The sequence below is a fragment of the Magnolia sinica genome, chromosome 3 (assembly GCF_029962835.1).
Source record: "Magnolia sinica isolate HGM2019 chromosome 3, MsV1, whole genome shotgun sequence".
Classification (NCBI taxonomy): domain Eukaryota; kingdom Viridiplantae; phylum Streptophyta; class Magnoliopsida; order Magnoliales; family Magnoliaceae; genus Magnolia; species Magnolia sinica.
The window spans coordinates 23029316-23173494 of NC_080575.1; the positions used below are offsets into that span (position 1 = coordinate 23029316).

Genomic DNA, 144179 nt, shown 5'->3' on the forward strand with positions numbered 1-144179 from the left:
AAACCGTCCAATCACTTGGAAAATATTTTAATGCCATGTGATAAGGCCCATCTTGGTATGTTTGTGGGCCGTCCGTTAAGGCCCACCTGGATTTGTATAAGGCCCATACTATGAGGCCCATTGTGATGTATGTAAAGCCTATGTGACTAGGCCCATGTAGATGCATTTGTGGCCGTCATTGAGGCCCACCTTGATATGTATGTACGAGACCCATGTATGAGGCTCATTTGATGTACTGGAGGCCCATGGATCAAGGCCCAATAGGACGTACATAAGGCCCAATGTAGTGTAATTCCACCATGGTATATGTGTTGATTTTGTAATGGGCTACGCCTTGGGAGCAATGATGGTTTGACGTCCACATTGAATGGATAATGTTGGTTAAATGTCCGCATTATAACTCTCCTTAAGGCCCATTAATAGGCCCATACTTGTAGTAAGTAGGCCGTCTAGGCCTATTTCCGTTATACACAGAGCTCATCTCCTTATACATGTTTAGTATAGATCAATGATTCATGATCATACGCATCATATGTATGCCTGATATGAGGAGTGACCGATCATAGCATATGCCTTCAGGCAGACTGTTTATGGGCTCCCTGATAGATGGAGTTGCCCCATATAAGTGCATGGTACATGCAGGACTGTTGCATGACTGATAGTGTGACTCATGCACTTGCATTTGTGTGATTGTAGTTACTGTATGCCCCAGCGACATTAGGGCCATAGCCTCCACAGACACATCGTGGATGACAGGATTGGATACCGAAAATATTTGGTTCTAGCATACAGGCGCCATAGATGTCCCTGGGTGAAAATTCCTAAACCCGATGGTACCAGAGGATGACTCCAACGTCGAGACCGAGTGGATACACGAGAGCGCGAGGGCCGTATACCAGTAGGCCGCGTCTCCCACTGTGTCGTGGTCGATTGGAAAGGGGTGTGACCTTACCCGCCTGAGTGAGGGGGCAATTTCTAGGTTGAGTTTGACCAGCTTGAGGAATCGGTTCGCTATCGACGAGCCGGGCCCAATATTGGCAAGCGAATAGTGAGGTCTCTTCCACCCTCCCAGTTGTGCATCCGGATAGGGGCGGCAAGCTGGCGTAGAGTGTACTTGACCCCGGTGATTATCCATATTGAGAACCATACTGATTTGATGCTCTAGTGAGGAGCTGTATTGGTATGTGGATGAGGATTGACATGCTTGACTTGCATTCTGCATCGCATGGCCTTGATGTGGTCGATCGCATTCATGTTTTGCACTGCATGGCCTTGGTACGGCTGATTGCATTCATGTACTCATCACCATAATTTCGCATTACTCTGACCCTGCATCTTGAGCACGCTCATATTGCGTACACACTTACACCACCCTCTAAGCTTTCTATAAGCTTATGCACGATTGATGCGTGCAGGTGATGCCAGGACGCAGTCACAGCCATAGTCTCACCGTATTTGGAGCGTGCAGCCGAGCTTCTGGAGTTTTGTTACTTTCATTACATTGTATTTTCCCTTTCAGACGCATTGTACTTAAAGTTTTTTATCATAGTGAATTTTGTGATGGTGTTCTTGTGATTATTGTTCGTGGGTTATACTTTTGGTTATGCTCATTACAATTGAACTGATGATTTGAAATCCTCCTTGTAGCATCCCAGGATCGGAACCTGGTAAATGGGTACCGGGAACCGAGAATGGGGTTCTACGGAGGCTGTCGGCGCCGGATTCGGCGATCGGGAATTTTGTGAGCCCGGTTTCTGAGTTTGGGGCGTGACAAAGTTAGTTAGTAACAGATCAAGCCCTCATCATAATCTGGACCCTATTTTGACCGTTGCAACTCGATTTCAAATCAATCCAACCTTAGGGTCAAGGTGTGTTGACCAAACCGAGGAGTAAATATACAATATGACCCACCTGGGCCTCGATCTCACCCCAAATTGGACAGGAACCCCTAGGCAAGGGTCCTCAGAGGGATGGATGGATTAAATCGGTCACAAACATTGTGGTGGACCCCACATGGAGTGCATGTGCACCACATGCAATCGTGTACGATGTGCACTGGGACAATAGGCTCGGTCAAATGAGCTTTGATCGAGCTCCTTACATAAAAGAGGAAAATGGTGAATTTCTCCCGCCAACAGACATTCAAATCTAGGAGATTTCATCGCCAAAGTCACCCACCCTGGGCACTTTCTGAAAGATCTGAACTGTTTATTAAGCCCGTGGGGTCCGTCTGACCAAAACGGTATAGGCTTTTAAACCCACGTAAAGGGACGAAGGAGATAGGTTGCAACTGTCCATTGGGTTGCACGTGGCGGATATTTGCTAGATGGGACCCATCTGGGACCGCATGGGTGGCCCTTGATCATCCTGATCAGGCCATCCCATCCGTTCATCGCCAGGGAGAGCCACGCTCTCTCTTTTTTGAAAATGGCCAGGCAAGGCCTGTAGGTGGAAAAGCAAAGGAAGAGACTTTCCTCTATAGGAAAGTTGGTGCAGGCACGATCTCAGCCATCCCCTAGCCACTTGGAGGAACCTCGACCGTCCTCTGTAAAGCCAAGAGAGATTTTGGGGAGAAATACTCCATCTCACGAGGAGTGGTGAGAACTTAGAAATCTCATGAGATCTTTCCAAAATAACGTTTGGGGGTCCAAGAAGTGGACCCCACATTGATCAGAAACCCCATCTGGTCTGACCAAAGGTACCAGATCTCAAGAATACACTATATATGGGGAGTTGTCATTAAAGGCTCTCTCATCTCCTCCATTAAACCATCCAAACCCGACCACGAGATGGGCCCCACAAGATCAAAAAAGTTACTTTTCTGGTGAGCCTGGGTGTCAGCCACCCATCCTAGCGTGTGGATGGGACCCATGCAAGGCCACTTTTTTATCACCACCGTTGCAAGATAGGCCACTTCCAACCATTGGAGCTCTCTCCTCCATGGCTATAAAAAGGGTCCTGTAGACCTTGGGATTTGCACCAAAGAGAAAGGAAAGAGAGGGGGGAGAAGAAAGAGTGAGTGTGTGGCTGAGTGAGCAAGTCGGCTCAACCTAACCCGGTTGCTTGACTCGGTCAAGGGTCGAGTTGCGAGAGACCATCAGGTATGGGTCCCACGAGTTAATCAGCCCCTCCTCATCCCTTAGGCTTTCTCTTCTTTCAACTAAAAACATGCTGACCAGGGAGTTGAAGCCGACCTCCTTCAGACCATGAAGGCAGGCCGTGCCGAACTCCAAAGAACCAGTGAGCCCAGACCAAAACTAAGCCAAGCAATGGCTGTGTTTGGGCTGAAGTCTGGCCAAGATAGAAGCTCGGTATCTGGGCTCAGACAGGCCAAGAAATGGCCTTGTGTGGGACTGAGAAACCGGGACAGCCTATCTCATTTCCATTCCAAATAGCACCTAGCTGCTAGGGCCACATCCGGATGCAAGTCAGGGCCAGTTCTAGCCCTTAGATGGCTGCATTTCGGATTAATGAAGAGGCCAGGTGACAGGCCAATTCCAGACTGAGATCAGGCCAAGAAATGCCTGTGTTTTGGACCAGAATTATGGCAGAAACCTCACCTCTGGTGGGCCGTAGATGGGTCTCAAAGCAGGCCTTAGACTCAGTTAATGACAGGCCCTAAACGAGCATCCCATCCAAACCAAAGAATGCCTTTCGTTCTACCCTTAGTCATGCTCCGAACCAGGCTAGAAATTGGCCTCAGTAGAGCACTATTAGGGCAGTGAACGCAACTTGCAGTGGGCCTTCACCACTCCCTGAATGGTGTTGCAGGCGTCTTTTGTTTGGGCCCTGTAACGGGCTCGAATTTGCCTCTACTGAGGCTTTGAAAACCAGCAGAAATGGGCCGTTGAGAGGACCTGTTTCTAGGTCGCAGGCACTCTAACAGTGGGCTTTAAACCCAGATGGTGGGTCGCGCTTGAGAGGGCTCTCAGCGGGCTGCATTGCCGGGTGGGCCGCACCTCATTTGGGTCTCAAACGGGCCACATCTTCCCCCGAGAGTTTTCACGGTGGGCCACTCCCTGCACCAGGTAGGTGGGCCGTCCTCTGGGCATGGGGCGGGCCCAGGATCTGCTAGGCCATGGGTTCTGTGCCTAAGGTGGCCAGTCCAGCCAGCCCTTGGGTTGTACCTTCTTATAGGCTGCACTGTGCATTGCAGTGGGCCTCACTTAAGTTGCAATGGGCCTCACTTGAATTGCTGAGGGCCGCACTACAAGGTAGTGGGCCTTAATGGGCAGCAAGTTAGAGGCATCCAGGCTCAGTTCAGGCCTCATCCTCAGGGATGTTTAGGCGTACCCCAGGCCCGTTGATCAGGTCATGGTAGGTGGGCCTGGTCATCATGAATCAGGCCCATGTCCCCTTAATCATCGAGTCCTTACCAGTCCTATTCATTCTATAGATGGGAATGCCTTCTAACACCAGTTATTGTATTGGGAATGACTCCAGGAGGCTACTCTCGTGATATTGGGCAGCTAAGTACTCGTGATCACTTGGATCAAGGGGCACACTGCTATTTGTCTGGTGATGATTTTTTCCCCTTGGACTTTCTACTCCCAACTAGACTAGAATTAGTTGTTATAGTGATTTACTGGCTAGTTAGACTTATGATAAATTATATGGGAATAGACTGTGTTTAATTAATATGCTTATTTAGATTGATGGCTCCCATACTTTATACTTGCTTAGATCGCTTGAACATGTGTATTAGATTATCCAAATGATTAAATTAGTTACCCATTATATATGTCATGTGTTAGCTCATTTAGTATGTAATTGTAATATCAAGGAATACATGCATTGTTCTCTATTCCTTACTCATAATAAGGATCCATGCTGTTGTTATGACCCACACATTATTGAAACCTCTCCATGGGAAACTCTAACAAAGGAGAGTCCGTGCTTAGGGTGTAACTAGACTGGTTACAATACGAGTAGGCCCCTGACATGGAGGTTTTGGTTGTTGGCATTTGACTATGGGGTTTACCATCCATGTGTGATTTCGCCTAACTGACTTGGGGTGAATTTTGCAACCTTTTAAATATCGTTGCTTACTTGTCTTTGAACCATTTATGCCGTCATGTTTTAATCACCGTACTTAGTAATTTCGACATCTCATTCCCGGTCAGCATTGGTGGTGGCCCCTTCACATTGAATTGATTGACCAAGTGTTGGTGGATACTACACACACCTTAAGGCGGTAGCCTCATGGGTCAGGGATGGTGGTCATGGGACGCTATGCCCAAGCCGTCGGCCTATGCTGGGCCACAAGCTCCTTGTAGTGATCGTGAGCTTAATTAAATTGGTTGAGTATAATTGGACTAATAACGGATTAGCTAATCATTGAAAGTGCTATGTTGATAAATCCTAAGTATTGTTAAATTTTGGTGTGACAAACCAATTCAAGTTTATATCTTGATTTGTATCAAGCTTATGCATCTGTTCACATTGAATCTTCGACATTTATTTTGTTCGTGTTGAATCTATCTTGCCGATATCTATGACAAACTTACCGAGATCTTCAAACTAGAAGAAAGTGAAGACTTTCATATCTTGAGAGAAGATAGAGTTTTCAAGAATATTGCGGTTCAAGATCTGGAACCAGAAAAGTCCGAGAACTCAAGACCTAGTTGAATATTATGTTTGATATGTCAAGTTCAAGCTTTGATGATCGCAAGAATTAATACTACTGAAGTGATCAATAGATTAAGTGTTCATATGTTCTATCTCACAAGTAAGGTATGATTGACCTAGATTGACCTTATATCATGATTAGATCATTTCATACTTTCGGTCGGTTATTTTGGTCATTTTATAAGTGTAAAATTTTATTTTTTCGACTAGCCCTAACACTAGCTCGACCAATCCTAATATTTCCTCGACCAGTCTAGGATTTGTTATGAATTTTAAAATTTTTTCTATTAGTCTACGACCAGTCCTGGAAACTACTCGATCAATCGTGTGAATCGTGCTCGACCAGTCGTGTAGTGCTCGACTCATTTTCCAGCGAGTAATCTGGACTCACACAACCAGTCGAGCAAGCCACTCGAGCAGTTGTGGGACCCACAAGGCCAGTCGTGCAGCTGAAAAATCTTATCATGCCAGAATTTTTGAAAATCTGTTTGGATAAGGGCAGTTGTAGCTAACCAAAGGCCAGTCGTGCGAATCGATTTTTCACCTATAAATAGTGCTCAAATTTCAGAGTTTTTTATTCAATTCTTATCATTCTTAAGCAATCACTCTGAGATTATTTTGAGTAAATTCTAAGCTATTTTGCGTATATTTAAGATTCTTTAAAGTAGCTCTCATAATTTGATTTTTGATTCTCTATTTCATTCTCATTTTGAAAGGGATATTTGATTTACCCTTCCTTGAGATCAAAATCCATACAAAGCCCTTATTGATTTAATTAAAAATCATCTAAACTTAGAACCCTATACACTTGTGAGACTGAACGTTGAACATCTCGTCATCAAGTTGGTTCTACTGGGCTACTTCAGAATCGTCATACAGATAAGATTTTACTTTTTTTGTAATTCAATTTATTTCTGGTTTGTGAGATTGTTCCAGAAATTTTTTATTTTGATTTTGTCTGAGGTGATCCAGAAAATCTCAGAGTGAGGGGTTTTTGAATTATGTAAGCCCATTTAAAGACACAATTGTCAAGGTTTTAGGTGAACCTTGAAAAACCTATTTTGATTAGTGAACGCTAATATCCCGAGGGAGTGGATATTAGGAGTGGAGTAGTATGGCTGTTTATTAATAGTTGGTGTACACACAAGCGAACCAATATAATTCTCTGTGTTTGGTGGTTGTGTGATTTATTTCTTTATTTTTTATCGTTTAAGATTGTGGGATGTATTTGTGGATGTGAATGTTGTAATCTTTATATTTCAGTATTGTGTGCTAAATGTTGTAATAGATTAGTTTCTATTTCTTTCATATCCTCTTAAGTTTGAGTTTTTGATACTCACCCACGTTCTAGTAAGGTTGTCCTGCCATAACCCATTGGTTTTTGGTGTTAGGTTGTCCGTAGAACCAAGTTTGTATCAACCTCTCAATATTTGATTTTTGAGGTTGTTATTTCCTTTTGTTATTTACATTCTTTTTTGCTATCTATTGTTTATATTCTGCTTATCATTTTTTATTTGGTATAGTCCTATTCACCTCCCCCCCCCCTCTCTAGGACATATAGCTCGGCCTTTTCAAGCATACATGGCACAGACCAGCATCTATTGCTATCATACATTATGTATGTATTCTGTCTGACTAAATGAGTTTTCCCAAGTCGATGATTGCATGGGTGACGAGCCCACTGTCCACACGGATGAGCATTCCCAGGGCGATGATTGCATTTCATGCATCCATGCATATAATAAGACTATATCTGTCATGTTTTGATTTGGCTAGATGTTTTATGCCATTTCTTATCTATGGCAGTGGTGTGTATTCTCGAGGGGAGATCACACTGAGCTGGCCACTTATTCATCAATATTCAACAGTATAGAGGATATAGGGGCAGATGGACTCGCGACGAATCTAGAGGTGGCTGCAATCTAGGAGGAGCCTTACAATGAGGAGCCATATCAGGAGGTGGCTGTGTATTATGGCCTCAATCGGTAGATTGCATTTACGATAGTCTGTTTAAATTATTATATTTGAGGATTTTGTAATTGGCCCCCAGCTGAGTAGGCCAAGATATTATTCACATTTTGGATCAGATCTATGCTATATTTCATTCCCTCTATTTGCACTTTGATTTACTTATTAATTACCATTATTATTAGTTAACTCCTGAATTTTTAGAATGCGAGTCGTGTACTCGGGTTTTGAAAACTGGGGCGTTACAGGATCCAACTGCAAACTGCTTAGAGAGTAGACATGCCTAGGATTGGACAAACGGCCCACATTGACAACTCTGATCAGAGGTAGGCCCTATAAATAAGTGAGCAAATGGATAGGTGTCTAGGCATCTAGGTGTACACATATAGTAACGGCAAATGGAAAACATACTGTAGGGATGACGTTATTAAGAATGCTCAACAGGCAAAGTGGTTGGGCCTGGACACACCCATAACTCTAGGACCCTTTTTATCTGTCGATACTTGGACCCAGAAAGATTTGACCCTCAAATCGGTAGAAATCCGTAAGTGAACACTGCGAACATGACTTATGGGCCACCTGAGCGTTGGATCATTCTGATCATCAGCCCGATATCTCAGACGGGACTCCTTAGGAAAATGGACGATGTGGATTGCACGATTTCATCGTGATGGGGCCCACACTGGAGTGCACGTGCAGCACGGATGGCATGCACGCAGTGCATCGAATTGTTAAGACGGTTAAACAAGCGCTAACCCGACGGCTTCAAGAAAAAGGAGATTTCCTCCCGTTTTCCCGCCTGCAGCGAATTTGAACGAACGATGTCCGTTTTGGACGAGTCATGGCCCACTTCAAGCCACTGTCTGGGCGATCCAGACCATCCATCGGGTAAGGAGGCCCCGGACGACTAGGTCCACGATGACTGATCGGAACCATGCAAGCGTGCATGTGCTCAGGCAAGAGCCAAACAAGGGCATACATCGACATTCCTCCAAAGAGAGAGGGTTGGATGGCTGCCATGTTGGTGATCTGAGGTAACAACCCGTTTTCAATCCCAACCATTCATTGCGGACGCTTCTCAACGCTCCTTTCAGTGCAAAAAATGGGCAAGCACTCGACTGCGCAGCAGAAAGGAGTGGGAGACATTTCCACTTAGGGAAACTTGAGTTGGCGTGATCCGGACCTCCCACCAAGCTCTGTAGATCAATCTCAGTCGTTCCCTCTAGGGCAGCAACGACTCTATTGGAGAGAGTTTCTCGTCTCACAAGAAAACCATGAAGGCGAAAAATCTCGTGAGACATAGACAAACGGCGATGATTTGTGGGAAAAGTGGGCCATATGATGATTAATGGCGCCATCCGACACATTCAAACGGATCAGATCACGCTGATAGGCCGTAAACAAAAATCTACCATTTTCGGCCATGTCATCTTCTCGGTTAGATTCCCTGTTAGATCGAAATACCCATCAAGATGATGTGGGCCCCATGACAGATAGAAAGTTACTTTTTCGGTGGGCCATAGCAACAGAAACCCATCCCTAATGATGAATGGACCCCATGCATTCGAAAAATCAGAGAAGAACGCACGAGTCGGCCACCAATTCTTGATCGTTGGATGGGCCATTCGAGTGTGCTTCCAACTTATAAATATGGGTCGTTCATCTCGGGATTGCTACCCAAAAATCAAGAAAAAAGAGAGGGGAGTAGGAGAGAAAATAGGAGAGGAAGAGACTGTTTGAGCATAGTGAGCTCAGTGCCACACTGCACCAAGTCGACCAATCAGTTCGAACCAAGTTAGGTCAGTGTAGACCAGAGACATCACACCAAGGAAAGAGAGAAATAAAGGAAAGAGAAAGAGAGAGAATAGGAGAATATAGGGGAAGTGAGCATAGTATTTTAGCACAATCTTGCTTTCAGGGATTTTATCACATAGACCCCACATAGAGTTTACAATGTCATTCAATTTGGTATACAAGTCCATGAACATTTCATTTTCTTCCATACGTATTTCCTCAAATTTAGTTGTGAGGATTTGTATCTTAGATTTCTTGACAATTGAAGTACTCTCGTGTGTCATTTCCAATATATCCCAAGCTTATTTTGCAGAATCACAGGATATAATTCTTTTGAATTCATCCAGTGATAGTGCACAAGTAATTGCATTTAGTGCTTTAGCATTTGCACTACTCTCATTTTTCTGAAGTGTGGTTCAAGAGAAATATAGTATAACTTTCATAGATTTTAAACCATCAATCCCGGTTACTTCAGTGGTAGGGGGATCCATTCATTCACTGTGGATAGCCACACACTTTCATCCATGGATTTGAGGAAGATCCTCATCCTGACTTTCCAATAGGCATAATTGGTGCCATCGAAAGGTGGAGGCCTAATGACTAAAACGCTATCAAAATTTGACATCTTATATAAAGCTTAGATTGTTAGCTCAGGAATTAAATCCAAATAAAAAAGAGAGCTATTAGGCTTTGATACCACTTGAAATGGCCAAGCTATATGCCCTAGAGGGGGGGTGAATAGGACTATACCAAATTTAAAATAAATATAGTGGAAATAAAGAAAGAGAGATAGCCAAATAAATAAATTAATACAGAATGTTGAATGCAATCTCAAAATATTGATTGTTCTAAAGACAACCATGCACCATAAAAATGGCAGGGCAACCTTACTAGAACAAATAGAGAAACTGAAACTCAAACTAATAAAGAGATAACAAGAGATAAATTGCAGAAATATAAATCTAAACTATTACAACATTTCCCACTGAGCTTGAAATAAAATGATTACAACATTCACATCCACATATACATCTCACAAATGAATAATTAAAGATATGAAATATAAACCACACAACCACAAAACACAAGGGATTATAGTGGTTCGCCTGTGTGTACACCAACTGTTAATAAACAGCCACACAGCTACTCCACTCCCAATATCCTCACACAGGGGATATCAGCGTTCACTATCAAAGATAGGTTTTCCAGGTTCACCCAAAACCTTCACAATTGGTCTTTCTCTGTGGGCTTACAAAATTATAAAAACCCCTCTTCTGAGTTTTCTTGGCTCTCCTCAGATAACTAATACAATGAGATTTTTCTGGCAAATCCCAAAAGAAAACCAAATGAAAGTAAATTACATAAACATAAAATACCTGAATTTCTCTTTCGTTGTAGCAGCCCAGAAGAACCAAGTCGAAGTAGAGATTTGAATGTCAAAGTTCAATGTCCAATACTCACTTTATAATGGTTCTAGGTTCTAATAGATTTTAAATTAAACCAAATGAGGCTAGCTCTAATTGATTTTGATTCCAGAAAAGGAAAAATGAAACTTCCTCTTTTTCAGATCAGATTGGAATACAAGAAACAACATCAATTTTAAAAGCTAAAGAAAGAGAATATTAAACATGCACACTTAGCTTAAATAGAGCACAGACTTATCTCTCAGAAGGCCGAATTAAATTAGCTTGAATTTCATATTTTATTCTGAGATTCGTGCTCTATTTATAGGTGAGTAAATCACGTCTTCGACTAGTCTAAAGATCTCTACGACTGGTCGTAGAACCAACAGATATTTGAAAATTCAGGCACGATAAGAGTAGGTGGTTTACGACTGGTCATATGTCTCCTTCGACTGGTTGTAGGTTGCTCATGACTAGTCGAAGCTAGCCGAATTTCAACACTGTACTTTGAGTCATAGGACTACGACTGGTCGAAGAAATAGTCGACACTGTTCATACGACTAGTCGAATAGTCCCTAAGACTAGTCGAAGCCTAACAGAAAATTTCTAAATTTTACAACAAACTTATGACTAATTTAGGAAATTCTTAGACAGGTCGAAGCAGTGCTAGGTTTAGTCGAACAAAGTCTAAGACTAGTCTTAGAACAGACTAAACTCACTTATATAAAATATATGAATTATGTATCCAAAATGGCCTACTCTAAAGGTCAACCTAAGGTCAGTCATACCTCAATAGTGAAGTAAGGACATTAAAACTTAGAGACGAGTGACCTTTGAAAGTAATGAATCTTGAAGTCTTGATGTAGCTCAAACTTGAAGGCTTCTTGAGATCTTGAGGTTGAACTTGAAAGCTTCTTGAGATCTTACATTATCCTTGTCTTGAATTAAGTCGAACAATCTCACTTTCTCGAGTCTTGACTTGTGAACAGTGCTTGTCAATCAAAGCTGATCTTGAGTAGAGCTTTGTTCTTCACATATGCAAGCTTCATAACAGTGTCTTTGGCACCACAAATTTGACAACAAAAAGGGGCTATAAATTATAGCACTTACAAGGTGCACGTGCGTTTTGGATATTTGGGGATAGTGTGCTGCGTGGGATAGGGCTTTAATTTGAGGTTATTTATTTATTTATTTCAAATCAACGGCGGTGGCCCATTTTGTACACGGGTGGCCACATAAAAACGCCCCTCATTTCATCCACAATGGCGGTTTGTTGTGGCCGCATATGCTAAAAATGCCCCTAATATCTATATTTTTTGTAGTGACAAGAAAAAGATCGCCTTGCGTGAGGGAAAGAGAGAGAGGGAGGGAGAGAGGGGAATTGAGGTTGCAGTATGGCGGTTGGATTGTTGATCTAGGTCAGTGGTGGATTTCGGTGTGGCCCACAAGATCTTTTATTCTACCATCGATTGTCCGTTTGAACGGTTGAATTCTGATACACGTTGTCTCCTAAAATTTCGCACTTAGGCTTTGGTAAGAGGGCCTGTGAGATTCCAATAGACGGTCCATATCATCCATTTGGATGATGGGTGGGGTCCACTAGAGAAACCCAATCGGACGGGGACCGTCCCTGTCATGTTTTGAAAATTTTTTAAAGAAGCGATTTCTTGATTTTTGGGGCTCATCCAGTGCATGTGTGCTGTGCACACACACAATGTGAAGTGGGCCCCATCTTGATGTATATGAGACATCCGCTCCATCCATCTATATTGTCAGCTCATTTAATGAGATGAGACCAAAATTGAAGCATGTCTAGATATCAGGTGGGCCTCAATTTGATAATTCATGGGCTGATCTGTCTATTGGCCCACTTCCATATGGATCCAATGGCTAAAATTTGACGTGTACGGTTCATTTATGGTCTTCAGGCCATGTATGAAGTTTTGAGCCGAACAGATGGTCAAAACCCTGTGATCTTGCATTCTGGACAATTTCAAGGCCCATTTAAACATGTGTGGCCTGATTTTCTCGGATATCTGGTGTGTAATGTCTTCGATCTCAGTCCTTTAGGGTCCGTCCCTTGCCTTGGTGACTCATGAGCGTTAAATCTATGCTTTTAACATCCTATTTCAATCCAAGCTCGTAAATACACCCTGCATCACAAACACGATTAAATCGGGCCATTAAACAGTACCATGTTTGTAAATCCAAGCAATAAATGGGGTCTGATATGCAATATTTGACCCTCAACATAACCCCCAACCAGCATCTTGCTAGTCCTGAGCAAAGTATGCGAAAAATACGTTTGAGATTTATAGGATGATTTCTCTAAACTCGAGTGATTTATGAAAAACAATCCAGATCCTAAAATTATAAGATTGATGAATGTTAGGCATTACTATCTGTTGGACTCGAACGCATGGTAAATTCCATAGTCAAGTTCAAAGTATTAATCCATCAATTAGAAAAAATTCTAAACATTGAGTTCTATGGGTGTATAGTGTAGTCTTGACTTATCATCATTAAGATATTCAATGGTCAAGTTTCATGATAGCATTGATGATCAAAAGAACATTCAGGATAACCATAACGTAAACCAGAACTTGCCTTACAGTTCTTCTTTTCATTCTTCCAACTTTTGATTTTTCCATCGAGGGGGAGGGGAATCAAATTTGCACCTGTAGGGAGTAAACCTATGGTGAAGATCATACACCCAACCCTTTTCTAATGGCAACTATTTTTTTAGCTGGGTATTCTTTTTTTTTTCAAAAACTTCCTTTTCTTTTTCTATATTCTTCTTATTGAACATGATGGACAAATTCCCTAGGTTGGTTCCTTCCATGCTTAATGATCACCAAGTTACAATTCAACATCGAACTGAAACCTTAATGTGCAAGCGAGATGTGTCTTGTGAAATCATAACTCAATCAATGTTTAAAACTTCTAATCATGGTTAACAGTTCGAACTTAACTGTGAAATCTAACAAATAACTGAATCCAAGAGTCATAAATTACCAACATCACGTATCTTATAATTCTAAATCAAAGATGGCAGTCAAAATCACTTCGAACTTACAAGAAATTTCAGAAAAATTTAAAAATTTTCACAATTTTTGCTCAAGACCAAGAAAATACTGATTATGTAATCTAATCTCCCACCCCCAACCTAAAATCTACATTGTCCTTAATGTAAAAGATTTGAGCATGCAATGCACACGGGACAACAAAAGTAAATGAGAAATGATGGGAAGATAGTACCTAGATAACGAATCGAGAGAGACTTTTCCATAGAGATCTCAGTAGGAGAGCAAGGCAGCACGAGAGTGAAACACGAAAGTAAACTGTCTTAAAATAATATATAAAACAAACTAACCTAATGACATAAAACCGTTTATCATAGAACAACATAAAGCAAACTACCCTAGTCCTATGAAAGTAAGGAAAAATTACTCGATCATGCCGCAAGGTTCCTCTTCCGGCCAATATCTTGATAAGTTTCTCAGTAAGTTCCTCAACAGGATCATCCAAAAGCCCTTTTTGCAATAGGCTTAAACGCCCTGGAGCATGACTTTTCAAAGAAACTTATGTACCTCATAAGAAATTTTTCGTTGAATTGCTTGAGGTATCCAAAGTATATACGATTCACCTGTGACAGAAGAAGTTTCAACGTTAGTATTCTATGGTGAATCAGAGACTACAAGTAAATAAAGTTTAGAAAACTTCTCAAGAAGTGATGTAGTCTCAACATATTCCAAAGTTTCAGACTTCTGTTCCATTGTCAGCTCCTCCTCCTTTAATGGCAGACATTTAGGATCTAGGGAAGAAGAGGCTTCAGAATAAGGGTTCTCTCGATTAGTAACAACTACTGAGATATTCTCTTGCGAGGCATCCACTATTTCATTAATCATAGGATCGTTTGAATCTGAAAAATGTGCCAAGCAATCGTCCAAAGAGTTGAGTAATTCATCTGAGAATGGCTCATTTTTCGCATCAAAGTTTGTGATGATCTACCCAATGATTCCATTGTCTCTGAAAGTGGATGGACATATGCTCTCCTGTTCTTGCCCTGCACAGACAAATTGAAAATCAATAGGTAAGGCACTGATGTGAACACTTTGTTCATTAAAACTACTCAGTCGAGGCATTGAATTAGCAAACGTGTATAGCTCAGATGGTGGCCTCAACTGGGTGGTTTCAAATTCCAAAGTCATATCAAGTAAATTGTCCACCTCCCGAATCATATCATCATTCAATTCAGGGGAGTCATCCAAACATGTCTCACAAGAGATAGAAGGGTCGGTTGTAAGGAGCTTATCCACTTTTAAATCAGACATGTCACGTGAGTGGAGTAGCTCATTATGACTGCTCACTTCGTGTACTTCTTGATCATTGACCTGGACCAAACTTGAGATTAATTTCAGAAGAACTGGGGTTGCACATTCATGATTGTCATCCCAATACTCATCATTGTCTAGTTCAGTGCAGTGCACACTTGGGATGTGATCGCTTTCCTCATATTCTATTCCCAAATTGGGTTGAGGTTCACATAAACTAACTACTTCCTCATCATTGAAATCTTGTGTGTCATGTGAGTGAAGTGTATCACTATCATTATATTTGAAAGACACCCACATCTCTTGACCATTCCCTTGGACCGTCATCGAGATTGACTCATCGGAAAATTGAACCGTATGCTCATTGACGAAATCCAACTCCTCATTCCAAATTCAAGAGTTCTCCACAATCGCCTCACGTGAACTCAACTATTGAATATCTTTTATAAGTTCTTGCAGCCTTTAGAGTGTATTTTGTTGGTTGAGCTCTAGAGTTTGGAAGGAATTTTGAATTGAATTCTCTTGGATTGTTTCTGGTTGAATTTTAAAGGTAGGGTATCTAAGAGAATAATCATTATAACATATTGTTGGTTCATCTTTCCAATTTTGATGTTTCCACTAGTTATAGTCATACTGATCATATGTGGGAGAATATGATAGATGATAATAATCCTCATTCTCACAATTATGATCGCGTATGGACTTATTAACCGATAGAGCATAACGTTCTAGTCGGTTCTCGATGTCGGTTTGAGAAAAATCTTGAGATATAGGTTGTTTCCAGGCATAAGCATCTAACACTTTTTCACGGAACCTCTCGTTTTCTAGAAATAGATTATCATATTCACGTGCCCACTCTAGCCTCTCTTGTTCGTTCATGGTGAAACCTTAATTCTGAATCTAATCCTTAAAAAAAAAAAAAAGATCCTACAGTAGTATGGAAAGTAAGAGGAGGAGTTAGAAAGAAGTTACTAGATTAGAGATTCCTAAGTTAAAACCTGAAAAACAAAACAAAATAGATCAGTTTCTAAAAATAGAAAGTTTCTAAAGGAAGGTTTCAAACCTAGAATTAGAAAGTAAGTTAAATTCTAAAAATAAAAGAAATCCTAGAATTAGAAAATTTCTAAAAATAGAAAAACAGAAAAACTAGAAAGAGATTACCAATTTAGAAAGTCTATCTCAGAATCCTACAAAACAGGAAAGTTAGGTTAGTTTCTAAAAATTAGAAAAAAGAAAAACTTAATCCTAACCTAATATTAAACTAATCCCAAAACAAGTTAATCTCATAAAACGTAACCATCAATCCCCGGCAACGGCGCCAAAAGCTTGTTTACACCCAAACTATAGGGTTGTGATGTAGTAATAAACTCGGTGAGACCGAGGTCAAATTCCAATGGACTGGAACCTGTACGTAATCTGAAACTAAATAGAACTAGAACTAGACTAAGATGAAATCTAAATCGAATGAAATTGAGGGAATAATGGTGAAATATTATTCTAAAACTTAGAGAAATCAGAGGTAGAAAACTAGGGTGCCAAGGATCCACTTGTAACAATTGGGAAGTTACCTTGTATTGATTCAGGGACACAACTGGAATCAGAGTCCTATCTTATCCAGTTGGTAAGAAGAGATTTGTCAGATCTCTGAACTTCTCATGGATCTAATCATCAACAGATAAGATTGGTGAAGATTTGAAAGTTATTCTGTCACCAAACCATGCCCAGGAGACTATAGCAAACAACAACAATTTACCAATCTTACAGCCAATCATGAGAGAATTATGAAAATTAGGAAGGGTTCCATCATCCGACCATGCCCATGAGACGATGGTGAACAACAGGGTTCCCAAGTTCACAATCTCAATACAAGAAAAGAGAATATCTCAAGCTATCGCAAATCTATTGTAATTTGAGTCACAACAAACCATTAAAACTAAAAACATCCCTTATAATCAAACTAGAATTCATGAGAGTTCAATAAACATGAATTAAAACTAAGCAAACATCCCAATCACACTACAAGCTTCACCTCTTAGCCCTATCTAAGAGGTTTAGCCTTACATAGACATGATTAGGCTAACACTCAAAAGAAAAGAAAAGAAAACCGAAACCAATTCTTCCTTCTCTATCTCTCTCTCTTTCTTCCCACGCTCCACATCTAGCTGAGAGATCCCTTCTTTCTCTTCCTTCTCTTTCTTTTATAAGAGGGGCCTAGTGTGGAGCTTTCGCAGCTTCTTTTGCAGTCCGTGTGAAGAAAAAAAAACAAAAAAGCTTATACGTAATAAGAGCTTCCACAAAGCACCGCCTGTTGCAAGATCTGATCCGACCAAACTTCTTGGCATCGGTTGGACCCACCTTAAGAAGATTTTGAATGGCCAAGATCATTGGACCGATCCTGGCTATGAACGCAAAGCTGTATGGATCGTCCAAGTTTCTGAACTTGCATAAACAAAGGTACGTTTCTTGCGCTGGCTGCCGGTGGGGCCCATCTTCTATGACATTTGCAAAATCCACGCCGTCTATCATCTTCTCCTCAAAATTTCGACCGAGGATGGGAGGTTTTGGTCATCCGTTGATGTAGCCCACTGAGATAATCAGGCTGCAACGACGGGTAAATGGTCTTCTTGCGATCGCTGTAGCGATCATGTGCATGTGCATGGCCGCCAAAGATCAGCATGACTTTAATTGGTTTTGCTCCCTCTACTTGATGGACGGATCGGATCAAGCACGTGAGGCCTTGATGGTGGTCCACAAGTTCCGTCCGCAGGCTCTATTTGCGAAACAGAGCCTGCGCATTCGCGTTATGATGGTCGGTGGGTCCCAGATTGACAGTGATGGATAAATCCACGCCGTCCTTTAGATTCACGATGAAAAATCATCTGGGAATGGCAAGATTGGATTGATTTCAGTGTGACCCACAAGATCTTCTATTCTATCGTCGATCGTCCATTTGAACGGTTGAATTCTGATACACGTTGTCTCCTAAAATTCCATCACCTAAGCTTTGGTAAGAGGGCCTGTGAGATTCCAATAGACGGTCCATATCATCCATTTGGATGATGGGTAGGGTCCACTAGAGAAACCCAATCAGACGGGGACCGTCCCTGACATGTTTCAGAAATTTTTTAAAGAAGCATCGGTCAGCGCATGCTGAACAATTTCTTGATTTTTGGTGCTCGTCCAGTGCATGTGTACTGTGCACGCACACCATGTAAAGTGGGTCCCATCTTGATGTATATTGACATCCGCTCCATCCATCCATTTTCTCATCTCATTTAATGAGTTGAGACCAAAATTGAAGCATATCCAGATATCAGGTGGGCCCCAATTTGATAATTTATGGGCTGATCGGTTCGTTGGCCTACTTCTATAAGGATCTAATAGCTAAAATTTGACGTGTACTATGAGACCCGTATCCTAGCCCGTACCGTTCCGTAGGCTTCCGCAGTTCATTTATGGTCCTCAGGCCATGTATGAAGTCTCGAGCCGAACAGATGGTGAAAACCTTGTGATCTTGCATTCTAGACGATTTCAAGGCCCATTTAAACATGTGTGGCCTGATTTTCTCGGATATTTGGCGTGTAATGTCTTCGATCTCGGTCCTCTGGGGTCCATCCCTTGCCTTGGTGACTCATGAGCGTTAAATCCATGCTTTTAGCATCCTATTTCAATCCAAGCTCGTAAATACACCCTGCATCACAAACACGATTAAATCGGGCCATTAAACAGTACTATGTTCGTAAATCCAGGCAATAACTAGGGTCCGATATGCAATATTTGACCCTCAACAGCGGAGTAGCAATCTGGAAACCTAACATTCATAAATCGAGATCAGAAAGAATTTAAAAATCTTAGGAATGGGATCTCACCTTTCTTAACCGGCGATGACCCAATTCTAGGCTCCCATTTTTTGAGATTTGAGAGAAAAAGAGAGAGCTTCGGAAGAAATGAGAAGAAAAATGAAGAGGGGAGAGAGAGAGAGAGAGAGAGAGAGAGAGAGAGAGAGAGAGAGAGAGAAATATGAAGGTAACGTTTTCCTAAGTTTTAATTTGATGTTTCTCCACTTAGGAATGGTTTAAAACTGTTCACATTAGGAATGGCCTAAATCTGTTCTTAAACCAAAGACATGGTCGTTCCTAATCAATGATTGTGGTGTAGTTTCGAATAAGACTAATCGCCTATTCAGCTACTTACACAACGTTGCTTAAGATGATCAAGCAATTATCAAATGGTGGGGTTCGTCCTCTGAAAATGGGTTACACATTTATTTGCCTTTTGTACGGAAGAAATTTTTCAATACAGATAAATCAAAAGGGAAATTCTTACAGTCGGCCGAGGAGAACAATTGTAGAATGCTTCTTTAGATGGAGAACTTTGCTTAATACTCAAACAGAATCCAACATATAAGTGTGGACTCAAATTACAGATAAGGTTAACAACTACTTGATTATTGCTACGGATTACACTAAGGAATGTAAATTACATATAATGCTAATGTTAACAATTACTTAATTAATGCTACGAATTACTCTAAGGAATATAAACGACAGATACTGCTAAGGAGCGTAAAGTAATTGAAAGATAGGTTTGATTTGGTTTGGTTGGTATGAGACCCTCTTTTTTTTCATTCCTTTGCTATTTATAGCTCTACTGATCATCTAGATGCTTTCCACATTCTGACGGTTGCTATAACTGTTTCAGCATTACTTACCTCCTAGAGCCCTTCTTCTAAGCTTTTCATTTGTCATATAACTGCTCCAAATTCCCTTATCGACTCAACCACATTCTGCTCGACCGCCCTTGCTTTGTGGATGACGTGGAAACACTTGATAGACATTAGTTGTATTACCGCAAAATCTTCTTCGGATATCTTTACAAATCTTAAATACACCATGTAACCCTCGCAAAATTACACGTGTCCTTCTCTAATTGGCTCTTGTAGGAACGGACAGAAATAGGGTACAATAGAGGGTTGGTTGTACAACACGATTTTGAGTCATATTTCATCCACAATGTAGTTTGGATGGTGTATGTCACGCCCCGAACTCGGAAACCGGGCTCACAAAATTCTCGATCGCCGAATTCGGCGCCGACAGCCTCCGTAGAACCCCATTCTCGGATCCCGGCACCCATTCACCAGGTTCCGATCCTGTGATACTACAAGGAGAATTTATAATCATCAGTCCGATTCATAACGAGCAAAACCAAAAGCATAACCCACGAACAATAACCACAGGAACACCACAAAATCCACTATGATCAAAAACTTTTGAGTACAATGCGTCTGAAAGGGAAAATACAATGTAATAAAAGAAACAAAACTCCAGAAGCTCGGCTGCACGCTCCAACTACGGTGAGACTATGGCTGCGACTGCGTCCTGGCGTCACCTGCACGCATCAATCGTGTATAAGCTTATAGAAAGCTTAGAGGGTGGTGTAAGTATGTGCGCAATATAAGCGTGCTCAAAATGTAAGGTCAGAGTAATGTGGAATCATGGTGATGAGCACATGAATGCAATCAGCCGTACCAAGGCTATGCGGTGCAAGATATGAATGTTATTGGCCATAACACAGCCATGCGATGCGAGATGCAACTCAAGCATGCCAAACCTCATCATATATCAGTACAGTTCTCATTCTGGGTAATCATCGGGGTTCAATACACTCCAAATGACACTGTTGCTTTCCTAACCGCACAGCCCAAGTGAGCGTAAGAAACCTCACTATCCGCCTGGCCAATAGTCTGCCAATACCTATCCGGTACGTCGATAGCGGATCCATTCACGAGATGGTCAAACTCAGCCTAGTATTGCCCCCTACCCTCGGGCGAGTAAGGCCACACTCCTTTCTAACCGACCATGACACAATGGGAGACGCGACCTCCTGGTATTCGGCCCTCGTGCGCTCATATATCTACTTGGTCTCGACGTTGGAGTCATCCTCTGGTACCATCGGGTTTAGGGATTTTCACCCAGGGACGTCTATGGCGCCCGTATGCTAGAACCAAACATTTTCGGTATCCAACCCAGCCATCCACGATGTGTCTATGGAGGCTATGGCCCTGATGTCGCTAGGGCATACAGTAACTACAATCACACAAATGCAAGTGCATGAGTCACATTATCAGTCATGCAACAGTCCTGTATGTACCATGCACTTATATGGGGCAACTCCGCCTATCAGAGAGCCCATAAACAGTCTGCCCAAAGGCATATGCTATGATCGGTCACTCTTCACATCAGGCATACATATGATGCGAATGATCATGAATCATGGATCTATACTAAACATGTTATGTGGTAATAGGCTCTGATCAAAATGAAGATGGGCCTGGACGGCCTATATACTACAGGTATGGGCCTATTAATGGGCCTTAGGGAGAATCGTAATGCGGACATTTAACCAACATTATCCTCACAATGTGGACATCAAACCAACATTGCTCCCAAGGGATGGCCTTCCAAGCATCACACATTGCAATGGGCCTTTTGTACATCTTATTGGGCCTCGACCCATGGGCCTCTAATACATCAAATGGCCTCATACATGGATCTCACATATATCAAGGTGGGCTCTCAATGACGGGCCACAAATGCATCAACATGGGCTTAGTCACATAGGCTTGCATACATCACAATGGGCCTCATAATATGGGCTTTATACAAATCAAGGTGGGCCTCAACAAGGACCACCAATACATGAAGATGGGCCTCCACAATGGGCCTTAAATTATCTCCAAAATGGTTGGACAATCAAATGAAACACATGCATCCTGATGGAGCCCACACTAATGGAGGGTGTGGTTTACAATACTTACATAAGTGGGGCCCACCAAAATGCTTATTTTCCACCTAGCCTAGGGCCCAATATAATGTTTATTTTCCACCCAACTTAAGGCCCAACATAATGTTTATTTTCCAACCAACTGTTCATAAGGTCATGTGGACCAAAGAAGGGCCCACTGGACTGGGGCCCACTGCACTGTTTATATAACCCCAAACCGTTCATAAGGCCACTCAAACCTAGGGCCCGCTGTACTATTTATTTGACATCCAAACTATTCACAAGGTCACGTGGGCCTGGATAGTGCCCACTGCAATAGTTACTTGTCATCCAAATGGGCAGGACCCACGGTGATATATTATTATTATTTTTTAATTATTATTATTATTATTATAATCACGGGGACAGGGAGTCCACTGGAAGGTGGTCCCCAAATCCAGTCTACCCATTATGTGTGTCCCACTGGACTGATGGTTCAGACCAAGATTCAGCCGCATCCAAATTACAGGTAGGCCCCATAAGTAATTTCATATGTTTTTGGCATGTCTTCTCATGATTTTAGATGGTGTGGCCCACCTGAGTTCCGTATACGGCTGACTTTTGGAGTGAACGCCTGGTCCATGGGGACCCATCAAATGCACGGTGTTGATGGTCGAAACGCATCAAAGTGGGGCCCACAACTGGGGCCGTGACCCCAGCCCGTCTGTCCGTCAGCGGTCAGCGCAGCCGCAGGCGCTGCCTGCGTCTTCTGATAGCAACAGTGCTGCTGCTGTTGCTGCTTCTGTTTTTTTTAAACCGGGTTTTTCTGTGGTTTTTCACAGGTGGGGTCCACATCGGGGAAATCTGTCCCTCCCATTACATTCCCCCGCTCGATACAGTTAAACAGAGTCTAATATGTGGCCTGTTTCTGGCGAATAAAAAGATCCAGGTGGTTTTCAACGGTAAACACTACTGTTTCCTATGGTATGGCCCACCAAGAAAAGGGATCGATTTCATTTTTCGGCTCAATGCCTAAAATGATCTGGGGAACGAAATGGACGGCTTGGATTATGCATATACATCAAGGTGGGGCCTGCATGAAAGGCCCGCCACTTCATTCTCTCTTTTTTTTCCTTAAAGTACACACCCATGCCAGTATACCCATTCCATGAGGGGCTCACCCATCCAGCGTCTAGTGACGCTGGACGGTGTGGACAAACACATGCGTTGTGGTGGGTCCCACATGGACGTGGCCCACCAAATATATACATATAATATATATATTATATTATATATATAATACATATTATGTTATATATATTATATATGTATTATAAAATATAACATATATATATACAAAAAAAAATGCATTGGGCCCATCCAAATAGTGGATGGTGTGGATCATCACCTGTAATAGAGTGGGCCACACCGTCTGATTTAAATGGACGGGGTAGATGTAACACATATTGGTGGGATCCACACCATCACAACGAAAGAGAGAGAAATATATGGTAAGATAGAGAGGAGGGACCCCGCCACTATGGGCCCTCCATTAATACAATACATACATCAAAATGGGTCCCACAACAAGTGGGCCCTATGTAAGTGCTATAGTTTCTATCCCTGTGTGTTGTCAAATTTGTAGTGCCAAAATCACTATTATACTCTGTTATATATAACTTGCATAAGTGAAGCTCTCTCAAGGATCAACATACATAAACAAGCAAAGCTCTTAAGTACAAGACTCAAGATCTTGATTGAAAAAGCTGATCTCAAGACAAGACTCTTGAATGCAAGAACTGCTCACAAAACAAGACTCAAGCTGAAATCAAGACTCAAGCTGAAACTCAAGCTGATCTCAAGACTCAAGTTGAAAGTCAAGCTAAACTCAAGACTCAAGCTGAAACTCAAGCCACTTTCAAGATTGAGCTACTTCAAGGTTTAGTCTACATCAAGACTTCAAGGCTCATTCTTCATGGTCTCTTGTTTCAATGTCCATACTTCATGATTGAGGTTTGTTTGACCATAGGATGACCTTAGAAGTAGGTCATTTCGGATACATAAGTCGTATGTTTATTTTACATGTGATTGGTCTATTCTTCGACTAGTCCTAGGCCTTCTTCGACTAGTCCTAGACTTGCTTCGACCAGTCTAAGAAATTTCCTGGATCGATCGTAAGTTTGTTACAAATTCGGATAAAATCTGTTAGCCTTCGACTAGTCATGGACTGCTCGACTAGTCGTAGGAACAATGTTTCTGCATCTTCGACCAATCGTAGAATCTACGACTCGAAGTCCACAAGATATTCAGGACTACGACCTGGGCCGAAGGAAACCTACGACCGATCGTAGGAGAGCTATGACGATCGTAGAACGGTCCGAGCATATCCCGCCGGATTTTTCAAATATCATTAGAGCTTCAACTAGTCGTAGAGCACTCTAGACAGTCGAAGACAAGATCTTTTCACCTATAAATAGTGCACGAATCTCGAAGAAATCATCGATTTAATTAAAGTATTCAAGCCAATCTTCGTCGAACTTCTGAGAGATAATTTTGTGCTCCATCTAAGCTAAGTGTGCTTATTTAATATTCTCTTTCCTTAGCTTTATTTTAATTGATTTTGTTTCTTATATTCCAATCTGATTTGATAAGAGGAATTATTATTCCCTGTCTTTGGAATCAAAATCAATAAAGGCAAGCCCTATATGGTTTAATTTAAAAACTAATAGAAATAGAACCATTGTAATCAAGTCTGGACATTGAACTTGGACATTCAATCATCTACTTTGATTTGGTTCTACCGGGCTGCTACAACGAAGGAGATTTTCAGGTATTTTACATATTGTAAACTCCTTTCTATTATTTTGGTTTCTTTCAAGATTTGCCAGAAAAATCTTGTTATTTTGATTATCTGAGGAGAGCCAGGAAAACTCAGAAGTGGGGTTTTTTTAATTGTGTAAGCCCACATACAAAGACACAATTGTAAGGGTTTTGGGTGAACCTGGGAAAACCTATTTTTAGTGAACGCTAATATCCCCTGTGTGAGGATATTAGGAGTGGAGTAGCTTTTTGTGTGGCTGTTGTATAACAGTTGGTGAACACACAGGCGAACCACTATAATCCCTTGAGTTGTGGTTGATTGTTTTATTTTTCTAATTTTTATTCTTTTTGTGGGATGTATGTATGGTGGTGAATGTTGTAATTATTTCAAGCTTTGTGAGAATGTTGTAATAGCTTAGAATTTACTTTCTGCTATTCCTTTATAAGCTTGATTTTCAATTTCATTTGAAAGTTGTTCCAGCAAGGTTGCCCTGCCATTTTTATGGTGTATGGCTGTCCCTAGAACAATACATTTTTAATTACAAGTTATTTCAATTCAGTTCATATTTGTTTTTGTATTCCTCTTCGATTTGAGACTTGATACAAAGACCTTTCTAGAAATAAGGTTGTCCTACCATAAACTCTGTTTTTGGTGTAAGGTTGTCCTTAGAATAACGTTTGTATCAACCTCTCAAGATCTGAATTTGAGGTTGTTTTACTTTCCTGCATTGTTATTTAATTTAGCTATCATTTTCTTTATTATTCCGCTGTTATAAGTTTTTATTTGGCATTGTCCTATTCACCCCCCCTCTAGGACATATAGCTTGGCCTTTTCACCCTAAAGATCAAGATTTCAATGGTGGATCACCCACCTTTAAGCCTCCTCCTTGCTCCCTTGGCCTCAAATGCTCCTTGCCTTTGCCTTGGACGGTGGATGATGGGAGATTAATGGTGTGGATGAGAGATGAGAGGGTGGACCACACTTGGGAGGGAGAGGAAAGCTTGGACGTTTGAGGCTTTGAGTTGTTTAGGAGATTTTTGAGAAATGAGAGAGAGAGAGATGATAAAGATGGGTGAGGTGTGATGGGTGATGGGTCGGGTTGAAAAATTGTAAAAGGGGTTTGGTTGTTATTGAAAATGGGAAAAAGAGGAATAGTGAGGTGGAAAGAGGGTGGACTTTTGAAAAAGGAGGGAATGGGTTGTAGTACTTGAGGTATGGGATGCATTTATGATTGATTGATGGGACTAATTGTAGAGATTCCCTCGAAATTCGTAACGCGTGGTGTTTCTTCGGAATAAACGTAGATCGACATTTTCTTGCCTGGGTATCGGTTTGGTGCGTAAGTCACGGCGTTGGAACAGCGGCGACGACGCGGTCGCTATAATACAAGTTTCGGATTGAGCCGACGTCGATGTGCGGGACCTGGCTTAGGATCGCGCGTAAACATCGGATATGGTGCGAAGGTTGCCAAAATTTGACCGGAAGGATCGCAAAAGCTGATGGAACGGTACGGACTAGGATACGAGTCTTACAGTGTAGATTAAAGTACATACCTAGTTACCACATATATGGTGGATGCCTACATAAGTATAATCCACCGTGATTTGTCGAATATAGCTCTATAGGAAATAGGGTTGTTAATGGGCTAGGCTGGCCTGACGGCCTTCTGGGCCTAACTTGCTTCAGTCGGGCCTGGACTAGAGTATCGGACTCAAAGGTTGGGTTTAAGCTTAAAACTCTAGCCTTTTTAAAGTGGGTAAGGCTTGGATGCCATTTAGCAAACTAAAAAAATAATAAATATTACTTTATAAGTATTTAAAAAAAAAAAATCTTATAAAAATTTGTTTTAAATTATATTGATATTTGAAAATAAGCTTCTCTTTTTTTTTCATAAAAACTTATTTGGCAAGCATAGATTAAAAAAAAAATGTTTGAAATTAATAATTTTTCATATTTGCCCTATTATTTTGATTTCTATTTTTTGTATAGTATAAGATGGAAATTTTTATTGCCATGCCACCAAATTCAACATACCTATGCACCATATAATAAAATTTTAATAATTTTTCCATTAAGTAAAGCTAAGTGAATGAATGGTCTAGATCTTTTATATTTGCCACATGTAGTAGCAAGAATTAATTTGACAAAGTACATTATGGAACCTGCATCTAATGCGCTTAAAGGACTCTTGACACATCCTTTGACAAGTTATTCTCTATGTATAACTATTAGCTGCTCATCACAATGTGATAAATTCCACTGATCCTTTCTATATAATTTCAAATGGAGAGAAAATTAAGAAGATACCATTTTTATATAGTGGTAGAGAAATGATCTACATTTCCTTAGACTAGGGGCCGTTTGATAAAACTTGTTTTCAACACTTATTACTAAAATTTGATATTTGCAGTGATTTTCACTAATTCAGATTGTTCGGTAAATCCAACTTATTAAGTACTTAACTTTCATTGAAAATATGGGTGTTTTTGTCAACTCCTCTCCCTTCACTTAATACTAAAGGTTGGATGCGGGAAGTGGTAGTGCATTAAATTTTCTTTTTCACTTTTGATTAAAACAACCCTAATTGTTTTTTTTTTCAAAATTATAATTCGATCAATACTTTTAAGTTTTCAGCACTTAGATTAATTTACATGGTGCAAGAACCTTTTGTAGCATAAAATCTACATAGCTAGGTTTATTAATCTAAATCTACTCATCTCCTCAAGGTTTCTAATTCGTTCTATCCAATTGGAGCATTAGCCCTCTAGGTTTCCACTACTCACTAGGATTTGCCTACCAACACGACGAACATCTCAATATTATACTCTAGATGATTCACTTGGTCACTAAAGATTAGGGTAGAGTTTTTGTGGTTAGAATCTTCATAACATAATTCTAGCTAGCAATTCATACATGCAAAATCCATTTACATGGATCGGGTTTTGACACCTGTTTAAGATAGAAAGGTCTCAACTAAGTTCTAAAATTGTTATCAAACACACCGTTTGTCTTGAAAATGGAACGTTTAAGTGCAGGAATTGGTTATTGTTGTCTACTGATGGAGGGTTGGGTTTGAGCGTAGCATAGGAGGAGAGGAGTTCATGGAAGAATTGAGAGAGAGAGAGAGAGAGAGAGTCGTGGTATACTTAACAACCTACCAACATGTAACATGTATCAATATTTGGTATATACTGAAATTTAAGGCATATATATTTTGATTTTATGCTCATTTGCACATATTTAAGTTTTTACTATATATCACCAGAATTATGATCATGGCCGAGGTATTAGTCATCTAGAAATGTAGGATATGTAATAGACAACTTAATAAAGCTCTCGAATCATACAAATTTTGGGTGGAAGTGCTGATATTGAGCAAAAATAACTTGATGGGCATTAATAGTTTTTTATATAACTTTATAACAAATTATTAAATTGCATGTATAATGTGTCAATGAAAATCTATCGACAAGTTCTACATTTTGGTGAATTAACTAATGTATATTGGTCCTCAAACAGTTTCACAAAATCCAATCATTTAGGAGTCAAATTTGAATTTGAAGTCAAAGCTTAGTATGTTTCGTAAGTTATTTTTTTTATATTTTAGGGTTTTAAGAGTCTACTGATGGTCCAAAGTCTTCATTTGAGTTACCTTATAGGGTTTATGAGTTAGTTTAGGCATCTTTGCTATTGTGACTAAGTTTATTACTATGGAAAAGTTTTTTATTTTCTTTAGAATTGAATTACGATTCTTGGCTTAATTTTAAGCATATGTGCATTGTAAAAGACAATTTAAACTCTATTCCCAAAATATTATAGGTTTTAAAGATTTTCTACATTATAGATTAATGGAATATCTTGGAGAAAGAAGGTGACATTTTCCTCCTCCACTCATCCACTATGTTAAATACAATTAAACAAGAAAATGAATTTTTAAGAAATTGAAATTGAAATTGACAGGACATTTAGCTAATTTAAATGCTGCATACTTTGTTTACAACCACTTCTCCTCCACTCTTTCACACCGCTTGCAAACACCAGTTCCTCTCTGTAGTAGTTTTTACACCATTTTCAGTCAAAACCACTTAAGATTACCATCTTTAAACCCAAACTTTACGCTCTCTAGCTTTTTAAAATTTCCCTCTTATTTACCATGTCCCTTAAACGGCTGTTTGTTTTTCCAATTATAACTGTGAGGATAAATAGATAATAATGACTTTTGAGCCATGTTTGAATGAGAGGGAAACGCCATGTAATTTTGCCTTCGAAACTGCATAGAAATGCATGAAATCGCATAGGAATTGGTACCCATAAAATCTGTGGGTCCCACTGTGAGTATGTATGTGTGTGTGTGTGTTATGCATAGAGCGCGAGTCGAAAAATGAGGTTGATTTTAAGCCAAAGCTGACCACAAGAAACAAAGGGATGGTGACGTCCACCATTCAAACTTAAAACTTTCATAGGCCCACAGTGATGTATATCTGACATCCAACTTATTGGTAAGGTAATTTCATCCAAGAACTTCTGTAGCCTTAGGAAATTTTCATTATTAGGCTTTCAATTCCTACCATTTCCTGTGGTGTGGTCCACATGAGATTTGGATTTGCCTCATTTTTGGGGTGAAGCCCTAAAATGAGATGGTAGAATGGATGGAAAGTGTGGATGAGATATATACACATCATGGTGGCCCCACAATTTTGGATGGAAAGTGTGGATGAGATATATACACATCATGGTGGCCCCACAATTTTTACATGCTAAAATCGTAAAAACGTATTTTGGAGAGTTGGAGGCTTTGAAAATAAGCTCCCCAATGTTAACATTGGGATAGCTAACCTTATTAAGGGGTGAATAATTAATGATGACTTATTTATCATGAATTACCATAGTAAAAAAAAAAAAAAAACAGTCCCTTAAAATGACACTATTAAACATGAACATTTCCTGCTCATGTACCGTTATTTTGACCAAAACCCCTCAAATGTGAAATGATTAAACATGAACATTTTCCAAACTGTTTTTTCGCCGCCGGGCATTTTGGCTACTCAAGGAAGAAGGGCGCTGATTTAGCACAAAAGTCAAGGATGATGCTCTGGGCGGCGAAAGGTTATGCTTTTGCTTTCAATCCAAACTACCACAGTAGGATCTCTTGCTTTTCCATGTCTCCAATTCCCATTAAAGGTGGGCCCCATCATCGTGGGACATAATTCGACCAAGGTGGGCACTATCCCAAATTGTATGCCGTGATTTTCTGCCGTCGGCTCCTTTTGATGAGTGCCCCACTCATGTCATTGAAAGGAACCGCTGGATTCTCAACTCAAGGCTTTCCACAGTATACTCCATTTTACATTTGTAGCAAGAAAGGCCCATATTCAGTGTTCTGGACCATTGGTTTATTGGGCCATTCTTTGGGTGGACTATATATGGATGAAAAATACAGTAAAGCTTCATGCCCAACCAAAAAGAAAAGTGCTCAGATGGGTGGCTGAGATCTTCCAATCTGATAAGTTTTCTTTTGGGTATTGTTCATTGAATGTGGATATAAAACTTTCCACTTTCAGAACTAGAAACGTGTATATTGTTCCAAGCATGGTTGGAGAATCTTACAATTTCATGTGATTAATATATGTACATATATTTTAGTGAAATAAAAGTGTTAATATTCACCACTTTTGATGGCCCATTTATTAACTGCCAGAAATCATTGGAACCTTTGAATAGACGGTATAAGTGAGTTGAATAGTTGATGTGATGCACTCGATTCTTCTTTTAGAGATATTGTACCATCTTGGTCGCGAATGTGAACAAGTTTGATGTGATTTTGACTTTGTATAAGTTGGGTCCACGTTCAGGTGATCCAAACCGTTGTCATGATGATCTCATCATCAAAGCCTGTCACAACCAAAAAACAAAAAGAACGAAAAGAAAGCAAAAATTAAAAATAGAAAAACTCTCCCTTTTGTTGGCAGCCATGCTTTGTTTTCTTCATTGAACTGTTTAATTTTTTTTACTACAGATTGAAGGTTAAGATTTTCCCATATGAAAAACATACGGATGAGAGAAAAATATCTTTTCAATTATGCGCATAGCACTATCAGAATTAAAAGAAATCAGAAAAAATAAAAATAAAAATAAAAATACAAACCACAACACAGAAATTTACATAGTTCCCTTTTAGCAGCTCTACAAATTCAGACCAATCCATTATACTCTAAGGCAAAATCCAAAGATGTAGTTCTCTCTCTATTCTCTCTCATAATAGAATATATATTACTCCAAAGGTACTTAGATTTACATAGAACTCCAAGCGAAATTATCAAATTGGATTTACATAGAACTCCAAGCGAAATTATGAAATTGTTTTCTAGACAGGGGCATTACCCCCCTACAACCCCAACAAGCTCAACGCAGATCTCAACCCTTAAAAATGCTAGCTAGATGAATAATACACCTATGATGATCAGGCTCCATAGATCCTGACACAAAATTCAAGTGAATCATATGTAGAAACTAAAAATATGAGCAAGCTGGTAGAGAGAATATTTTGGGTAGTTCCATCAAATGTCTTAAGCTTCACTCATGCTCATTGATAAAGGTGATCATTGATTTAGACATTTCATTATAATGGCCACATTTGAATACGCTACTGCCTGGAACACCTACCATCCACACTATCCATTATCAAACAGGACAATCAATATAAATTTAGTAATAACACAATTTTTTTTACTATTTAGTTGGTCAAAACTACATCTGTGGATAAAATGAATGATCTTTTCACCCGCTTCATCACGTCAAGGAATGTAATAAAATAAAAATGGCATAGGGACTAGATTATCTTCATACACAGTCTTCCATTCAACTAATGTTTCTGATGTAGAGCGGGTCGCGGACAGTTTCATGGCCAAGATGGATCAGAAAAGGCCCGGTCGACGACAGAAGTGATCCGGACCATCGGACCTTAGATCGGGCGTATCTCGCAACCCGGAATGAGTTAGCTGACGTAAAATATATGATTTTGGGGTAGAACGAGCTACTTTAGCCAACCAACCCAGCTATGCCGGACTGCGCAGCCCGGAATTGCGAAAAACCCCTTGATTGACGGTCGTTTCCCTGTTTTAATTTCGTTTTTACTATAAATAGTAAGTTTTAGTTTAATTATAACTCTTCATCCGTTGGGCTTTAGGAGTTTCGCCCAACGTGAAAAGAGCTTAGAATAATTAGGGGAACGGTTTGGTGAAGCCAAATAGGACACTTACTATTTTTGGCCGAAAACCTTGCGCACTAGTAGACATCACGACCGTCTATAAATAGTAAGTTTACTATTTATAGTAAGTCGCGGATTCTAGGAGTTTGAGTTGTAGTTTGATTATGATTTCTTTCTCATTGCTTGATACCCTTATTTAAAGGGTTGTAAACTCGTTTTTAATGATTCATCAATCAATTTCAAATTTATTAGAATTTATTTCTATTTTCTGCTTTCTTTCCTCGTGGATTCGAGAAGTCTCTGTGAGGAGTTCAGAGAAGTTCCGTGGATTCGGAATAGTTATCCTCTTGAGGAAGACGGTGCTCGACCTCACGTCCTCCCCTGCGTCAGTTTCTTACCAAGCCCCATATAAGATAGGGTCTAGAACATGATATGTTTAGATCATCAACTGAGGTTTAATAACAAGGTGGACATCCTCACCGTATGGTAGCTGCGATGCCGGGTCAATGTCCCCTATCAAAGCTTCCTGGCCGTAACACCCCTAGCAGTTGGGGTTCTTGTACTCATAATTGAACCCTACATGTCTAGAAGAAAGAATGCAAAAAATCTAGAGAAGACATCATCAAACGTGAATATAAGGAAGACCTGAGTTATGAAAAGAGAGCCGGTTTGGCTGGAAGGTGCTCTCCCACCATCTTAGCATATGGGCCTCACTTGATGGTGATAGTGCTAGACCCTTAGTCACAACTGGAGTAAGATGAATTCAATTTTGAGATAGAGACCATCCATGACGAGGCCGAATTGGTTCTGTATCCCCAATAAGCATGATGCAAATCTTGCAAACATGCACATGGTTTGCCTTAAGGAATATTGAGAGAAAATCTTTTGAGTCGAAAGGTCGGGCACTGAGCCATTTTCACCATTTTCTTAGCAGTTTGGCCAAAAAAACAACCTGGATAGGCAGGTGTTTGCATGTTCCAGTTAAATTTTGAGGCGACATTTGCAAAATGCAATTCTACTAGTCATTTTAAGCAAAATCATCAAATTATGGGGGAAATGTACAATTTTTCCCTTGCATGGTGGCAACTGCAAAACATGCGCACCCTTTTCAGTGTTATTACATATTTTTCATTTTCTTAAAGAGGTTTGCTAGAATATATACATTATGATGTATTACAATAAAATACATTGGAACTTTAGCCTTTGAATCTTCGATTGGGAACTGGATGCTTACTCAACTTTTTAAAAATAAGTAATTCCCAGTAAATAATATCACATATTTATTTATTGTGAATCAACTTACACTTCTTAAAATCAACATAAAACCCTTAGTAAGAGCACCAAAGTGAATATAGGTTACAACTAGGGTTGTCAGTGGGCTGGGCCTAGTGGGTCAGGCTTGGGCTTGGCCTGGCTTGGATTTTGAATTACTCTGGGCAAGGCCATTGGGCCGCCCTATTCAAAATTTTTATTTTCGCAATCTCAAGCCTAGCTCTATCAAGGTGTTCTCATCCTGCTTTAAAGCCAGACTAATCTCTGCATATGCATGTAATCATTCACAAAAATGGGTAATTAGTTCTATATCCTATATGATTATGCTGCAAATTAAGCAAGCATGTGAATGCTAGCCTTGAGAAATGAGAGAAAATCTTTGGAGTCAAAATCTAAGGCCGTGGGTCACCCATGCTGCGATGTATACTTTCCCCTTAAATGGTAGCAAAACATGTGCCCCGTTTCTAATATTGTTACATATTTCCCTTATATATAATGGTAGAGAATGCATGTGATACTCGTGCAAGGACTATTTGGTTGGAGGTAAATGATGGTAATTTGTGTAAAAGCATAATGATGATTGATTTTGACATTGGAAGAGAGAGAATTCCATTTGTAAACCGTGTAACTTTCAACTTATATTCGAAGCAAAATTATATGGACCCACCATAATGTAAGTGTTATATGCACACCATTCATTAATTTATTTATTTTATAAATCATTTCAGGGCATGGACCCAAAGATCAATTGGACCACATCATAGAAAACAGTGGGTTCAATGGTGGTTGTCATTATTCTCATTTTGGACCACTTGAGCTTTGGATATGGTTCATTGGTTCATTTTTTAGCTCATGCCCAAAAATGATCTGGCAAAATGAATGGACAGTAGGGATGAAACATATAAATCATAAATCATAGTGTGGCCCACAAAGTTTTGCTACCTAAGTGTAGCACACAACCCAAGAATGTCAATCGAGTCTAAAGACTCAGTCTAGTCTAAGGGCCACAGCTTACGACTCTTGTCAACCTCTGGCCTGGTTCTCAAACTTAATTCATCAAATGAGAGTTTGTGGCCATCGTTTTACAGAGGCCCAGCCTCAGTAACCAACGAAGCCCATTTATGGCTAATATTGCTTTGGCACGGTGCATGACATAGATCACTGTCGACAGTCTATTGGCTTCTGGGCCGAGTCTCTTATGGGCTAGGATTCCTCATGGACGTTGATTGCATGGCTTGCTGATAGGCCAAGCCTAGGGCGGGTTCTTACTCTTGCTCCGGTGGTAGACTCTCAGGAGTTTCAACACCCGGTCAAGGGTTCGAGTACCCATAGGTGGTGAAATTCCACTAGTGTGAGTATGTGGGGTGTGTGTGCGTGCAAAAAAAAAAAGAAGAAAAAAGCCAAGCCTAGGGCTTTCAATGGACTGGGCAGAATCAAAATTTTGAATTGGGCTAGCCCATTAAGCCATGCAGACTGAAGCCAACCCCAGGCCCAGCTGGTTGACAGCCCTAGCTAGTCCCCAGTCACGATCTGGCCCGTGCAGCATTCAGGCCCATTGACAACTTAGATGTCTGTCCAGGGACCCAATTTGGACTTAGTGGGCCTACCAATTACCTTGAGGCCCTTAATAAAGGACGCGGTTTGCCCCAGTGACGCCGCCACTAGCCAGGTGGCTAGTCGTCAGTGTCATGTGGGCCCCACCATGATCTATGTGTTTTATCCACACATAGATCATCCATTTTACACATCATTTTAATAAATTATCCCATAACTGAGGCATATCAAAATCTCAGGTGAACCACACCATGGGAAACCACTAGGGGTTGAACGTCTACCATTAAAAACCTCCTAGGGCCCACTGTAAATTTTATTTGACATCCAGCCTGTAGATTAGTTCATAAAGACCTGGATGAAGGCAAAAAACAAATATAAGCTTGATCCAAAACTTTTGTCGCCCTAAGAATTTTTGAATGGTAAGAGTTCAATCAACACTGTGTAGTCCACTTGAGATTTTGATCTACTTCAGTTCCATAAAATTATCTTGAAAAATGGAAGAAAAATTATCTAGAAAAATGGATGAGCAGCATGGATGAAACACATACATCATGTTCGGGTCCAAGCACCCACCACAAGCTATTGGCTAGTGGTAGGGGGGAGTAGGACTGTAGGAGTAGCCAATCTGTTTCCCTTATTAAATGGACCCTCGTAGCCCGCTCCAAAAATCGCGTGGGTCATCTCATAAAAAGGCCACACTTTTGTGAGAAAAATGGGTAGAAAAGAAATAACTGATAGTCCGGGCCATGGCATGATGAAGATTGGCCCACCTAATGGAAGGTCTAGGCCTTGCACGTGGGATGTCCGGGTCGTTCAAGAATCCACCATACTTGTGGCATACACATCAATCCCGAGCGTCCAAATCGTTGCTTCAATCTCACTCATTGGATCAATTCAGTATCCAATTGATGGCCATCAATTGGACGGCTATTGTTAGCAGTCTTCACTCCGCAAAAACAGAAGGTTGGATCTCTGGATAATTGCAGTTTTGGAAGTAGGTTCATTACGATTTGCAGTCCTGGACGGTCTAGATTGATGCAAGTTGCATGAACACACACCACTCTAGCACAGAGAACAAAAGACACAGTTAGGATTCATTCAGGCCTCTCGCTACTGACGGCATACTTTGCGAGATCAGGACCAGTCATTAGGTAGGACCGAACGTGCCCTATCTTTTAAACTAGGCTGATGTACCAGATAGTGGGCCAGTATCATACAAGAAAAATGGATGGTCTGAAAGAAATATCCAATGGTTTATATTCAAAGTGCACGTGTGTCTCATCTTCTAATTGGACCACCGCTGATTTACGGACAGGGTATGTTCACCTTGATCTCCATCTTATACATGTCCCGGATCTCTCACACGCGTGCCACATTGGTTCATACCCGGCGATTCACCTCTTCAATCTCTTCTCTTCATGCGCCTTAGAGCATTTATCAAACTACAAATGTCAGATACAGCGGCTGTATCAAAGTTTTGATACATCTAATTTCTTTTCCCCAACAACACGTCATATCTGTAGGATATCCAATCCATGAAAAAGGTTTTCTACATAATTATTTTCACGGTATATCGAAAATAAGCAGATCCATTCATTGAATGGGACACGACATCAAAATCAATGCGAAATCGATGGTTTGAGTACTGCATTGGTGTGGTCCACCCATGAAGTGGATTATCCTTATTATCATTTTTTGACCCACATTTTTCACCAATTAGATATTCTAGAAATGTAACATGTGGGCAGTAAAATATGGATGTGTCAGAACTTCTGGTACAGCTTCTGTATCTGAATATTTCTCTTCTCAAAGCTCCAATTTATTAAACTTACCGATCTGTGCGAAGATACATGGATAAGGTGATTCGCAGTAAAATTTCTAACCTGGCATCTTACCACGGAATCTAGTCCATTCATCGGATGTTAAGAATCTTACAGTAATAGTGGGTAGATGTGGGCCCATGTGATTTTGTGAACTGCCTCCCACCGGTCTAATAGATGTGCCACCTAAGTAAAGGAACAATCCAAAACTAAGCTTCATTGGCTCATATTTAGTTGTACATGTGTGCATCCTGTCGTGCATATCATAGCCCTATGGCTGGTGGTCGGTGCTCTGTGGGCCCCACCATGATGTATGTGTTTCATCTATTCTGTTCATCCATTTTTACAGATAATTTTAGGCTTGATCCACAATAGAGAAGGATATATATCTCATGTGGACCACACCACAGGAAAACAATAGTGATTAGATATCCACCTTTAAAATCCTCCTAAGGCCCACTCTACTGTTTATTTGACATCCAATCTGTTGATTAGGTCATACGGACCTAGATTAAGGGAAAAAACAAATATCAACTTGATCCAAAACTTTTATGGCCCCCAAAAAGTTTTTAATGGTCTATGTTCATTAAACACTGTTTCCTGTAATGTGGTCCGATTAAGATTGGGATATACCTCAGTTTTGGTCTCATGCCATAAAATAATCTATAACAGTAGATGGACGGCATGGATTAAACACATACTTTATGATGGGGCCTACGGATCACCGACAATCAGGCTTTGGCTGATGGCAGGGGGTGTAGCCAATCCGTTTTCCAGCAGGAAATCCGCGTCCGTTCGAAACGGGAGCGGATTGCCTGTGACCTCGGAACAGATATCTATCTATTCCTGTGCTCGAGGCTGTGTGGGGTCCAAAGAGTTGTCCATGACAAATCCACTCTGTCCATCTGTTTTAAAAAGACTACAATAGAACAGAATTCTAAAAATCAGAATATTCAGGAATTATGTGGGCCACACCAAACGAAACAGTGGGAAAGGAAACATACACCGTTGAAACCTTCCTGGAGCTGAGCATATTGTTGATATCACATCCAAACCGTTCATACGGTTATTACCACCAAGATAAACAGTAGGCATAAATGTTATCCTGATATAAACATTTTTCCACTGCCAGGCGTTCAATCCACACTGTTTCATGTAGTACTGCCCACATGCGTTTTGGATCTGCTCTATTTGCATATTAATGACCTTTTGTGTTCTTGAAAAACAGATGGACGGAGTGGATTTGTCACGGACATCTCTTTGGGCCCCACACAGCCCCGGGTACAGGATTATCCCTGTGCCCGGGGTCACAACTCACAAGCAATCGGCTTCCGTTCAAAACCCGAACCTCTGTTCGAAACCAGAGAGCTCCCAGACGAGCCAAACACGCCCAAATCCCATTTTCTCACAGACGGCTCTCTCCTGCAATTCCAACAGAGACCCTTCTGGTAAGCATTTCATTTCCATTTCATTTCATGGCTTTTGGAGGTCTGAAAACAGCCCACCTCTCTTCACCCAAACACTTCAACCCTTCCCATCTCTTCCAATTTCTTCTTCTCCCAACCATTCCTTCCCATCAAACACTCCTTCCCCCACCTATCCAATTCCACTCAAACTCTAATTATTCTCCAAACACTCGCTCTGTTGCCGCCCAAGAACTCTCCGCCGTCTTTTCCAAACACCACCCATCGCTTCCGGACAATACCCACTTGCAAAATCTTGCTGAGAAGCTAACTCCTGAAACCGTCGAGACCGTCCTAAAAGATTTGAAGGGATGGCGAACTGCACACCAATTCTTCTCCTGGGCTGCGCAACAAGATGGGTTCGTGCACAATCGTTACACTTACAACACCATGGCCTCGATCCTCTCCCGGGCCCGCCAGGAATCCCTATTGAAAATCCTAGCCAAGGATGTAGTGAATCACTCATGCCCTATGAGTCCCGGTGCGTTGGGGTTTCTTTTCAGGTGCTTGGGTAGTCAAGGATTGATCGACGAAGCCCAGTATCTCTTCGACAATGCAAAGCGGCTGAATTGTGTTCCGAACACCTACACTTACAACTGTTTGTTGGAAGCTCTTGCAAAATCTGGTCGGGTTGAATTGGTTGAGACGAGGTTTAAGGAAATGGTGGGTTCAGGGCGGGAGCCCAATAAGTTCACTCTCATGCCTGTCTTGCAGGCTTACTGCAATGCTGGGAAATTCGAACAAGCGTTGGCTGTTTTTGATCGGATTTATAACAGTGGGTGGGCTGACGAGCATGTGTTCACAGTGCTCGTGGTCTCTTTTAGCAAGTGGGGTGAGGTTGATAAGGCATTCAAACTGATTGAGAGAATGGAACGTCTTGGGATGAGATTGAATGAGAAGACACTTTGTGTTTTGATTCACGGTTTCACAGAGGAAAGGAGAGTGGACAAGGCACTCGTGCTTTTTGATAGGATTAAGGAGTTTGGTTTTGAGAGGAATTTGGCTCTTTACAGTGTCTTGATTGGGGGGCTTTGTGTGAGGAAGGATTTGAACAAGGCTTTGGATTTGTATTGGGAAATGAAGGAGTTGGGGATCTTTCCTGATGTTGGTGTAATTAAAAAGATGATTTTGGCATTTTGTGGAGAAGGTGAAATGATCACTGCAGAACGAATACTTGAGGAAGATAGTGAAAAATTGGATGTTGATGCTTTGGTTTTGCTTTTTAATGCAGTTCTAGAGGGGCTTACAAATCATGGTGAGGTAGATAAAGCTCGACTTCTCATTCAAGCGATGATGGAATCTCAAGAGGTACATCCTGCTCAGGGGAAGGCAGTGGAGAGCGTTATAGATGATATTACTGAAGCTGTAACTGGTAACCTTTTTAGGTTTAAGAAAGTTGTCCTCCCAAATGCTGCTTCTTTTAATATCGTGATTGATGGTTTATGCAAGACCCAAAAGTTGGATATGGCGCTAGAGCTCTTACGAGATATGGTTGTAATGGGCTGTGCTGGAAATGTGTTGATTTATAATAATTTGATTCATGAGCTGTGTAATATGGATAGATTGGATGAGAGTTACGAGCTTTTGAGAAAAATGAAGGAGTCCGGATTTGAGCCAACACATTTCACCTATAATTCAATATTTGGCTGCCTGTGCAGAAGAGAAAACTTGTCAGGCGCCCTTGATCTGGTCATTGAGATGCGGCGTAATGGGCATGAACCATGGATAAAGCATTGCACCATGCTCGTGAAACAACTTTGTGAGGGAGGAAAAGTAATGGACGCTTGTAGTTTTCTTAATGATATGGTTCGAGCGGGCTTTCTCCCAAACATCATTGCATATACTGCGGCCATGAAGGGGCTTTTCAAGGCTGGTGAAGTGGACCAAGCTTTGAAGCTTTTCCGCAGCATGTTCGTGAATCAGTATCTTCCCGATGTTGTTGCTCACAACATTGTCATAGACGGCCTTTGCAAGGCGGGAAGAGCATTTGAGGCCCAAGAAATTGTGAAGGAGATGTTGGAGAAGGGACTTGTGCCGTCTGTTGTTACCTACAACTCGATGATAGATGGGTGGTGCAAGAGTGATAGGATTGACCTTGCGCTCCTTTGCTTTTCTAGAATGGTGGAAGAAGGCAAGTTGCCGACGATTTTTACCTACACAACTTTAATAGATGGGATGTGCAATGCTTCAAGACCTGATGATGCTCTTATTCTTTGGAATGAAATGAAGGAGAAGGGATGTGAGCTGAGCAAGATATCTTATGTGGCCTTGGTCAATGGACTATGCAAGTGTGGTAGGGAAGAAGCTGCTCTAGTCTATTTCCGGGAGATGGAAGAGAAGGAACTGGAAGTTGATACTTTTGTCTATGTCGCACTTTTAAATTCTTTTATCTCCAAAGGAAATCTAATATTCGGTTTTCAACTTTTGAAAGAGATGGTCCGAAAGCTGAAGTTTCCCAGTCCTACCGATAAGAACTACCCATTACTAATAGATGCTCTACGCAAGTTGTATGAAGATGAAAATACTTTTTTGGATGTACAAAATCTTATTGCAGAGGGGTTAGTTCCATCAATCCACAGCGTTCATGACCTTGGTACGGATATCAAGGAAACGTAAAACTAACAACTGAGAACTTCAGAATTGTGGATCGTGTGATGTTGCTTGTTGGGCCAGTTGGAATATTGATTTCGCATGTAAGGCCTATATGGCTTCTGATTCTTGCTTCAAAGGTCTCTGGGAATATCGATTCGGCATGTTAAGCCTATAAGGGCTTATGATTCTTGCTTCAATGGTCTTAGGAATTGTTTGATAATTCAGTTTGATCATGATCAAGCACTCAAGGTTCCTTGTCCTTTCATTGGCAATCTAAACTGAATATCTACAAGAAAGTCAGGCAAGGTATGCTCTTCTTATGGCTGCTTCTTTATCTGCGTTTATGCTAGTTTCTCTAGACTCTTCGCTTTTGTTATTATCATTATTATGTTTTGAGGCGACGTTACCTAAAACATGAAACCCGCACATTTTCTGTTCTAGATCAAGTGATATGCATCATGGACCATTTGCGATCCAGTTCACTATTTTTAGCAACTTAAAAATTTGGATATATATTCTACTTAGTGTTTTAAAAGCTTTGCTATGTAGCGTGTAGCTTATGAATATATATTCTACACGTATACCTTTAAGAAAGGTGGTCGCAGGATTGTCTTGTATCCTATGAATAATGAGGCCCCAACTAAGTGTATGGAGGTGAATGACGACTCGCTTCTCTCTTAGGTTAAATCGTCATGTGAAGCCCAAGAGACGGGCCACATGTACGAACTATCATTGGAGGGGCTTGATATCTCAACAAGCTTCCCATCTATGACGAGGATCGCAATGAGTTTGTAGCTGATTTTCGATGAAGATCCCATCAAAGTGAATGAAGATATGGTGGTTCTTGATGAGCCGACCATTATAGAGTCAAATGGCACAATTACTAGAGAGTCAACATTAGATCATCTAATACTCAACCTTTGCTTGTGTGATTGTGATCGTGATCGCTACACACCAGATGGAAGAATTAATGGTTAGTTCTATGGAATTTGACAAGGACCATTCGCAAAGATGGGAGGTTAACCAAGAACATCACATTGCGATGTAATAATTTCAAGGGAACATGCCTGTTAAGTTAAATGGACTACATCACCAACTCTTATTAAAGGGCATACATCAATACAAACTTGGGGCTGAGTTTTCTCCCACCTCGGGAGAATGATGCAGACATTTGGGCCATCCACAATCAATTGAACCAACCTGATCCAAGAGAGGCCCACTAGCATAGCCGATCAGTTGTCAAGATTGATCCGATGGGGTAGATCAACAAACAACCCACATTCCTTCATCAAACATGCAAATCAAGGCTATTTGGGAGCTCTGCGCTGAAAGCAAAGCATGAACAGTGGGACGAGGAAATAATTTTTCTGTGCCCAATGGTCGCATCGTTAGATGAGTAGCAATTAGCATATCAGGTGGTCGACCTGCTTAAATGTTGAAATACTTTTTCTGCACCCATCTCTCGGACATGGAAATAGTTTTTGCATGCCCACAAGATCTATTTGCACTATGTACACCACCGGAAAATTCCTCTCTCCAAATGGGCACCAACTTATGGTCAGCTCCCAAAACTATTTTCCTAACTATACGGCTTATCTCTTAGTTTTCAGGATGCTAGCATCTCTTTTCTTATTTGTATATTAGATTAGAAAATGTGGTAGGCCTCTCCATATCTTTATAGAAGGTTACATAGGATAGGTGTTTGATTGTTTGTTAAGAAACACTAAATAGGCTCCTGTAGAGAGTCCTAAGCATTGAATTTTGAATAAAATTTCTGAGTTTTTCCTTTTCTTAGCTCCTGTGTGAGTGTGAGAGGGGCCTAAGGCCCTTGATCTTCCTATTGGTCCCTTTGCTTAGGCATCGTTCTGTACTATGTGTTGCGGGTTCCTGCCAATCAGGTCGGCATCACTGAGATGGCCACTTCATCTCCCTACTTTCCTAATTTCCTCTATCTTTTTTTTCTATCTTCCTGAAAGATGATAATTTTATTAAGGCCAAAGGTCAAAAACAAAAACAAAAGCAGACAAAAGCAATGAGAGACAAAAACATGCATGGTGGGATTTCACCACCCATGGGCACTCGAACCCTCAACCAGGTGTTGGAACTCCTAAGAGTCTACCACCGGAGTAAGAGTAAGGACCCATTGCTTTTGTGTGTGCGTGTGTAAAACAAAAAAAAAAAAGAAAAAAGAAAAAAAAAAGCAATGAAAGACAAACAAAGGAACAAACCACAAAGAAAAAGCTGCTTAGGGAGCTCACTTCCTAATAAACAATGCCTCCCTGCTAGAAACCCCAAAATCTGAACCCTTTAAATTATTTTATTTTATTTTATTTATTTTTAAAAAAAAAACGTTGTTTCTTTCCAACCAAATAGCCCAAAAAACAGCCGATAGAGCAATTCTCCATCTTTTCCTCCCGAAAAAGCCTCCATCTTCATCATGCCAAACCCAAAGCAAAGTTTCAACGGAATTAGGCATCACCCAGCTGATGTTGGCTAATCTAAGAATACCTGACCAGACAATGTTGAGAGGAGCAGTGGATGAACAGGTGATCCACTGATTCCTTGGCACTTAAACACAAAGGACACCCATTTGGGATTATGAAGGACCTTTTGCTCAAGTTGTCGATAGTTAAAATCCTGTTCTGACCTGCAAACCAGACAAAAGCTGCAACTTTCGGAGGCACTCCATAGGACCAAACATGGGAAGTGTGGCTGATGCCAACATATGCCGAAGGGGGATACAACACCAAGTAAAGAGACCTCGCTGAAAACACTCCATTCTTGGAATGACACCACACTAGGGAGTCCCTCTCCCCTGGAGCACGTGCCGAACCCTGCAATAAAGAAACTAGGGACACTAAATCACCAATCTCTGTGTCATTCAAGTCTCTTCTGCGAGGGGAAGCCACACTCCCCCACTGACCTGATAGGAAAAAAACAGCTAGCCACGGAGATGCTGACAACCGGAGGATCCTTGGATTGTTATTCATTTGGACAACGATGGCTTTTAGGGTGGATATAACCTGTTGATCAGAGTTCTGTGTTTCCAATAAAATTTATGGAGCTTTGCCACTGCAGATTTGGATCGTTCCATGATCAATGTGAACCAGGGTCTTCTTAGAACGCTATTGGTAATCATAATAATAGAGTCATTTCAGTGGCAAAATTGTAGAGAACTGTTGAGGCTGGCTTGATGATTAGGAATCCCTGACAAGATGGATCGGGGTCCTTGGTAACTAACCGACGCTATGATCTGTAATGCTTGTCTCCATTGTTGTCATGTGTGATCGCACATTTGCATATGCGCACGCATGTGCACAGATCGCATATGCGATCACTGCACATATGTGATCGCATGTGCCACATGTGCGATGATATGCGATCACATAGTTGCCAACTGTCAGAAATCTGACCGTTGGAATTTATTTATTTTTAAATCATGATTTTTTTCTCTATAAAAAGGGATTCTAAGCATTCCTACATGCACCCAAAGTTCGAACTCTCTCTCTATTTCTATTTTGCTCTCTTACACAATTCCAAGCCCCAATCTCCACCCCTCCATCCATATTTTTTTCAAGATTGAAGTTTCAATCAAGGGACAAGTACATACATCTACACGGATTCAAGAATCAAGATTCAAGAGACAAGACAACCAAGCTCTGCATCCATTAAATTGAACCCTCTTTGTAGTTTCTAAATTTTCCAAGTTATAATCATATTCATAATCATATTCACACAATACACACACCACTCTCTCTTTCTATCTTTCTAGTTTCTATCTCTCTTTCTATCTCATTCTCTCTTAAAGTTTCATAATCATATCCAAGTTCTAAGTTTTCTAACAACTTCTAACATTTTTTTTTTTTTAGTTTGTTACTTTGTTACTTTGTTACAAATTACAAGTTAGTGTTGTGTTAGTGACTTAGTGTTACAACTTACAAGAACACAAGTTTACAAGTTTACAATCTACATAATTCTAAAATTAAGATCAAGACTCAAGGGTTAAGGACTCAAGGCAAAAGTGAAGACAACTTAGACAAGAAGTGAAGATTGAATAATTTGGAACCTCTTTTTAGATTTGTAATTGTAATTTTGTTTGTGTGTAAATCTCACTCTCTCCCCTCTCTTTTACTACAAGTGTAACTCAACTCTCTCTCTCTCTCTCTCTCTCTCTCTCTCTCTCTCTCTCTCTCTCCTTTTCTTTTCCCCTAGCTTCTCCCTTTCTGCAAGTGTAACTCAACTCTCTCTCTCTCTCTCTCTCTCTCTCTCTCTCCCCCCCCCAAGTCCCATCTCTTTAGTCTCTTTACTCTTAGTCTCTTATTTTAGTTTTTACTTTTTAGTCTACTCTCTAGTTTTTTTTAGTACTAGGCTACTAGCAATCAATACACACACACACCACCAAGATAGTGTCTTATTCCTAATCTTCTTCTTTGAAACCCAAGTCGAATGACCCGGGTTGGAAGTATGGGCACTACCATAGTGTTTTGGATAAGACCCACATAGTATGTGAGTTATGTGGGTATGTGGGTTCCGGTGGCATTACAAGGCACAAACAACACATTATACATTTATTGGGGTCAAATACAAAAGCATGTGACAAAATTACTCTAAAAATCCGAAATGAGATCATGAAGTATATGGAAAAACAGTCAAGAAAGAAATGCGATAGTGCCCTACATTAAGAGGAATATTTGGAACAATATGCATATGAAGATATAAACGTAGTTAATGTAAATGAAGCTAGTCCCACTCCCCCTACTTCAACAGGCCGGTCTAGACTATAAGTATAACCAACGGTCTCAAAAAGAGCCTGAGGGCATGGGCCCATAAATAGATGGTGTAGACTACACCCCGAGGATGTGATCAACCAAAGGGGTCGAGCCAAAGGGCCGGCTCAAACAATATTAGAGAACCGGTATAAACAAAAAGATAGGAAAACCACTATTCAATATGTTGTTAAGTGGTTTTACCAAACCGGCATTGCTTTCAATACCGTTAAATTGAGAAGCTTTAAAGTAGGTCAATTTGGACCTGGGCTTAAACCTCTTTCATATCATGAAATGAGGGAGACATGCCTGAAAACTGAAGTTGAATATATACGATCCTTCATAACTGAATATAAGGAATCGTGGAAAACATATGGGTGTTCACAAATGGCCAATGGATGGACCGATATATCCGGTCGATCTCTCATTAACTTTTTGGTAAATTGTCCAGCTGAGACAATTTTCTTGAAGTCCGTGGATGCATCGGGCCATTCACACAGAAGAATACTTGTTTAGTTTACTAGATAATGTAGTTGGGGAAATAGGTAAGGAGTACGTTATACAGGTAATTACAGACAACGTAGCCTTATATGTAATGGCCGGACGTCTTCTTATGGAGAAGAGGCATTGTTTATTTTAGACTCTTTGTGCGGCCCATTGTATTGATCTTATGTTAGAAGATATAGGTAGGTTATTTATAAGTGTGATTGGAAGGATTAGAAGAATCACAGTTTTTATGTACAAACACGCCCTTCTTCTTAGTCGAATGAGAAAACACATTGGGTGTAACGTGCTACGTCCAGTAATCACCCGTTTCGCTACAGGCTTTTTAACACTACAAAGATTACATGCAAAAAAAAAATTAGAACTTAAAGTTTTGTAGTGTCGGCCGATTTTATAAGTGGGCCTTGGTCAAAGAAGGCTGAAGGGAAACAGGTTCAACAAACAATCATTTCACAAAGTTTTTGGACACAAGTGGTAAAGGCATTAAAAGCATCCGAGCTCTTAGTCACTGTGTTGTGATTGGTGGACAGGGATGAAAAGCCTGCAATGGGCTACATATATGATGGAATGGAGAGGGCGAAAAATAAGATCATGGACCATTTTAACTATAGAGACTATGATTACAAGCTAGTTATAGATATTATCGATAGAAGATGGGGCAACCAAATGTCATTTCCATTGTATTCGGCTGCTTACATCCTTAACCCAGCTTGTTTATTCACTTCTGTTGATCTAGCAGAAGCACTTACTATGTATATGGTTAGATTTATTGATGTCTTGGAAAAAATGATTCCAGATAGAGAAGAAAAAGAAAAGATCTCAACTTTGCTAGACTTCTATACAAAGAGTGAGGGGATATTCTTAAGGAATATCGTAATAAGGCATCGGACAATGAAATTATCCAGTAAGTACTAGTGTACTACTATGAATTTCAGTCTTAGTGTCTTACAAATAGTTCTTCTAAAAAGTGTCTCTAACTTAAACTGTTTTTATCAGCTGACTGGTGTGCTGCCTATTATGTGGACCCGAATAGGAAGGATCCAGCTCTAAAGAAGTTGGCTATGAGGATTCTTAGATTCATGTGTTCTGCCAGTGGTTGCGAGCACAATTGGAGCACGTTCGAGGCCGTAAGTTTAGTAATTGTAAACTTCAATTTTTTAGTGTAAGGCCTAAGCTGAATTAATTACCTAAATAGCTAATGTCAAATGTGTTTTCTTTCATGAAGATTCATACTAAGAAAAGAAATCGCCTTGAGCAAAAAAAGCTTAACGACTTGGTTTTCGTTTAATACAATAAAAAATTGCGAGAACGATTCCAAACTAGGAAAGAAAAGCCTGATTTCTTTGGCCTTATCTGCTTAGATGAGTTGGATGCAGATAACGAGTAACTCGTAGAGACGGAGGACCCGGTATTTGTTGGAGAGGACCTAACATGGGCACAAGTTGAAGATGCCGCATACGGATCGACACCTGGTGAAGGTACCACTCGAAGGCGAAGGATGGGGGGAGCCCGGGGGCAAGTAGTAGCCGTCAATCCGTTGAAGAGATTGAGGAGATGGAAGAAGGAGATGGTGATAATGATCAAGCTAAAGATCCACTATTGGATGTTGATGAAGTATTAGTATATACAGATGATGAAGAAACGGAAGAAGTGTATGTGAAAGAAGGAGATGACTCGGATGATGATGATGGTGGTGGTGGTGGTAATTGGCCACAATGGCAAATAGATCAATGTATATAGTATATGATTAGATGAATAATAAATAAATAATTTCTTCATTTTGTTTACTAAATGTGTTGATGTATTGTTGAATGTTGAATGTTAATATTTCATATTTGTTAAATGTTAAATTAACTATATTGTAGAATGTAGAATTGTTGATGAATGATGACTTAATATTTAATTCATTATGTAATTGGTTTTATTTTACTTAAATTAAATGTATTGCAAGGGCTAATGGCATATAATAATTTATTCATTTTTTTCTTAATTTATCCCTATTTTTCTGATTTTTATTTTTTTTTTATATATATATATATATATATATATATATATATATATATATATATATATATATATATAAATGTGCGTGACTGCATATGCGATTGTGCAATCACATATGCGCACAGGCATATGCAATCACACACGATCACATATGCAATTTAACAACATTGCTTGTCTCTATCAAGTGTGAAGTGGCTGATAGTTGTAGCATTAATTTATCCAGTCGCATGCATAGTTCCTTGATACATGATGGTCTTTTGAATTACACAACCTAGAAAAGACAATTTTTGAGTGTCCTCAATCAGGTTGGGTAGCTTATGCCGCCTTGTATAAGTAGGGTCCAAAATGTCGAGATTCTACTTCAATTCCAATTAGTCCTGGGAGCAAATCGTCTCTAGAAAATCTCAATACCATTTGGGAAAATTTTCTCATGGATTATGATGCATTTGGCAATAACTAGTCAAGTGGAAATAGCCAAATTTTTATTAGCTTCCTTAGTGTCTACATTCAAGTTCTGGCACCAAACTGCAGTTGTGTTACTTTCAAGTGGGTCTTGTAACCAAGGAAACGGAAATCTGAGCGCTGCTTCCTCATATAAGTAGCAGGAAACATCATTAAATTTTGCCACTTGTTTAGTTAAACTAATCTTCCTAGTTCTATTCACTCAAACATCCAGAAACTTTAATTATTTCTTTTCTAGCAAAGTGTCAAGTGCCTTATGAGTTATGACTAGCTGAGTTATGAACTAGGTGAATTTCCCAGGTGACTTTTTTGGAGTCATAGGTGTTTATTTCAGCCTGGAGATTCTACAGTTTTATTTTATTTATTTTATTTTTTACGTTTTGGATTTTTGTTTGCGTACTATCAATTCATTGAGTCAATGTTCATCGTACTTTTAGTACTTTTTTTTTTCTCCATAGCAGTTTACTTTCCGTAATGTGCCATGTGCTAGTTTTGATATATTGTGCTCTGACGTTAATACTTACGGTTAGTAAACCATTGCTAGGAGATGCTGCTTAGAACTGCTGGGCTTCAAAATGTTAATTTTGCTGATTGAATATTACTTTTGTTGAACTTCTGTGCTGATGCATGTATTATGCTTTTGCTGTTAACTATTAAAGATTTATTCTGATCTATTGATATCGTTGTTCCTTCTCCTTTATCAGCTCGTATGGATTTCTGATCTTTCATATGCCACATGAGTGATAGGCTGTGATTCATTTTTTGAGATTGCTGTTGAGAAGATTATGTGATTTGGAGGTGCTAGCTTTTGATCTAATCTTCATATCTGATTCATGGAGAACTTTGATGATTATCTCTCTCTGTTTTTTTTTTTTTTTTTTTGGGTGCAATTTTGGAGGCAAAAGCTGTCTTTATCAGGTATTCAGCTTTACCACTCAGTAATTGTTTATTGCTTTCTATTGCTTCAAGAGGCATGGTTTGCCCCTAGAACAAGTAAATGATAGACTACTTGGATGTGGGTATCTGATTGGCAAGTCGCCTACAGCATTGGTGAATCTTGGGATTATTATAATTGCTTTCGAGAGTGATTTCCTAGGTTTGTGCATGTACAAAATCTCAATTTACAAGATGCGATATTAAGATGAAGATTTTTGAAGAACACTAATTCTGCTCCTGTGCCTCATCAAATCATCTTGGGATGCACCTTCATTAAACTTTAACCTATTATTTACTTCCATTGTGCAAAAATGGGTTGTTTACATTTTCCATCTACATGGGGTGACATCTATGACCCACGTGTGTTAAGGAAGAATTTTCCTACTCTTGTTTTGTCAATTTTGATGCCTGAACCCTATCTATGAATGCTGCATTGCAACTTTATGCAATGACATCATCGATTTTGAAGAATATTTGTAATTGAAGTAATTTATGTAAATGTAAAGTTTTTAATAAATCAACGAAAATTTGTAGATTAGGAAAAAGCAAAGAACTACATGAGAAAAAGAACAGTAAGGAATCAATGAGAAACTTCTATTGAAAGTTGAAATGCAACCTGTGGTAATAGTAGCCAAATCACTTGCCTTCTAAAGAAACACTAAAATTTTGAGATATCTCCTGGATTTCGTTAATATTAACGACAATGGTTTGGAATCTTTGGATGTAGGCCATTGATGGCATTTTTGAAGTTGCCTCCCTTCACATCTTCAAAATAACCTTGTCAGATATGACATGATTGGTATAGATAGGGGATCTGTATTTGATTTGCCTTGACTAGCCATAAGGGCATGGGATCTGTGCTGGGCATGGTTCTGAATCTCGATATCGTGGGCCATATTGAAACAGGAAGTCATGAATCTGTGTGTGTGTGTGTGTGTGTGTGTGTGTGTGTGTTATGGACATGTTTTTAGGGATGCATCAGACCATGCTTTTTGTAAGAATGTTGTCTGTTGGGTTGACCGGTTGACAACTGTGTTGTCGAGTCTTTTAGCTGTAAACTTTTGATGTATCTTATAAATTGTTATGATATATGAATCTATGAATTATTATCTCCACCAACTCATGGGTAAGCTATAGATGCTAGGGCGGGCAATATGCATTGACTGCAGACACTAAGAGAGTCATTAGTCACTACTAATTTACTACCCTGAATGTGTTGCCAAAGTTGACAAGTAGGGAATTAAGCGAAAACTATCAAGTACACATACATTCACAAATATAATTACTTAGTTAACTACCAAATATTAAGTCACTACTCATTACCTTGTCAATACCACATGGACGCTGAAGGGGGCTCAAAATCGTCATCCTCGTTAGGGCTGTTGTCGCGTATCGACCAATTCCATTGTGACAATATTGAAGACAGGCGAATAGATAACTACATGGGTTAGCTCTGGATGGCAGTTGTGGTGGTTGCTACAAATAAGACAGGGCAAGACCATATAGTTACGGGTACGAATGTGGCCATGGAGACTCTAAGATCTAATAGTTAAGCTGGTTTATCACGGGGGTGCGGCGTCGCGATGGTTAGTCGTCTCAAATTTGATTGAAAACCTGGAGTCATCACTAGGTCCTTCAAGTCCGTGTGTGTAGAGAGCTAGAATTACACAAGATATTAAAAATGACTCTTATTATTGATACCAAAGAGCTTGGGTAAGGGATCTGGTTGCAAGAGGAGAAGTGGTTAGGCACTTTCTCTTGCCCGATCACTCGGTCTCCAACACCATGAAATGGAGGCATGGGATTTGGGGTGAAATGGAGGCATCAAATGCTTGCATGTATTCCTAAGTGCCATTACTTGATCATGATTAATGGAAAGTCTGAAAGGCTTCTTTAAAGGTTCGAGAGGCATTCGACAAGGGGATCCATTTTCTCCATACTTATCGTGGTGATCATGGAAGCATTGAGCAACATGATGAATAAGGTGTCAGAGGTTGGGTTGGTAAAAGGCTTTAGAAGAGAGAATATAGGTGTCCCATTTACAAAATGCTGATGGTATGCTATTATTTTGTGAAGCAAAAAAGGAACAAGTAACCAGCTTGAAGAAAGTTAACATAGTTTGAAATTGTATCTGGGCAGCAGAAAATTTATTTATAGTTTGAAATTGTATCTGGGCAGCAGAAAATTTATTTAGTAAAAAGTGAAATGATCAGGATCCACATAGATGAGAGGGTTTAGGAAGTGGCCAACGTTTTTTATGCAAAGCAGAATCTTTACCAACTACATGATGGGCTTCCCTTTTGTATCAGCAAACCAGCAAAGAACTTATGAGATTCTGTGATAAAACCAGTGTTCAAGTTGTCGGTGTCGCTGTCGCTACAAGTTTTGCTGGGCTAAGATAAAGATATAATATCGTTATCGCCGATAACTGGAAATACAGGGAAAAAGGAGGAAGCATGGGGAAACTTCAAGACATGCCTAAAAATACATATTTGTATATTCAGGAATGAAAAAAATTGTAAAAGGAATGCATTAAATAATAAGTTTTTATTTAATGGGGTCCAAAAAGCATGTGCTAGTGTAAGAAATCACTCCAACAGTAACCAAAATGAGTTTATATAATACAACTATGGTGTGCCGTAAAGGCCGTTACGTAAAGGTAACGGTGGCAAACATTACACGTTACGGGGTTGTAACAGCCGTTATGGAAAAAAATGACCTGTAATTGCTGTTAACGAAATGTTACATCCCTATAAAGGCCACAATAGCCCCGTAATGGTCTATCACGGGACATACAGTTTTTTCATACTTTTTAATCAACATTACGGGTAGATACATGTTGTTCGAGGTTTTTTACAATAAATAAATAAAAAAAAAAGAAAAAAAAGTGAGGTCGTAACGGCCGTTATGCCCCGTATCGTAAAGGTAACGGTGGTGGCCGTTATGGCCACCGTTACCGTTACGGAACACCTTGAATACAACTGCAACTAGCCTACAATAATTAAGACATGTTAAGGTAAATGAATTAAAAAAGTACACCTTTTCAGCTGTATTTCATCCCCACATGGAGTGACGAGGTGGCTCCTAGTCATCATCCGCATCCTGTTGCAGTTGGACATGGTATTGTTGCCCAACATGTTGGCAGTACTGTTCTCATGTCATCCTTTGCTCGTACCAATTGAGGAACTCCCTTGTGTACCTTTAATAGTTGTCCTCCCCGAACCGTATGAGTACGCCTAGACGTGGGTACTGTGTGACATACATCGATGGCATTTGCTGAGTAGGGTCCTGAGGGAACAGATCAAGTCCAACCCCGACTCCCTGATAGTATTGTTGTTAGTCATACGGGTACTCCAAATATCCTCCTATCAAAGGGTCATGACTTAAAGAACTATCTGCCAGTTGCACGTATCTATGGGTAGAGTGTGACTGAATGTCTGAGCTGCCGTGTCCATACCTATGAAATCCCCCATGCTAATAAGGTGGGACGGAAGTGGAGCTACCCTACTCTGAATTGGTGTCCATAGATGACAAGCTGCGTGAGAGAGCATTAGCCGCGGCGCGTCCGGCTTTCTTCTTCGAACGTGCTCGAACATATGTGGGCTCTGATGCTCTCACCCTGGATGGTGGATGAGATCCCTGATCATTGTCTTAAGCGACATGGTTAAAGTATTGCTCCTTAGTGAGCTGGCCAACGGATCGCTGGCTCTAACCTAGCATGTACCCTCCACCACTGCCAGCTTCACCCCCACTAGAACCTACATCAGTGTTGTTGCCTCCATCCCCTCCCTCATCAACGCTATCGTCGTTGAGATGTGGAGCCACATCTGGATAGGGCCGCTCGATCGGTCGAGGGTTCGCTCGACTTAAAGTCCAGCGAGTTGTAGTTTTTTGGGTCCGAGGTGCTCGACTAGTCGAGCAGCCTGCTCGACCAGTTCAGGTTACGCAGATTCGTTTTCGGATTTTACACAGATTGCGTAATTTTGAAGCTGTTTTCGCGGAAGTGTGAAAGAGAAGTTGCCTAAACTATAAATAGGGGTCCCCAGGGCTATTATAGGGTTATGGGAGTTATTCTAAGGTGTATGCAAAGGGTTTTTTCTATACATCCAAGGGGAAGAGGTTAGTATATTGCTTGTAATCTCGTTTTTCTTCGTAGTGGATGTTTGCACTCGTGGTTTTTTACCCTTGTTGGGGTTTTTTCACGTATATTCTGTCTTGTGGTTGGTTTGGTATGCTTTGATTCTATCTCTAGATTATATTTCTTCTTGTTTATCGTTTGTGGGTAAGACCGAAGATTGGATCTCGGGTCACTGCGTTGTTGGCGTGCTGCGCAACAACTGGTATCAGAGATATTGGTTTAATTCAAGTGGGAGCGATTACGGAAGAAGGGAAGACTAGAATTGAGAAGTTTGATGGTTCAAACTTTGCCTTCTAGAAGATGCAGATGGAGGATTATCTGTATCAGAATGACCTCTATATTCATTTAGAAGGAAAAAAGAAGAAACCAGAGAAGATGATAGATGATGAATGGTTTTTATTGGATCGAAAGGCTTTAGGAACAATCCGACTCTCTTTGTCTAAGAGCGTTGCCTTCAATATATCCAAGGTGAAAACCACAAAAGAATTAATGCATGCCCTAGCTGCGGTGTATGAGAAACCCTCAGTGTCCAACAAAGTTTATCTCATGAAACGGCTATTCAACATGAAGATGTCAGATGGTGGGAGCGTGGCTGAACATCTAAACGAGTTCAATACAGTCACGAGCCAATTGGAATCCGTTGGCATTGTTTTTGAGGACGAGGTCAGGGCGTTATTGATATTGTCCAGTTTGCCAGATAGTTGGGATGGTTTGGTGATTGCAGTGAGCAATTCTTCATGGTCGACAAAACTAAAATTTGATGATGTGGCCGGTCTAATTCTCAGTGAAGAATTTAGAAGAAAGACATCGGGAGTTTCATGGGATTTAGGGAATGCTCTAAACGTTGAAGGAAGAGGAAGATCACTGAACAAAGGAGGCAATAAACACAGAAGTTCTAAGTCGAGAAAGTAGTCCAAGGGACTGAAAGACAGAGACGAGTGTTGGCATTGCGGGAAGAAGGGGCACATGAAACGTGATTGTAGAGCGCTTAAGAAACAAGAAGGAAGCTCTCAAGGCGAGGAGGATTCAATGAATCTATCTGAGGAGAGTGACACAGGCATTGATCTTGTCTCTTGATGCGAGGAATGAGTCTTGGGTCATAGACTCGGGTGCTTCGTTTCGTGTAAGGAAGTTCTGCGTGATTATGTGTTAGGTGACTTCGGAAGAGTCTACCTGGGTGATGATTAGCCATGCAGTATTGTTGGAAAGGGAGATGTTCATATAAGTCAGAAAGATGGAATGACTTTGAAATTGAAGGATGTCAGACATGTACCGAGTTTGAAACGAAATTTGATTTCAGTGGGATAGTTGGCCGATACCGGATATGTGATGACATTCACTAGTGATTCCTGAAAGATCACAAAAGGTGTCTTGGTGATATCTCGAGGCAAGAAGGGAGGTACTTTGTACGTGACTTCAGGATCGTATAGTTCACTCACAGTGGCATCAACTAGAGTGAATGGGCAGTTATGACATCAGGGGTTGGGACATGAGTGAGAAAAGGTTGAAAGTGCTATTATCAAAAGGAAAGCTACCAAGGCTGAAGTCTATTGACTTGGAATTCTGCGAGGACTGCGTATATGGCAAGCAGAAAAGGATGAATTTTAAGAAGATAGGACGCGCTCCAAAGACGCATCTATTGGAGCTTGTATACACTAATGTGTGAGGACTGGCACAGGTATCATCTCTTGGTGGCTCACGTTATTTTGTTTCTTTTATTGATGATGCTAGTAGAAAACTGTGGGTTTATTTCTTAAAGCACAAATCTGATGTATTTGATGTATTTAAGAAGTGGAAAGTAATGGTAGAAAATGAGACAAGTAAAACAGTAAAATGTCTCAGATCTAATAATGGGGAAAAGTACCGTGATAAGAGGTTTGAGGAGTATTGTGCAGCAATTGGAATCAAATATCAGAAAATGATTCCAGGGACACCGCAACAGAACGGTGTGGCTGAGCGCATTAACAGGACTATTCTAGAGCACGCCAGGAGCATGAGGTTACATGCTGGATTACCTAAGATGTTTTGGGCAGATGCTGTGGATACTGCCACATATCTCATCAATAGAAGTCCCTCAGCACCATTGGATGGTGGGCTACCAGAAGAAACATGGACTGGGAAAGAAGTGAACCTTTCACATCTTAAAGTGTTTGGTTGCACTTCATATGTTCACATTGGTGCAGAGCACAGAAACAAGCTGAATGCGAAGTACAAGAGGTGCACGTTTATAGGCTACGAGCAGTATGATTGTGGCTACCGTTTTTGGGATACAGAAAACAGGAAAATCATCAGAAGCAAAGACGTAGTCTTCAATGAAAATGTGATGCATAAGGACAATGTATAGCAAAATAAGGCCGATGAGAAAGAATTCATAAAGTTGGAAGAGTTACCGGACACGGATGTTACAGTGCTACAGGATGATCATGCACAAGAGCATTATGAGGCAGAGGCACAGATACCTGTTGTGAGGAGGTCTACTCGGGAGAGGAGACCCACGGTCCGATACTCACCCTCCTTACATTACTACTGCTGACAGATAATAGTGAACCAGAGTGTTTTGAAGAGGCATTATGGTCAGATACACGGTTAAGTGGGAGCAAGCCATTGATGATGAGATGGACTCTCTTGAGTCAAATCGTACATGGGAGCTAGTCACTCTACCTAAGGGTAAGAAAGCTCTTCATAACAAGTGGCTTTACAGACTGAAGGAGCACGATGGTTTGAAACGGTACAAGGCCAGATTAGTTGTGAAAGGGTTTCAACAAAAGGCAGGTATCGATTTTACTGAAATATTTTCACCGGTAGTGAAAATGTCTACGATTCGTATGATCTTGAGTATAGTGGCTGCAGAGGACTTACATCTAGAGTAGCTAGATGTTAAGACAACCTTTCTTCATGGGGACCTTGAAGAAGAGATATATATGCATCAGCTGACAGGATACGTGGCACCAGGAAAGGAGAACAAGGTGTGTACACTGAAGAAGAGTCTATATGGCCTGAAGCAGGCCTCGAGGCAGTGGTACAAGAAGTTCGACAGTTTCATGTCGAGAAACGGTTATAGGAGATGTCATGCAGACCACTGTTGCTATTTGAAGAAGTTTGATACGTCGTACATTATCCTTCTTCTGTACGTTGATGATATGCTTGTGGCCGGATCAAGCATGAAGGACATCTTAGATCTCAAAAGACAACTGTCTAGAGAATTTACCATGGAAGATTTAGGAGCTGCAAAACAAATCCTAGCCATAAGGATAAAGTGTGACAGGGAAAGCAGGAAACTAGTTTTGTCACAGGTAGAGTACATAGCCAAGGTACTTGATCGATTTAGTATGGGAGGTGCTAAGCCGGTTAACACTCTATTAGCTAATCACTTCAAGCTTTCTAAGGAGTAAGGTGCAAAGACACAGGAGGAACGGGACTACATGGCTAAAGTCCCATACGCATCAACTATTGCGAGCAATGTTGTCGAATAACATATGCGATCGTGTGCGATTGCATATGCGTGTGCGCAGATGCGATCGCACAATCGCATATGTAGTCGCATTTTTTTTTTCCCGCATTTTTTCAAAAAAAAATCAGAAAAATCAGAAAAAAAAAGAAAAATCAAAATAAATTATTATATGTCATTAGGACATGAAATACATTTAATTTAAGTGAAAATAAAATAAAACCTATACATTTACAAATTACAATTTTACATAATGAATTAATTAATTAAATATTAAGTCAAGTCATCATCATTCATCAACAATTCTACTACATTCTACAATATAGTTAACTTCTTAACAATTAGCATTTAACAAATATGAAATATTCATATTCAACATTCAACACTACATGATATATAATATATTAAGTTTTCAATAATCAACAACATCAACATACTTAGTAAACATTAAACAAAATTAAGAAGTTATGTATTTATTATTTATCTAATTAATATTCAATAATCATATACATTGATCTAGTAGCCATTGTGGCATATCACCACCAGGTCCACCATCGCCATCATCATTCGAGTCATCTGACTCATCTCCTTCTTCCACATACACATCTTCTTCCGTTTCATCATCATCTGTACGTACTAATACTTCATCAACATCCAATGGTGGATGATTTTCAGCTTGATCATCATTATCATCATCTCCTTCTTCAATCTCCTCAATCTTATCAACGGGTAGACGGCTACTATTCGCCCTCCGGCTCCCCCCCGTCCTTCGCCTTTGAGTGGTACTACCTTCACCAGGTGTCGATCCGTATGCTGCATCTTTAACTTGTGCACATGTCAGCTGTTCTCCAGCAAATACTATGTCCTCCGTCTCTACGAGCCACTCGTTATCTCTATCCAACTCATCTAAGCAGATAGGGTCAAAGAAACCGGGCTTTTCTTTCCTAGTTTGGAATTGTTCTCGCAATTTTTGATTGCATTGAACGAAAACCAAGTCGTTGAGCTTTATTTGCTCAAGGCGATTCCTTTTCTCGGTATGAATCTGCAAGAAAGAAAGCGCATTTGGCATTAGCTATTTAGGTAATTAATTTAGCTTAGGCCACTAAAAAATTAAAGTTTACAAACAATTACTAAACAGTCTAAACTTACCGCCTCAAACGTGCTCTAATTGCGCTCGCAACAACTGGCAGAACACGTGAGTCCAAGAATCTTTATAGCCAACTTCTTTAGAGCTGGATTCTTCTTGTTCGGGTCCACTCTATAGGCAGCCCACCAGTTAGCTGGAAAAACATTTTAAGTAGATTAGAGTCTTAGAGACACTTCGTAGAAAAACTATTTGTAAGAGTTCAGTACACAGTACACTAACATTCATAGAAGTACTTGCTGGGTAATTTCATTGTCCGTTGTCTTATTACGATATCTGTTGAGAATATCCCTTCACTTTTTTTGTAGAAGTACAACAAAGTTGAGATCTTGTCCTGTTCTCCTTTATTTGGAATCATTCTTTCCAAGACATCAATAAATCTAACCATATGCATAACTAGTGCTTCTGTTGGATCAACAGAAGCGAATAAACAGGCTGGGTTAAGGATGTAAGCAGCCGAATACAATGGGAATGACATTTGGCTGCCCCATCTTCTATGTATAATATCTAAAATTGGCTTGTCATGGTCTCTATAGTTAAAATAGTCTATGATCTTATTTTTTGCCCTCTCCATCGCATCATATATGTAGCCCATTGCAGGCTTCTCATCCCTGTCGACCATTCGCAACACAGTGACTAAGGGCTTGGATGATTTTGGCGCCTTTACCACTAAAGTCCAAAAACTTTGAGAAAAAATTGTTTGTTGAACCCGTTTCTCTTCAGCCTTCTTTGACCAAGGTCCACTTGTAAAATCGGCCGACATTACAAAACTTCTAAGTTCTGATTTCTTTGCATGTAGCCTTTGTAGTGTTAAAAAGGTTGTAGTGAAACGGGTGACTGTTGAACGTAGCAAGTTACCCCCAGTGTGTTTTCTCATTTGACTGAGAAGAAGGGCGTGTTTGTACATAAAAATCGTGATTTTTCTAGCCCTTGCAATCACATTTATAAATAATCTACCTATATCTTCTAACATAAGATCAATACAATGGGCCGCACAGGGGGTCTAAAATAAACGTTGCCTCTTCTTCATAAGAAGACGACTGACCATTACATACGAGGCTGTGTTATCTGTAATTACTTGTACAACATATTCCTCACCTATTTCTTCAACTACACTATCTAGTAAGTTAAACAAATATTCTCCTGTGTATGAATAGCCCGACGCATCCACTGACTTCAAGAACATTGTCCTAGCTGGACAATTTATCAAAAAGTTAATGAGATACCGACCGGATCTATCGGTCCATCCATCAGCCATTAGTGAACTACCATATGTTTTCCATAATTCCTTATATTCAGTTATGAAGGATTGTATATATTCAACTTCAGTTTTTAAGTATCTTCTTCATTTCATGATATGAAGGAAGTTTAAGCCCAGGTTCAAATTTACTTATAGCCTCAACTATTACTTTGAAACTTCTCGATTTAACGGTGTTGAAAGCAATGCCGGTTTGGTAAAACTACTCAGCAATATATTGAATTGTGGTTTTCCTATCTTTTTGTTTATACTGATTCTCTAAAGTTGTTTGAGCCAGCCCTTTCCCTCTACCCCTTTGGTTGAGCACATCCTCGGGTTGTGGTCTACACCATCTATCCATGGACCCATGCCCTCGGGCTCTTTTCGATGGTTGTACTTGTGGTCTAGGCCGGCCTGTCGAAGTAGGGGGAGTAGGACTAGCTTCATCTACATTAGCTATATTTATATCTTCATATACATCTTGTTCCAGATATTCCTCCTGACGTACGACACTATCGCATTTCTTTCTTGATTGTTTTTCCATGTACTCCACAATCTTCCTTCGGATTTCTGGAGTAATTTTGTCGCATGCTTTTGCATTTGACCCCAGTAAATGTGCAAGGTGTTGCTTGTGCCTTGCAATGCCACCGGAACTCACATACCCACGTAAGTCACATACTATGTGAGTCTTTTCCGTAGCACTACGGTAGTGCCCATATTTCCAATCCGAGTCATTCGACTTGGGTTTCAAAGAGGAAGATTGGGAAGAAGACATTATGATGGTGGCATGTGTATTATTGATTGCTACTTGCTAGTAGCCCAGGACTAAAAAGTAACTACTGACTAGAAACTAGAAAGTAAACTACAAATAAAAAGTAAACTAAAGTAAAGTAAGACTAAGAGACTAAGAACTAAGAAGTAAGATGAGATCTAAGAGAGTAAGTAGGAGTAAAGAGACTAAAGAGATGGGACTTGGGAGAGAGAGAGAGAGAGAGAGAGAGAGAGAGAGAGAGAGAGAGAGTTACACTTACACACTTTACACTAGTAGTAGTAGTCTAGTAGAGGGAGAGAGAGAGTTGAGTTCCACACTTACACTTGTAAAAAGGGAGAAGAAGAGGGAAAAGAAAATGAGAAAGAGAGAGAGTTGAGTTACACTTGTAGAAAGAGAGGGGGAGAGAGAGATTTACACACAAACAAAATTAAAATTACAAATCTAAAAGAGGTTCCAACTTCCAACTTTCAACTTCCAAATTCTTGTGTAAGTTGTCTTCTCTTCACCTTTGCCCCTTGACTTGAGTATTGATCTTGAATTCTTGTTGTACTTGTAAGTTGTAAGTTGTAACAACTAACAAAGTAACAAATCAATTAACAAACAAACTAAAACAAAAAATGATGGAAGTTAGAACTTAGAAAACTTGGAACTTGGATATTATGAAATATGAAACTCTTAAGTGAAAATGAGATAGAGAGATAGAAAGAGACAGGGATGTGTGTTCCCTTGATCGAACTAGAAAGTAAAAAGAGAGTTCAATCAATATTCAATTCAATGGATGGAGATTGGAGAGCTTGGTTGTAGTTGTAGTCTCTTGAAGAGTGTTGACTCTTAAATCTTCTTGATTCTTGAATGTGGATGTATGTACTATGTACCCTTCCTTGATTGAAACTTCAATCTCAATCTTGATTCTTGATTCTTGAAAGTTGAGAGAAAAGGAGAGGAGTGGATGTAGATTGTAGAGTGCTTAAGAGAGGATGTAAGAGAACAAAATAGAGAATAAAGAGAGAGTTTGAGCTTTTTTTGCATGTAGGAATGCTTAGAATACATTTTTATAGAGAAAAAATCTGGATTAAAAAAAAAGGTCAAAAAACAGTCATAAATATGACCGTTGGCCACTATGCGATCACATACATCGCATATGCTGGTACATGTGGCATATGCGATCGCATATGTGCAGTGATCGCATATGCGATCTCCCCAGCATTATGCGCATATGCGATCGCACATGACAACACTGATTGGGAGTCTCATGTATGCTATGGTGAGCACAAGGCCAGACATTGCTCAAGCAGTGAGAGTTGTTAGCCGGTTCATGAACAACCCTAGGAAGGAACATTGGGAAGTTGTGAAGTGGATCCTCAGATACGTGGTAGGTACTGTGGATGTAGGGTTGTGTTATGGAGGATCGGAAATCAAGTTACAAGGCTATGTAGATTTAGATTTGGCAGGAGATATCGACAGCAGAAGAAGCACTATAGGTTATATCTTTACTCTGGGCAGTGCTGCAGTCAGTTGGGCCTCTCGGTTACAGAAGATGGTATCTATAAGTACAATGGAAGTAGAATATGTTGCAGCTACAAAAGCGTGCAAGGAGATGGTGTGGATGCAAGGTTTCATGGAAGAGTTGGGTAAGAAGCAAGCAGATTGCAAGCTGTACAGTGATAGTTAGAGTGCAATACACTTGGCTAAGAATTCAGCCTTTCATTCAAGGACCAAGCATATCGACATCAGATATCATTTCATACATTCATTATTAGAAGATAGATCGATTGCTCTGGAGAATATTCATACAAGTGAGAATCCTGCGGATATGCTGACCAAGGCGGTCACATGGGAGAAGTTGAAGCTTTGTTCAGCTTTGATTGGTCTTCAGGCTTGAAGACGGGGAGGTGGTGCACTCCGGATATAGAAGACGGAGGATTATAGTGATGTGTCTCCAAGTGGGAGATTGTTGAGATGTGGAGCCACATCTGGACAGGGCCGCTTGACCAGTCGATGGTTCGCTCGACTCGAAGTCCAGCGAGCTGCGGTTTTTTGGGTCTGAGGTGCTCGACTGGTCGAGGCCCTTGCTCGACTAGTCGAGGAGCCTGCTCGACCAGTCGAGGTTACGCAGATTCGTTTCCAGATTTTACACGGACTGCGTAATTTTAAGGCGGTTTTCGTATAAGTGCGAAAGGGAAGTTGCCTAAACTATAAATAAGGGTCCTTAGGACTATTCTAGGGTAATGAGAGTTATTCTAAGGTGTATGCAAAGAGTTTTTTCTATACATCTAAGGGGAAGAGGTTAGTATATTGCTTGTAATCTCGTTTTTCTTCATAGTGGAAGTTTGCACCCGTGGTTTTTTTACCCTTGTTGGGGTTTTTCCACGTATATTCTGTCTTGTGGTCGGTTTAGTATGCTTTGATTCTATCTCTAGATTATATATCTTCTTGTTTATCGTTTGTGGGTGAGACCGAAGATTGGATCTTGTTTCACTGCATTGTTGGCGTGCTGCGCAACAGTCATCGCCATTGTCCTCATGACCAGTGTCGAGTAGGGGCTGAGTCTCATTATCATCACTCACTACGACTTGATAATGGGGAAGGGGGCTGTGAAGATGCTTCATCACCCTCATTGGAATGTACCGAACTCCTCACCAAAGGATCAAATGAGTCTGTATTTGCCCTATGTTGGCTTACTACCTGATCGACATCGATATTAAGAGACGTTCCCTCGACTACCTGTGGAGTAAGGCCTCTCTTCGTATCATCTAAATTAGCTGATTTGACCCACTCATAAAGTGGGTCCTCATCATCGTCACTTATTTGTGCCATGGTACCTATGGACAACAGGTTGAGCGGGTCCATATTTTCTTCCATGTCTCGGTCTGCCTGCAACTGCCTTTGTTAACTTCATATTGTAGTGGCAGTAAATGAGTTTCTGCAACTTCTCATATGGTAGCCTGTTCTTCTCACTAGTGTGTACGAGTGACCATGTGCTTCAATTCCTCTCGCATGGTGAAGATGATACAGTCTGTATGAGAACACGAACCGTCAATACAGTCCATGAGGAGCTTGTTTTAGTTTGAGGTTTAAATGAAAAATGTAGTTACCTAATTATGTTACCATCCTCGCGAGGCAACATCGTTTCTGTCGATGCTTTTGCTAGTGCGGATGAGAACGTACCCCTAGCATCCCTAAACTGCAACAACTGTAAACACGGATTCACGGGTCATTATTTTTAATTACCCATATTTGTAGATGCTATAAGGAATAAAATTTATTTTATCAATTATAATTGGCGAAATCTGCTCAAATTGCATTACCTGGTTACTGAATTCTATTTGCGCTGTCGGTTTTGGGAACAATTTTTTGAACAACTCGTGGATGGCTATCATCAAATCATTATTCTCATGGAGCCGACATTTGTGATGGAATTTGGAATTCAGGTTTGGTATGGTCCATCTAAGATTTGGATCTTCCTAGGGTTTGGTATCACGTCCTAAAATGGGATGGAAAAACAAATGGATGGTATGCATATATAATAAAAAATACATCAAGATGGCCCCACACGCTTAGGGTAACACCCACTGAGTTGTTCTTGGGGTAACAACTAATCCGCTCTCAGTCTGTTGCACACGGACGAGCGATGTGAGTGTGACCTTGACCGTGGGCCCCACCATGATGTATGTGTTGTATCCACACCATCCATCCATTTGTATAGATCATTTTAGTGCATCAGCCAAAGAACGAGGCTAATCCAAAGCTCAAGTGGACCCCACCACAGAAAACAACGCGGACAGTCCGCACACCATTGAAACTCAAAACCTTCCTAGGGCCCATCGTAATGTTTATTTGTGATCTAATCTGTTCATAAGTCTAGGAAGATATGGACTAAGGGAAAACACAAATATCATCTTGATCAAAAACTCTTGTGGCCCTCAAGAAGTTTTTAATGGTGGGCGTCACTCTCTCTATTGTTTTTTGTGGTGGGGTCCACTCGAGCTCTAGATTTGACCCATTCTTTGGCTCATGATCTAAAATGATCTCTTCAAATGGATGGACGGTGTGGATACAAAAAAATACATCATGGTGGGACCCACATAACTTGGTGACGTCAGTTGTGCCCGTCAATGAGAAGTTTATTTCGAAATAGGATTGCGTACTAAGTTACTCAGTATGTTTTTATCGTATTGAGTAAACTCAGTTGGGCCTACTATGAATGTATGTGGGTTATCCATGCCGTCCATCCGTTTTTCTAGATCATTTTAATCGTTGATTCCAAAATAGAAGTATGCCCACAGCTCTCCAAAACACAGAACACTTTGCACAGATGAGGTGTTATGTAGCATTTACCTCTATCCAGCCATCCAAAATCATGTTCCCTACTTTCAGTGGGACCATTTACAATAGATACCTCATCTATGGTGGGTCCACACTTTATAGGGGTTGGATTGAGGTGCGTGATTGCCATGTGTACGGTGGTATTTGCACTAACCTGAGCGGCTATGGAAGTGGATTGTGTACTGAGTAAACTCCATGGGCCCACCATAGATATGTATGTCTTATCCACGTCATCAATCCATTTTAACGGATCAATTTAGGGCACTCGCCCAAAATTGAAGCATATCTAAATTAAACAGATAGGATTGACTCAAATGATCCAAAACTTCCGTGACCCCAAACAGTTTTCAACGGTAGACATTCAATGCACACAGTTTCCTGTGGCGTGGTCCATTTGAGATTTGGATATAATTCTATTTTGGGCTTATGCACTATAATGATGTGATAAAACGGTTGGACAGAGGGGATAAGACATACATTATGGTGGGTATAGATTTTACTCAGACACTAGAGCCTGTTGAGATAATATTACATAGTCCGCTTCTAGCGGTTGTAACTTGGAAGCGAATCCTGCTGAGCAACTCAGTAAAGTTGAGCGTACTGAGTAAATTTTGTCAAGCCCATCATGAATTTATGTTCCTTATCCATGCCGTCCATCCGTTTTTAAAGATCATTTTAGGTCATGATAAAAAAAATTGGGCATCAACCAACCATTGTTTGGACTGATCAAAAGTAACGGTCTGGATCTAGAATCGGTGAATTTATTGGGGCATGTTCTATCTGCTGTCAGGGCCCATCAAATTAACTCAATGGATGGGCTTAAATCTGGTGAGAAATTGGGTTTTCTTCAGGCAAAATCCAACCATTGTATGGACTAATGAAGTTATTTGTGTGGATCTTAAATCGATCATTATCCATCCAATTGTTTGGACCCATGGTTCAATGATCTAGACCATTTTGCATTTATGGCTCACTTAACTCTTTGTGTGTGCATCATCCATGTTTGGGGTATCTGGCACACCATGTGGGATGATGTTGCATGCATGAACAACTATACATGTGGCCGGTGTATGTGGGGCCCACTATACACGTGACTAGTACACTGTACATGTGGAGCCCACTTTTGACAATCATTGAGATGAGATAGTCCAACCGACTGGTGAGCGGACCAGGACTAGGAAATGTTTACATATGTGGACAACCTGATGGAATGCCATGATCCAGCACACGTGTGCCGTGTCCCCACAACTTCTGGGGGCCACTGGTGATTAAGTCCCCACAATAAAAAACTTTATGGGGGCTACTGGAATGAGACCACACATGAACCTGTTGATAAGGTCGCAAAGATCTAGATGAGATCACACACGAGACTAAAATTTTGGTGTCGTACTATATATTGCATGTGTTTTTGTCTTTAATTGCTTATTGCCTATTGGATGGTGCTCTACGGCCCCACCATGATGTATGTGTTTTATCCACACCATCCATCTATTTTCCATGAGTGGCATGGATAATTCTCAATTTTTGGATCATTCCTTAAAATAATTTGACAAAATGGATGGGTGGCATGGATATACAACACACACACCAAGGTAGGCCCTAACAAGTATTAACATAAAATTCTTTTTATAGATAAAATATGTCGGGAGGAAGAGGAGGAAGACAACCTGATATAGGGTGGAGGTACGGTCGGCCCACTCATAATAATCGATCCGGGAGTATTTGTAATTTATGTGACCATGTATCGAGGAGTAGTGGGGTAACCCGCTTAAAGCAGCATTTAGTGGGAGGGTATCGCAATGTTGTGGATTGCCCTAAGTGCCCACCGGATGTGCGAGAAGAGATGAGGGCCATATTGAAAAAAAAATATGAAGACAAAAGATAAACGACATGCTCAGGGGAGGGAGATTAGGGAAGAGTTGGGGCGGCCACCATATCTAGGTGAGGAGGATGTAGTAGATCTCGATGGCGATGATGATTCCGAATATAGACGCGCAGTTCAAGAGTCTATGCGGGATCAGTGGGAGATGGATCAGGATAGGAAGTGGGACACGAGTAAGCCTAGATTTGCGGGGTCTATCATGAGCGTGGTGGGGGGAGTAGAGCAAGGGGGAGTGGAGTGGGAGTGGAGTAGGGGGGTCTATCCATGAGCATGGTGGGGGGACCGGAGCAGGTGGGAGTGTTAGGGATGGATCAGGGGAGGGTAGTAGGCGGGAGGATTATGGGGCATGGGCAGGAGTAAGTAGCATGCGGGTGCTGGATTTACCTTCAAATCCGAGGATGTACAAAGAGGCAGGAAGGACACAAAAGAAAATAAAAGAGATGTTTAATGGAGAGGATGTGAGGAAGAAAGTCGGAAAGTTTATAGCGAAGTTTTTTATATACGATCAAATCCCTGTGAATGCCACAGCAAACCTGCACTTCAAAAATATGATAAGTGAAGTACAGCGTGGGGGTGAGGGTGTGCAGCCGCCCAGTGTTGTCATGTGCGATCGCATATGCAGCCGCCCAGTGTTGTCATGTGCGATCACATATTCGCATATGCGATCGCATATGCGCATATTTTTGGGGTGATCGCATATGCAACAGTGGCATTTGTGATCCCTGCACATGCGATCGCATATGCAATGTATGCGATCACATACTGCATATGCGATCGTATAATGGCCAACGGTCAGATTTCTGACCGTTTTTTGACCCTTTTTTTTTTAATTCAGGATTTTTTTTTTCTCTATAAATATGCATTCTAAGCATTCCTAGATGCAAAAAAAAGCTCAAACTCTCTCTCTCTACTCTCTATTTCTCTTACTACATCCTCTCTTACATATTTCTAATTCTAACTTCTAAGCACTCTACACTCTACATTCTACATCCACTCCTCTCCATCCATATTCCATTTCCATATTTCTTTTCTTTTCTTTTCTTTCAACTTTCAAGAATCAAGAATCAAGGAAGGGTACAAGAATCAAGAATCCAAGATACATGATACATGATACATTATACCATCCATATTCAAGAATCATGATTCAAAAGTCAAGAGACTCCTCTCCTATCTCCATCCACTGAATTGATTGAACTCTCTTTCTAGTTTCTAATTTCTAATTCAATCAAGGGAACATACATAACATCACTCTCTCTTTCTATCTCATTTTCATTTAGAGTTTTATATTTCATAATGTCCAAGTTCTAACTAAGTTTTCTAAGTTCTAACTTCTAAGTTTCTAATTCTTACAACTTCTTTCTATCATTTTTAAAAAAAAATAAAAATTGTTTGTTAATTGATTTGTTACTTTGTTAGTTGTTAATTGTTACAACTTACAAGTTTGAAGTTATAACTTACAAGTTTGAAGTTACAACTTACAAGTGACAAATTACAACTTACAAGTTACAAGTACAAGTTACAACAAGAATTCAAGATCAATACTCAAGTGAAGGGCAAAGGTGAAGAGAAGACAAGTAGACAACTTAGACAAGAATTTGGAAGTTGAAAGTTGGGAACCTCTTTTAGATTTGTAATTTTAATTTTATTTGTGTGTAAATCTCTCTCTCTCTCTCTCTCTCTCTTTCTCTCTCTCTCTCTCTCTCCTTCTCTTTCTACAAGTGTAACTCAACTCTCTTTTTCTCATTTTCTTTTCCCTCTTCTCCCTTTCTACAAGTGTAAGTGTGTAACTCAACTCTCTCTCTCCCTCTTCTTCTCCCTTTTTAGTTTCTAAAAGTGTAAGTGTGTAAGTGTAACTCTCTCTCTCTCTCTCTCTCTCTCTCTCTCTCCCCCAAGTCCCATCTCTTTAGGCTCTTTAGTCTTTACTCTTACGTACTCTCTTAGATCTACTTCTTTCTTACTTCTTAGTTCTTCTTAGTCTCTTACTTTAGTTTTCTTTTTATTTGTAGTTTACTTTCTAGTTTCTAGTTAGTAGCTAGCTAGTTACTTTTTAGTGCTAGGATACTAGCAAGTGGCAATCAATAATATGCACACCACCATCCACCATCATAATGTCTTCTTCCCAATCTTCCTCTTTGAAGCCCAAGTCAAATGACCCGGGTTGGACGTATGGGCACTACCGTAGTGCTACCGAAAAGACTCACATAGTATGTGAGTTATGTGGGTATGTGAGTTCCGGTGGCATACAAGGCACAAGCAACACCTTGCACATTTACTGGGTCAAATGCAATAGCATGCGACAAAATTACTCCAGAAATCCGAAGCAAGATCATGGAGTATATGGAAAAACAATCAAGAAAGAAATGCGATAGTGCCCTACGTCAAGAGGAATATATGGAATAAGATGCATATGAAGATATAAATGTAGTTAATGTAAATGAAGCTAGTCTCACTCCCCCTACTTCGACAGGCCGGTTTAGACCACAAGTACAACCATTGAAAAGAGTCCGAGGGCATGGGCCCATAGATGGTGTAGACCACACCCCGAGGATGTGATCGACTAAAGGGGTAGAGGGAAAGGGCCGGCTCAAACAACTTTAAAAAACTGGTATAAACAAAAAGATAGGAAAACCACAATTCAATATATTGCTAAGTGGTTTTACTAAACCGGCGTTGCTTTCAACGCCGTTAAATCGAAAAGCTTCAAAGTAATGATTGAGGCTATAGGTCAATTTGGACCTGGGCTTAAACCTCCTTCATATCATGAAATGAGGGAGACATGCTTAAAAACTGAAGTTGAATATACACAATCCTACATAGCTGAATATAGGGAATCATTGAAAATATATGGTTGTTCACTAATGGCCGATGGATGGACCGATAGATCCGGTCGGTCTTTCATTAACTTTTTGGTAAATTGTCCAGCTGGGACAATGTTCTTGAATTCAGTGGATGCGTCGGGCCATTCACACACAGGAGAATATTTGTTTAACTTACTAGATAGTGTAGTTGAAGAAATAGGTGAGGACTACGTTGTACAAGTAATTACAGATAACGCAGCCTCATATGTAATGGCCAGTTGTCCTCTTATGGAGAAGAGGCGATGTTTATTTTGGACCCCCTGTGCGGCCCATTGTATTGATCTTATGTTAGAAGATACAGGTAGATTATTTATAAATGTGATTGCAAGGTCTAGAAGAATCACGGTCCTTATGTACAAACACGCCATTCTTCTCAATCGAATAAGAAAACACATTAGGGGTAACTTGCTAAGTCCAGCAGTTACCCGTTTCGCTACAGCCTTTTTAACACTACAAACGCTATATGCAAAGAAATCAGAACTTAGAAGCTTTGTAGTGTCGGCCGATTTTACAAGTGGGCCTTGGTCAAAGAAGGCTAAAGGGAAACGGGTTCAACAAACAATTCTTTCTCAAAGTTTTTGGACTCAAGTGGTAAAGGCGCTAAAATCATCTAAGCCCTTAGTCACTGTGTTGCGATTGGTGGACGGGGATGAGAAGCCCGTAATGGGCTACATATATGATGCGATGGAGAGGGCGAAAAATAAGATTATGGACCATTTTAACTATGGAGACCGTGATTACAAGCCAATTTTAGATATTATAGATAGAAGATGGGGCAGCCAAATGTCATCCCCATTGTATTCGGCTGCTTACATCCTTAACACAGCTTCCAGTAGAAGCACTAACTATGCATATGGTTGGATTTATTGATGTCTTGGAAAGAATGATTCCAGATAGAGGAGAATAGGACAAGATCTCAACTTTGCTGGACTTCTACACAAAAAGTGAAGGGATATTCTCAAGGGATATCATAATAAGACATCGGACAATGAAATTACCCAGTAAGTACTTTTATGAATGAATGTTAGTGTACTGTCAACTGTGTACTGAACTCTAATAAAAAGTTTTTCTACAAAGTGTCTCTAAGAGACTAAGACTCTAACCTATACTTAAACTGTTTTTCTCAGCTGACTGGTGGGCTGCCTATGGAGTGCACCCGAACAGGAAGGATTCAGCTCTAAAGAAGCTTGTTATGAAGATTCTTGGACTCATGTGTTCTGCTAGTGGTTGCGAGCGCAATTGGAGCACGTTCGAGGCGGTAAGTTTAGACTGTTTAGTAATTGTTTTGTTTTTTTAGTAAACTTTAATTTTTTAGTGGCCTAAGCTAAATTAATTACCTAAATAGTTAATGCCAAATGCGCTTTCTTTCTTGCAGATTCATACCAAGAAAAGGAATTGCCTTAAGCAAAAAAATCTCAACGACTTGGTTTTCGTTCAATACAATTAAAAATTGCGAGAACGATTCCAAAGTAGGAAAGAAAAACTCGGTTTCTTTGACCCTATCTGCTTAGATGAGTTGGATGCAGATAACGAATGGCTTATAGAGACGGAGGACCCGGTCTTTGCTGGAGAGGAGCTGACATGTGCACAAGTTGAAAATGCCTCATATGGATCGACACCTGGTGAAGGTAGTAGTACCACCCGAAGGCAAAGGACGAGGGGGAGCGAGTAGTAGCCGTCAACCCGTTGATGAGATTGAAGAAGGAGAAGGTGATAATGATGATCAAGCTGAAGATCATCCACCATTGGATGTTGATGAAGTATTAGTACGTACAGATGATGAAGAAACGGAAGAAGAAGAAGTGTATGTGGAAGAAGGAAGTGACTCGAATGATGACGACGACGACGATGGTGGTGGTGGTGGACCTGGTGGTGATATGCCACAATGGCTAGTAGATCAATGTATATGATTAGTGATTAATCGATTATTGATTAGATAAATAATCAATACATAACTTCTTAATTTTGTTTAATGCTTGTCTCATAAGTCTAAGTGTGTTGATGTTGATGTTGTTGATTGTTGATAACTTGATATATTATGTATCATGTACATGTAGTGTTGAATGTTGAATATGGATATTTGATATTTGTTATTGACTTATTGTTAAATGAAAAATGTTAATTGTTAAGATTTAAGAAGTTAACTATATTGTAATTTGTAAATGTATCATTATCATATGTATGTAATTGGTTGGTTTTTTTTTTTAACTTAAATTAAATGTATTTCATGTTTCAATGACATCTAATAATTTATTTTGATTTTTCTGATTTTTTTTTTTAATTTTTTGAAAAAATGCGAAAAAAATAAATAAATAAAAAATGCGACTGCATATGCGATTGTGCGATTGCATATGCGACGATCGCATATGCGCACACGCATATGCAATCGCACAGGATTGCATATGTTATTTGACAACACTGCACCCACCCACACCCTTTGAGATCATGGGGAAGTACTTGGATGATGAACATGCAAAGATGAAGACATAGGTTGATTCGTATAAGCAGTCATGGGAGATGTACGGTTGCACCGTCAAGTGTGACGGTTGGACCGGACCGACGAAGATGTCGATCATAAATTTTATGGTATATTGCAGGAGATGGGCAGTGTTCCTAAAGTCTGTATATACGAGTAATAAGATTAAAGATTCTAACTACATTTAGAAACTAATGCACAACATGATGCAAGATGTTGGGAGGAGAAACATTGTGCAGTTTGTTGCGGATAATGGGAGTGCATTTGTCAAAGTAGGGAAGGATATTTAGAACAAGGATTATATGTATTGGACCCCTTGCGTAGCCCATTGCATCGATCTCATGTTGGAGGCGATCAGGGATAGGCCGTTGGTGAATACCGTAATTACTGATGCACGGCTCATCACAAACTTCATATATAACCGCACCTGGTTATTAGCAGCGATGCGCGAGAGGTGTGGTGGGGACATAGTGTGCCTCAGGGCAATGCGGTTCGCCACAAATTATATCGCCTTAAGTAGCCTTCTCAAACACAGATAGGGGTTACGAGAGCTTTTCGCCTCTCATGATTACGAAGAATGGAAAAAAAGGTTGACGAAAGTAACCTGGAGAATCGAGGAGCTGGTGCTGAGAAATTCATTTTGGGATCGCGTGCGTAGTGTAGTGGGTATTCTAGAGCTCATTTATGTGGTGTTGAGGATGGTGGACAATGAGACAAATCCGTTGATGGGGTCGCTATATCCGTCTATACAGCTAATGAAAGAGGCCATCACGGTTAAAGCTCCCAATGCATAAGTGGGTTCATGCAATAATAAACGATCATTAGGAAATGACGCTTTCTCACCCACTACATCAGGCTTATAAATACCTATATGGATTTTTTTCTATATGTAATAATAAACGAGGGTTGTACTGATGTATATATGTTGGTTTTCAGCTTATTTCCTGAATCCCAAATACCATTACAGCCGGAATCTCTTTGAAGATAATTCATTAAAGAGGGTTGTACATGAGGTGTACGATCATTTATTCCCCGACTGTACGGGGAAAGACACCTTTGGTAGTGAGATAAATATGTTCCGCACTTACATTCTCCTTATCTTCATCTCGACCATTCCATACTTATCCTGGTTGCTATACGCCATCAACAAATTGTTAGATTCCATGACGTGGTTGGAATGTTTGGGTGCCGCCCTGCAGTGAAGTCAAGGAACACCATGATGGCATGTGAGTTACTGTGGTAAACTTATATATTATTTTGGAAAATCTAAAATAATGAAAGAATCTTATGTTATGCAGTCGAATGGCGGTCCATGTATGGGACAGACTATGAGGTTTTACAACGACTGGTTGTTCGTGTGCTTGCACAGACGGTGTCCTCGTCACCCCGTGAAAGGAATTGGAATACATTCTCCCTCATCTACACAAATAAACATAATAGACTAGGGTATGAGAGGCTTCAGAAGCTAGTGTATTGTCACTATAATATGAAGTTATGAGAGAGGCTGCTCCATGCAGAAGGAGGAAGAAAAGCGCAGGTAGACCCACTGGACTTGATGATGGTTGGATAGCATGCATATGCTGAGGATGAGGAGGATGACCCAGTTTATCATTGGGTTAGGTCAGATGACTTGGATACCTCGGATGGACGACCAGAGCCACATGTTTCGGCAGAAGCAGAGACACAAGGGATTGATGTTGATGCACATGTGGAGTAGCAGAGGTCTCCTGGTGAGGCATTCAACCCATTGACGAGGAGTTCGGAGGGCAGCCCGCGGCAGTCACTATCACGCGGGACGCGTGGCGGGGAGACATTGTCTGACACCGAGACTGAGTCAAAGAGTGATGCAGGGAATGAGTCCGGTGATGATGAAGGTGGCGATAAGGGTGACGATGACTCTGATGACAGTAAGGATGATGATGATAATGATGGCGACGGGGATGGTGGCGACGCGGGTGAGTGTCAGGATAAGAGGCCTCTTAGCCCTTTCACCGGAGGAGAATTTCGATCATTCCACATAGGACCCTGACCATTGTTCTCGTCTAAGAGAACCACGACCCCGTCTTGTTTACAATAAGACATACACGTGTCAAAAGCTACTGCAGAAAAAGCAGACTCATAAACTTTCAGATTTTGAGGAGCTATTGGCAAAATGCATGAGGTACACAAGCATTCGTGGCAGGCGAAGCGGCTCTAGATTTGGATCACGGACGAGGGAGGGGAGTTCAAGTTACATGCTACAACATGAATCTGGATCACAAACATAGGAGAGTAGCTTGAGTTCTATGCCACAGTATGGGCATGGATATGGACCTAGTGGATATGCGATAAGTGACTTCAGCAGTTATGGCACATCATTTTTCGACCATGGTCAGGAGTTCACTTCTGCATATGGGCAGGGATATGAGCAACAATATGGATACCAAAGAGCTTCATATGTGCACTTCCCAGATCCATATCAGTTACAGACTGTGACGATTACGCAGTACCCACAGATAAGCGTATTGATTCAGTTCGGAGAGGATGAGTACTAGCGTTGTGTCAAGGAGTATCTTAACCGGTACCACTGTATTATGACCTGGGCACAATATTATCGATTTGTGGAGCAGCAATACTATTCCTAGCCCCGTCTAGATGGAGATGATGATTATAAGCCACCGCGCAACTCTATGTGGGTCTAGACCACAACCAGTCTCCATCATTGATATGTATATTTCTCAATTTTTACTTCTTCTTTTGCTTTTGAATGAATTGGTTGTGTTTTCATACATGGCTTTGATATATTTATAAATATCATGCATTCAATTTAAATATAGTTGCATTAGTTTAGTTAAACATCGCATAGCTTAGGACCCTATACAAAGGAAATTTATTATGTGCATTTTTTTTTTTTTTTTGAGATGTTATGATTTAAAAGTGTGTATTAAGGGCTTTTTTAACAATCCCCAAAGTTTCATTAAAAAATTCAACCATTTTCCCAATGTTTCCCCATGTTTCCCAAAAAGTGCGATAAATTATGCGATACAAACGATATATCTCATGTGATAACCGATACATATCTGTATCCCAAGGGTGCGATACATAGTGCGATACCGATATTTCGAACACTGAATACGAGCAACCGACAGATAGTTCTTCAAGTCATGACCATTTGACAGGAGGATATTTGGGGTACCCGTATGACTGACAATAAAACTATCAGGGAATCGGGGTTGGACTTGATCTATTCCCTCAGGACTCTACTCAATAAATGCCGTCGATGTATGTCACGCAGTACCCACGTCTGGGCGTACTTGTACGGTTTGGGGAGGATGACTATCAGAGGTACATAAAGGAATTCATCAATTGGTACGAGCAAAGGATGGCCTGGGAACAGTATTACTAACATGTTGGGCAGCAGTATCATGCCCAACTGCAACAGGATGCGGATGATGGTTACGAGCCACCTCGTCATTCCATGCGGGGATGAAATATGCCTGAAAAGGTGTACTTTTCTTATTCATTTACTTTTACATGTCTTAATTATTATAAGTTAGCTGTATTTGTATTATATAAACTCATTTTGGTTATTGTTGGAGTGATTTCTTACACTAGTGAATGCTTTTTGGACCCCATTAAATGAAAACTTATTATTTAATGCATTCTTATTGCAAAATTTTCATTCATGAATATACAAATATGTATTTTTAGGCATGTCCTAAAGTTTCACTGAAAATTTCCACCGTTTTCCCCATGCTTCCCCCCTTTTCCCTGCATTTCTGGTTATCGGCGATTACGATATTATATCTTTATCTCCGCCCAGCGAAACTTGTAGCAACACCGACAACTCGAACACTGGGCATACCCAAACCAATCTCTAATACCAAATGATAAGACTGCAATCGGATAATCAAGCAAGAGTTTGTTGGGGAAAATTGGCATTCCACAGTAATAGTAATGAATTATTTCAATTTCGAATTCAAACTCTAAGGCTAATCCATTCCCAACAATCAAGTCTAACTACCTTGATTGTTGAACTATTATTTCAAACTCAAAATTCAAGTTCAAAATTCAAACTCAAGGATAACAAATTATTATAGATCTTAAGTGGTGCTACTAGGCCTAACTTTATTGATCTGAATGGTTTGGCCTACTAGTTGACCCAAGGACTAGGCACACTCTATTGACTTGAATGGTTTGGCCCGTTAATTGACCCCTGGATCCTAACATTCCTTACCCTTTGAGCAACAACCTCGTCATCAAGGTTGGCATTGGAAATTGTTGCAAAAGACAATCTTGGTTGATCAATGAAGCATCCATTTTTTCCTCTTCGAAAATGGCTTTGGTCTACTCATCCACCTCTAGTAAAAATAATTGTTGTGCTTTACATCAATGTCCCAGTGAAAATTTTTCATCACAATTATAGCACAAGCCCTTTTCGCCCTTAGCTTGCATTTCGAGCCAATTGAAGTACCTTAAGGGTAGTCCTTCCCCCGAGTTTGCACCCAGCTCAAAGGGTTTAGAATTGTGGCGCAACTTTTGTAATCGATCTTCCTTCAAGCCCGCAATCAACCCACTATGGCCAACATTGTGGTTGGACAGAAAAGCTTAATGTCCGCACGAATCTCCTCCTTCAAGCCCGCAATACAACACCTGACCATTTCTCTCTTAAGCCATCATTTCACGTGATTTGCCAACTTCTTGAATTGTATTTGAGCTCGTGAATCGTCCCCGTTTGGTGCAACTTTGACTAGTCCAAATCAAAGTGATGAGGACATCATGTCACGTACACTTTTGCGTACGTATCAGAGGAGGAGGTGGGCTGCACCAATTTCCCTGCGGCTAGGTCAGTACCCTTGATTGTGTTGAAGACCCATGTGCGTGTGCGGGCATCTTGAAGACCCCACACCGGAAAGATGCACATGGGTTGCTTTATGGAGTGATTTAGACTGTTGGATTGGAGGGACATGACGATCGGGCCATTAATCGTGGATCGTCCACATCCATTTTTTAGGCTTATAATCTTTTTAGTATTTAGTTTTGATTGTTTTATGTTTGGACGCCTTATGAGTGATTTTAGTTGATTTTCTTTTTACTAGGGTCATTTTCGTTAAATTTCACAAGGCGGTTGGATTTGTAATTTTTGAAAGTTGCTGGAGTTATGGGGTGGGGGGGTGGGGGGTGGGTGTGGACCTCTCTTCCCATTAGGTTTTGAGAAAAAGAAGCTATTTGCTCTTTTTTCTCCTTCCATCTTCATGTGTTTTGAAGATGTCTTCCATGTGATTTGGAAGGGAGATTGGTGTGAAGCTAATCTTCATCAACGGAGGTGCAATGTCTCCATCTATCCTCACATCATCATCTCATCATCACCCATCAATGTATTTTTCAATGTTCTTCAATCCTCTCCATCTGAAATCTTCACCTTTCTTCTAAACCTTACTTTTTCCATACCTATCAACAAGCCAGGCCCTAAAGGACCTAAACCCTCCCAACCTAGCCACACGTGTGAACCCTTCGGGTTGGCCATACGGTCACACTTTTGTCCACTGTGGTTTCCCATCTCCCTTGAATCAAAACCCTATTCCCTCTCTTTCCAAACCCTAACCCTAAACCTAGAAATCCCTAATTTCCCTATTTCCCTAAATTACCAAACCCTAGCTCATCCCATTCTTCAATCAAACCCAAATCCATACACCCCTTCCATCCAAAACCCTAATTCCCATATCCTATTACCTAAACCCTTTACCCCTTCACCCAACTTAATCCCATGAATCCTAATTTCACCCTAGGTAATATTAGATCTTCTATTCTTCAATCAAACCCAAATCCTTACACCCCTTCCATCCAAAACCCTAATCCCCATATCCTAATACATAAACCCTTTACCCCTTCACCCAACTTGATCCCATGAACCCTAATTTCACCCTAGGTAATATTAGATCTTTTATTTTGAAATAGGCTTTACCATATGCTAATTGGATGTCCCTACATCCATTAGATCCTAGTTTCTTTTGTTTAATGATCTCATATAACGATGCTTGGTAACCTAGGCTAGGATTGTGCATGATTTTCTTTGGGTAGTTTGATATTTGTGATGATAATAGCAAGTTTTATGCTTTTCATTAATTACTTTAATTTTGCTACTTGATCTCACGCAAATACGCAATATTTGAGTTCATGCATCGGTCTTACATCACAGTCTTCATAATTCGACAGTCTGAATCGCACAAATAAAGTCTTAATAAACACGGCCCATGTCATCGTGGGATTGATGCATTTGTATCATTGGAAGCAATGGTTCGCTTTGCCTTCCAACTAAAATGATGCAAGGACCGTCTTATACTCTTTTGGTGTACGTTGAAATTTGAAGAATTTTTCTGCACGATGTATCCATTTTGTTGGATCTGACCCAACAAATTTTGGAAAATGAATTCGAGCATATTGCCCTCGAATTAATCCTCCATTGTTGAAGTTGATGCCTTTTGAAACCTTTGGTTCTTAATGGTCTTTGCGGTTGTGGGCCTATGGTAGTTTTGATTTCAAAAGACCTCATTCTAGATTAGGAGAGCTTCCATGAATTCTTTGAGTTCTCGCATCGCAAATTTCATTTCTCCCATATCCTTCTCAATGATCGCCACTCTATCTTCCATCTTGTGTGTGGAGATACCCAAACTGATCTCTGATACCAAATGATAAAACCTTAATTGGATAATTGAGATTCCTAGTCCAAATTTGAGGATGGACCTTCCCTCTTTACAATCAAGCAAAAGATTGTTAGGGAAAATTCTCATCTCCATTTCTAAATGGCGAGAAAGACAAATAATTGTGACATTCCACAATAATAGTATGAGATTATTTCAATTTCAATTTGAAACTCTTTAGGCTAATCCACTCCCTACAATCAAGTTCAACTACCTTGATTGTTGTACTATTATTTCAAACACAAAATTTAAGTTCAAAATTCAAATTCAAAGATAACAATTTATTGTAGATCTTAAGTGGAGCTTCTAGACTCACTCTGTTGACTGGAATAGTTTGGCCCACTAGTTGACCCATGGACTAGGCCCACTCTATTGACCCGAATGGGTTGGCCTTCTAGTTGACCCATGGACCCCAGTATTAGCCGACCCCAATTAGTTGGAATAAGGCTTAGATGATGATGATGATGACTCGGAACCTGAGTAAAAATGATAGATGGGTGGTGGAATTTCAAAAGGAATGGCTCTTTTGTAGTCGAACCTGAGGAAAATTGATAGATGGGTGGTGGAATTTCAAAAGGAATGGCTCTTTCTTAGTCAAATCATTCGGCAGGGTGATTAAGTGTAATGAAAGAATGAATTTGTCTAATCCAATTGCATTCATATAGAGATTTTTTGGGGCCACCGGAAGTAGTTGTTTTTGGTTCGTATGCTGAGAAAGGAAAAATCCTTAACCATTGACCAACTTCAGAAAAGATGGGTAGTTATCACAAACGCATGTGCACCATGTATGAAAGCAGGGGAATCCATCAATCTTCTCATTCACTGTGTAGTCTCTTCCATTGTATGGGAAAGGCTACTGCGTATATTTGGAACCAGCTAGGTGATGTCAGAGTCCTTATCCTCCATATTGCAATCTTGGAGGAGTTCAATATTTGGAGTGGTTTTATGGCGATTTTCTATTCTCACAAGTCACAACATAATGGTCCATATGGAGAGCACAATAATAGGTCTTCTAGCAACAAATCAGCAAGGGCAGAAATTCTATTTCAAAGACACGGGAGAATTATATTTTCAACTTCAGGGAGTTCCACATTTAGGAGATGTAACAAGGAAGATATGGAGGTTTTTGTCTCCTGCTCATTAGATGAGCTGGTAGAGACAGTGTAGTGTGTGTGAGTGATCTAGGGTTCAATCCCTGCTAGTGTTGCCTTTCGGGAAAAATAAAAAAAGATAGAGGTTTCTTGCCAGCTGATGTCATGTGCCTAGCAAAGAAGTAAAACTTTATGCCATCTCTGTCTATCTATGTATATATGATTTTTATTTTTTTTCAAAAAAAAAAAAAAAAGGCCTTCAAGATAGACTTGGGAAGTTTATAACTATCTCTTTCATGTAACCATTCTAATCCTGTGATACAGGTCTTCTATTCTTCTCATGTTTAAATCCTTCGACTTGCATCATTAGATTTTGGGTTTTTAATATATAAACCCCTGCCGTTTGGCCTTTACCCAATTATGCCCCTACGTTTTAAGTATTACTAAATAATCCCATACGTTTTCAAACAACAGTTAAATACCCCCCTCAATTACCCTTTTGTCAGGCTAGTGTGATGGAACGTACAAAAACCAACTGTTAGCAAAAGGATATCACCATTTTGTCCTTGGTCTCTAACAAAGGAATGAAAAGATGAAATTGTCCCTGTAATATGTTTTTAAAGGTGGAATTCCCCCAATCAATCGGCATCACGTAGACATACATTCCCCAATCAATAGGTAGCACATGGGACCCAAGTTGATTGACTTAGCCCATTGGTCAATGGTCTAGACCAATCTAGACCGTGCAATCTCAACCATCCACGTGGTTTGATCACATTCCCCAATCAATAAGTGGCATGTGGGACCCATTTTGATTGATCTAGACCATTGGTGATTGGTCTAGACCATCCATGTGCAAATACACTAAGGACCTGTTTATTTCAATGTAAGTACATGTAATTGTATGGTAAAAGCATCATAATTACATCCATTCTTTGTTTGATAAGAGAGGAATTACTCCAGCAAAACTCAACCTTATTTCGTCATCAAAACTCTATGGGCCCCACCATGATGTATGAGTTATATCCATGCCGTCCGTTCTTTTTTTTTGTTTTTTCAGATCATTTTAGTGCATGAGCATAAAAATGGGGCAAATCTAAAGCTCAAGTGGACCACAACAAAGAAAACAGTGGGTTCAATGGTGGCATCATTATTCCCACTACTTCCTATGATGTGGTCCACTTAAGCTTTGGATCTACCTCTTGTTTTTTTGGCTCCTTCCTTGAAATGATCTGAAAAAAATGAATGGACAGTGTGGATATCACGCATACATTATGGTGGGGCCCACGTAATCTGCCTCGTTTTCTGAGTTGAAATCTACCAAAAAATGTAGATGTCAAGATCATACATTAATTGCTTTTGACATTTACCATTGTAATTAATAAATGCTAAATTCAGGTAAAGTATAGGTAATTACGTTGAAACAAACAGGCCCTAAGAGTATTTATGGCTCATTGATAGTAATTTTTTTTTGGACTAACAGATTAAGAGGTAGCAGTTTATTTGGGAATACTTAAAAGGCAGGGTGTCTTTGGGTATAGGCCAAAAGATAGGGTTTTATATGTCAAAAGCCCTTAACTTTTCTTATTAGACTCCTTCATAATGTCTAATGTCTAAAAGAGTAAAAATCTAAAATCCTCAATTTTTTCTTCTCTACTTTTATCTCGAAACACAAAATCCCAAATCCATTTTTTCTCTCTCAATAACATCAAATTCCAAACCTTACATCCCAAACACTTCCAAAAATATAATAAAACGACACTGGTTTTTGTGATAAAAGAATCTTCTCCGTACTCTTTTTTCCCTCCTTTCGTGGGTCTCATGACTATCTGATCTGCCAATACGCTATTCTCTATTTCACTCTATCAAAATCCCGATTGATGTCTACACTCTATGGAAGGCCGAATAATTTTTGTAGCCATGTAAAGGAACATCTTTTTGTTATCCCAACAACTCATCTATTCTCCCTTCTCAATTGTAGGAGAGAATTGTTGTTCGAATTGATTCCATACTATCACAAAAAATCCTCACTAAGGTCTGCTGCACGCCAACTGCTTATGCTTTGTGGGAACTAGAGAGCATTCATCTTTTTATCTTCGTAATCAGAAGCACAAATAATGTGTCTACAAATGGAATTATGAGCTGCAAAAAATAACATCCACCATGCTCAACAATCTATCCAAGATGAAAAGTTTTTTTTTCCCCCTTTCAACTATCTGTTATTAATTATCCTAATTATGACAAAGACAAGGTCCTTTGTGTCCATGGTGATCTTGGGGAAAACTGAAACTCATGACCCATATTATAAATTTTTTGGAAAGAGTGATTAAGTAAAGACTAAGGCATGAGACAAATAAATAAATAAATAGTTTGGTTTCATCCCAAGGAGGTCTACTAGAAGCTATTTTCCTACTTTGACAGTTGATGGAGAAATATAGGGAGAAGAGGAAGGATCTCCACATGATCTTTATTGACTTAGAAAAAGCTTACAATAGGATCCCTAGGGGCTTCTTTGGAATGCAGGATTAAATGGTATTGAATTGCATTAGGTGGAATTAACACGATTCTTACACAATGATTATATGTCTAGAAATACCATGGTATTTTGACTGTCCAATCCCACGTTTGTGATCAAATTCTTCCCTTGGTAAAAGCACTGCATTAAGTGAAATCTGCATTTGGTAGACCATGGAATTGTAATCAACGGACCAGATTTCACAATTGATGTTGGTCACCTGAATGCATGTGCAACTCAATTGTCATGAGTAAAGGGCGTGTATGGATGGACGGCATGGATAAAACACATGCATCAACTTGGAGCCCACAGATGTAGTGGATTTCGAAAACCACCAGAAATTTCGCCATATCTCCAGTTGGGACTGGATGATATGATACCTGGACTAATCCAATCCTTCCTATTATTTCCAAACGCCGAATAGAATTTAAATTAGACCAAATGCAATTCCATACCATCTAATCCCACTTAATCCCTTGTTCCAAACAGGCCTTAAAGAGTTAATTTGGTGGGTGTTGGCAAGAAAAGAGTTTCAAGAGGATATATTGATATGATTAAGGATATGTATGAGCGAGCGGTAAAAAATGCAAGAACCACTATTGGAGAGACAAGTGAGTTCCCAATTACTATAGGGGCTCATTTCGCATCTCGTATCTAATCTAATAAGAGCTTTTCCAATAAGAGCTACTTTAATAAGCTCTTTTCTTTTTTTCTTTTTCTTTTTTTTTTGGCGCTTGTTTTACAATAATTTCGTTTTACAATAATTTCATTTGGTAAAATTACTTATTCAGAATCGAAAAAAGCTCTTATTTGAAATAAGCATGTTTGGTACAATGTTCAAATAAAAGCTTTTTTTAACGGTAGTTGATGTCATTTTAAAAATTTACGACGACTCCATTATTAGAGCTATCAAGATAGAGTTGTTTTGATGGATCTCACCATAGATGGGCTGTCCCCAAATGGAAAAAATAAAAATAAAAAATGGATGGATACATTTCTTCATGCTTTAAGACATTTGGGCAATGATCCCACTAGATCAGTGGTCTTGACTCTTGATCAATGTAGCGTGGACCACACCAATGTAAAATCGAGATACTAGGGCACTATATGCTCCATATTTCTAAATGCCAAAATTTTGTATGAGACATTTGGATTGTTGACTTTTTTTTCTTTTTTTCTTTTTTTCTTTTCATTTCAATTGTCCATTATTCAATGTTATCATTCAGATGACTCAGTTTCTGTAATGACCCCTCCATTAATGTGCTCGGTACTGGAAAAGCTCTGTGGGGCCCACCATGATGTATGTGTTTTATCCACGCCGTCAATCCACATTTTTAGCTCATTTCAAGGCATGAGCTAAAAAACAAGGCAGATCCAAATCTTAGGTGGACCACACCATAGGAACTAGTGGTGATTTAATCCCCACCATTAAAAAATTCCTAAGGCCCGATGTAATGTTTATTTGCCATCCAACCTGTTGATTAGGTCACACAGATCTGATGAAGGGAAAACATAAATATTAGCTTAATCCAAAACTTTTGTGGCCCAAAGTCTTATAGTGTGGTCCACGTCCACCTGAGATTTGGATCTGCCTCTTTTTTCTTTTTTTCTTTTTTTTTTTTGTCTCGTGCCCTAAAATGAGCTAGAAAATGGATGGACAGTGTGGATGAAATGCACACATCATGGTTGGGCCCATAGAGCAATGACCAGTTCAATAGTAGAGGGTCAATACAGAATCCGGTTCCCCAATCAGACATGTGGGATCATCCTTACAGTATTTTATCCGTGGGTTATGAACCATCAACAGTGGGTTTGATGATTTGCACCATCAGGGATTGGAAAATATGTATGCCACAGCCCACAGGTAAAGTGACTGTGTGCATGTGTATTGATGGTCATACTCTGCCAGAGTATCTATGTTGCTTCTTTCCATTTGAAGGAATCAGCTATGTGTAGGCTATAACCCTAGATGATTTGTTACTTGCAAAGAGGATATTATGCATTTTCAATTTTCAATGGGTGGGCCCATTGTCTCGTAATCCATTCCGTCAGTATGATGCATCCCATCATGGATGGACAATAACTCCTCTCCTCTTCTTCTATGTTAGGGTTTTTAGAAAAAAACCCATCATCCACACCGATGGCGGTTGACTGATTGCCATGGCAGTGGTGGGGACTGCCAGCCACGACAACAACGACAATGGCAACAACAAGCTTCAAGCAAAGAGAGGGATAGTTTTGAAATTTTTGAAACTCTTAAATGCCCCAACCTCTGCTTGCTTAAGTCAAACGAACACTTAACAGAAAGTAAACTCTTTTTACTTATTGTTTAAGAGCTTCTTTGCGAGTTCAAAAAAAAAGTGGTGAAATTAGAGTTTTAACTAACAGTCCAAAATTGAAATAAGAATTATTTTTTTAGCAATAAGCCAAATAATCTATTGTTTGTAGAGATGTCAAATGGCCCCTATGTTTGCACTAGGGGCCGGCATTAAGCATGTACCTTTTTTGCTTTGGTTAAGGACAAGTTATCAAGGCATTTACAAGAAGAGATCCAATTGCGTATGTTGTTTGTAGATGACATAGTTTCGATTGACAAGATTTGTGTGTGTGTGTTTTTTTTTTTTTTTTGAGGGGGGGGTGGAGGGAGGAACCTAGCTAGATCTACTGAGGGATGCTTTAGAATCTAAAGGATTTAAAAGTTAGACTAAAACAACGTATATGGAGTGTAATTTTAGTAAAAATAGGAGTGGAAATGAGGAATCAGTTAAAATTGCTGACTAAGAAGTTTTTCCTATGGTACCTACTCATGGCTCAATGGTGGACACGATGTGTTTCAATGCTGAGGTCATGGGTTCGAGAACCCATGAGATGTATGTGTGTAAAATGAAAAAAAAAAAAAAAAGACTAAGAAGTTTCCTAAATGACCACTTTTGATATCTTGGGTTGATAATTCATGAGATTAGAGGGATTGAGAAGGATGCCACCCATAAAATTCAAGCAGGGTGGAATAAAATGGAGGCCTGCCTTTAGAGTTTATGTGATCGTCTTGTACCACTTAAACTAAAAGGGAAATTTTATAGGATAGCTATAAGACCAACCCTGCTTTATGGTATAAAATGTTGAGCAGTTAAGGAATAACATGTTCATTGATGAGCATAGCTGAAATGAGGATGTCAAGATTGATGAGTGGTAAGACAGGGAAGGATAGAATTATAATAATTATAATTGAATGCATTAGAGGGAACTTAGGAGTAGCACCATAGATATGAATATTGGTATCGTATCAGTTGATATGGCCATATTGTATCCGTATTGGTATGAGACAATACGCGATACAGGGTCATATTACCCTGATACTAAAAAACTGACCATACTGGCCCGTTATGAAAAAAACTGACCCGTATCGGCCGATACAGGGCCAATATGGCCGAAAGAGGTCGCTACGCTCTTAGAAGCTCGATTTTTTTTTCAAAATTTTACTCATGTCTCCTCTTCCTTTTTCATTTAAACCATGGAAGAAGCTTAAAAACTTGTTTTAAACTAGATCTATACCTATTTTTGGATTAAAACAAATAATTTGAATGGGATTCTACAAATCGAAGTGAAGTGGAACATTATCGAAAAAAATGGAAAGAAAGGTAAACCTTCTCTTTCTTTTTTATATTTTCATTTTCTTTTTGTTGTATTTTAATATAATGTGCCCTAGTTCACCAAATCATGCTTGATTTGTGTTCAACTAGGGCCCATTTAGTTGATACTCAAAAAGTCAAACCGACAGGCAATATTCTCATCACAGAATGGTCCGATACACCATCATATGCATGTTTTTTCCTGGTATTTTTCTTAATTCTTTGGCTTGAAAAAATTCGACTAACATGAGCTGATATTGTTTGATATGGACTAATATAGATACATAGGGCTGAACATGAACCGAGTTAGCTCGGTTAGCTCGCTCGACTTGACTAAAAAAAGCTTGATTCGACTCGGTTCGAAACTGAGTTCGAGCCGAGTTGAGCTGATTTTTTGAGCTCGAAAAAATTTCGAACCGAGTTCGAGCTTGCCCGAGCTCAACTCGACTCGACTCGGATCGAACCCTAGCTCGAATCGAACTCAGATCGAATAGTTTGGTGACTTGGTTACTTTGATGTTGATGTTGCTCATCAAGTGTTTGTTGAAATGACTCAACAAAGTGTCGACTGGTAGCAAGGAAGGTACGTATATGAAACAAATGCCATTTTTTCTTGATTTTGATGTTGCCTGCAAGGTGTTTGATGAAACACCTGTAAACAGTTGCTGCTGTTTTACATACAATTAGAAATTGAAAGTGCACTCCATGTGTTTGTGAAAATGCCGCATAGGCTCGATCTTGTCTCGAACTGGCTTGAGCTACTGACCGAACCGAGGCGAGCTGGCCAGTCAAGCTCAAGGACCGAGCCGAGCCGAGTTCAAGCTGGGGTCAGCTAGTGTCCGAGCCGAGTCAAGCTGTGCCAAGCTCGACTTGGTTCGACTCATGTACACCTCTATAGATACACAACGCCCATATCATATCTTTTTTTTTGGCTAGGCTAATACGCCCCCCAATACTAATATTCAAAACCATAAGTTAGCACAAATAGGTTATAAGATGTGGGAAAGTAGATTTAGATGGTTTGGTCATGTACAACGGAGACCAAGAACCATGCCGGTTAGGAGTGAGTTGACACCAATTGAAGTCTCTGAAAGGACAAGGACAGGGGAAAGGCCCAAACGTGGGTGGAATAGAGTGAAATGGCATATGGGCTAACTGAAGTTGTTGGCCATAATAGGGTGAAATGGCGGAATGGGATTCATATAGCTGACCCCAATTATTTTGAACTAGGATTTGATGAGGATGACAATGGTGATGATGATGATGATGATGGACTACGAGATGGTCAACATATTTTTCATAGCACATTCTTTGAGGACCTTCAAAAAGTTGCAACCTCTCATTCTACAACAAGAGCTTGTATCCTCTCCCACCAATGTTCGAAATATCGGTATCACTTTATGTATCACATCCTTGGGATACAGATACGTATCAGTTATCGCACGGGGTATATCGTTTTTATCGGGTAATTTATCGCACTTTCTGGGAAATATAGGGAAACATTGGGAAAATAGTTGAATTTTTCAATGAAACTTCAGGGATTGTAAAAAAAAGACCTTAATACTACATACTTTGAAATCATAACATCTCAAAAAGAAGTGCACATAATAGGTTTCCTTTGTATAGGGTCCTAAGTTATGCATTGTCTGACTGAACTAATGCAACTATATTCAAATTGAAAGTATAACATGTAAAGTGTATGTGATGTTCAATTATCAAACACTCTTAAATACTTCGAAATTAGTCTCAATTGACAGCTGCTTGAAGGGAAAATTTGGGAAAAAATATTTTAATAATTTTTAATTAAAAAAATATTTTTATTTTCTAAAAATTGATAATAATAAATCAGTAGATCAGCCCTCAGACATGCTTGATTTCATGTTTGGAGTGCAACATTGCAAGCAACTTGGTAGAAATTGGGAAATTTTCAATTTTCCCCAATCGAACCACCTATACTCAAAATTTGAAATTAGAGTATGTTATGATCATTTTATCAAATACTCCTAAAATACTATGAAATTAGTCTCAATTGACAGCTGGTTCAAAGAAAAAAAAACATGGAGAACATGAAGAACCAATGGATATTGAAATCAAGGCACCAATTCCATGATTTTTCATGCAAAACATGAAGAACCAATGGATTTATAACCATTTGACACTTATTTAATATAATTTCACACACACACACACACACACACACACACACACACACACACACACAAAAGAAAAAAAAAAGGAAAGAAAAAAGAAAGATTGGAAATTGAAAATGCTCACCAAATCAAACATGTGGGATATATCGGCACTACTTGTGCGTTTCGTATCACACGGGTGGGATACAAGATATATCGTGGGATATATCGGCCAATATCGTCGATATTTAAAACATCGTCTCCCACCATAGTTTCATCTTTTGATCCTCCATTGAATGCACATTAGCTTCTCTTTGTTAATAATTCAAAAGAAAGAAAAAAAAAATGGAAAAGAAAAATAGGAAATTGGGGATGTGATTTTCCATAATTAGGATTCTTTGGCACAAGAAACTAGGTGATTGTTTTCTTATGGATATGAGAATTCTACTAGTTTTCCAAATCGGTACTCTAAAATTGGAATCTAATTTTCAATAATGTTCATGGAAATAATAATTGGATAAATATTGTCTTTTCATTTCTTTTCCCTTGGATTGTCCAAACATGGCCTTAGTTCCCAAAATCTAAAAGAAGTTACTTTTCGTCTTTGAGCTCATAGATCAATTTTAATATTTTTTTTTATGCTTATTCCTTGCCAAACATGGCCTTAGTTCCCAAAATTGAAAAGAAGTTACTTTTCGTCTTTGAGTTTATAGATCAATTTTAATATATATTTTTTTATGCTTATTCCTTGCCAAACATGGCCTTAATTCCCAACATCTAAAAGAAGTTATTTTTCGTCTCTAATTTCATAGATCAATTTTAATATATATATATATATATATATATATATATATATTTTAATGCTTATTCCGTGTGCTATTGTGAAGCATAGGGGATAGATACTCACTTAGGCATCACCAATATATAATATATTGGCAATATTATCGATATTATCAGTATCTTCAAATCAGCAATACCAAAATTGCTGCCAGTCTAAAATTTCCAAATGTTGTCTATATTTTCAATAATATCGGTGATATTTGGCGATATTATCGATATCAATGATAGTTTGATAGGAATCCCTTATGAAAGTTTCCTAGTATGGGCGATATCATTGATAATATCCTCGATAGCAGGGAAACATTAGTGTATAGGTGAAAATTGACAAAATTTTGGCGATATCATTGTATAGGTGAAAATTTAACATAATTTCACACACACACACACACACACACACACACACACAAAAAAAAAAGGAAAGAAAAAAGAAAGATTGGAAATTGAAAATGCTCACCAAATCAAACATGTGGGATATATCGGCACTACTTGTGTGTTTTGTATCACACGGGTGGGATACAAGATATATCGTGGGATATATCGGCCAATATCGTCGATATTTAAAACATTGTCTCCCACCATAGTTTCATCTTTTGATCCTCCATTGAATGCACATTAGATTCTCTTTGTTAATAATTCAAAAGAAATAAAAAAAAATAAAAAATAAAAAAACATGGAAAAGAAAAATAGGAAATCGGGGATGTGATTTTCCATAATTAGGATTCTCTGGCACAAGAAACTAGGTGATTGTTTTCTTATGGATATGAGAATTCTACTAGTTTTCCAAATCAGTTCTCTAAAATTGGAATCTAATTTTCAATAATGTTCATGGAAATAATAATTGGATAAATATTGTCTTTTCATTTCTTTTCCCTTGGATTGTCCAAACATGGCCTTAGTTCCCAAAATCTAAAAGAAGTTACTTTTCGTCTTTGAGTTCATAGATCAATTTATATATATATATGTATCTATATATATATATATATATATATATATATTTATGCTTATTCCTTGCCAAACATGGCCTTAATTCCCAACATCTAAAAGAAGTTATTTTTCGTCTCTAAGTTCATAGATCAATTTTAATATATATATTTTTAATGCTTATTCCTTGTGCTATTGTGAAGCATAGGGGATAGGTACTCACTTAGGCATCACCAATATATAATATATTGGCAATATTATTGATATTATCAGTATCTTCAAATCAGCAATACCAAAATTGCTGCCAGTCTAAACTTTCCAAATATTGTCTCTATTTTCAATAATATCAGTGATATTTGGCGATATTATCGATATCAATGATATTTTGATAGGAATCCCTTATGAAAGTTTCCTAGTATGGGCTTCATCATTGATAATATCCTCGATAGCAGGGAAACATTAGTGTATAGGTGAAAATTGACAAAAATTGGGAAATTTTTATAACCCCCCCCCCCCCATTTTTTATTTTTATTTTTTGGTTTCTTGGGAAATTTCAATCAGTCTTGATTTTTTATTCAATAGTTTGGATTGAGGGAAAATCTCGGCTTGAAACAAAGATGGGCCATAACTCAAAGGTAACGAAAAATCCATAGACATGGACTGCAATGAAAATCGATGTCCATGCATGATTGTCATGTGCAAACATGGATTTCTAGCAAAAAAATTAACATTTAAGTGAAAATTAGGTAAATCCAAATTTTCTATTTTTGTACTGGACAATGTGTTTTTCACTATTAATTAATGTGGAAATTTTATATATTAATGAGTGTTGGCTGATCTTTTGATTGGCTATAAATTTTATATATTTATACTATACAATTTTTTTTGACAACACATGGTTAGGCCCCTGTGAAATGGAAACTTACCATGTATAGTTGTTGTTGTTTATTTTTTTATTTTTTAAAATATTTTTACATTTGTAAACTTGTGTCTTTTAACATCTCTTGAAGTTTCATTGAAAAATTTCACTTTTTTCCCAACATTTCCCCAATGTTTCCCTTAAACAACAATATTTTTCCGAGTACCAGTGATAATATTGGCAATACGAATACATGTTTCCATATCCCGGGTCATCGATATATGTAATGATACTGGTACTCTTCCTTTCCTGTTAATACTCAACATGTGTTATCAGGTGCAATCATCACTTGGGTCATGTTGATTTCAGAATAATTGAGAGCTTGTTAGTAGTGACTCCATTAAAATTTTACGTAATAAAAGTGCTGAGTCTTTTCTTTGTTCTAGTTAACTTGGAAAATATTGGGAACCTCCTTTTTGCTTATTGAATAAAAGAGCATTTACATTTATAGATTTTATTTTTATTTTTATTTATTTTTTATTATTTTATATAATCTGACTTATGGAGTCCAACCCTGGTTATTTCTCTTTCTGGTTCAAAAAATTATGACATTACATTGATGATTTCACAATATTCTCGTGGATTTATATTCTTAATTCTAAATTCAATATTTTTTTCGATGTTCCTGTTGCTCTTATCTCATCATTTCTAATCATTTTCAAACTAATATCGCAATACTCTGCAGTGACAGGAACATTGGTTACACTTCGAAGCATTTCAAATTCCTTGAAATAGGGTATCAAGTAAGAAGTTTTATACCCATGCTCTCTTTCTCAACATGGATAAAAATGGTGTAGGTTATAGATGGGTCTACAAGATGAATATGAAGCAGCTGAAACTAGTGAACACTATGAGCAAAATTTGTTTCTAATCTATAAAACCAACGACATGGATTAGACCACAATGAGATGTTCAATCCCGTCAAAATTAGATGGCAACTATCATGCTTACTCTTGTAATCACCAGCAAATACTCTTTTCTAGTTCACCAGATGCATATTAAAAATGCTTTTCTACATGGATGCTTAAAGGAAGAAGTTTATATTGAACAACCACCATGTTACTCTCTGAAGGGGACACGGATTTGTTGGTCGACTCAAACATGCCATTTATGTGCTCAAGCAGGGATAGAAATAACCATTGTTTCAGGAATAGAAAGGGGCATTTCTTGGAAGCTTTCAATAGGGCAAAATCATGTCTTGGAATGGGCTAATGTATCCAAATTCTTAGGCTTCGGTCAGTTTCCTGTTTTGTGGTCAGAATTGTAATTATTTTCGTTTCTTTTTGTGTATTCTTTGGCTTCGGCCCTCTATCAATGAAGTGATTATCGTCTGGAAAAAAGAAGTATTCAAGCAGGTTCCTTGTTCCTGGTTTGAGTGTTTTCATCGAACTCCCTAAAATAAAAATTTCTCCTATATATATTCTACAAATCTCCTAGAAAAACTCGAGATTGTTATCTTGTAGATTTAGAAGGATTGTAAAATCCTCCATGTTATAGAAAAATCTCCTGGATAGACTCAAGAAGTTTATAATATGACACATGTATTCATTCTAACTGATGATTACGGCCTGAAAACTCAGTTGAGTCAACCAAATGGGCTGCTGGATTCATCCACACCTGGCCAGAACTGAACTGTACTTTGGGCTGGGATTGGGCCAGCCCAACCCAGTTGCAACTGTAAGTATCTGCAATAGTTTCTTCAATAGTGACATTATTAATTTGGATATTTTCCCATGAATAGATTAGTTAGGTATTTTATATTTCCTGCCAACTGTTAGTGCAGGGGTTACTTCCACGATTTCTGTTGTATGGATTTGAAATACAACATTGGGATTAGAGTACATCATTTTCATTTTATCTAACCGTTGATTTCGTTGGATCTAGAGTACAGTTGGTATTAAAGTTTCACTATTCTCTTTATTTAAATCACCCTATGTGTAATATTCTATTACATAATATGCCTGTGGGAGTTCTGTGCTCTCATTGCCAATCCTAACCCAGAGGGTGTTGTGACTTGTGTCAGGCTGGCAGCTGGGGTGAAACTTTTGCCTTAACTTTCATCGTGAATCCTGATGCGGAACAAGATTTCTTTAGCCCAACCCAGTTAGATGGGATGAGGCTTAGATGGTGATAATGATGATTTTACCATTAGTGGTGCCATTGTATAGAGTATTTTGGAACAGGAGGTGAGATGATTTGATGGTTGAATGGAGCAAGACATTTTAGAGAGATCTTGGTGAACAGTGTATTAAAACCCTGTTACATGACTGATAAAAAAAAGTTGTTCAATGTCTATTCTATCGCCCAAAAGAAGCACAGGGATACAACCCAAGTTTATGACTTGCAGAACGAATGACAGCCTCGCTCATTCTCTGTGATATTAAAAGTAGATCGAAGGCATGAAGGTGGAATTATGGAGTTCATTCGGGGAACGCACTTAATATGACTGGAGAAAGGCTAGGTCACGCTCTTGATCAGCCTGAGCCAGGTCCATTTATCTATTGGGCCTTGAAGCTAAGCATTGGCCCATCCCACTTATTTATTGGGCTGAATTCAGTAGTAGTCCTAGGCCATGGTAGCCATAAATGGGCTAGAAGAGCTCAAATAGGGCCTCAGTAGTTGCCAAATCTTGGCCAGTTTCGGCATGTCCAAAAGGTGAGTGTAAAATTCAGTCTAAGGTCCAACCCAAGGGCCTAGAAACAGGCCCAAACCCTTGGGAGCCCAGGCTCGAAAGCCAATGTGCTTGACTGGCCCATTTAGGCCTGACACCTGATTCATATATAGCCAATGGGGAACTTTTGGAAAATGGTGAATCCCCTCCCCCCCACAAATAGTCTTTCATTGTTTAGGGGACAAACTATGCATTGTCAGCCATAAAATGATGCAATTTATTTTATTTTATTTTTTCCAAAATGAGTCAATTTCATTCAAATGTCATACAATACAAGCAATAAAACGCAATACAATACAATTCAATACTGAAAAGAACCAATACTATACTTGCGTGGCTTCAAGATATACTATTATTCTTGACGGGTCAGGACACTAAACTTTGGCCATGTCAAGGATTCTTTTGGTTTATTTTATTAGTGATTTGGAATCAGACCTTTTCTTTTTTCCTTCTATCCTTTGAGACAACGCCGACCCATTGCGCAATAAGCAGTCATGGTTGGTTGCTCTATGATACACATGGTTATCCGCTTAGTGAATCTGGACCTTTCATCCACCACGCCGACAACTTGGAAAGAAATCCCACCAAGATATGCAATCGTAGCTGTAGATTGTGGTCTTTGTTCATAACCAAAAGGATAATCTGTAATGGTCAGATGCAAGTGTTTCTCAACCAGACTGCTTTTTTGTATGATGGGTCCACTTGTTGGACAGTTCAGACTCTTCAAGTATAAACCCATGTTTACTCCAGAGCCCAACGAGCCATGAACAGGCTCCTCAATACTTTAGGAGGCTATCCTTTATGAATTGGGGAAGTCACATGAATGTTTAGAATACCATTAGACAATAAACAATATTATCATGGCATCAGAGTTCTTGTAATATTTTATTTGAGTCATAGTTTCAATTGATAATTTGGTATTGCTGGTTTGTTCTTTTGTTCAGATTTCAATGGGAATCTATAGAAATAAGAAACTCTTTCTATCAAAGAGCAGTTGCGTGTTTGCTCTCATCAAACCTGTAAATGCTTTTGGGCCCTCCTTCCACAGACAATGCCATGCCGTCTACATTAATCTATTGATACTATTATTATTTTAGTACTGGTTTGTTTTCTACGTGTAGAGTAGTTGTTCCCTGTTTCTCACTGTTGTATTATTTTCCTTATTTTAATTTTAAAGATTTCATTAACCTCTAATCTATCCATCTATTTATATTTAAAATCTTGTCTTCACATGGCCTTCAGGTTTTAGAGGCAAGATCTCCAATAATGACGGGCTTCCTCAGTTGTTGCATATAGTACATGAGCTAATATGGTTCTGCTCATCAGCCTCGATACGGTTTCCTGACACACATAATTCCATAGCTGAATTTTGGAGATCTAAACCGTTGAACTGATGAGATGGACAATTCATGGAAGGGATCCCAACTCTTTGACCTGCGAAGGTCTGCTTTTCAAAGGAAAATAGTTTAATGATCGAAGGGTTGAATTTTCCCATCTGAGAGACCTTTTGGATGTCCCCAACAATGGTGTGGCCCATCATTCAAATGGTTTGGATCATTGAAATGTATCCCCATGTGGGAATCTGTGCATCTGAAAACAGCACGGTTGTTGATGAGAAGGTGCATATAGTTCCTATTACATTATTAAAAGAGAGATGAGAAACATTGACACTCCAGTGGAGTTTGTAGTATAGATGCAAGCACAGCTAGTCTACCTATGACATAGAGGGGCGTCATTCCAGAACCCTCAGATTGACTGAATTATCCCAATCTACTGTGAGTGGACATTTTTTTACATGCTGTTGTCATCCCTGAACAACTGATGTTGCACACCTGGGGCCTACTACATTATTCCAATGGTCCACTACTCTTTGAAACTGAGCCATTCCTCAAACTTTTTTAACTGGTCCATGAAATGGTTTCATACACCCCAAGGGTTCGAGTCGAACTAGTGCCAGTATCAGCTAAAACCAGGGGTCATTTGGATGCCTGTAAAATCCTTAGTTGTAAAGGGTTTATAAATAAACACTTGTAGGAAGGTGTTTGGATGGCAAATTTGCCTGTCCAGGTACCCGAAGCCCTTTTCTTTTCCCAGACAAGGAGCTATGTTTCATATTATATTATAGGTAAAGTCTTTACAATTGAAAATAGTAGAAAATGATGGTTGATGCACACATGCAGTAGGCGGCCCACCATGATGTATACCATACATCCAATCCATCCATCATATGCGTCCCTTAGTGCTCTCCTACAGCCTTGCAAAAACAGCCTGATTAATTATCAGATGAACCCCATGAGAGGAAACATTTGGTATTGGATTTTGACCATTAAAAACCTTCCAAATCATGTGTGGAGCTTGTTGTGATGGGTGCGAGACATCCAATCTGTCTAGCATGTGTATACTTTGATGCTCTCCTCAGACTCCAAAAAATATAAGCGCTTTTTATGTGATTTGCAAATTTTGGTGGGATTTACAGCCTCAAGCTCTATATGGTATGCATGCCTATTTTATGCATTGGAAACACTTTACAGGTTAGCCAAATACATAATCTCTTTACTTGAAAATATTATCACTTAAAACTTTAATAGAATAGCATATAAACAGTTTAAACTTAAAACCCTTTTCAGGTGTAAAGTATCTACAACTAAAAACTTTACAAGCATCCTATTGTTTTATATATAATTTAAAAAAAAAAAAAAAAAAAAACACATACTCATGCTCACACACACCACATAGGCACTCAAACCGGGCCTGTTTGGTACATGGGCTTAGGTGGGATTATATAGGATGGAATTGCATTTGGTCCTGCATTTGGAGACTACGGGAAGGATTGGGACTATGTGGGATGGAATTGCATTTGGTCCCATGTGAGAGTTTTGGTGGATTTTGAAATCCACTACATCCATGGGCCCTACATTGATGCTTGTGTTTTATCCACGCCATCCATCCATGTGCCCTTTACACATGACATTCGAGTTGTATACGTACATAAGTGACCAACATCAGTTGTGAATTTGGTCCGTTAATTACAATTCCATGGCCCATAAATGCAAGCATCGTTGAATGCAGTGATTTTCCCATAAGAAAATTTTGATCCCAAACACCGGGATTGGATGTTCAAAATACCATGGTATTTCTAGACATGCCATCATTACGCAATAATGATGTTAGTTCCATCTAATGCAATACCATACCATTTAATCCCACAGACCGTAGGCCAGTTTTCAATATCTTCCACTGAGCCATGAGCAGGGACCCCTTTACAGGCATCCAAACGATCCTTAAAACTTTGTCAGACCTAATCAAAATTCTGAGGAAGCTTTCGAATTACCTGGTCGACTCGTCGAAGTCCTGACACATTAGTTCCCTGTGCCAAATCCAGGTTCCAAATCGTAAACCAATGGATCATAGTGCTCTTGCAGTGTATAAATCATACTCCATTTTTAAATACAAAATGCATCCACCAAGGCAACCAAAAAAAGGTAAATTAAGTGAACAAAACTCAAATTAGACAATGATAAACAATATAATAACAAAGTGCATATACTTGTAGGTATTCACTGCACTTGAGCTTGTTCATCAAGCAGCTTTGTTGACTCCATGCAGACATCTATGCATGGTGCCATTTATAGGAAATCAGATCTGTCGATCATGTGGGCCCTGCCATATAGATGACCTGCTCCAATGATCATGCCATCCAACTCATTACTTGGCCCACACAGTCAGCGAGACATTGGATAGTTAAAAGAAGAGTCGAGGTTTTTCTCAGTATATTACTTAGAAAATCTTGGGGAAAATATAAGATTACAGACCGTCCTTTTTTCTGTTTTCTTTGTTTTTGTTTTTGTAACATCCCAACCCCACACACCACATGGGCACTCGAACCCAGCACTTATCTACCACTTAGCCATGAGTAGGGACTTACATTAGAGATTGCCTACTTTCTCAAGAAACCCAAAAAAAAAAAAAAAAAATAAAAAAAATAAAAAATAAAATAATAATAATAAAATAAAATTGATAGAGAGCACCTATCATTTCTTAAAATTTTAAATACATCTAGCCAAGCAATAGGTTTTGTCATATGGTAAGGCATTGAAATTAATAATAAAAGTATTTTAGTAATTTGAAGGGTGTGGCTACTTGGCCTACCAAAAAATCATTACGGGCTGAAATTTTGCTTGCTCATTGCCTTTGTGCAAGTAGGCCACAGCATGTGAGTAGCCCCACCATTTATCTCTTGCTGTGTAGATGATGCTCTATCTCTGTGAGCCTACACCTTTTTTCTTTTCAATCTTTCTTTTTCCACGTGTAATGTTGCATGTGACAGGCCCTCTACTACACTGCATGTCACGATTAATGAAACTTTTTTAAATCAATTTTTTGTTAACCCCCTGAAAATAAAATGAAATGAACCGTTGATATTTTGAAAATCCCGTGATATTAATGTGATAATATTTTGCAAAAATATTTCAGGATTTTTCAAAATCTTGGAAATATCTGTTACTGTGATTGTGGGCCCCACCTGATGCATGGCTTGGATGTGTGTCACGGCGCCAAGTCCTGTATAGAGGTGCGCGTGGTCCTAGAAAGCCTCATGAATGAAGTCATAGGTCTTTCGTTTATTATTATTATTATTATTATTTTCAAAGTTGAAATTCATTGAAGACGGTGCAAATTGTCTAAAAATATATAGAAAGATGCAGGTGTCATCTGGTCCGCAACAACCCAGGGTTGCGCTTGCATGCATTTTTTAATCCATTCATCGAAGATTTTCCCCTTATTTTATTTTATTTTAGTTTACTTCCATGGACTTTGGATTTGATTATAAAAACCTTATATGCAAGGAAGATCACTGGCGATCCCAAGGATGAACACGTGTCAACACTGCACATGTGCAAGATATGCAAGGAAGATCACTGGCGATCCCAAGGATGAACACGTGTCAATACTGCACATGTGCAAGATGCAAGATCTCTGTCAGGTGGCAACACTGTTTTTGCCTATTTTGGATGGGTAGAAACCCACGCACAAACCTTTTTTTTTCTTTTTCTTTTTTTATTTTTTTAAATCTGAGCCTGAATTTCATTCAACTGAAACATGGGGAAAGTTTTCTACCGTTGAAACCTTGCTGCTATCTACTTAATATTTATATGCCATCCAAACCGTTTATAAGGTAATTCCCACTCGGATGAAGTAAAAACACCTAAAACTTCACCTGATTTGAAACTTTCTTGCTATACAAATGTTTCAAACAGTGGTCACTGAATTTACACTGTTTCCTATTTTATGGCACACTTGAGTTTTGGATACACCTAATTTTTGGTCGCATCTCCCAGAATGACCTCCCAAAACGGATGAAAGGTGTGGATTTATCACAAACATCACTGTGGCCCACCTGTCACTTCATGATTTGTTTAGTGTCCAATTTCACCTCAAAAATTGAGCAAAATTCAACCTGGCCCCACCATAATGTATATGTTATCCACTTTCTATTCATTTCTTTCGTATCATTTTAGGGCATGAACTGAAAGATGAAGTATATCAAAATCTCAAATGGACCCTACTGTAGAAAATAACAGATTGAATGCTTACCATTGGCACCGGTTGTCGTGCCTCAGTGGTAGACTATACGGAGTTTTAAACACGACGTCACACTTGAGAAAAAATGCCTACCACTGAAAACTTTTGAAGGCTACAGAATAATTGTTTCTCCTCATTTCTTAGTTGATGCCCTGAAATGATATGCCAAAATGTGAATGAAACACATATGTCATGGTGGGGCCTACAAAGTTCAAGTGACCCATTCAGCAAATATCAATTAAGCTATCATTACTTATTTATCACACTTCACATGCACTTATAGCTAACCAAACAACCCCTAAATGTCAGATTAGTAGAAAAGGGAAGAGGAGAAAAAGAAACCACGATGACCTGTTTGTTTTAGCACACATGTTTGCTTGTAAATACTAAAGGTTTAGACCTTAAACCGCAAGAGCTATCTACTCTAAAATTTGGTGAGTTAACTAGAAATTCAGCCAATGATTTCGAGTTTCGTGGAAACTTACAAAGGGCCATATGGATACTGCCAAATAAGTTACTTTTTTAACTTATGTTAAGTAATTAAGGTATATATATATATATTTTTTTTTCACTTAAGTGAGTTTGGTAAGTAACATAGTAAAAGTAACTTATGTGTCAAAAGTTACTTATTTTAATGTGCAATTATTTTTAGATTTTTAACTTATGACTTCTCTACTTCTCTCATAGTCCATGTCAAAGGAGGCTCTCACTTGGAGGCCCCATGTGGTGGATTGTCCACATTGAAGTTGGAGCTCACACGGTGAAAGGTCCATATAAAAGGTAGGCCCCACATGATGGATGATCTTATATTAATGTGGGCCCACATATGGATGATCCACATCAAAGGATGACCCATAATGATAAAAAGCCCACATCCAAAGTGGTTGGGCTGGTATGATGGACGGCCCACTTTAGAGGTGGGGCGTACATGATGGATGATCCACAGCCAAAGTAGGCTCCACATGATGGGTAGTAGACATTGAAGCTAGCCTCACATAATGGATTGCCCATATTGAAGTGGCCTCACATGATGGACGGTCCACATCAAAGGTTGGCTCTTAATGATGAATGGCCCACATCCAAGACAAGCCTTGCATGATGGCCAACCCACATTGAAGGTGGAGCCCACATGATGGACAATCCACATCAAAAGTGGGCTCAATATGATGAGCAATTAATAATGGTGGGTTGCACATGGTGGGCGGTCCACATAAAGATGGGCGGCCCCACATGATCGATGGACCACATCAAAAGTTCAAGCATAATGTTGAGTGACTCATATCCAACTATGGCTCTACATGATGGACGACCCACATCAAAGGTGGGGCTCACGTGATGGACGGTCCACATCAAAAGTGGGCTCCAGATGATGGACGATGGGTATTAAAGGTGAGCCCCACTTAATGGACAATAACATTGATAGTCGGCCTCACTTGATGGATGACCAACATCAAAGGTGGGCCCTGCATAATAAATGGTGCACATTAAAGGTCGGGCCATAATGCAGAATGTCCCACATCTAAGTTAGGCCCCATATCATGGATGGACCACATCAAAGGTAGGGCCCACACAATGAATGGTCCACGTCAAAGGTTGGCCCCACATGATGGATGGTGGATGTGAGAGGTGCCAAACAAACTTGAGATATAATTACTTATGATGTCGGAAACCAAACATACTTTTCTACTTGGTTGGTAAGTATGTTGGTTACCAAACATACTTATTGACTGAATAAGTAGAAACCAAGATAAGCTAGTTATCACATAGGGAGCTTATCTAAAGTAACTTCAATCCAAATAGGCCCTATGTGGTGTGACTTGGGCCCTAAGTGGTGGGATTTGACTAGATCTCGAAAAGACTAATCAAGTTCAAAACTCAGCCAACCCCATGGACTCCAGTTAGCTGGATTTTGCTTTAAAAAATAAAAATTGCTTGGTGAAAGATTGGACGAGGCAACATTATCCATGAAATAAAGGGCTTGTTTGATTTTACATTCCTTGGTAAATACCCCGTAAAGGGTAATAATTATTTCCTTAGCTATTTACCGCATTCTTCCCTATGCTTGATTTATCCGCACGCACGTATAAAGAAGGCTATGAAATATTTGTGGGTCCCACCATGATGCGTGTTGCTTATCCACACTATTCATCTATTATGCCAGCTGAATTTATGGCATGAGTCATAAAAATAATTTATATCCAAAGCTCAAGTGGACCATGCGACAGGAAAAAGGGAATCGAACACTTACCATTAAAAACTTCTTAGGGCCACTGTTTCTTTTGGTGTGGGCCACATGAGTGTTGGATATGCCTCATTTTTCAGCCCATGCCTCAAAATGTTGGGGTAAAATGGATGGATGGAATAGACATATCATATACATCACCATGTGGTTCAAAAATTTAAACCAGCTCGTTTGAACCGGTTTCCAAGAAAGAAATTCTAATGGATTTTCAAACATTGCACCAGCTTTGAAAAATCAAACAGGCCCTTAGATGCATTGAATAATAAAATGGAGAGAGAGAGAGAGAGAGAGAGAGAGAGATTTGTTTAAATAATAAGGGCTTGCTTGGGAGCGTGGATTTGGAACCCCCTGAATTTGCAATCCTCACAGAGTATTTGGCACCTTGAAGTGCGAATCAACTTTAATCCAAAAATACCTATGCATGGTATATTTATAGGGGTTTCAATTTAATTACAAAATCAACTTTAATATCTCTAATTAGTGAGATATATAATTTTTGACACTATGGTTGTGATAAGCCGGTTGAAATATATGCTTTGCCCTAAGTCTTGGATGGACCACAAGCACAAGATCATGTTTGAGTGACTAACCAACAATTTTTAATCGTTGATTAATATAGACAATGTTTGGATGGTGCTAGACAATGTTTGGACGGTGCTGATCATCATTAGTGGGCTATGTGCCCAATAGAATGATAGTGTACAGTGACACACATGTCACACCTGCAACTATTGAAACGATGTTAGGGCATGTTTGGGCAATGGGATTAGAAGGGATTAGGTGGGATGGGATTCATCTGGTCCTGTGCCAATTCCACTCCATGTTTGGGAAGAATGGAAAAGCTTGGAATTAGATTAGATGGAATTGCATTGGTCCGCGCCAATTTCGCTCAATGTTAGCAAGTTGTGTAGGTCCCACCATGATGTGTGGGCTATATCCACACCGTTCACCCATTTTTCGAGATTATATTATAGCATGGGCCAAAAAATCAGGTAAATCTAAAGCTCAAGTGGACCCCACCATAGAAAGCAACAGGGATTGAATACTTACCGTTGAAAACTTCTTTGGGGCCACATAAGTTTTGGATCTACCTCATTTTTAGGCCCATGCCATAAAATGAGGTTACAAAACAAATGAACAGTTTAGATATAACACGTGTTATTCTCAGTAATTTCAAATGATGGTGGGTATATCCATTCAATGTATCACCCTATTATCAACAAAGCATGGCATTAATCTTATCCCATGGCAACAGGGGACAATCCCTGCCATGGGTAATAATTATGTTTTTTGAATCCCATCCCACCTAATCCCTTCTAATCCCACCGCCCAAACACACCCTTGGGTGTAATCAAAGCTCTCACCGTGGATTGCAAACCCCCTCAAACAGGGGATTACAAACCCCATGGATTTGCAACCCCCGGTTACTTTATGCGCCAAACAACTAAGGGGATTTGAAACCCCCTCCAATCCACGGTGCCAAACGACCCTTAATTGTGTTTGGCGTAGGCATTGTGGACCACCAGAAGATGTAATAAGCGTGGCCCATTTGACAGAAAGCTCAAAAATTGCACACACATACTATGTCGGGATAAGTAGGGCTCTACACACATGTGGGCTTGGTTAACCTCAACAAGCAAAATGATGAATGTGTAATGATGGGCGTATCTTGTCTTTGATTTCATTGTAATTCTTCTATCCTTAGCAGATGCGTTGGAGCAGGGATGAGTGTTGCCAACTACCAGCTCACTTTAGCAAGAAACGTTGATATGCTCGACCAGAAAGGTCATACACTGATACACATGCACACTTGGGAGCTTCATAACCATTTCTTCCTGCTTAAAATACGCATGTGGTTAGTGCACACATGTATTACCCAAGAGCACTCCATGTATTTTAGTAATGAGTTGTCTAGAAGAATTCTTTGTGGAAAAGTGAAGAGATTTAAAAGGTGCTTGGCTCGCACACGTGTGTAAGATCTGGACAGTACATATGTGGCATAGTAGGGCAAGGCCCGAGCCCAGAAGATTGGTTAGGCTCATGAGCAAACTGGTTTGACTCAGCCCGACCTAAAAATTGATCATGTCCCTGTTTCTTACTGTGAATATTCTAATTAAATCCTTAATTAGGTGAGCTGCACATGCACAACACATTTAGAAAAAATGACATAAGCCCAACCCCAACTCAGAAACTGACCAATCCAAACATGCTAGGTCCAACCCCAGCCCACAGGCCAAGAGGGCAAGCCACCCCCAACGTGTTTTTTTTTTTTTAAATGCCCACCCAGTTGCACACGCTGAGTCACCCTGATTTGAGTGAGTTGGGTTAATTCACCATGGAATTGAGCGAGTTGCGACTTGACTCAAGAAGGAAGGAATGAGTTCGACTTGCCGAGTCATTGACCGTGTTAGCTCATCTACGCACACCTTTGAACACGTGTCATGGGTGTCTAATCCGAACGGTCCATGTGATGCGGAATCCCATTAAACCTCAAGGGACAAATTTTCTCCCTGATATAAAATTCTGGTGAGCCATAGAAAAGAGAAATGCAAATCAAGGGAGGAAACTATTTTCATTTTTCATGGCCTATCAAAATTTTGGATCAAAGTAAAAGTTGGGCCTTAGGTGTTTCATGGGGTGTTGCATCACGTGGACCATTCAGATTTTAGAATCACATCACGTATGATGAGTTCTCAAAAAGTTCGCACGAGTTCCATGCGAACTTGTGTGTTGCTGAGCATTTAGATATATTTATTATTATTATTATTATTATTACTGCGAGAAACTAGCTGGCAGCTACTAAGGGAACTATCACACACACGTGGGTAACTCTGTGAAAAATCAGTTTACAGAAAAATCTATGTTTTTCTCTATGTTATTTTTAACAGTCAAAATAGACTGCTATATATAAACTTACAAGAGCAAATCAAGATCCTGAATTAGATCCTAAATTACAGAATAATAAAATAAAGATCTATCTAATTCCCTTGATTGAAGGGATTACAAATCTCCTAAATATATACATGAAATAATATCCCTTAAGATCTATCTAATTCCCTTGATTGAAGGGATTACAAATCTTATAAATATACACATGAAATAATATCTCTTAATTTAAATTAACATAATCTTAACACTCCTCCTCAAGTTGGAGCATGTATATCCAGCATGTTCAACTTAATTTTTAATTCTTTAAACACATTTCCTCCAAGAGCTTTCGTAAAAACATTTGCCAGCTGCAAATGAGATGGAACAAATTTGGTGATAATCTGACCATCTTGTATCTTTTCTCTTACAACATGACAATCAAGTTCTATGTGTTTGGTGTGCTCATGATATACTGGGTTTGCTGCTATGTGGAGAGCAGCTTGATTATCACATAGTAACATTTCTGGTCTTGTAGAAACTTACATATCATTGAGCAAAAATCTGAGCCAAGTTAGCTCACAGGTTGCCTCTGCCACAGACCTGTACTCAGCTTCTGAGGATGATCTTGAAATTGTTTTCTGCTTCTTTGCTTTCCATGAAATCAATGAATTCTCTAAGAATACACAATAACCTGTAATTGATCTTCTTGTCATAGGACAGTTTGCCCAATTAGCATCACAATAAGCCTTTAAGGCAAAGGAATTGCTTAAGGAGAACAACAATCCTAAACCAGGACTGCCTTTCAAATCTTTGATAATGCGAAGAGCAACATCCTAGTGAGGCTTTCTTGGAGCATGCATAAATTGACTTAAAATATTAACTGAGTATGTGATGTCTGGCCTTGTAATTGTGAGATAGATTAGTTGTCCAACTAATCTCTTGTAGCGAGCTGGATCATGTAGCAGATCACCTTGATAATCTGTGAGCTTCAGATTCATTTCTATGGGAAAGTTTGATGGTTGAGCACCCAAGTATCAAACATCTTCTATGATCTCTAAAGTATATTTTCGTTAAGAGATAACAATACCTGCTTTGGACCTTGCAACTTCCAACACAAGAAAATACTTAAGGAGACCAAGATCTTTAATATGAAATTGTTGATGAAGAAATTGTTTGAGACTTTATATAGCAGTTACATCATTTCCAGTTATTACTATGTCATCTACATAGATAAGCACCATAGTTGTAGATGAGCCTTTAGTCTTCACAAACAAAGAATAATCTGAATGTTATTGAACAAAGTCAGCCTGTTTGATAGCATGCGAGAATTTTACAAACCAATTTCGAGGGACTTGTTTAAGCTCATAAAGAAACTTATGCAGTTGACATACTAGTTTCTCCTCCTGTCGACAAAGACCTGGGGGTGGAGTCATGTACACCTCTTCCTCTAAATCACCATGTAGGAAGGCATTGGTCACATTCATTTGATACAATAGCTAATGTCTAGCAGCAGCAACAGGAAGACCACAACGAACAGTGGTTAACTTGGCAACAGGAGCAACTGTTTCAGTGTAATCCAAGCCTTCTTGTTGAGAAAATCCTTTAGCGACTAATCGAGCTTTGTAGCGTTCAATTGTGCCATTGGAATTGTATTTGATACGATAGACCCATTTGCTGCCAATGGGGCGATGACCAACAGGCAAGGGAACCAAGGACCATGTCTTTTGGGTAGTGAGAGAATTAAGTTCACGTTGCATTGCTTCTTGCCATTTGGGATCCAAGATAGCCTGAGCATATGAGGTGGGTTCTAGGACACTCGAAATGGTATTAACAAAGTATTTATGAGCAGAAGACAAAGAATCATAGGAAAAATAGGTACTTAAAGGATACCGAGTACCTGACTTAGTCAAAGATGCCTATTTTGAAGTTACAGTTAATAGCGTTGTACTAACTTGTCCACAATGAAAATCTTGAAGGAGAGTGGATGGCTGTCTGACACGTTCACTTCTGGGAAGAGGAGGTGTAGCAGGAGATATAGAGGAAAAAGGAGAAGAAGGAGAGGATGGAGGAGTGATCTCGGATGATGAAGAAACATGAGGAATTGCAAGTGGAGGTGAATCAGTAATATATTCAAATATCTCAGGTTGGGAATCAATGTTTTCTGGTGAGAGTTTTTGGAGCAAGAAAAGAAAAAAATGATTCATGAAAAATGACATCAGGGCTTGAAAAAAATTGTTGAGTGTTAAGATCATATAAGTGATAGGCTTTTTGGCCTACAGGATAACCAACAAAGATGCATTTTTTAGCGCGAGAGTCAAATTTGTGAGATGGTTGCAAATTGGTTGCATAACAAAGACATCCAAAAACTCTTAAGTGAGAGTAGATAGGTGGTTTGTTATACAACATTTCATATGGGGATTTATATTGCAGCATCGGGGTAAGAAGACGATTAATAAGATAGGCAGTGGTAAGTAAACTCTCTCCCCAAAAACGTAAGGGAAGATTAGCATTAATTCTTAAGGCTCTGCCAACATTTAAAAGATATCGATGTTTTCGTTCAACTACACCATTTTGTTGAGGTGTAGATGGGCAAGAGCTTTGAAATAAAATGCCAAGGTTGGAAAAATAAGATTTCATGGAGATGAATTCTGAGCCATTATCACTTCGAATGCATTTAACTTGGCAATTAAACTAAGTGTTGACAAAAGAGATGAAAGTTTTTAATAATCTTTGCATTTCAGATTTGAATTTCGTTAAGAATATCCACGTGAATTGAATATAATCATCAACAATGGTGAAAAAATAATGTGCCCCTGTATGAGTTGCAGTACAAAAAGGTCCCCAAATATCACAATGAATAAGATCAAATGAATGTAAAGTTTGAATAGAACTTGAAGAAAATGGTAGCCGTGTTTGCTTAGCCAAATGGCAAGTTTCACAAGAATGTTTAGAATCAAATACAAATGAGGGAATAACATGGCTCAAAAATTGTGAAGGTGCCTTGGAGGGATGTCCTAACCGCTTGTGCCATGGAAGGTTTATAGTAGAATCAACATGATAAGAAGTTGGTACAGACTTCACTGGAGGAACAAAGTAGTACAAGCCATTAAGCTGCTTCCCCAATCCAATCATCTTCTTCGAAGTTAGGTCCTGCAATATACAAAAAGTGGGAAAGAAGTGAATTGAACAATTCATGGCAGTTGTGAGTTGACTCACTGATAGTAAATTGACATGAAAAGATGGTGCACATAGAATGTTTTTAACATGCATATGATCTGAGAGTTGTGTGGAGCCAATGCCAGTTATCTTAGAATATGCACCATTGGGCAAGGTTACTTGAGAAGATAAAGGAGAGGTATTAGATATTGAAGATGCTATGTGATTTGTTGCACCACTATCAATAATCCAATGATTCAAGGATGTCTTTTGGACACTAAAGGATGAGCAAAAAGGGGCAGAGATACCTGTATAGTTTGCTCTGGCAGAATTTTTACCATTACGGAAAAAGGCTTTTATTTGGGCAAGCTCTTCAGAGGTGAATTGAGGGGTCTGCTCTGTTGGTATCTTGATTGAGTCCTGATGCATCTCGGCACTGGTTTGATGTGCAGCATGTTTTCTGCTTCGATTTGGTGGCTGGACATCTTTGTCATGGAGCTTGTGACCAATTAGGAATCCATTCAAGTAGTAGCAATGATCCACAGTGTGAGTTGTGCCCTTACAATAAGAACATAATAGAGAATTCCTGATGCCATGTGACTTGGAATGAGAGGATGACCACTGTCTATGTTACCGTTGAGCATCAAACTGTGATTCCCTAGAGTTGTCATAGGTTTTGATACTCATAGCATGAATGAAATCAGTAACCTTGGCCTTAGTAAGTCCTCGCTGCCTTTCTTCTTCACATAGAAGTGAATATGCCTTTTTGACGGTTGGTAAAGGGTGCATTAACATGATTTGCCCTCGCACAGTAGAGTATGTCTCATTCAATCCCATAAGGAATTGTCCCAGCCGAATCCTTTCTTCCTTTTCTTTTAGATCTTTTTGTCCTCCACAAGTACACGTGATTGAAGGACTACAGGTAGTTAGCTCATCCCACAACATTTTCATCTTTGTATAGTAAGAAAAAATTGATTCTTGATTTTGTTTCAATTCAACAATAGATCGTTGAGTTTGATAATGATGAGAAAAATCACCTTGAGAGAATCGTTCTTGAAGATCTGTCCAGATCTCTGAAGGCGTTTCAGCATAGAGTACGCTGTTTGTAAGCTCCTGACTTAGAGAGTTAAATATCCAGGAAAGCACCATATCGTTGCAGCGCTGCCATAAAGAGTATTTTGGATCTTTTTCATCTGGGGTGGAAATTGTTCCTTTGATGAACCCCAGTTTGTTTTTAGCACTGAGACTTACCAGCATAGATCTCTTCCACATAGCATAATTGGTTCCATCTAAGACTTTTGGAACAAGAATCATGCCAGGATGATCAGAAGGATGGAGAAAAAAAGGATCTGCAGAATCAATCGCAGACGTAGACATAGCGTGATCAGAGTAGGTGGAAATGATTTACAGAGGCAACAAGATCATTGGCTCTCTGATACCATGAGAAAAATCAATTTACAGAAAAATCTATGTTTTTCTCTGTGTTATTTTTAACAGTCAAAATGGACTGCTATATATAAACTTACAAAAGCAAATCATGATTCTAAATTAGATCCTAAATTACAGAAAAATAAAATAAAGATCTATCTAATTCCCTTGATTGAATGGATTACAAATCTCCTAAATATATACATGAAATAATATCCTTTAAGATCTATCTAATTCCCTTGATTGAAGGGATTACAAGTCTATAAATATACACATGAAATAATATCCCTTAATTTAAGTTAACATAATCTTAACAAACTTCTAAATTTACTGTTGGCAAATAAACAAAAGGTATTCCCAACGTGTAGGGGCTATCCAATGCCTTCGCATCTTAGCCATAAACATAGCTTGCATAGATGAGATTTGGACCGTTCATCAGTCAGAATCCACCGATCATTGGCCATTGACGAAAATTAACCTTAATAGTATAATCCTATCATTGGAGACGAGAAAGGGTCGCACGAACCCTCCCTACAATCTTGGAAAACGCCAAGGGTGAGTGTGGATGACAGAAATTCATGGTACAAGAAATCGAAAGTGCAATTTTGATTTATTCCTTTTCCACCGTGAAAGTGTTGGAATCCCTTTAATATATGAGGAATCGTGCGAAACCTCTCAATTTTCAAACTACACAGTTTAGTTTAGTTTAGTTTAGGTTTTTTTTTTCCACACATACTCGCACAATCACGCGGTACTTGGATTTCACCACTCATGGATACTCGAACCCTTGACCGGGTGTTGAAACTCCTGAGAGTCTACCATGGGAGCAAGAGTAAAGGATCCGAAAAATAAACTAAACTACACAGTTTGGCTTGTAAGGTAAAAAATGATATTTCTTTTTTAGTTTTTGTTACTGTACACTGCCTTTATTTTTTACAAGCCACTATTTGCATATGCATGTTGTTTACACTTAATCTGACACCATCACATCTAATGACTAAATAACCGAATATCTCAATTATTATAAAAATGAAATTTTTATAGCCAACTAACGAACACCAACCAACAACCAAAATGATTGGAGGAAGGAGAATAATAGTGAATCACAGAAAGCCCAGGTTAAAATAGTCATAGTTAAGGGACACATGTTACACTTAAATAATAAGAGAGAATAACCGCCATCAACACATGCCTAGATATGAAAGGCAAATGGCCAACTAGTGATAACCATCATCCATATGTAGTGAGACATAAGATGCCATGACACTTAGTGGCCTAATTACTCTAGTAACCGCCTACAACAAAGAAGGCGATGACACAACTATATAACTAACTCTCTAGTAATCATCCACAACAAAGAACATGGTGAAACATTTACATAGCTAAATTTTCAGAAACCACTTACAACAAAGATGGTGACGAAATGATTATGTAACTAACTCTTCAGCAATCGCCTAGAAATTCCATAAGGGCCCATTTGGGAGCTTGGATTTGGAATGCATTGGAATCAAAATCACAATTATATTGGAATCAAGGTGATTTTGAATTCTCATTTGTGATTGGTTAAAATGCACTAGAATCCAAATATTTTGTTTCGGAGCTTGTATGTGTGGGCATTGGAGTTCGTTGGTATAATTAAATCAGCTTTCATATCCCAAATTTGTGTGTGTGTGTGTGTGTGTGTGTGTGTGTGTGTGATATTTGATAAAAATGATTGTAATAAGCCCATTACAATATATAGTTTGGCAAAAAAAAAGGAGAAAATTCGAGCCTTAGGTGGACCACAAATGCAAGGATCATAAACAATTGACTCACCAACATTTTCTAATTGTCCATTTAAATGTTCAACATTTTTATGGTTCAAATCATTCTATTAATGTGATTTTAGTATTGTAGAGAATAATTAAATTATTTTGGGATATCATTAGCCTGTCATATGTCCAGTGGGTTAGTAGCCTAGAGACAACTTTGTTACACATGTAACTCTTTGACCCTTAAAAAGAATGTAAAAAAGTATTTCCAATTGATTACATTAGAATCTCAACATTTTGCTCATATTTGAAAACACTTCAAAAAAATAGATTTGAAATACCTTAAACCTCATTTATCTTCAAATCAAAGGTTGCTAAATGCAAAACATAGATATTTGGATTTAAAATACACCTATTTACCACCAAATCCAAGGTGTCAAACATGTAAATATGAAAAGGATTGAGGTTCTTCAGGCCTCTCATCAACCCAACTAACCCAGCGCAATACTACTTATCTCCATCCTTCATGGATGCTTATTCTTTTTATTTTATTTTAGTTTAAATCTCCATCACTCATAGCATGGGTTGTAATTTTTAGTTTAGTTTATTTTTTTTTCATCCACAACATGTTGGATCGTAAGACGGATCATAATTTTAGAACCCTTTCGTCCATATAACACCTCTGAATCGCAAGGAAAGATAGTTTCTGTCGACCGTCTCACCTACCTGCATGGCATTCGCTCGAGTTTAGAATTGATAGTCACTACTCTTGACTCAATCATCTCACCTAAGAAGCTTGGCTTCTGCCAAGTTTCAATAAGAAGATCGCCATCCTCCACCAAATGATTGTCTTATTATGAAGCTTAGTTCTCACTGAGTGACGAACGAATTTTCATTCTTAAAGCTGACTGTAAGTGTCTATATTGTAATATCATTAATAATACAATTCAACTTTTGTCTAGTTATATATATTAATTATTTATTATGTTATTGTTGAACTATGGTCACAATAACGTGAATGTTAAAAGTCTTTTAAAAAAATAAAAATTAATACTTAAATGCAAGAAAAATAATCTATTTGAAGGACGAATTCTCCCCTTCGCATTTCACCTAATACATACGATCGGTGGCTAAATAGATAGCCGATCCGCAAGATTCTCAGTCTCATGGTCTATCTTAGTGTTAAGGGGTCAAAAGAGTTTGGTTCGAATCGAGCCTCGTTTGACTTCGAGATGCTTGGCACACACGTAATCAAATTGTAGCCAAACGCATGCTTATATGACTAATACTGCATCATTACTTAATGTTGTGCTTGCATGCACACCTTACATAATATTTTACATTACAAGCTTGCAATGAACAATATTTTCAAATCTAATTATGCATTAATCTAACTTTATAAGAGGAAGATATTATATACCAAAAGAACCTATTTCACAATCTGTTATTGTGTATTTGTATGTACCCTACATTGCTTCAAAAGGCAAATAGATTACAATAGTCTCAGAGCACAGTCATTACTAAAAAATTGTTACAATATTAAAAATTAATACGCTGATAGAAGAAGATTACATCCTACCCCTACTTAGAATGTCTAAGTAGGAGCTCCCTAGGGGCTCACCATGATTTGTGGGTTTTACCCTACCCCATCTATTCATTTTTTTTTTCATATGATTTTAGATTATGAGCCCAAAAATGAGGTAGATCCAAGGTTCAAGTGGACCACACAATGGACATTGAATGCTTACCGTTGAAAACTTCTTAGGGGCCATATAAGTTTTCGATCAAGCTAATATTTGTGTTTTCAATTTATCTAGGTTTATGAGACCTTATGACCAAGTTGGATGGTAAACAAACATCACTATGGACCCTAGGAAGGTTTCAATGGTGGGCATCATTATAACCTCTACTTCCTATGGTGTGAGTCACTTGAGTCTTAGATCTGCCCAATTTTTGGGCTCATGTCATAAAATGATATGGACAAAAAAAACTCAAACCTCATAGTAGGCCTCATAGAGCCCCTGCCTAGATTGTTTTAGCAGGGGCAAAACATAGTCCGCTTCCTAGACTGATGACCCATTCGACGATAGTTCCTACTTCATTTAGATATCTAGTAATGAGATACTCAATTTGCACAACTCTATTAATGCCATGAAGATCTCTATTCTAATTATTTACTAAAGCAAGAGGAACAATTGTTGCATCCGAAGAAGTTATGCGGGCATGTCAAGCAATCAAAGAATCCTCTTCTGTTTCAAATTACTTGAAAATGTAGTTATTATACACGAAGACTCAATCCTTCATAAATACCTGAAACTCAATCCCGATATATCTAGTAATATTTACCTATCACTTTTTGTAATATAAGTCCATTGAACTATAGGCATATTAGCATAGGAGATGTAAAACCAAATAAATAAAAGGTAAAAAGAAAATAATATTATTGATTAAAGGATATTTCCATTTAAATTGAAATGGAAGTTTGACGCAGGGATGAACATGATGAGGTCGATCCCCATCTTCCTCAAGGATAATTACTCTGAATCCACGGAGCTTTTCTAGACTCCTTAGAGACTTCTCGAATCCACGAGGAAAAAAAAAAAGAAAAAAAAAGAAAAGGAATATAGAAATAAATTCTGAAAAATTCATAAATTGATTAATGATCTAAATAAACGAGTTTACAACCTTTTAATTAGGGATACTAGGCCATTTAAGAAGTTTCAGAATTAAACAACAACTAAAACTCCTAGAAATCGTGACTTACTATAAATTGTAAACTTACTATTTATAGACAGTCATGATTTCCACCGGACCTCAAGGTATTCGGCCAAAAATAGTAAGTGTCCTATTTGGCTTCACCATGCTATTCTCCTAAGTATTCCAAGTACTTTAATGTTGGGTGCAACTCATAAAGTCCAACGGATGAAGAGTTATACTCAAACTAAAACTTGCTATAAATAGTAAAAACGAAATTAAAATATGAATTCGACCTTCGATCAGATGGTATTACGCAAATTTAGCATGTGAAATCTGGCATGGCGGGGTTGGGTGGCTAAAGTAGCTCATCCTACCCCAAAATCATAAATGATTATTTTGCAAGATATGTCTGTTTTAAGGTCTAAATGGTCCGGGATCACTTCTACTTCCGATCGGGCCTTTTCTAATCCATCTTAACCATGAAACTGTCTGCAACACGCTCTACATCAAAGTTCCTCTACGAAACAGAGGCTAGGAATGTTTAACCCATCAGATCTTGGGATGACTTGGTGACCATGACCAATCTATTCAGTTTCATTTGAGTTTTTTTTTTTTGTCAGTACACTCCACCGTTAGCCAACCCCACGAGGGAATCGATACCGAGACCACATTGTTGAAACGAGGTATCTTCACTCAGTTGATATATGCCACACTTAAGAATTCTAGGTGCCAGCGTATCAAACGTCTACCACAACCTGAGTACCGTATAACTCTTTACAATTTTCTCTTCCATCATCGAATGCTCCCAAAGCTACACGATCAATATAGATCGGAAAACTACAACTGGGAGTTGGTGAGCATCAACTTACGTTTCCAAATTGGGGATTCCCACTCGCCATCTTTGGACGGTGCACATTGAATCTCAGTGTCCACTTGCATGGGACCACATATATTAGCCAGTCATGAATGAAGCTTCGTGGCAGTAATTCTATTTTCTCCCTTTACATATTCTCTACCAAAAATCAAAAGGGGATTTTTTGATACTCTAGATACGCATGATGCTTGATATGCAGGCACTTTAAAATGATACACTAACTCAAATTAAACAAGCTAAACAGTGGAACCCACTGTGCAGATTTACAGTACAAAAATAAGATTGGTTGCACAATCCTAACCTCTGATTTGTGGACGCTTGTTCACTGAAATAAGACCATTGAATAATTTTAATTCTCAACTGTCCAATAAATGTCTACTAATCCGATAGTAGGATGAACAAATAAAAATGGTTTTTATTTAATTTGGACATTTTTATTTGAATTAGTTTTATGCCACTTGCATGCATTTTATAAATAATTAGTGCCTACGTATCATTATCAAAAAGTTTCTCAAATACTCTAGATACGCATGATGCTTGATATGCAGGCACTTTAAAATGATACACTAACTCAAATTAAACAAGCTAAACAGTGGAACCCACTGTGCAGATTTACAGTACAAAAATAAGATTGGTTGCACAATCCTAACCTCTGATTTGTGGACGCTTGTTCACTGAAATAAGACCATTGAATAATTTTAATTCTCAACTGTCCAATAAATGTCTACTAATCTGATAGTTGGATGAACAAATAAGCATGGTTTTTATTTAATTTGGACATTTTTATTTGAATTAGTTTTATGCTACCTGCATGCATTTTATAAATAATTAGTGCCTACGTATCATTATCAAAAAGTTTCTCAAAATCAAATCCCAGCAAACCAATTTTGAAAGTCAAATGCAAAAATAGCTTAAAAACCATGCGAAAAGAGCTCTTCTCTTGGACTATAAGGAAATATCCAAACAACAGCCCTTGACTAATGTAATCTACAAACGTAAGAAAGATGGCCCACATCAAAACAAACGAATATCTCTTTCCCTATTGAACCGTTCAATCCAACTCATGAAATATATAAGTGTATAGAATTTCAAATGTGCTTACATAGCTTGTAGGGGACCAACCCCATTAATAGCAAAGCATATCACATACAAAAACAAATTAATGGCATCACCTATATTCTACATTGGCAGGGCAGTTATTTGACGAATTGGAGGCCACTATCTCTGGAAATCTGGACTTTTAAGCGGGCCACATGTCCTGGTCATTCACGCTTGTCTATGTTCAAAGTTTAGTTGGAAACCATACAATGTATTTTCTTTCTACCTTCGTCACACTGATATGGACTCTCATCAGGTGGGCCCATAAACATGCCTTAGGTCGGTAAATCAACATGCCTTAGGTCGGTAAATCAGGCAGGTACATGATGTAGAGTGGGTCGCGGACAATTTCATGGCCAGGATGGATCAGAAAAGATCCGATCACAGACGGAAGTAATCATCTGGATCGTCAGAACCTTAAAACAGGCATATTTCGCAAACTGGAATGAGTTATCCGACATCCCATATATGATTTTGGGACAGGAGAAGCTACTTTAGCCAACCAACCCACTACAGTGGGTTGCCCACACCAAATTTGTGATATTCCATCAGATCAACGATTGAAATTTTAGTTTATTTTCATTTTTACTATTTTTAGCAAGTTTTAATTTGATTGTAACTCTTCATCTCTGATTGAGCTTTAGGAGCCGTGTCCAATAAGAAAAGTACTTAGAAAAATTAGAAGAACAACATGGTTAAGCCAAAACCATGAGGTCTAGTGGAAATCATGACCGTCTATAAATATTAAGTTTACTATTTATAAGTCACCATTTTCAGGAGTTTTAGTTGTAGTTTGATTCCAAAACTTCTCCCTATGGTTCATAACATTATTTAAAGGGTTGTAAACTTGTTTTTGATCATCAATTAAATTATTTCAAATTTTATTAGAATTATTTTCTCTCCTCATGCCTCATCAGTACATTAATCTAGTGGGTAACATGTGTATGAGAAAACGGGCACTTAATGTGCACGTGTGGCCCAGTGTGACAAATATCACTTTTCACAAAATAAAATACATAAAACAATATTATTGCATTATTATCACGATGTTTTCAACTTATAGCCAGTTTTTAAAATCTTATGTTTATCACGAAAAATTCCCATTCCGATCAAGAAATTGCCAAGGCTATGGTCCTCACTTTCCAATGAATCAGCTCATCAATCCCTCCATACCACATCACTCCTGCTATGAATCACTTCTTCATTGTCCTCTACATGTATGTAAAGCTAGGATCGAACACAAGCATGAAGACCTGGTTTAAGGTCGACCACAGCACCAAATGGTTGGTACTCAAGGTGGAAGTGGGGAGAGTCATGTTGATAGGAAATCCAAGCCCAACTAATGATCTGGTCTTTATTTCTAACTACTGATATCTGATTTGGGTCCATGTCAAGATAAGCTGATCTAGTTTGGTTTTGGGTTAAGTCCAAAGTAAGCAGATCCAAACCTGGCAATTTTTACAAGTTAGACTTGCATAATTTTTGTTTCCTTGAATACAATATTGTACTTATTATATTCCGCAATGGGTCGTTCACGTGCCTGTAAGATACTTTAGTTGAAAAGGGTTTACAAGTAGTGTTTGGATGAAAAATATATAAATAAGTGGAAAGTATTTACAAGTTTTAAACATTCTATTTTTATCGTATATGATGTAGGTTGTGGCAGAGAAACAACTGTAAATTGGTTGTAACTTTTGATCCGGGTATCATTATAAGGCACACAACCTATCAATCTTTATTGAAACTGGTCATCCGAGGTGTATTGACCCACAATGTTTATCCATTTCATTAGAAAACATGTGCTTTCAGCTCAAAACAAAATTTTAAGAAAAATTACTATTTTTAATATTTTCAATTTTTATATATATATATATATATATATATATATATATATATATATATATATATATTATTTTTAGAGTTTTAGATATTTTTTTCTTTTTTAAAAATAACTTATAATCATGCTAGGACTCTTCTAGCAAAAGTTCATTTAAAAATTTTATTTTTGAAAATTAAATTTTAAAAGAGTTTTACTAGAATTAGAGTTTTTATTAGAGTTAGAATTTTTCTATTTTTGATAATCATGAATTTTGGTTTATTTTTTTATTTATAAAAGGGATATATATTAGACAATTATTAATTAATTTATTTCGAATTTTATTAAAATTATTTACTATCTCTCCTCGCCCCGAAGCATCTATGTGATGCTCAGTGGATTGGGAGCAACTATCCTTTGAGGAAGACTCTACTCAATCTCAACACGTCATTCCCTGCGTCACTATAAAACTCATCTTTTATACTAATGGTAATGTGATTACACCACCATAAACATTGTATACTCTATGGTGCAATGGTTGATGCACACGCACTGTTTGTAGGGTTCACTGTGGTAGTATGATACATCCAATCCATTCATCACGTGTGTTCTTTGATACTCTCATTGTGTCCAAAAAATAGGTCAGTTAAATCAGCAGGTGCACTACACGGCAAAGAACATTTGTGGTGGGACGCCTACTATTTAAAAGCCTTTCGTTGTATTGGGCTCCCTCTTATAGATGCAGGATCTCCAATACATCCATCATGTCTGTTCATTGAGGCTCTCTTAGGGCTCTAATAATAATAATAATAATAATAATAATAAATCAAGCCCTTCTAATGTGATTGGTAGATTTTTAGGGCTTATTTGGCCAACTGCATTAGATGGGATTAAGGTGAATTGTAAAAGTTACAATAAATGCATGTGTAAGGTATTATTTTTGAATTGGATTTTTTTAATACTATGTTTGGAATGTTTGCATTGAAAATTAAATTTCAGGATTTACTTTCAAATTGCATTTGGATTGAACCTGAATAAAGCAAAAATTCATTATCTGTGGGGTTAGTCATCCCATCTCACATTTTCCAACACAAGGCTCATTTTCTAAAGCCTACAAAGTTAATTTTAATCCCATATCACACTCCTTCTAAACATGCCATTCCAAATTTCAAAGTGAGATTAGTAATGCAATCCCATTTAATACAATTTAATACCACTTTCCAAACAGGCCCTAACAGAATTTATCACTCCAAACTTTATGCAGTATGAATACTAACTTCTGCATGATAAATACTTTATATATTAACCAAAATAAAAAAAAAACCTTATTTGGAATAAACAGTTGAAAGCCAGTACATCCATGATGTCTATTCATTGGGCCCATAATCTGACAGTCCAAACCTAACCCCTTTGAAAATTAGGACTTGTTGGGTTTTTACATCCAAACTAACCCAACATGTCCAAATTCGGATTCGTACCCGTTACTTAGTGAGGTAGATCTCCCTAGTCAATGCATTTTTTTTGATAGGATGGGTGAGACAGTCTGTCGGGTTGAACCGGACGTATACATATCTAGTAGGTACTCTCCGGCTGTCATTGTGGGTGAAGTTAAATAATCCTGCATGCAGGCCCATGGTTTGTTAATCCAGACCATTCATCTGTGAGTCATGCCACAGATGAAGAAAGCCCCAAATTTTCCTAATTGGAAATAGGACCCCTTTCTGGATCAATGCGAGTGCCCGTGTATCAACCATGGCCAGAGTGTGGAAATAAATCCCAGAGTTAAAAAGACCAACATGATTGAATGGTGGCATCTTGTCAAGTGATGGTGGGCCCCATTTCATTTATAGTTTCCGTGCCGTGGGCAGGCGTCTCATGGGAACTCGGACGCGGAACCAGACTCGCACGGGCCGCGAGAATTGTGGTCGAAGTGGTTCGGAAGCGGATTGCGTCCAGCTCCCGCCTGTACGATAATTCGTCCTGGGAGGGGCTATGTGGAGCCCTTCATGATGTATCTTTTTATCCACGCCGTCTATCAAATTTTAAGTATCATTTTAGGTATCATCCAAAAAATCGAGTAGATCCAAAGCTAAAGTGGACCACACCACAAGAAGCAGCGGTGATAATGACACCCTGTTGAAACCTTAGTAGGGGCCACCATTATATTTGTTTGCCATCTAACCTTTTCATAAGGTCGTATAGAATTGGACGAAGAGAAGACACAAATATCAGCTTGATCCAAAGCTTTACGAGGCTCCTAAGAAGTTTTTAATGGTGAGTGTATAATCACCAGTGTGTGGTCCACTTGAGCATTGGATCTGCTTCATTTTCGGTTGATACCCTTAAATTGATCTGGAAAAATGGATGGACGGCGCAGATATAACTCATACATCACGGTAGGCCCCACGGATCCCTGGACGGATTATCGTCCAAGATGGGGGCCGGACGCAATCCGCTTCCCAGTGGTCCTCTTTTGCTTTGCCTTGAAAAGCCAACCTTTCGGCTGTGGTCCCCAACAGGGCTTGTATGATACTTGACCCGACCATGTATGTAACACCCGATTAATATCATTTTCTATACATTAGACCTATTTCTCAGTGATCTATACTGTTGATCCGATAGGTCCTGCAGTAGATGGACCATATCCAACAAAAAAAAAAAACTGATGGAGTACTCCTGACTCTCCAATCCCTGACCTACAAATAGACGGTTGAAAAGAAAAATGCAGCAAAATTCTCATTTAATGAAAAAAGACCGACAATCACACGGATAGAATCCTCCAATCATGGAAAATTTTGCCATGTAATCAAAACAAACCGGATCCCGTTGGATCAACAGCCTATATTGCAGAATGTGGCACCGCTTGTAAACGAGACCAAATGATTTTGTGAATATCCACGACATAAGGTTTTTGCAAGTCATCAGACCACAGCCCAAACTTTGAAGTCCACACATGATTAGCACGTGCCAAGCTGGTACTTGCTAGAGCACCCTTTTATATTGGTCAAAGATGCCGGATCTATGACTGTTAGTTTAGAAGGACACGTGGCGGAGAAATTTCAAAGAAAATGCAATGGGTCCGAGTATATGATTGATTCGATCTCGGACGAATATGCCTTCCCGTGTGATAAACGGGAGTAGATACGGTAAGGCCCGGTTACCACCGGCCATGACTGGGAGGCCTGCCTTGCTGTTGATGTTGATGTATGTGCTGTAAATTCGCATAATTAATCTATTTTGTCAGCTCATTTTAAAGCAAGAATTTAAAAATTAAGTATATTCAAATTTTATATGGATCATACCACACGGAATAGTAGTAATTAAATGCCCACGGTTAAAAACTTATCCGGAGCTAGCTAGGTTTTTATTTGCCATCCAACTGATTAATTAGGTCACACAAACCTAGACTGAAGGAAAACACAAATACCAACTTAATCTAAAACTTTTGTAGCCCACAAGAAGTTTTTAATAGTTAATCACAACTTTCTTGTGGTATGATCCATCTGAAATTTGATATATATATATACACACACACACACACACACACACACACACACACACAGAAACGCTCACCTGCGAACCAGTTCGTACGTACTACGTACGAACTTTTTTGAGAACCCATCATACGTGATGTGGATCCAAAATCTGAACCGTTCATGTGAAGCAGCACCTTCTGAAACCCCTCAGGTCCAAGTTTTACTCGATCTAAAACTTTGATGGGCCATGAAAGATGAAAACAGTTTCCTCCCTTGATTTGCATTTCTATTTTCTATGGCCCACTAGAATATTAGATCAGGGTGAAAATTTGTAACGTGAGGTTTTATGGGATTCCGCATCACATGGACCGTTTAGATTAGACACCTATGGCACGTGTGCAAAGGTGCGCACGTGCGTAGGTGCGCAGGGGAGCATGACTCTATATATATATATATATATATATATATATATGCCCATGCCTTAAAATGAACCGAAAAAATGGATGAATGGCATGATACCAAACGTTATCAAGGTGGCCCCTACAACCATGGCTTGACTGAAATCGGTGTTATTCCCACCTAACCAAATCTGCTCTCATGATAATTGTAGAAGTGGTGGGCCACATTGAGTGGAGGAGCCCACTTTACTTATTTATTTACTTTTTCTCTTTTATTTTAATGGTGATGACTAGATTGTCAAATGAAGGAGAGCTTGTATGCACGAGATCTTCATTGTTCATTAGGTAGGCCTTACAACTAATTGAATCATTCTATCCCTCCAACCATATAAGGGGACATATTTAGCACATTGTATATAAGTGTATTTGAGTTGATTTAAGAGGATTAGGCTTTTCGTCCAAAGGTAAATAGAACTGGAGGTATTTCAAATATACAATTTATTGTGGCCTGGCCGAGCCAATTAGAAACGGACACATGGCATTGCATTAGAAATATACAACATGCATGAGATCTTTAGAGATATACTCAGAGTGCTCTTCATGAAGTTATAGTTTGCACGACCAAGAAGCCCAAGATGCAAAACGCGGTCGAGTGGAGAGAAAAACACAGCTGAGAAGTTTAAGATGCAGAATGCGGTCGAGAGAATGGGAATGGTTAGACGGACAAGAAGGGATAAAAGGATTTGAAAGACCAACGTGGCAATGATTCAAATACCATAACTGATTGAAAATAAAGGAAGAAACATATAAGGAATAGTTGTAACAGATATATATAAATTGCCAGAAGATTGGTAAGATAGAAGGCACATAACCAAATCCAACAAACAAATCAAATCTATCAATATTTTATCTTAGCTCAGTCTATCTTAAGAGTAATGATAATTTCTTAGTCGTAATCTAAGTTTATGCTCATACGCTGAACTTGATCCATATTCAATATAAGTAGTTCTTTCAGAAGAAGCATTCTCATAGTGGTTCTTAGTGATCGAGTGTAAGGTTTTCTCTTTTGTTTGATTGCACTGTTATACTGAAAAGTCCTTTCTTATGAAAGGCAACGCGCAACCCGTGTTTAAAGGAAGAACCCCACCCTTTGATTATCGCTGGTTCATTATTGATATTCTACGAGTGGCTGAATAAGTGACCAATCTCCTCATATTCGATTATATACTGTCAAGTTTGACATATCTGTCAATTTTAGCGCTTGGGGTCAAATTTAATCAGTTTAAATCGAGCCGCTATATTGATTTTAGCATGCCTGCACACACTGCACATGATAGAAAAAAAACCAAGTGCCAATACACTTGAGTATTTTTTGAAAGCTATGATATATATATATATATATATATATATATATATATATGATATATATATATATATATATATATATATATATATATAGGGAAAAGGTATTATACACTCGATCGTATGTTACCTTCCATATGGTCGAAAGCTAGCACTATGCTAGCAGTCAGATGGCGAAAGTTTCAAAGGAATGGTGAGATTTTATAGGGAGAAAGGTGAGATTTTATAGGTGAGTAGAGAAACAAAACCAGTGAAACCGGCTCTCTCTCTCTCTCACATATATTTCCTACGAAAAGTCTCTGCATGAAGATCCTGCCTTAGAAACCTAGACAGGGCTTACCGTGGGGGTTTTTTGAGAAATTCACCCCGTCCATCCGTTTTTCTCAAATCATTTTAAGTTATTATCCAAAAAATGAGTCAGGTCTAGGGATCAAGTGGACCATAAGTTGGGGATTGAACATCCACCATTAAAAACTTCTTAGGAGATGAGAATTTTCAGATTAATCTGAGATTTGTGTTTTCACTTCATCCATGTCTACATGACCTTTTGAATAGGTTTTATGGTAAAAATAAATAAATCACGGTGGCCCTTAAAAAGGTTTTAACAGTGGGTGTCAGAGCTGGGCATCGATCCGGATTGGATCGGATTGGGTTCAACTCGATCTGATCTGAAATGTCAATGGTTTGACCTGAACTCAATCCGATCTAGAACCGAGTCTGGGTTACCTGCCTCGAACCGATCCGGTACATGATTCGCCTGACCCGAACCGTGTCCGACTCGTTCAGAGAAACTAAGTCGGATCAAGTTGGGTACGATTCAGATCGTATAAATTTAATCCAAATGTTTCATGTAATGTGGTCCACTTCAACCTTTAATATATGCCATTTTTTTCTCAAGGCCTAAAATGATATATCAAAATGGATGTACGACTTAGATAAAACATATCCATCAAGGTGGGCCCCACATGGCTCTAAAAGAGCTTTCCATCTACCGTATTCATGTTTTTACCGGACGTTGACGTGCACTACAAGAAATCGCATGACTTGCTTTTCGAAAGCGGATTGTGTACTTACTTAGTATGCTTTTATCGTACTGAGTAAACTCAGTTGGGACCACTGTGAATGTATGTGGTTTATCCACACCGTCCATCCATTTTTTTGGATAATTTTAGGCATTGATCCCAAAATTGAAGTAAATCCAAAACTCAAGTGGACCATGCCACAGGAAACAGTGTGGAATAATGATTTCCACCGTTGAAACCTTCCTAGGGCCCACAGTAATGTTTACTTTCCATCAAAGCTGTTCATATGATCACAAAGACATAGATGAAGAGAAAACACAAACATCAGCTTGATCCAAAACTTCTCTGGCCTCCAAGAATTTTTCAATGGTAGAGGTTCAATAACACTGTTTCATGTGGTGTGGTCCACTTGAGCTTTAGATATACTTAATTTTTGGTCTCAAGCCCTAAATTTATCCGTTAACATGGATGAACGGTGTGGGTAAAATAAATAAATAATTGTGGAGCCCACAGAGTTTACTCAGTACGCTAAGGGTACTGAGTTACTCAGTGCGCAATCTGCTTCCTTGCTTTTCACACAAGCATAGCTTGCAGCCTTGCACAGTTGTGATTTTGTATCAACATGAGCGAGTTCTATGGATCTAATTATGGGGTATGTGTTATATCCAAACCATCCATCCATTTGGTGAGCTCATACTAAGGCTTGAGATGAAAAATAAGACAAATCTAACTATCAAGTGGACCACATGAATTGTTTAACGGTGAAAATCATTCTCTGCTGCTATTTGTGGTGTGGTCGAGATGATCTTTGGATAGTATTCATTTTTTGGATAATGTCCTATAATGATCTTTAAAAACATATGAACGATTTAGATATAATAAATGCATCACTGTGAAGCCCATATAACTTTGACCTCCTTTGAACCGTTCGTATAACTCAGAGCTCGAGGAGCGCAGACGCCGTACTGGAAACGGATGGGCTACTCGCCTACTCCCCCTGCCACCAGCCAATGGCCTGTGGTCGGTGCTTTGTGGGCCCCACCATGATGTATGTGTTTCATCTATGCCCTCCATCTATTTTTATAGATCATTTTATCTTATTAGAAAAAAATGAGGTATATAGAAATCTCAAGTGGACCATATTGTAGGAAATAGTGTTGAATGAACGTTGACCATTAAAAACGTTTTGGAGGCCATAAAAGTTTTTGATCAAGCTGATATTTATTATTTCCTTTCATCTGGGTCCTTATGACCTAATCAACATATTAGATGTCAAATAAACAGTACAGTGGACCTTAGGAGGATTATAATGGTGGATATCCAATCATTATTGTTTTCCTGTGGTGTGGTCCACCTGAGATTTATATCACTATTGTTTTTATATGAAGCCCTAAAATGATATATAAAATGGATGAACGGAATGGATGAAACACATACATCATGATGGGGTCGGATCGGGTCAGGCCGAATCGGATCGGATCCAATTGGATCAGATTTCGAATCGGATCGGTTCGAGTAGGTATAGATCCGAACTCGACCCGAAAATCTTTCAGATCTGGACTGCCCTACTCAATCCGCCCGATCTAGGTTGTCAGATCGGTTCGGATCGGGTCGGATCTGGTCAGATCCACCGGATCGGGTCAGGATTGCCCAGCTCTAGTCATTATCACTGCAGCTTCATTTGGTGTGGTCCATTGGAGTTGTGGACCCGCTTCATTTTTAGGATCATAACTTAAAATAATATGAAAAAGCAATGAACGACGTGAATAAAACAATTACATCACGTTGGGCCACACAAAGCCCTGCCGAACAGATTATTGGGTAGGACGCAATCCCTGTACTCTTTCTTTTGCGTCAGTGCGGAACAGGCGGAAACGATTTGGCTATTCCCCTGCCACTACCCGGTGGTGATGCTCGGTATTCTATGGGCCCCACCATGATGTATGTGTTTCATCCATGCCGTTTATTCATTTTTACATATCATGTTATGGCTTTATACCAAAAATGAAAGGGATATAAATCTTAGGTGGACCACACCATAAGAAAACAATAATGATTGTATGTCCACCATTGCAATCCTCCTAAGGCCCACTGTACTGTTTATTTGACATCTAATCTATTGATTAGGTCATACAGACATAGATGAAGTGAAAAAACAAATATCATCTTGATCCAAAACTATTTTAGATCCCAAAAAGTTTTTAATGGTCGACGTTCAATTAACATTGTTTGCTGTAATGTGGTCCACTTAAGATTGGGATATACCTTATTTTTGGTCTCATACCCGAAAATGATATAGAAAAATAGATGGACGGCATGAATGAAACACATACATCATTGTGGGCCCCACAGAGCACTAACCACCCGCCTTGAATGTATGTGATCTATCCACACCGTCCATTCATTTTTCCATCTAATTTAAGGGGTTGAGACCAAAATTGAAGCATATCCAAAGATCAAGTGGACCATATCATAGGAAGCAGCGGAGATAATGATTTCCACCATTGAAACCTTGCTAGGCCCCACAGTGATGTTTAATTTTTATCCAACCTGTTTATAAGATTATACAAACATAGATGAATGGGAAAAACAAATATGAGCTTGATCCAAAACTTTTGTGGCCCCCAAGAAATTTCAACCGTAGACGTTCAATTCAACTATTTCATGTTGTGTGGTCCATTTAAACATTTTATATATTTCATTTTTAGGCTATACGCCTGAAATTATTTGGTAAAATGAATGGATAGAGTGGATATAATAAATAAATCACAATGGACCCCATAGAGTTTACTCAGTGCGCTAACCACGCAATCCGCTTCCGGTGGTAGGGAGTAGCCAATCAGTTTCAGGAACGGGCTTGTTTGACGGACGCGGGTTAGATAAAGGTTGAACAGCGATTCCTCTACTAAAGTGATGTCACTAAGTTTTGTAGGGCCCACTATGATGTATGTGTTGTATCCACACCGTCCATCCAATTTGAGATATCATTTTAGGGCATGAGCCAAAGAATGAGGTAGATAAAAATTTGTAGTGGACCCCACCACAGAAATCAGTGGGGAGAGTCATTCCCACAATTGAAACTATCCTAAGGCCCACCATAATGTTTATTTGAAATCCAACCTGTTCAAAAGTTAAAAAAGACATAAAAGAAGGGAAAACACTAATATCAGCTTGATCTAAAACTTTTGTGGCATTTAGAAGTTTTTAATGGTGGGCATCATTGTCCCACTGTTTTTTGTGCTGGGGTCCACTGGAGCTTTGGATTTAACTTGTTCTTTGGATATTGCCCTAAAATGATCTCTCCAAGTGGATGGAAGGAGTGGATACAAAACACACATTATAATGGGGCCCACAAAACTTGGTGACTTAACTTCAGTAGTGAGTCTCACTGCTCAGCATGTCATTATCTAATTCGCGCCCCTATTCGACGGAAGCAGATTGCGGAGTAACTCACTACCCTTAGCTTACTGAGTAGACACTGTGAGGTCCACCATGATTTATGTATCTAATCCACTCCGTCCGTCCATTTTACCATATGGTTTTAGGGGTTGAGCCCAAAAATTAATCATATAAAATTTTCAAATGGACCACACCACATAAAACAGTAGAACTGAACATCTACCGTTAAAAAAATTATTGGGGCCCACGGAAGTTTTGGATCAAGCTTATATTTGTTTTTTCTCTTCATCCATGTCTGTATGATCTTATGAAGAGATTGGATGACAAATAAACATCAATGTGGGGCCTAACATGATTTCAATGGTTGAAATCATTATTCCCACTGTTTCCTGTGATACGATCAACTTGAGACTTGGATTTGGTTCAATTTTAGGCTCAACCCCTTAAACGATATGGAAAAATGGATGGACGGGATGGATTTCTCAAAAAATCCCATGGTATGCCCCACTAAGGATTCTAATGCACTACTTCATGCTAAAGGCTTTTGCAGGAAATACTCCGAGTCATATTTTAATAACCAGTTTCATTAGTTTTGTTTCTCCACTTATCCTCTGAAATCATACAGTTGGGTTAGAATTTTCAGCATCCGACCACTTGTGTGTTGCTAGCTCTCGACCATATGGAAGGTAACATACGGTCGACGGTATAATACCTTTTCCCATATATATATATATATATATATATATATATATATATATATATTGCTTTTGTTGTGATATGTGTAATTTGTATTTTTGAGTCTCTTTTAAAAGGTAAAAAGGTCGCATGTGTAACAAAGGTGTCGCTTGGCTATTAATTTGTTGTACGCGTGGTAAGCTAATGATACTAGAAAACAATATAAATAAAGGTTGCAACATTAAAATCACACCAATAAAATGATCTGAATTAGCCAAACTTTGGTCATCTAAATGGATGGTTTAAAAACTTCGATGAATCACTCGTTTTTTATTCTTACGTGTATGGCCTACCCAAAGCTTGGAATTTCCTCATTTTTGTTGGGGTATATATTTCAATGGACTTATTACAATCATTCTACCACATTTGTATATTAATGTGTGATATTAAAGTTATTTTATTTAACCAAATTCAAATTTTGTGACTATACATAAGAATTTTAATGCATTCCAAATACAAGCTCCAAACATTCTTAATTTTAATGCATTCCAAATACAAGCTCCAAACATTCCTACGTGTTCCAAGTCACCCTCATTTCAGTGTAATTGTAATTTAGATTATAATGCATTTCCTTGACATTGAAATTGTGTGGAAGCTCCAGGAGCTTAGAATTATGACTAAATCTTAGAAGGGAGGTGAATATGACCTTTAAAAATTATTTGTCAATTAAATATAATTTAACCCACAAGGCTAAATAAGTTCAATATCATATACTATAAAGAATACAACTATATATATAAAGTAGTTTATAATAAGATATAGTTATATCTAATGTGTGCAATGAATTTAACTCCAAGCATACACTTTATTCATGCATCCATATGAAATAAACAAATCCAATCACAAGCATAAATGGAAATGTTGGGGGGCCTTGCACAAAACCTTAAGATCTAGCCTCCCAAAACAAACCAGAATTATGGGATAATAAAGCAATGAAATAAATCAAAGAATAAACCACACGACACAAGAGATTTTTACGTGAAAAACCCTCAAAGAGGTAAAAACCACGGGACCTCGTCCAGATTAACAATCCACTATGAAGTAGAACGTTACAACCTTCTTCACTCACGCAGGAGTGGATAAACAATAAGAGAATAAAAGAAAAATGGAGAGATCTCACTGATCACGAGGACGTAGAAGCGGTGAGATGTTGATTGCATAGTAGATCACCTCCACGAGTATAACCTCTCTTCTACAAGCTTCATCTCTCTCTTTTTCTCTCTCTCTATACCTTTGATAGCCCTAAACCCTTTAGCAAACCCTTACAAAGCTTTAGGAAACCCTCTTACATTACCTAGAAAGGCCCTAGGCACCCATATTTATAGATTTGAAAACCCCCTTTCGCACCTCTTGCGAAATTGCCTCCAATTTTCGCAGTCCGCATATGATCCGGACTCAAATCTGTGTAAGCTCGACTGGTCGAATCGAGTCCTCGACCGGTCGAGCACCTCCCTCGATTGGTCGAGCACCTCGGAGAAAATTCATCAATTGGTTGCTGGACTTTAAGTCGAGCCCCATTCGACTGGTTAACCGATCGAGCAGCACAGTGAAACACTCTAATTTTTTAACTCGCTGCACTGTCTCTCCTCTGAACTGAGGAAGAAAACCCCATCAAATCTCTCCCTTTCTGACTTAGGAGGAATTCACCTTCTTCAAGCTAGCCAGGTTTCTACAAACTTCAAATTTTCCCTTGAGCAAAGTCATGGTCATCATGTCTGACCCATTATCGTCCGTATAGACCTTCTCAAGCTGTAACACCTTCTGTTCCAAAGTATCCCTGATTCAGTGATACCGAATCTTTAGGTGCTTCGACTTGGAATGCTAACTTGGATTCTTGCTCAAGTCTATAGCACTTTGACTATCGCAATAGATTATGTGCTGCTCCTGCTTCAGGCTAAGTTCCTATAGGAACTTTTTCATCCAAAACATCTCTTTACATGCTTCTGTGACTGCAATGTACTTAGATTCTATCGTCAACAATGCTACGACCTTCTGTAGCTTGCTCTACCAAGAGACCGCTCCCCCTGTAAACATGAACATGAACCCCAATGTAGACTTTCTGGAGTCTATGTCACCTGTCATATCTACATCTGTGTAGCCCTCTAACATGAATTTTTCGTCACCATAGCATAGGCTTAACTTGGATGAGCCTTTTAGATACCGCAGTATCTATTTCACCGTGTCATAGGTGTGATTCTTATGTAAGGATCTCATCTCCTCTTGCATAGCTTTCAACCACTCTCCTTCATGCTCGTCGGCTAGGGCCTCATAATAGTCTTCTGGCTCTCCCCTATCAGTGAGCATAATGTACTCATGCGGCGAGTACCTCTTGGATAGTTTTCTATCCCTAGATGACCTCCTCACCTGTAGCTCAACAGGTGGATCAAGTGAGGGCTACTCCCCTAGTCCATCTTCTGAAGGAATTCCCTCGTCCTTTACACCTTCCTGTACTCCCCCATCATCAGGCACCACGGGAGGAATAATCGGATCCATGTCCTCTAGCTCACCCGAACTAGGCTAGTTCTTCTTTAGTTTACCAATGTCTTTTATACATTGATCTTCAAAGAAAACCACATCTCTGCTCTTGACGAGCTTCTTCTCGGTCGGATCCCATAATCTGTAACCAAACTTTTCATCACTGTACCTCAAGAACACATACTGTCTGATCTTTATATCAAGCTTGGACCTCTCGTCCTTTGGTACTTGAACGGATGCCCTCCATCCAAACACCCTGAGATGACTGTACAATGGATCCTGTCCAGTCCACACCTTCTTAGGTACTTCTCCATTTAATGGGGCTGATGGAGACCTGTTTATCAGATACACTACCGTGTGCATTGCTTCTCCCCAGAACGTCTTGGGCAACTTCGCATGGGATAACATGCATTTGATTCTCTCTACAATGGTGCAATTCATTCGCTCAGCTATACCATTATACTAGGGGGTCTTGGGAATCGTCTGTTCCTGCCGTATACACAGGGACTTACAATACTCATGAAAGTCACCAATGTATTCACCACCATTATCAATGCGGATGCACTTCAATGATCTACCTGTATCTCTCTCGACCATAGCATGAAACAATTTAAACACACCAAAGACCTCGTCCTTAGATTTCAAAGCATAAACCCAAACCCTCTTAGATGCATCATCTATAAAGTAACAAAATACAATGCCCCACCCAAGGATTTTGTCTTCATATGATACAAACATCAGAATAAACCAAATCTAATGTATGTACTTTATTAATATGAGAAACAGATTTAATAAATGAAACTCTATACTGTTTCCCTGATAAACAATCAAGACAGGTCTTAAGAGGTATACCTGTCACTCGTGGAAGGAGTCGCTTCCTCATTAGTACCTAAAATCCTTTTTCACTCATATGGCCTAGACGCCTGTGCCACATGTCAATAGTTGAATCTTCCACTGCGTTCAACCCACCCTTGCACATACTGACACTTACCTTGTAAAGGGTGTAACACTTCTTTCCTCTGGTTGCGATCAATGAACCCTTGATGAGCTTCCAGCACCCACCAGCAAACCGACTTTCATAGCCATCATCATCCAACCTTTCCGTCAACATCAAGTTGAGGCGAATGTCTGGGATATGCCTCACATCCCTGAGAACCAATGTACAACCTACATCGGTCTTTACACAAATATCACCGACCCCTAAGATCTTTGATATGCTAGAATTTTTCATCTTCACGGTCCCATAGTCACCTAACTTGTAACTTGTAAAGAAGTCCCTACGTGGAGTCACATGAAACGAGGCTCTCGAATCAATCACCCAGTCGGTGTCTTAATTCGTAGTCATGAGACAAACATTATGATTTACTGAAAGAATAACTACAACGTCGCCATCTGGAGCGACTGCAGTAGAATCTGATTCATCTTCCTTCTCATTTTCCTTTCCTTTCTTGTCGTTCTTATTCTTACGACATTCATGCTTATAGTGGCCCTTCTTCCCACAATTCTAACATTTAACATCCTTCCTGGTACTCGACTTATCTCTTGATTTATCTTGGGCCTTTCCGCCCTTTTTGTTCTTTCCTCTCCCCCATTCCTGTGTCACAAGGGCCTCTTGCTGAGTAGACCCTTGAGACTTCCTCCTTGTCTCCTCATTAAAGAGACAGCTAGTTACATGTTCCATGAGTACCTTTCCGTCTGGCGCAGAGTTACTTAGAGACACCACCAATGTCTCCCAACTATCAGGCAATGAACTAAGCAATAGCAAAGCCTGCAATTCATCATCCAGGACCATCTTTAAAGCGGAGAGCGTGTTCACTATATTGTTGACCTCATTCATGTGCTCAGCCACAAAACCACCATCTTTGAACTTGAGATTCACAGGTCATCTTATCAGGAAGATTTTATTATCGGTTGTCTTCCTCTTATACAGTCCTTCCAATTTCAGTCATAGGCTAGCGGCTGAGGTCTCCATAGACACATGGTGGAACATAAAATCATTCAATCATTGTCTAATAGACCCCACCACCTTCTGATCCAACTTCTTCCAATCATCATCAGACATATCCTTGGATTTTACTGATATGCCTAAAATTGGAAAATATAAATCCTTTCAATAAAGTAAGTCCTCCATCTTAGCCTTCCATATGGTCCAGTTAGAACCATTAAAGCTGATCATCCTTGATGAGCCATGTAACATCCTAGATTTTCACTGTTTTGGATTTCTAAAAATTCTTAAATTTTTTTAATGTAATTAACTTATATTAACACTTACTGACCATTGGCACTCAATGATAGTTTATACCGGGTGAAACCAGTAAAAAACCGCACAAGTCCGATTAATCAACCGTAGGAAGCCAACGAATCCGCCTGATCACTTGAACATCAACGTTAGTCCCATGATTTACTCACATAGGGCCCAAATCTAACTGACCCATCGCTAACTGATCATGACAATCATAACTAAATTAAAGATGTAACCGAAGTCGAGTCAGAGAAGGCTCGGATCTTAACTAATAGACCAGATCAACCCTGTTACTCTTTTAGCCTAAAATCGATGATTTAGAGTAATCATGACTAAATCTCCACTTTCAGTAGTTATAAATAGTCCACACTATGAACATAGCTAACCCAAAACCTAATCATTGCCCATGAAAAATCTCACTACCAAATTCATTCTAGAAATGCCTCAATTTTCTTAACAAGCTCTAGACCGCTCGTTAGTGGGCCACTAGTTCCAAAACTATAAAATAATGTTTGTCTTACTGGGCTTGGCGTACATCATGGGAGTCAGACCTGGGTACTATCCAAAACCTCTCAACTTAAGCCAAAGGACGAGTGCATGAGAAGTGCAAATACCTTAAGGGAAGAAGCTGGAACTTAAGTGAATTGGGTCGTCCACTCTTATGCAAAGTTAAGAATTTCGGACTGTTGATTTACGACCAAACTTCACACATGGAGTAAGGATATTTCTCTACTCATATCTGTATAGCCGCGGTGTAAGATCCGTATCCTAGCCCGTACTGTTCCGTAGGCTTCCACGATCCTCCTGGTCGAATTTCGGCGACCCGCGATCTGTTATCAGTGTTTGTGAGCGATCATGAGTTGAGTCTCATATATTAGAGTCGGCTCAACTCGAAACTTATACCCTTGTGACCGTGCCATCGTCGTAGTTCTGACGTCGCGTATTACGTGCCAAGGCGATACCTGGGCCAGGAGATGTGGGCCCACATTCAGTTCGAGAAAAAACGTCATGCGTTGTAAATCCCAAGAGAGCATCACATCAATCCCATCAATCAAAGTACACATCACACTCCATCACTCACTCATCCCCAAGTACAACCACCCTCCTCTAAAGTCAACTCTCTCTTACACAAGTACACATCACTCACTCACACCCATCACACCCATCTCTCTCTCTCTTAAACCTCTCTCTCTCATTTCTCCAAGTAACTCCAACGTTTCAACCCGTCCATGAGAGAAAGCTTAGTGTAGCCCACCTTTCTACCATCCTATCCCACCCTCCATGATCGATCTCAACCATTGAAGTCCGTCCATTGGGGTTCTAACATGCATTGGCAGAAGAAGGAAGGGAAGATCTAACTGTGGGTGCTTCTTTCTCTCTCTCCCCCTCTCTCTTTTAATATTTTGGTGTGATGATGTGGCCGTGTGGCCCACCTGGATGTACCCACCTTGATGTATGTGATGTCCAAGCCGTCCATTAAATGGACCCCATGGCCGTCCAAGCCATGTGGGCCCTACCTTCGGGGTGATGGGAAAATGCAAATATCATATTGATCTTAATCAAGTGGGTCACGTCTGCGTGGGACCCACCTTGAATGTGTGTTATATTTAAACTGTCCAGCGTCCAGGGACGCTGGACACAGCCACACACTTTGAAGTCAGTGGGTGTACTGACAAACAACAAAAAATAATAATAATAATAAATATAATAATATAAAGGTTTTGGGTGGGCCACTCATGCAAGCCCCACCTTGATGTATGTAGTTAATCCACACCGTCCATTCCATTCCTCAGCTCATTTCAAGTGTTAAGCCAAAAAATGAAGCTTATCCAATTCCCTGGCTGGCCATAGCATAGAAAACAGTGGGTTTCACTGTTAAAAATTCACGCTGACCTTTTTATACACCGAAACATACCAAATATTGGGCTTGCCTGGCTTGTCTTGAGCCATAGGAGTCAGTGGATGAGGTGGATTCTCCTGATGCGGGCCCCACCTATGAAATTTCTTTGAAAAATAAAAAAAAATCAAACATCAGACACTGTTGCTGTCAGCGTCCAGAGGACGCTGCAGCAAGCAGCATCCGTAGCCTGGTAGGATGCTGGGAGAGTGGGCCCCACTTCAGGCCCTACCATGATGCATGTTGATCATTAACACCGTGCATTTGATGGGTCCCCCTTTAACTAGCAGGTCAATTCAAAAATCAGCCTTATATGGGTCTTAAGGGGTCCACACCACTCAATAACCGGGGATTGAACGTCTACCATTGAAACCCTTTTTGGGTTTTGGATCTCTATAAAATTTGTTTTTCCTCTTATTTCGGGACCTTATGGTCAGATTGAATGGAAAATGACGTTATGGTGGGCCCCACGTGGGACCCACCTATGTGGAAACGGACTGGTTAGTGTACCTCATACATGAGCTATATAGCTATTATACTAACACAGGAAGTTCCGTGGGCTTGACCTAGCCGTCCGTCCACCCACTGGTGGGCCACATTCGTCGGGCCCACCTTGATGTATTGACGTTACATCCTCACCGTCCAGCAATGTGGACGGTGGGACCCACCAGCACATGTTTCTAATCCATAGCGCCCATCTGGGTATACAAGCAGTAGTTTGATTTAAATATATATATATATATAATATAATATAAATAAATAAATATATATATATATATATATATATATATATATATTATGGTGGGCTTTTCATGGGACCCACCAGACGAGTGGGCTTCACCCACACCGTCCATCTAAAGTGGGCCCCAAAGGGACGCGTGGGGCCACCTTGGTGTATGTTTTATATCCCATCGTCTATGAGCTAGGACGGTGACCACCCCACATGAGGTATGTGTTATATCCTTCACCGTCCACTTGATCAGGATAGCAGGACCCACCTTGATTTATTTATTATAATCTACACTATCCAGATTATGTTAGACGGTGCTGACGATGTTTGTACGGTACTGTCCAAGGTTTAGACGGTGCTGATCATCATTGGTGGGTCGTGTCCCCATGAAATGATTGTGCACAGTGATACACATGTTGCAACCTACAACTATTGAAATAATCTTGGATATAATCCAAGGCCCCATTTGTTGGGCCCACCTTGATGTATTTTGTGGCCCATTTGTCGGGCCCACCTTGATGTATGTTGTGGCCCATTCATCGGGCCCACCTTGATATATGTTGTGGCCCATTCGTCGGGCCCACCTTGATGTATTTTGTGGCGCATTTGTCGGGCCCACCTTGATGTATTTTGTGGCCCATTCATCGAGCCCACCTTGATGTATGTTGTGGCCCATTTGTCAGGCCCACCTTAATGTATTTTGTGGCCCATTTGTCGGGCCCACCTTGATGTATTATGTGACCCATCCGTCAAGCCCACTTTGATGTATTTTGTGGTCCATTCGAGGTGCCTACCTTGACATACTTGTGACCCATCTATGAGGCCTACCTTGATACATTTATGGGGCTCATTAATACGGCCCAATGATGTGGCCCACTTGTTGTACATGAGGCCCATTGGTGCGTCCCATTAACACAGCCCAACTTGATATGATGAGGCCCATGTGCAAAGCTCACCTGTTACGTATATTAGGCCCATGTGCAGGGCCCGCATATTATGTATTTGTGGCCCCTTTTTGGCGTGGCCCATTGAGTTATATCCTAGGTCCATATGATGCGGCACACTTGATGCATATTGGCCCATTGGTATCGACCATGTGATGTGGCCCATTTGATGTATATGAGGCTCATATAGTGCGGCCCTTTTGATGTATATGAGGTCCATGTGTTGTGGCCCATTGAGATGTATTTTCAGCCCATATGTCGTGGCCCATTGTGATGTAGTCGAGGCCCATGCGATACAACCCATCATGATGTGTATTAGGCCCATGAGATGCGGCCCACCGTGACATGTATTAGGACCATGTGGTGCGGCTCATAGTGATGTGTATGTAGCCCTTGTATGAGGCCCAAAGTGATGTATGTTGGCCCATATGACGAAGTCGATGTGACGTAAATGAGGCCCATCGTGATTGTATGTGAGGCCATGGGCCCACTATATGTTTGGCCCTATGTAAGTCACTCCTTGGGGGCAATGTTGGTTAGACATCCACATTGATGGGCAATGACGATTAGATGTCCTCATGAGACCTTCCCTTAGGCCTTGTTAGGCCCATTCTCTTCGTGGGTTAACCCAAATAAGTGGGCCCCATTCGCCATAGATGGATGGCTCCGTGCTATCAGATTTGATATAACTACGGTTGAAAGTCGATCTTTACATTATGGTTGATTGGTTGTCCATCTATGGACCCCACTTTGTTTATATATGTTGGTTGTCGATGCCGATTATTGATGCTTATTGTCGGTGCTGATTATCGATGTTGATCCGATTGTCAAGGTCGATTGTATAGGCCGATTCTGATTGTTGAGGCCAATTTTGATGGTTGAGGTCGATTTCGATTGTCAAGGACAATTGTTGAGACCTATATGATGTATATGTGACCCGTAGTTGAGGCCCATTGTGATGTATTTAAGGCCCATGGGCAAGGCCTAATGTGATGTATTCATGGCCTATGGGCAAGACCTATTGTGATATGTAGTAGGCCCATGATGCATGACCCATTTGATGTATTCGAGACCCATGTGTAGGACCCACACGTCATGTATTTGGGGCCTATGAGCAGGGCCCACCTGTTGTGTATATGTGGCCCTTGAGTAAGGCCCATTGTGTTGTATATTAGGCCTTTGTGTGGGGCCGTGGGCCCATTATATGTTTAGCTCTATGTGGGCCATCCCTTGGGGGCAATGTTGGTTAAATGTTCACATTATCGAAGCCGATTGTTGATGCCGGTTATTGATATCGATTATGAGTATGTAATATCATAGCATCATTATACATGCCCATACGTATCATCTGCATGCTTGTTATGAGATGTGGTTGACCATTGCATATGTCATTGCGCAGGTTATTATAATACTCCTTGATAGGTGGAGGTTATCTCACATGAGCACATGGTATGCGCAGGTTTGATGCATGACTGGATTGTATGACTCATGCATCTTGCATTATGTTGTGATTACTATACGCCCTAGCGACATCAAGGCTGTAGCCTCCACATGCATATCGTGGATGGCCAAACGGGACACCAGAAATTTATTTTAGCATCAGGCTGCCATAGATGGCCCTGGGTGAAAATCTCTAAACCCTCTTGATACCAGAGAACGCCCCAATGTCGAGACCGAGTAGATACATGAGCGCCCGAGTGCCGAATACCAGGAGGCCGGGTCTGCCACCTTATCGTGGTCGGTTGGGAGGGGGTGTGGCCTTACCCACTCAAGGGTAGGAGGCACAGCTAGGCTGAGTTTGACCAGCTCATAAATGGGTCCGCTATCGACGTGCCGGATAGGTATTAGCAGACTATTGGTCAGGCGGATAGTGAGGTTTCTTACGCTCACTTGGACTGTGCTGCTAGGAGAGGGAGAGGGGCAGTGCCATGTGGAGTGTACTGAACCCTGGTGATGATCCCAAAGAGGAACTGTACTGATATGTGGACTTATTGAGCAGGAGTTGCATACTCATTCATTCATTCATTATCCACTTGGGTTGGTGGTGCGTAACAATTTGTTACGTGTACCTTCGCAATGGCCAAGATTTCGGTTAGGGCACGCGACTAACCTGAGATCAGGAGTTTACCACATTGAGTCTGACTATCCAAATTAGGTATAAGACTAGTTTGGATAAAAGCCCCTTGTGATGGACCCCGTAGCCTGCGATACTACGTACTATCATCTCGACTTCACACTCCAGCATGGTCATTCCATTCGCACCGCTTATCACATTACATCCATGGTATATGACATTTCAGGTTGCTATATTTCTGTATTTATATGACCTAAATAAGGCTAATGGTTATAGTAGCTCTTCCGAATTGCATATTGTATTGCATCCTCAATATCTGATATCTGGTTCATTATGTTTCCGCATTACATAGTCAATTTACATTATTTCCTCCGTATATGACATTAGCTTGCTATGTCTTTTTATCGCATATCCTGGGTGAGGTTGATGATATTTTTATGGACTTACAGTATTCCTGCTTACTCTAATATCATATGATTTAGGCCAGTATTTTCGATATTGTATAATTACAGCATTATTTTGAATACTTGGCACTTACCTTGTTCACATACTTACACCACCCTCTAAGATTTTTATAAGCTTATGCACGATAAATGTGTACAGGTGATGTTAGGTTGCAGCAGTATTGAGCTTGGAGCATGCAGTGGCTTCCAAAGCCTTAATTTTTTTGACATATGTATTTTCCTTTTTACATTGTATTCAAAGTTTATATTAGTGGATATGTGATGATGATGTTACTTTTGTAATTTGGGTAAACTTGTGCTTCTTATAAGATAAATGTACGTTGGAAAATCCTCCTTGTAGGATCATAGAATCGGAACCTGACATATGGGCGCTGGGAGCCAAGAATGGGGTACTACGGAGGCTGTCAACACTGGATTCGGCAATCGGGATTCCTGTGAATCCAATTTTCGAGTTTGGGGAGTGACACGCGGCCCCGATCGACCATCGGTGACCGTTCAACAGACTTCTCATCATATCTGTCAATCAGCGCATCCAAATGGCGGGCCGAACATGTCTATACATAGATCATTATTAGGGCCAACACTTGGGGCCACTTGCACCAAATCTGGCATTATAAAAGGGGCTTCTTTTGGCCACCCCTCTCCCCATACGAATTTGTCTTAGAGAAAGAAAGAGAGAAGAGAGAAAAGGGAGAAAGAAGAAAGGAAGAAGGGAGGAAGGGAGAGTGAAGAAGGGAGAGAGTGGGCCATAGTTGAAGGTGGGGCCCAAGAGAAGTCGATCCTTACAACTCCTTCCTTCTTCCTCAAGAGATCCCACACCCACCACTTTAAATTTGAATTCCAACCGATTGGAGAGGTAAGCACCCATCTTCTTGAGATCCTTTGTGTTAAGCTAGATGTTGCATGTAATCATAACATGCAAAGTTCCTTTGACTTAGGATCTCTACGAATCTACCGCAAGTTTGGCAACCCTAGATTGTTTCCTAGAGCTCTCAACGATTCATAGGTGTGGACTATTGTTCTTTGGTGGCCTAGCACCAATTTTAATATGAATCTAATGATTTTGCTTATTGGGTGATGTATTTGGAAAATCTAGAAAAACCTAGACAAGCCATTACACTTTAGATCCTCCCCTAAATCAATATGGAATGATGATGGAATGTTTGATGTTTCTCAACATGATTGGGTATGAAATTGATGGTTGCTTGTATAATCCTTACTCAATTCTTGTATGATGGTTCCCCATAACATGTTTGATATACTAAACCTTGTGTATATTTTTGGTGTTAGAAAATATATGAAATGCTTGGTTTCCTCACTAACCCACACATCACATATGCACATTTATTTCACAAAATGTTAGCATTTGCGTCGTAGAAAAATCTAAATTTTATGTTGGGAAATATGAATGCATGATAGTGCTTATGTTAGTTGATAACCTTGATTGTTGAAGTGTTATGGATTACCATCAAAATCCTTGGGTTGGTTAGGAATATAAGGAGAGAGATGGTGGTCCCATTGGTAGGACTACCTTGAGGCTAAACCTATAAATTTGGGCGGGTGCGTATGGGCGGCGGTAGTTAGACTACATGGGTCGCTTGTACCCGATGTCGTCTGTCACGTACTCGCCTGAACTCGTGCAATCTAGTCTACTTACTGACCAACCATATTTGTTAACCATGTATGCTCACGCTTGAATGGAACTTGGGACACCCTTCGCCCATTGAAGCCCATTGATAATCGTTGAAAACTGATCCACTGTCTCGAGAGCCAGGTACGGTGGAATGGGACACTATGTCTGAGCTGTCGGCCTACGGTGGGGTGACGGGCCTCCCCGTAGTGACTGCGAGTGATCCCTTTCCCAGCACTCCTCATGTGCTTGAAATCGGGGATGGGGAACCCGATGAGATCAAGGATCGCGAGGTCTTGGCCTCGCGCATTGAGGGGCCTTGGCCTCGTAACTAATTAAGAGCATTGATATCGTGGGGTGTACCAGATTTTCCAATCTACTAGATGAACGGAATTAACTAAATACTCGGTTAAAATTATTCATGCATTACATTAACTAGGATTTGGCGACTCGGTAGTTGAGGTCGCAATGAGGGAGTGCTGGTCATGTACGATCGTTAGACGGAGTCGCTCGAGGGAGTGTTATGGCGTGGTCATGCATCATATCATTTATCATGCATATGCATTAACAAGATTAGTTAAAGATTTATGGATGTTTGCCTTTCATTAAATTTATAAGATAATTGATGCTTGATGTAACTTAAGATTAATAGCACCCACTAAGTTGATCACTCACTCCCACTCTGGGACGGTGTTTTAAAACACCAACCAGACTCTCCCGTAGTTGCAGGTAACGCAGAGTACGAGGAGCCTGACAATACGAGTCTTGATGAGAAGGACGAGTTGTCCTACTTTCAGCTGATGGCCGGTTCTCCATCAGCCTAGTAGACGGAGCTTGGATCGCTGGGTGTTGGACTCAGCTCACCATTTTTTTGGACACATTTTGTGATTTTGTTGGGCAACGCCTTGGGTGACCTATTTACATTATTTTAGACTTATAAACATTTAGCCTCTTTCATTTCAATAGACTAGTTGTGGTTGTGCTTCATGTTTCAAGTAATTCCATTCTGCGCATTTAAACCTGATTAAACGTAAACTAACAAAAATCGGTTATTAGTGATATCCAGGAACTTGGGAGTCGAGTGTACGCACGACCCTCAATTTTCAAGGTGTTACAAGCCACCTTTCATAATTCAAAACCGATCATATCCATCCTATGAACTTAGCTCTGATACCACTTTGTTGGGAGCCTTGCACAAAACCTTAGGATCTAGCCTCCTAAAACAAACCAGAATTATGGGATAATAAAGCAATGAAATAAATCAAAGCATAAACCACACGATACGAGAGATTTTTACTTGGAAAACCCTCAAAAAGGTAAAAACCACGGGTCTCGTCCATATCAACAATCCACTATGAAGTAGAACGTTACAACCTTCTTCACTCATGCAGGAGTGGATAAACAATAAGAGAATAAAAGAAAAATGGAGAAATCTCACCGATCACGAGGATTTAAAAGTGCTGAAATGTTGATTGCACAGTAGATCACCTCTACGAGCATAACCTCCCTTCTACAAGCTTTCTCTCTCTCTTTCTCTCTCTCTCTCTCACACACACTTTTGATAGCCCTAAACCCTTTAACAAACCCTTGCAAAACTTTAGAAAATCCTCTTGCATTGCCTAAAAAGGCCCTAGGCACCCATATTTATAGATTTAGAAACACCCTTTTGTACCTCTTGCGAAACTGCCTCTAATTTCCGCAGTCCGCACAAGAGCTGAACTCAAATTTGCTTAAGCTCTACTGGTCGAACCGAGTCCTCGACTAGTTGAGCACCTCCCTCGACTGTCGAGCACCCCGGAGAAAATTTATCAATTGGTCGCTGGACTTTGAGTCGAGCCCCACTCGACTGGTCGAGCACCACCCACGACCAGTCGAGCAGTGCGGTGAAACACTCCGATTTTTTAACCCATTGCACCGTCTCTCCTCTGAACTAAGGAGGAAAACCCCATTAGGAAATGCATATATAATAACAATCGTAAACACAACAATATATAGTAGTTTAGCTAAATCCACACTCCACTTTCATATGACAAACTCAAAACTGACTTTTTTGGATTTTACTATTTCAATAATTTTCTATAGGTTTACCATTAACCTTTATAATAGCTTTCTATAGGTTTATCATTAACCTTTATAATGATTTTTTATAGGTTCACCACTAACATTTATGATCATACACAAGGATCTATGTACACTCCCATCGGAGACGAACACATAAACTAGGTACACTCCATCTGGAGGCTCACACAAAGACGTACAAATATTTTTTATAGGCACACCAATAATATTTACATACACACCCGTTGGTGGCTCATACAAATACTTAATCGAGTTTAGATTACAAACTCTATACTCAAAAGTCAAATCTACATGAAACTTGAGTATACAATAGACTAAAAATTAACTCTTACTAGTTGAATGAGCCCTGTTGATAGTGCACTTGTGAAGATATTTTTTTACACTTGAATCAGCTTCTCTTTAGTTCCCATGATCTTTGAAGTTGTTCTTTTTTAGGTCCAAGATCAACTACCTTGTAATTGATCTACCTATGAGGATCCTAAGGTGTTGGAAGAGTAGGTTAGTTGAATCTCTTACAACTAATAAGATAGTTGATTTCAATTTGGGATCCACCTAGATGAGCACTGTAGAAGGTTATAGATAAATGGTTTACTTATAAAATTAGTGTCTAATCGAGAATATGTACATATTCATATGGAGCTTAGAATGCTCATTAGATTGATGGATTACAAGAAAGATAAGCATGGGGACTCTAAAATCATAAATAAAAAAAATAAAAAAATAAAAAAATAAAAAAATCCATCTATTTTGCTAAGGTCCGAGTGCCCATTTTATAAGAAAAATGTTCCAACGGATCTATAATAGTTAATTATTCAGTCGGACCTAAGCATGATCGGCTTGACAACTAGCCAGGGTGACCTTAAGTTCGACCTAAGGTCTTGCTTAGGTCGGACTAAAGTTCAAACTGAAGTTCCTTAAGTCAGAATGGTCCAGGTCAAATCGAAATCCCTAAAATACCTCTAAAATTCAGTTGAACTTATTCAAATTAATTCTTAAGATTTAGGATGATAAAACAAACATTTTCTTATCAAATCCAATCATCCACGTGTAAGGTGCATAGAGTCTTGAAGTCTTGAGTTGCCTTTATCTTTTAGTGGAGTCTTAATTGTCTCAGGATACATAAACTTTTTTTTTTTTGGTTAGCTTGTTAGTACACTCATTGTCGATTCACACTTTACTATTAGCCACCCTACTAGGGAATCGATTCCTAGACATCAATGTTGAAACGAGGTAATTTTCACACAATTTATTACTCTATTTGTTTATTTATTTATTTATTTTTCCGTTTTGGTTAGCTTGTTAGTATACCCATTGTCAATTCACACTTCACTGTTAGTCATCCCCACTATAGAATTAATGCCACGACCTCAGTGTTGAAAAGAGGTATCTTTTGCTCAGGCCACCACTTCTGCCATGGATCTTTCAAGATACGTATACTTAAGTAATTGACAAACTGATGCACTAATAAATATGAAATGTGACTTCTGTGCGCTACATAAGAAAGTCCTTGGTGGTAGCCATGTGGGCCGCATCCACTCCACCGTACGTCAATTTCACCGGGTTTATTTTAGGCCATGTGCCAGGAAATAAGACGGGTGGAAAACTCAAGTGGACCACATGAGAGGAAGAAATGGCACATTGAAACCATTGAAACCATCCCTGGGACCACCACCGTGATGTTTATATGCCATCCAAACCGTTTCATAAGATTGTTCACACTGGGATGAACTGACAAGATTAATATTAGCCTGATTCAGAACTTCTGTGGTCCGACGAAGGTTTCAATGGTGGCATTTTAATCCCGACTGTTTCCTGTCGTGTCCCCCTCTTGAGTTTTGGATCCACCTCATACGAGCTATACCATCAACTGGCTATGCTAAAGGAGTCGATGTTACACTGACAAAGTGATGGCCCCACGTGGCGAAGCGGATTGGCAGGTGTACCACACACCAGCTATATAGCTGATGTATTGACGTCAGCAAGTTCTGTGGGTCCCATTATGAGGTCTGTGTTATATCCAAACTGTCCATCTATTTGGCGAGCTCGTATTAAGGCATGAGCCTCAAAATAAGACAGATCTAAATATCAAGTGAACTATACTGCAAAAAAGTAGGGGATTGAACGTCTACCATTGAAACTTTTTTGAGAGTAACAGAAGTTTCGGGTCAATATGAAATTTGTTTGTCCTCTTGATCCATGTGTTTTTGAACTTATTAATATATTGAATGGAAAATTATGGTCGCCGTACAATTTTTTTAAATGGTGAAAATCGTTATCCTTGCTGCTAATTTTGGTGTGGTTCATTTGAGCTTTGGATATGATTCATGTTTTTGTCTAATGCTCTAAAAATGATCTCGAAAAAGGATGAAAGGCGCGGATATAATAAATACATCACTATGGGCCCATGTAACTTTGATCTCCTTTGAACCGTTCGTACAACTCGGAGCTCGAGGAGGTCGGCGCTCGTCTTCGCACGACACATCTCTGCATCAGCTAGATAGTTGGTGTGGTCCACCAGCCAATCCGCTTCCGTGCGTTGAGGTGCAGGCAATTCGCGTACCATAATGCGTGCGGACGCAGATTTCCTCCGAAAGCTTTCGCATGAAGTTTCTGCGCTAGGATATTAGGTGGGGCCTATTGTGATGTTTTTGAGAAATCCTCTCCGTCCATTCATTTTGTAAGTTCATTTTATTACCCATTACCAAAAATGAACCATATCCAAAGCTTAAGTGAGCCGAAAACATGATAATTAAATGTCCACAATTGAAATATTTGTG

The 144179-nt window shown here is 39.5% G+C and overlaps 2 protein-coding genes across 8 annotated transcripts; both read left to right on the forward strand.

Moving 5' to 3' along the window:
* Positions 1–37764: 37764 nt before the first annotated feature.
* On the forward strand, positions 37765–70973 carry LOC131239701 (uncharacterized). 3 transcript variants are annotated; one of them, XM_058237536.1, is made up of 4 exons: positions 37765–38011; positions 46685–46792; positions 46885–47015; positions 70471–70973. In XM_058237536.1, the coding sequence occupies exons 1-4, from the start codon at positions 37765–37767 to the stop codon at positions 70540–70542; spliced, it is 558 nt and encodes a 185-aa protein (XP_058093519.1). In that variant the 3' UTR covers positions 70543–70973. The 3 variants fall into 3 exon arrangements, 1 of the variants encoding a protein (XP_058093519.1); XR_009168336.1 differs by lacking the exons at positions 37765–38011; positions 46685–46792; positions 46885–47015 and adding exons at positions 68501–70136; positions 70173–70353; XR_009168337.1 differs by lacking the exons at positions 37765–38011; positions 46685–46792; positions 46885–47015 and adding exons at positions 68501–70096; positions 70223–70353.
* On the forward strand, positions 38005–94758 carry LOC131239700 (putative pentatricopeptide repeat-containing protein At5g08310, mitochondrial). 5 transcript variants are annotated; one of them, XM_058237532.1, is made up of 5 exons: positions 38005–40924; positions 49059–49272; positions 90980–91037; positions 93910–93984; positions 94208–94758. In XM_058237532.1, exon 1 carries the CDS (start codon positions 38039–38041, stop codon positions 40640–40642), a length of 2604 nt encoding a protein of 867 aa, XP_058093515.1. In that variant the 5' UTR covers positions 38005–38038; the 3' UTR covers positions 40643–40924; positions 49059–49272; positions 90980–91037; positions 93910–93984; positions 94208–94758. The 5 variants fall into 5 exon arrangements, with proteins under 5 accessions (XP_058093515.1, XP_058093514.1, XP_058093517.1 ...); XM_058237531.1 differs by lacking the exon at positions 93910–93984; XM_058237534.1 differs by lacking the exon at positions 90980–91037.
* The last annotated feature ends 49421 nt before the right edge of the window (positions 94759–144179 follow it).

What these genes read in the sequence shown, in the direction of transcription:
- LOC131239701 (XM_058237536.1), top strand. Translation starts at nt 37,765, where the DNA reads ATGACCTTTTGTGTTCTTGAAAAACAGATGGACGGAGTGGATTTGTCA. An exon ending in TTCCAACAGAGACCCTTCTG is followed by an intron (nt 38,012 to 46,684) that starts GTAAGCATTTCA and finishes AAATGATTCCAG; the next exon opens with ATAGAGAAGAAAAAGAAAAG. An exon ending in ATTGGAGCACGTTCGAGGCC is followed by an intron (nt 47,016 to 70,470) that starts GTAAGTTTAGTA and finishes TCTTTCTTGCAG; the next exon opens with ATTCATACCAAGAAAAGGAA.
- LOC131239700 (XM_058237532.1), top strand. Translation starts at nt 38,039, where the DNA reads ATGGCTTTTGGAGGTCTGAAAACAGCCCACCTCTCTTCACCCAAACAC.